The sequence below is a fragment of the Mobula hypostoma genome, chromosome 25, assembly GCF_963921235.1.
Source record: "Mobula hypostoma chromosome 25, sMobHyp1.1, whole genome shotgun sequence".
Lineage (NCBI taxonomy): Eukaryota > Metazoa > Chordata > Chondrichthyes > Myliobatiformes > Myliobatidae > Mobula > Mobula hypostoma.
The window spans coordinates 36,975,342-37,119,520 of NC_086121.1; the positions used below are offsets into that span (position 1 = coordinate 36,975,342).

Sequence of the window (144,179 nt, forward strand, 5' to 3'; positions counted from 1 at the left end):
TAGCCTGAGACACCATATATCATCAGGATTTTCACTTTTGAAATATAGTAATTAATAGATCTTTCCCAGGATCAAAATAGAATGGAAGTTAGCCCTTTTGGCTTTAAACTATAAACTTCTAACGAAATGTAATTCTTTACTTAAGGTATTCTGGGCAAAATGGCATTGTTGTGGCGACCCACTTTCTAGCACACACGAACCAGCTCACGAAACAACGCGCGCAGGCAGAGGGCCGGCCCCAAAAAGGGCGCCGGGCCATCTTCACCAGCGGGGCGAAGAACCTGCACGCGGGAAGGGTCTGCGAATGTGCATTCCCCACAGCAGTCCCGCCCCAGGGAGTGTGGGAACAGGAAGGCTTTAAAGCAGGCTGCGAAGTTTGAATAAATCTCTTTATCGCAACTCCAACTCACCGACTCCGTGTGGTTATTCTAGCGCTGTGTGTAGCACACCGCTACATTGTGATCATTGCAATGTTAATTGTTGGTAATTTCTGAATCATTTCTTTGTTCTCCATATTTTATGGTTTCAAGGCACTCGGGGAGATTAAAACAGTGTGTGCAAACAGTTTGATAGAAGAGATCATTTTCATGGTGTTTTTCTTATAGATTGTTATGTTGAGGAAACAGAAAAGTTAAGCCTCCAGTTGCAACTTTGTTCTTTATGAAAAATATCGTGGAGAAAAGAAAGCCCCTTTCTTTGAAGCAGGAGGACATCACATTAATTCTGGAATGAAAAGCCTTATCCTGAGAGGAGATACGGTGGAGACGGGAAATTGAAAGAAGGGAATGGCATTTTTACAAGTGACAGGTTGGGACAGGTTGGGATGAGGTATAGCCCAGGATGCCGTGAGAATAAGTAGGTGTAGGTGGGTAAACTGTCTCCAGAGATAGAGAAAGAGGAGGGGAGGTGTCAGAAACAGACAAGGTAAATTTGAGGGCAGGGTGGAAGTTGAAGACAAAGTTGATGAAGTCGACAAGCTGAGCATGAGTGCAGGAAGCAACACTAATTCAGTCATTGATGTAGAGTAGGAAGAGTTGGGGAGTGATATTGGTGTAAATTTGGAACATTGACTATTCCATGTAGCTTACTGAAAGGAAAGCATAGGTGGGACCCATGTGAGTGTCCACAGCTACACCTTTTGTTTGAAGGAAGTGGGAGGAGACAAAGGAGAAATCATTGAGAATGAGGACCAAATCTGTCAGACTGAGGAGAGTGGTGGTGGAGGGGATCTGCTTAGGGCTGGTGATCAGAGAGGGCTTTGTGGCCTTCCTGGGTGGGGATGGAGGTGTATAGGGACTGGACATCCATAGTGAAAATGAGACGCCCAAGGCGAGGGACCTTGAAGTCATTGAAATGATTCAATAATAAACATGTTTTTTTGTTCCAAGCTAACAACAATTTTCTTTGTGCCTAGTACTAAATCAAATTTATCAGCTGTTTTCAAAGTAACAATTATATACTTATGGGGTAAGTACTGGCAAAGAGAATTTTAAATTAAGGTAAGTTATTTTTAAAGTTATAACTTGAAATTGAGATGTTTGATATTCCATGGTACATCAAGAGAGATTTTATCCTGTTATTCAAATGTAAATTTATTCCAGAATGTAAGGAGCAGTAAATGCACAATGCCATTGTTTTAGCAAAGGACATGTTCAAAGATTCAAAGTACATTTGTTATCAATATATGCCATATACACCCCTGAGATTAATTTTCCCTACTGACTGCCACAAAACATCTTCATCTCACTTTTCAAGTGTTATCAGGACTAGTTACCATTTACTCCAAGAAGCAAAAAGAAAATCCCTTCATTTTTCATTCTTTGCTTTAGTTGTTCACATACCTTCTAGCTCACTGGCATAAGAATTAGTTCCTGATGAGTAAAGTCCCATAAAATGCAATGGCAAACAGGTACATTTGTAGCATTCAAAAACAGCTAAATAGGCATCTGAAAGGAAAGTTTGTGTTAGAGTGTCTGGAGAAGGAAGGACAAGGAGACAGGCACAGGGGGTTTGTTTTTTTCATAGAGCTAGTATGAATTTGACAGGCTGAATGGCCTCCTGGGCTTGCATAATCTGCTTCCATCAGTCTCCAGCTTGGTTTTAAATTTATTGCTGAGAGCCAACGGAACAAGCCTTTGGCTGTAATGTAGCTTCTTCCTCTCACCTACAGCCGGTCGATATCTGCCTTCACCTTTTTTGGCTCCTTGGAAGTCTCTGCCTACTTATTATGAATTGTGCAACTGAAGTGGTTGTATCAGTTTTATGATCCTGTCATGGCTATCTGACTGATTCTTGATTCCTGGGAAGGTGGATCCAGGTTCAACTCCCGCCACTGCCCGTAAGGAGTTTATATGTCCTCCCCGTGACCACATGGGTTTCCTCCCACAGTCCAAAGGTCCAAAGACATACCTGCTTGTAGTTAATTGGTCATTGTAAATTGCCTTGTGATTAGGCTGGCATTAAAGTGGGGAATTGCTGGGCAGCACGGTTCAAAGGGCTGGAAAAGCCGATTCCACATTGTATCTCAATAAAAATTTAAAAATTTTTTAAATGGCAGCGAATCTCATATAAACCAATGAAATTCTAACAGGATTGGATAGAGTAAATGCTGGGCAGATGTTCCCAGATGCTAAGGAGTCCTGAAAGAGTGGCCACAGCCTCAGGTTAGGGGATGTGTTATTTAGAACTACTGGGAGAAATTTCTTCACCTACAGGGAAGTTATTGAATATATTCAACAGGGAAGTAGATAGAGAGACCAAAGGTATAGGGGAAAAGTGGGAACAGGATATTGAAGCGAGTGATCAGCCAAGTCAAGGCTGCACGAGTTGATAGGGGGTAAAGACATGCACTTTAATAGTCAAAGCATTTGAGTTCAAGAGTTGGGAAGTTATGTCGCAGTTATATAAAACTCTGCTAGGCCACAGCTGGAGTGTAGCGTTCAGTTTTGGTCACCACATTAAAGGCTGTGGAAAAGGTGCAGAAGAGGCTTAACAGAATGATGAACGCAAAATAATCTGCAGATGCTGTGATCAAAGCAACACTTTCAGTACACTGGATGAACTCAGCAGGTCGGGCAGCATCAGTGGAAACGATGAGTCGACGCTTCGGGCCGGAACCCTTCGTCAGGACTGAAGAATGAAGGAGGTGGAAGGATTTGAAGAATGCTTGTAGGTTCAGTTCAGCTTCAAATCCTTCCACCTCCTTCATTCTTCAGGCTTAACAGAATGCTGCCTTGATTAGAGGGCTTGTGCTATTAGGAGAGCCCGGACAAACCTGAGATGTTTTCTCTGGAGTGTCAAAGGCTGAAAGGAGACCTAGTAGAAGTTTATAAAACTATGAGATGCATAAATACAGTATATAGCTGGTATCATTTTCCCAATGTCAAAAGTCTAAATCTGAGGGCATGCAGTTAAGGTAAAGGGGGAATATTCAAAGGAGATATGATGGGGCAAGTGTTTATAGAGAGTGGTGGGAGCTTGAAATTCATTGCCAGAGATGGTAGTGAAGTCAGATACAATACTGACAGGCACGAAGGGTCTGTTTATATTACAGCAGCACCAACACAGAAGCTGTGTACAAGAAGGGCCAGAGTTCCTGAGGAGACTGAGGTCCTTTGGAGTATGCAGGCTTTTCCTTCACATGTTCTACTAGTCTGTTGTCGCCAGTACGATCTTCTATGCAGTGGTATGCTGCGGCAATGGCATCAACACGGGTTAGGCTGCTTGAGGTAACTTATCTGTTGTTCTTTCTACTTGTCTTCTAATATTTATATCTGTGCACTTGTAATGCTACTGTGACAATATAATTTCCTTTGGGATCTACGAGGGGTGATTGATAAGTTCGTGGCCTAAGGTAGAAGGAGATCAGTTATTAACTTCAAACTTTCGCATAATCACTCAAAGAGTTAAACTGCACGTGCATGTAACGAGAGCATCTTGGACCTCTAGGTGGTCCACAGCAGGGGTGATTGATAAGTTTGTGGCCTAAGGTAGAAGGAGATGAGTTATACAGCTCTCGTTATGTGCACATGCAGTTCAACTCTGAGTGAAAATGCAGAAAGTTTGAAGTTAATAACTCATCTCCTGCTACCTTAGGCCACGAATGTATCAATCACTCCAGCTGTGGACCACTTCTGGAGGTCCAAGACACCGACCTCTACAAAGAAGGGATCCGTATGCTCCACAACCGCTGGACTAAGTGTGTAAATGTAGGAAAAATAAATGTCAAAGTTGCTGGTGAACGCAGCAGGCCAGGCAGCCTCTCTAGGAAGAGGTACAGTCGACATTTCAGGACGAGCCCCTTCGTCAGGATGAAGGGTCTGGGCCTGAAACGTCGACTGTACCTCTTCCTAGAGAGGCTGCCTGGCCTGCTGCGTTCACCAGCAACTTTGATGTGTGTTGTTTGAATTTCCAGCATCTGCAGAATTCCTGCTGTTTGCGAAAAATAAATGTGCTAGGTTTTCTAAAATTGACCCCTTCTACCTTAGGCCACGAACTTATCAATCACTGCTCGTATAAAGTATCTATCTATCTATCTACCTATCCACGTGCTTTATCATGTTGAGGCAGTAAGCTCAACTGAAGGAGCATTTAGACCACTCTTGCTCTTATTTCTTTAGTTTCTGTGTTTTCATGTTTATCAGCATCATCTGCCATAGTTCAGGTTTGGCATCCACCTGATTGGCTACAATGTAATCCGCATCACATCTCTCTAGATTTTTAGGGTAAAACATCTCCATATTGTAACTCACAGGCTCTCTCAGCCTTGTTGGACAGTGAGGTGTGATTAAACTGCCTCATGATTCTTACTTCAGGGCAACACTCCATGCTGCTCTTGAGTTGCATTAAGATGTCACTCCTTCCCCATGCACCAACACCCTGGCACAGATACACCCAGTTGGCGTTCCTTCTCAAGGATCGGCCTTGGTTGAAACAAAACAAAAACAGTGCTTATTGGTTTTGGTCCCTGCACAGTTCAGTTTATCCACTGCTTTGACTTTTATTACACTGTTCTTTGCCTGGGCTTTTAGAAACATGATGTCCTAATCTTTTGTTTCCTGTGTAAGGCATTTCTTTTTCATCTCTTTGTGATTCTTGTACAATACTTGTAATTCTATGGCACTTCTTCCCTCTTGTGGCATTGGTCTTGTTGGCCTTGGGAAGAAGAGCTGTCCCTTGAGAGGCTCCAGAGGAGAATCACAAAAGTGATCCTGGGAATGAAAGGCTTTGATGTTCAGAAAGATGAGGGGGAATCGCATTGAAAGCTATAAGAAACTAAAAATCCTGAATGGAGTAGACTTGGAAAGGATGTTCCCATCAGTAGGGGAGACTAGAACCCATAGGTGCAGCCTCAGATTATAAAGATGACCCTGTAAAACTGAGGTGAGGAGGAATTTCTTCGGTGAAAGGGTAGTGTTTTGTGGAATTTGTTGCTGTAAGGGTTTCTTCTTTTATGTTACTGTGTATGCTAATCAAAATAGCTTCTTTGTTATGTTATAATTAAAATGGTTTCTCTGTGATGTTAACTGCTGAGATAGTGGATTCTTTTTCTAGCAGCCAGCAGCTTGTTTGGGTTATCAATAATGATAAGGAGGGAATGAACCAATGAGTGTCCATGTTATTCTTTTCTGGGGATGATATTCTGTCTCATATGGCTGCGAACCGGTGTGTTTGGGGGGCTTCTCAGGAGAGACCGGGAGAAGATGGACATGCTGGAAGCGCTCCGGTCGATCACCTAGGGTCGTCCCGAGTGGCGAGTCGAGGGGGTCAGAGTGGATCGCAGGGTGAAGAGAGAAGACCCTGCATATTTCAGCTCCAACTGTGTGCACGAAGAAACTGAACTTTGATAAGTCTGGCGTCTTTTTCTTTCTCTTTTATATTGTATCTCTATTATTCTCATAGTCCCAGTAGGGTTTATAAAGTGTAATCTGTAAAGTGTATATTGTGTGCTGTCTGATATTTGATGTTTGAGGTCGTACCAGGTGGCATTGCATAGCAACCGATGCAACCAGGAGACCCGGTTGGACGGCGGACGGGGTTTCCCCTAGATAAATACGAGCCGGTATAGCTGAGCATTACATTGCTATAGAGAACTGTGGAGGCTAACTAATTTGGTGTAGTTAAGGAAGAGGTTGATAGGTAAAGGGTTTCAAGGTTATGAGGAGAAGGTGGAAGAACAGGGTTAAAAAACAGCTATGATTAAATAACCATATTACCATATAACAATTACAGCACGGAAACAGGACATCTCGGCCCTTCTAGTCCGTGCCGAACTCTTACTCTCACCTAGTCCCACCAACCTGCACTCAGCCCATAACCCTCCATTCCTTTCCTGTCCATATATCTATCCAATTTAACTTTAAACGACAACATAGAACCTGCCTCAACCACTTCCGCTGGAAGCTCGTTCCACACAGCTACCACTCTCTGAGTAAAGAAGGTCCCCCTCATGTTACCCCTAAACTTTTGTCCTTTAACTCTCAACTCATGTCCTCTTGTTTGAATCTTCCCCACTCTGAATGGAAAAAGCTTATCCACGTCAAATCTATCAATCCCCCTCATAATTTTAAACACCTCTATCAAGTCCCCCCTCAACCTTCTACGCTCCACAGAATAAAGACCTAACTTGTTCAACCTGTCTCTGTAACTTAGGAGATGAAACCCAGGCAACATTTTAGTAAACCTCCTCTGTACGCTCTCAATTTTATTGACATCTTTCCTATAGTTCGGTGACCAGAACTGTACACAATTCTCCAGATTTGGCCTTACCAATGCCTTATACAATTTCAACATTACATCCCAACTCCTATACTCAATGCTCTGATTAATGAAGGCCAGCATACCAAAAGCTTTCTTCACCTCCCTATCCACATGAGATTCCACCTTCAGGGAACTATGCACCATTATTCCTAGATCCCGCTATTCTACTGCATTCTTCAATGCCCTACCAATTACCATGTATGTCCTATTTTGTTTAGTCCTACCAAAATGTAGCACCTCACATCTTTCAGCATTAAACTCCATCTGCCATCTTTCAGCCCACTCTTCTAACTGTCCTAAATCTCTCTGCAAGCTTAGAAAACCTACCTCATCATCCACAACACCACCTATCTTAGTATCATCTGCATACTTACTAATCCAATTTACCACCCCATCATCTGGATCATTAATATATATGACAAACAACATTGGACCCAGTACAGATCCCTGAGGCACACCACTAGTCACCGGCCTCCACTCTGACATACAGCTATCCATCACCACTCTCTGGCGTCTCCCATCTAGCCACTGCTGAATCCATTTTACTACTTCCATATTAATACCTAATGATTGAACCTTCCTAACTAACCTTCTGTGTTTAATAACAGAACAGACTCAATGGGCTGAATGGCCTAATCACTTTTTTAAAAATTTATTTAGTGATGCAACAAAGAACAGGTCCTTCCATCCCAACGAGACGCCCCATGCAGCAACCAACTTATTTGACACTAGTCTAATCGCAGGACAATTTTACAATCATCAATTAACCTACTAATGGGTCCGTATTTGGACTGTGGAAGGAAACTGGAGCACCTGGAGGAAACTCACACGTTTGGGGGGAACGTACGACTCCTTACAGATGATGCTGGAATTGAACTCTGAACTCTGGAATATCCAAAGCTGTAAAAGTGTCACCGGTACCGTGACACCATATCTGCTCCTATATCTTGTGGCCTTGTGTTCTATATTATTCACCACAGATAGTTCCCCTCAGTTATTCCACACCCCTAGTGCTCTTCTCCCACACACAATCACCCATCCACCCACATTTTTATTTCTCCCTTTGATTACCTCCCATCTCCCTCCACTCATCTGGCTGCATGTGTCCATCATCACCTTCCCATCTAGTTCCACCTATCATCTCCCAGTCTCTCTCTCACCCCTGCCCCTCAAAATGTTTATCATATTTATATATATCAGCAAACTTTCTCCTCTCTTAGCCTTGATGCAAGGTCTTAATCTGAAACATTATTTTGCTACTTTTACCTCCACAGATGCTGCTTGACCCAAGTTCTTCCAATACTTGGTTCATTTTTTAAATTTCAGCTTCCAGCATCTGCTGTCTCTTGTCCTGTGACTACTTCCTTCTGTTATCCATCAACATTTGTAGTCTAGCTTTAGATTGTTCCACACATTTACAAACGTTTGTACATATCTACAGTTTGCTAAATTTAACTCTGTCATGGGTGGTAGTTATTTGCTGAGGCTGCAAATGTGGATTCCACATTACACATAGAAATCAACTTCGGAAGAGCATCTTCAAATCTGCAAAAGTAGAATTATCTATTGATAGTGTTACGTACCCCGTAACTGGCTTGCCAAACCAGCAGAAATGGATCACTCAGTTGGAGTCTGGAGTACTAGAACTAAGAAGGTTTTATTAAAGAAACAAGCAACACAGTAATCGAAAGGATAATAAATGCAACAGTTCAGCGATGATAAACACACATGTGCACAGAATTAGGATAACAGCATCACTCAAGCTCTATCGTTGTCTAGGGGTAAATGACCAAATTTCAAAGTGACTCAAAGTTCAGTCCAGTTTAGTAGTTCAGTTTGCAGTAATCGTTGCCATGGCGATGGACAACGTGGGGGAAGAGAGAGAGAGAACAGGAACAACTGATCATTCAGACACGGCTTCACTCACAGACCGGCGATTTTTGGGCAGGTCCTTGGTGATGTCACCTGAGGTCACCGACTGTGACCCCACCTCCAGATGCGGTCGATCCTCTGCAGTGAACCCGGCACCCAGGCAAGGGCGGACACACACCGGGTTCCCGCTGATCGTACCTTTCCACCCTGGCCGTTGTCTGGTACTTCCCACCGACTCGTGAGAAGCGTACCGCTTCCAGGGTCTTGTTACCTCGGGTGGCGTGTGTGTCGCCTTAGCGAACCGGTCCCTTTTTATCCCCCTGCTGGGGCATCGCCTGTCCATCACTTCAAACAGTTCAAGGTTCAAAGGGGGGGAGCCGCTCCAGACAGCTCTCTCTCCCCCGTCCCTTCATTACACATCTCCAGACGCTGCTCCATTGTTCCTTATCTCTCCTTCCCCTGAGGGCAGGTGGCAGACCACTTGCTGATGTCACTGATGCTAACCCAGGCCAGCAAACATCTTAATTTTATGTGTATTCTCGTCACAATAGTCTTAGGTACCTTCAGAAAAGTTAAAAGGTTTTTATCACTATTATTTGCAGAAACTTGTAAAATTAGTCAGCTCCATCACAGGTACAAGCCTCTGTAGTATCCAAGACATCTTCAAGGAGCGGTGCCTTAGGAAGATGGTGTCTATCATTAAGGACCGCCACCACTCAGGTTATGCTGTCTTCTCATTGGGTAGCTGAATTTATTCCATGTAAAGATCTGAAAACATCTCAACATGTCCCAGGAGCGACATGGAATATCCTCCTGAGGTAAGTTGTTGATTGTGAGACAGTGCTAATCAAGCCCTGTTAAACAACAAGCCTCATAGACCATAGAATCATACAGCGTTGAAAAAGGCCCTTTGGCCCAACCAGGCCATAACAACCAAGATTCCCAACTAAGATCATCCCATTTGCCTACATGTGACACATATCCTTCTAAACATTTCCTATCCCTGTATGTGTCCAGGTGTCATTGAAATCTTCCTAACATATCTGTTTCAACTATTTTTCTTGTCAGCTTTTTAAATATGTGGTCCATCCTCTGGGTGAAATAGTTGCCCTCAGGTTCCTATTAACTCTCTCCCTTCTCACCATACACCTGCTCTTTAATTCTTGATTGTCCTATTCTGGGAAAAAGGAATGCGTGCATTACCCTACCGATGCCCTTCCTGTTTTTATATACTTCTACAAGATTGCTACACTCCAAAGCATAAAGTCTTAGTATGTTCAACCTTTACCAGTAACTTAATCCCTCCAGTCCTGGTAGTATCCTCATGAAAGCTTCCTGCACTCTTTCCAGCTTAATAACATCTTTCCGATATCAGAGAGGCTAAAACGGAGCACAATATTCCAAATGTGTTCTCACCAATGCCTTGAGCACCTACTATCTCAACTGAAGTCTGCTAAGAGGTGCTTTTAGTCAGCCAAACACTCAGGAAAGATTTGATGAGGTAGACCTGATGTCACACCTAAGCTACACTAGTTGACACAAGTGACCATAGCAACAAAGAAGATAGGAGCACGAGCAAACCTTACTCTCCTCTGATCTTGCTCAACTATTCAGCATAATCATCGCTATGATTTACTTCAGCACGCTGCTCCCACTTTCTCTCCAGAGTTTATGTCTCACTACATATCCATTTATTATCTCAATTGGGAATCGTCACACCCAGTGTTCACTACTCCAGATCATCAAAGGCATCTGAATTTCACAATTACATCAAAGGGCAAAGCACATTTATTATCAAAGTATGCATACATTATGCAACCTTGATATTTGTCTCCTTACGGTAGTCACTAAACAAAGAAACCCAAAGGACCCATTAAAAAAAGAACTATCAAACACCCAAAGTGCAGAGGAAAGAAACAAACTTTGCAAACATAAAAAGCAAGCAAATAGCGTTCAGAACTGAAGTCTATCCACAGACACAAAGTCATTTCAGCCCAGAACCCAAGTAAAGGTCATGGACAAGCAAACTGGACAGGACCATCCCTCGTTCCAGCACTGGCATCCTGGCCCGGCACATAAATCGATGTCCAAACATCAGGTTCTGTCTCTTCGATACGCTCTAGAGCCCGGACCCTGAGGCCTCGATTTGGTCTGTACCCAACCTTTCCAGTTCAGGCCAGTGCTTAACTCGATTGAACCTTGGGCCTTTCCTCACTCCCGGCGACAGCCCTGCCACCTCACCTCCATTCACTTCAGCTCTGCCGCATCCAAAATTACAGGCTACTGTCTGCGGTGATCACTTACAGCACTTCTGCCACTGTGGCTTGCTCTGATTCTTATTTACTCTTGAAAATGCTTAAATTTAATAGTTTAACCAGGATCCTGCCTGGATTAGGGGGAATTATTATAAGGAGATGCTGGACAAACTGGGGTTGTTTTCTCTGAAGCAGTGGAAGCTGGGTGGGGTCGGGGCAAACTAATCGGAGTTTATAAGAATATGGGAGGCATAGACTGAGCAGACAGCCGGCATTTTTTTTCCCTCAGGGCTGAATTGTCTATTACAAGAGGACATGCAATTAAAGTGAGGGCAATGAGTGCCTGGAATGCACTGCCAGGGGTGATAGCAGAGGCAAAAATGATAGAGGCATTTAAAAGGTTCTCTGATAGGCATATGGATATGCAGAGAATGGAGGAATATGGATATTGTGAGGCAGAAGGGATTTGTCTAGTCAGGCATTTCAATTACTAGTTTAAGTAAACTGGTTAAAAAAATCATGGGCCGAAGGGCCTGTTCTATGTTCTCTGCTTTGGAAATAGTTCTTCATCTCAGCCAACTTTATATAGATAATTAATCTCAATCGACATACAGATGACCTGTTGAGGGTTCTGATTTCACTCCCTAGCACACCAAGGAGTCCCAGTCAGCAGAGATCCAAACACAGGAGTCCAAATGTGTGCAAGTCGGTCAGTTAACTGGCCTCTGTAAAGTTCCCTTCGTGTGTTAATGAATGCAGTTGATGAAAATGTAGAGAAAATAGTCCACAAGGAAAATCAATGGAAGGCTAGGATTAACCTGTGATCATTCTAGACTGAACGGGCCAAATGGCACAAGGTGGTAGTGTCTCTTACACAGTCCCATTCAAATGTCTTTTCAAATCATAATTTTGGCAAAAAAAAATTGAAATTATATTGGTGGGTGAATAAGTTGAATATATCAACCCAGAAATCATTCACTCAATTAAGTATTTCTTGTGTATGTTAAGACTAAAATAGTGATAAAAACCCTAATGAAAATGATCTTTATCAGCACAACCTGGTTTAAAAGGCAACAGCCTTTTGCCAACAATCTCTCAATGAAAGCAGAGAATCTGAAAGGCAACAAACATAAAAGGTTTTACGGTGGCTGCTGCTCTCAAACTTTACAAGCCTTGAAAGAGCTCTGAAAGTTTATGACTCAACAAATCTGTTTGACTGTGATCGAGGACAAGGTTTGTATCATTCTGTGCATGACAGTCTGAAATTACAGTGGATGGTGGAGTCCAAGTCCATAGCTCCCTCAAAGTGGCCGCATGAGTTGAAACGATGGTAAAGAAATCGTATGGCATGTTTGCCTTTATAGACAATGCAATGAGTTCAAGAGACACAAAGTTATGCTGCAGCTTTATAAAGCTCTAGTTAGGCTGCATCTGAAGTATTGAACTGAATTCTGGTCGCCCTCTGCAGAGAATTTGGAGAGGGTGCAGAAAGGTTTACCAGAATTAGAGGGCACATGATACATGGAGAGAGGTTGGACAAACTAGGCTTATTTTTTGTGGAACTACAGAGGTGTAGATAGAGTAGACAGCTGGTATCTTTGTTGCAGAGTGGAGATGAGAGGGAGAAAGTTCCAAGGAGCTATGCAGGACATTTTCTTTCTATCTTTTTTTTTACACAAAGAGGGGTGGATGCCTGGAATGTACTGCCAAGGCAGTGGTGGGAGGGAGCAGATACAATGGGGTCATTTTTGTGGTTCATAGGAACAAAAGTATAGAGAGAATGGAAGGATATGGACCATGTGAAGATAGTGGAGACTAGCATAATTAGGTATCATTAGCTTAATTAGTTCAGCTCAATATCATGGGGTGAAGTTTGTTTCTATGCTGTTCTCTCTATCTTCTATTTTTTAAAATAATTGTCATATTTACCTTGGATATGAGCCTTCTAGAACCTTAGGGACTGACAATTAAATTAAAATTAGCAACAAGGACTGAACTTTCAGACAATTTGGAGGTTCTGCTGCTTCCAGATCTAACCACAGCTAATAAAGTACTGTAAACTGGTGCTGCCCCTGAGGTCATAAGATGAAATAATTTTGAGCAAGTCTCAACCTACTTTCTAAGAACAGCAAACAAGTTTCAAATTTCAAAGCTCAATATAAATTTATTATCAAAGTACATATATGTCACCTTGAGATTAATTTTTTAGCAGGTGTTCACAGTAGAACAAAGAGATACAATAGAATCAATTAAAAACTACACACAAAGTCTGACAAGCAATCAATATGGAAAATAAGCCAAAATGTGCAAGTACAAAATAAATAATAGGAAGGGTTCTTTGTGGTAATAAAGGACCAGCATTGTATTTTTAATACAACAAAATTATTGAAAATACATAATAAAATCTCCTGAAAGCCGCAATACTAAACATCACTAGAATAGTTCAAAAATTCCTAGCAATTGAGAAATGAATGTGCTTGGCTATGACTGCTCCTCAGGTTTTAACAGCTTGAGCTGAGAAAAAATAAAGATGATAACAAAAATAATAAGTTTCTCAGGGGAGCATTCCACAGAAATGAGACCACTTAAGCAGTAAAGGGAAGAAGGACATGCATGAAATGGTCATTAGAAGTAAACACATTCATAATGCGTGTTTATTATCGAGTAATGGAACTTGATTCTGATTTGACAGCATCCAGGGACAAACTTCATCAACAGTTGATAGCACAATATCCCTTCATGCAAGTAAATGCACAATGGATAGAAGATCAATGAGGAGCGATAAGAAAAAAATAACTTAATCCTACAACATGTTAAACCAAACAAAGCATGAAGTAGCACAAGATTTGGGAAGAAATCAATCTAACAACCACAGCAATGCCATACAAGAAAATAACGAAAGTGCCACCCACAAAGTACTGATGAAGATACAATTACCTCAGCAACTGCTCCACAACCTGACAGTAATGGCAACAACACAGAAGCAGAGCCTCCACAGAATGATGATGACGAAGCTGAGCTTACAGACAAAACTATCCTCACGTTTAACATCACACCAACAGAGTATATGGGCACTGACTCAACAAAAAGGCCCTGCATACCAAGACAAACCATGGCATCAAAATTAGCAAAAATTACTAATACTCTCAAGAATATTATACTTGCACAATATTTAGGAAAACTTGAAACATTTGAAGAATTACACACAATAACATACTGCGCAGTATTACGAGCAGTGAAGTGCAATGCCTCCTACATAGAGGGACTCATTAATAGAAACCCAAACCCGAGTAATGAAATGAGAATACCAAAATGGCAGAAGAGATAAGGAAACAAAATTGAAACCTTAAGCACAGAAATATCCCACCGAATGGAGTATAAAATGGATAACCCAAGCAAGTTAGCTAAGAGAAAAGCTAAGGACATATTAAGGAAATACAAGATTCATATGAGATATGATCAACTTAACAAAAATATTGCAGAATTTACAGGTACAATAATATAAAAAATAGGTGCATACAAAGCCAGAATAATTTATTGAGATACTATACTTTAGGCTCTTTCAGCCCTTTGTGACACGCCGCCCAGGACGTAAAGGTTCTGATCGATCAATCCATTCATCTCAATAATCATTTGGCAAAGCAAAAGTGGAATCATTTCAAGGAGTTAAAGAGAGCCGGTCTGACCCTATGCATCGCAGTTCCACTCCCAACCTCAGGCTGTGACCAGCCCATCACCTGCTCAAGATCCAGTCAAACCCATGCAGATCGGTTGCAATAGACTCTCCACCAATGAGTGGGTCTGGCTTCAGAGTCAAGGTTGCTGATTTTACTCCGGGGAAGCAGGTCACCTGAGGGCTGAGTGTCCAAAGTTGCAGCTTTGATTCTCTACACATACCCCTGATCCTCGAGTACCCTTGGCTCTCCCAGCATCACCCATCTGTCGACTGGAGAGTCGGGAGAATCATTGCTTGGTCCAGTCATTGTAAGAGGGTTTGTTTACAGATTGGTGTTCCGACACCAGTATCTCTAGTGACCAACGTCTATAAGGGGGCAGGCTTCAATGGAAAGGAACTTGAAACCTCTGGGAACCTCCTCCAGTCTTCCAGAGCAGACAAGCCGGTTCCAGCCAACAAGACAGCATGAGTCAAAACACAATCTAGTCAGAATTCCACAGGAGCTAGAGAGGAAATTTCTAGGTCAGGAATGGACCAAGGAGATGCCGAGCAGTCTGGGAGACTTGTCGCTAAACTGAAAGGTCCCAAGGAAGGGGAAGACTCTTTTATACTGATCCTTGGAGCCAATTCCGGGGATGCAACAACACTCTGTAATGACTCACTGCCATTGCCTGTGGATGCAAACAGAGAGTCAGACTCTGATTTAGCCACTGTTTTCACAGATGAACTTTGTGAGCTGAGAGAGGAGACTCTGAAGCCCATCCAATCACCCATGTCTTCAAGGAAGTCTCAGGCATCATCCTTGAAGGAAGGTATGGAGGCGATAGCAACACCCAAACTAGTCAAAATCCCTTCTGTTTACAAGGACTTAGAGGAGGTCTTCAGCAAGGAAAGCCCTGGATTCTTCCACCGCATCGACTCTATGACCGCCATCGACCTGCTGCCTGGTACTTGTTCTCCACGGAGTCGTGTGTATGTGCTCTTGAGGACCAGAGAGAATGGCCATGGAGGGGTATATAAAGGCAGCTCTTGCCATGTGCTTCATTCAACATTCCACCTCACCAGCCAGCACAGGTTTCTTCTTCATATAAAAGAAAGATGGGATGTATTGATTACAGGGGGTTGAACTGCATAAAGTCCAAGAATTGCTACCCCCTTCTTATACATACAGCTTTCGAGATACTCCAACGGGTAAGGGTATTCACAAAATCAGACCTCCTTGGTCATTGCCTTTGTCCTTGCGAATAATCCAGCCATTTTATAGGCTTTTATAAATTACATGCTCTGGGATACTCTCCATAAGTATGTCTTTGTTTACTTGGATGATATCCTAATCTTCTCAAATCCATGGAGGAGCACATCACTCACGTCAGGGACATTTTAAAGAGGCTTATAGACCATAGAATTTATGTCAAGTTGGAGAAGTCAGAGTTTCACCTGACAACTGCTCCATTTTTGTGTTTCATCATTTCCAAAGGCACTCTGAAGATGGACCCAACCAAGTCCCAGGCAGTCAGAGACTGGCCACCACCATCCACTATCAAACAAGTCCAAAGGTTTGCTAACTTCTACCGGAAGATCATCAGCTTAGTGGCAGCTCCGCTGACGACATTAAGTAGGAAATCTATGGATCCTTTTGACTGGATGACTGAAATGGATGCTGCTTTCGCAAACATCAAACAGCAGTTCACTTAACCTGGACCTTCCCGCCATCATGGAGGTGAATGCCTTGGACGTCAGAGTAGATGCAATGTTGTCTCAACGTTCACCTTTGGACAATAAACTTCACCTCTGTGCATTCTTTTCAGGTGGTTACCCCCATCAGAAGTTAACTATGAGATTGGGATTGGGGAGCTTCATACAGTTGAGTTAGCTTTGGGGGAATGAGGCCTAGAGGGGGCCAAGAAACCTTTTATTGTTTCGACTGTCTTTGATTGTTCAGGTTTTTCTTGGCATTTTCTGCATTTATCATCTTGAATTTGTTTGTCCTTTATTATTATGTATTTTTGATAAATTTTTTTTCGCATTAACCACGTGGTCCTGTATTGCTACAAGGAGGTCTTCAACACTGAGAAGGGCACTCAACACTTCCTTGTCAGCATGTAGTCTGCTCAGATTGTGGAGCTGTCTTCCATGGATGGTCACGCTGCTCCATTGTTTAATGTTTTCTTCTATAGTGATCATTTTTTTCATTTTTCTGGGTTGTGCTTTCATTTAAGTTTAGTGGTGTTTATTTCTTATCAGAATTGCAAATGACTGCATGGAGTGCTGAATCTAGTTTTTGTTGATTAAAATATATCCTTTGAAGTTTTTTCCGACTATTGTGTAAATTTTTATGTCTGTTATTCCTCTCCCTCCCTCTGTTCTAGGTGCTGTCAATCTAAGTGCATTTGAGTGCACATAGTGTTTTCTAAAATTTATTTTACTTTGTGCATTTTCCAGATTGGTTTATTATGCCAAAGGCATATGTTACTATGGGGGTAGTGAAAGTGTTTATTGTCTTTGTTATATTCTACCACTGAGTTCTGTTTAGTAGATTATCTTAAGCCTTACAGTAAATTCTGTCAAAAGTTTTCCCTTTATCACACTATGATCTATTTTCTTTGCTTGCTGATATACCAGATACTTATATGTTTCATAATCATCCATTGTATCCTGCTGCTCTGCGTTATGCTCCACTAGCTCTATGGCACCTATCTTTATGTTTAATGTTCTACACTTAGCTACTTCAAAATTCATGTTAATATCTTTAGAAAATAGTTCTACAATTTGAATCAATTGCTTTAGCTTTACTAATAAAGGAACATATAATATCAAATCATCCATGTATAGAAGGTGTGTGATGTTATCATTCATTTAGTTGTCTCTGAATTGATACCCTATTTTCATCCAATTCAGGAAATTAGAGAGTGGGTTTAAAGCTAGACAGAACCATAGAGAGTCTTCCTGGAAAATGCCTTGGTTATTTTGATAACAGTGGTTGTTCTTAGTCATAGTCATAGCCATACTTAATTGATCCCGGGGGAAATTGGTTTTCGTTACAGTTGCACCATAAATAATAAATAGTAATAAAACCATAAATAGTTAAATAGCAATATGTAAATTATGCCAGGAAATAAGTCCAGGACCAGCCTATTGGCTCAGGGTGTCTGACCCTCCAAGGGAGGAGTTGTAAAGTTTGATGGCCACAGGCAGGAATGACTTCCTATGATGCTCTGTGTTGCATCGCGGTGGAAAGAGTCTCTGGCTGAATGTACCCCTGTGTCCACCCAATACATTATGTAGTGGATGGGAGACATTGTCCAAGATGGCATGCAATTTGGACAGCATCCTCTTTTCAGACACCACCGTCAGAGAGTCCAGTTCCATCCCCAAAACATCACTGGCCTTATGAATGAGTTTGTTGATTCTGTTGGTGTCTGCTACCCTCAGTCTGCTGCCCCAGCACACAACAGCAAACATGATAGCACTGGCCACCACAGACTCGTAGAACACCCTTGGTATCGTCTGGCAGATGTTTTGGGTTATTAATAGATAGGGTGATTATAGTACACCAGTGCTTCATCAGATGTTGTAGGAATTTCACAAGTATTGGGTGTAGTTTATATATATAAGTATCTTCTATTAACCATAGGTGTGGGACAGAATGATATTACAATTTTATATATAGCTTGTAAACATATTATGGGGCAATATTTTAATAAGTCATTTGTGATTTCTTCTTCAGGTAAGAGATGTGTTTTGCCTTCTGTCAAAAATTCAGGCATGTTTACAGGATTTTTAAGAAAATTCTTGATATGCATTAATATGTATGGATGAAGGCAAGTCAATATTTTATACCAATAATTATGAATATTATCAATGCTGGTTCTGGGCATGTTTTATATCCACTTTTAGCATATCCATTGTAGCTTCAGGTTTTTGCATTTCTTCAGTTGATGAGTGTGTTCTTTGTCCTCATTAATCTCGCTTGATCCTTGATTGTATTACCAGTTATTAAATCAAAATTTTATTATCCTTGTATCTGTTGGTCATTCTGTGCGTTGGTTGGTGGTATTTTGGTGCATCAAATTTAATTTTGATGTCCTGTATAAACCTTTTTCGTTGCTCTTGAACTGATAATTCTGCTTTCAGCATCTGGTGTACTTCATGTATCTGTTTATTCAGGGACGGCATAATACAATAGTGATTAGCACAATGTTTTACAGTACCAGCGACTTGTGTTCAATTCCTGCTGCAGTGGGATTTTAAGGAGTTTGTAAGTTCTCCCTGTGACAGCTGTAGCTTCCTCCCACAATCCAAAGACGTACCAATTTGTAGGTAATTTCTTTAACCCCTTGAAATGATTCCACTTTTGCTTTGCCAGATGATGGTGGAGACGAATGGATTGATCGATCAGAACCTCTAAGCCCTGGGCTCATTCTCCCAAGGCGAGGGCATCCTTCAGTTCATCTCGGACTCCATGGTGGTATTTCGTGGTCAAAGCTTCCCCATTTCAGCCTCTCTTGGGCCAAAGTCCAAAATTCAATTGCGTTGTCGGTTGCTGACTACGATCAATGAATAATTATGAAACATACAAGTATCTGGGATATCAACAAGCAAAGATAATGATCATAGTGTGATAAAGAGAAAACTTGTGACAGAATTTACTGTAAAGCTTAAAATCATCTGCCGAACAGAACGCAATGGTAAAATATAACAAAGGCAATAAACACTTTCGCTGCCCCCATATTAACATATTCCTTTGGCATAATATCATGGTCTGAAAACAATCTGGAAAATATACAAATTTTTAGAAAACTCTATGTATACACAAATGCACTTAGATTAACACCACCTAGGACAGAGGGAGGAAGAGGAGTAACAGACGTATTAAATTTACACGTCAGTCAAATAAGACTTCTAAGGATATATTTTCGTCAACAAAAACTTGATCCTGCACACCAAGGAATCATTTGCAATTCTGATAAGAAGTACACACCACTAAACTTAAATGTAAACACAACCCAGAAAAATGAAGAAATTATCACTATAGAAGAAAAATAAAATAACCAATTGGAAGTGCAAGACCATGGAAATCCATGGAAGACAGCCCCACAATCTGAACAAGCTACGTTGAGTATCTCGCTCAGAATTGAAGACCTCTTCCCAGAAATAGTTCCTTGTGGCAACACAGGACCAAGTGTTTAAAAAATATATCAAAAATACATAATAATAGAAGACAAACAAATTCAAGAGAATAAATGCAGAAAATGCCAAGAGAAACCAGAAACTATCCAACATATTAAAGAATCCTGTAGCTGTTTAACTCAGTGTGATTACTTATACAGGCACATTCAAGTGGCAAACAACATTCATGAAAATCTTGCTTTAAAATATAATCCCGTAAAAGACCCTGTGCACTATTATAAAGCCTGATCTCGTTTTAGTGTCAGAGTCTTACAAATTAAATTATGACTGATCCATTATTACAGATTGGGCAATCTATAACAACTATCTCATTATTATATTACAGGATAAACAAGCAAGAACATCTTACTTAATAGATACAACCATTCCAAACACACAACTTATTTAATAATAATAATAATCAATAAGTGAAAAATACCAGAAATGTGATGAAGAGGAAATTGAAATACGATAGAACATGAATATGGTATACATTGTTTCAATAGTAAGATCTGCAACTGGTATCATCCTGAAGTCACCACACAATAGCATTAAGCAATTAAGGATACACAGCCATATTTATGTAAATCTCCAGAAAACCATAATACTAAACACCACTATGATATTCCAAAAGTTCCAAGCAATTGAGAAGTGAATGTGCTTGGCTGTACCTGTATCTCAGATTTTACCTGATTGAGCTGAAAAAAAAATAGAAATATAATAACAACAATAATAATAATAATAATAAATAAATAAATAAATAAATAAATAAATACAACTGAGAAGATGAGTTGAGAGTGAGTCCATGGAATCAATTCAGTGTTGAGGTGAATGAAGTTATCCACGCTGATTTATGGGCCTGATGTTTGAAAGGTAATATCTGTGCCTGAACCTAGTGGTGTGCGACCTAAGGCTTCCGTATCTTCATCTCATTGGCAATGGCGAGAAGAGAGAATGGACTGGATGGTGGACGTCCTTAAAGATGGATTCCGTTTTCCTGTGGTTCCCCCTCTGTAGATGTGCTCAATAGTTGGGGGGGCTTTGCCCGTGATGGACTGGGCTGCATCCATCACTTGTTGTAGGCTTTTCCATTCTCAGCTTTTGATGATTCCATACTAAGCTGTGATACATCCAGCCAGGATATCCTCCACTGTGGATCTATAGATGCTTCTCAAAGTTTTAGATGCCATTCTGAATCTCAGAAAGTAGAGGAGCTGTTGACCTTCTTTGTAATGGCACTCATGTGCTGGTACTATTACACATCCTCTGATATGATTATGCCTGGGGAGTTAAACGTGCTGATCCTCTCCACCTTCGATTCTCTAATGAGGACTGATTTGTGGACCGCTGCCTTCTTTCTCCTGTAGTCAATAATCAGTTCCATCAATGAAGTAATTTCAATGGCACAGGGTAATTATTGAAGAGGATGAAGAATATGCACAACAGTACCATAAGAGATGCTCCCCTTGAGACAGAGATATACTATTAACAAAAGAAGGTGGTGGTGTGGAAGTGTTTGAAGCAAGACTGATAGTCTGAAGCTGAAGGTGAACCTCTGCTCACCTCTATGAAAATAACATTTAATTTGAAATAAATCCACAAGAATGACAAAGCACTGAAGCTGCATCAAAGCTTCAGTCATGTTCTCTCAGTCGAAGATTGTGATAAGAGTCCTTGATGAGGATGGCTTGGATCCAAATGCTGGAGTATCTGAGGCAAGGACTGAGACATGGTATCAAACTGGATCAAGAGCTGAGCACAAAACAAACCCTAGGTGAAATCACAAGTAAGGTTTACGATTGAGAAGCAAAACACAGTTCAGGTGTTCCTTAAATACTCAATTCTTGAACCATGCTGACCAATTAGTGCGACAGTCCTGAAACTTTAAAGGGGCCACATCATCTATCTGTACTCCAGAGAGTTAGAGTATCTAAATCCTGAAAACTGGCTTGGCTGGGGGCCTCTCGTAACAGGAACCCTCCTCTATGGCCGACTCCTGATGGCCCTGGCTGTTGGGAGAGGCAGTAACGGTAATTGTGGATGACAGCTGGATCCAAGGTGCCTCTTTCGGGCACCCAGCACCTCTTGTCAGTTCGGAATCTTTCCCAGTCCATGAGGTAATTGCCGAACCCTTTAAACAGTCTGTAAGTCCAAAAGACTTTACACCGTGAAGACCTGTTCCCCTCGATAAACCCGGGTGGCAGTGGGGCTGATGATGGTGGTGCTAAGGAACTGGTGAAGACAGGTTTGAATTTAGAAATGTGGGAGGTGGGATTGATCTTTAAGGTCTTGGGGAGCTGCACGGTCTGAGCCTCAGGATTTCAAACGGTCCAATGAACTTGAACGCCAACATTCTAGATTCCACTTGGAGAGGCAAATCATGAGTGGACAGCCAGACGTATTGCCCAGGTTGTAAAGCAAGACCCTGCCTTCTCTTTCTGTTTGACTTGGTCTCAGCTTTCTGGGTAGAGTCCAGCGAACTCTCTCTTGTCCTAATCTATTTTTGCTTCAGCTGCAGTGACCCCAATCTTGGCCTCTTACTTTGGAAAGAGAGGCAAAGGATAAACAAACAGTCACTTGAGCAGTGACATCCCGTAAGCCAAATGCTGTAAGGTGTTGCGGACGACCTCTGCCCACATCAAATGGTCAGACCACTCATCCGATCTTTCTGAGGCTGAGTATCTTAAGGTAGGTTCTAAATCCTGGTTGGTCCACTCCATCTGGCCATTGGACTGTGGGTGAAACCAAGAGGGAAGGCTTGTTGTTGCCCCTGTCATTTTACAGAACATCCTTCAGAACTGTGATGTGAATTGTGGACCATCTCTGAGGCAAAGTCCACCAGGAAGCCATGGACCCTGCAGACCTGATTCAGGACAATTTCAACTGTCAGATGGTAGTTTCTCCAAAGCAATGAACATGCAGGCTTTCAAAAAATGATTGACAAGTACCATGATGACCAACTTACCCTTGGATGGCGGGAGACCTCTGACAATGTCCATGGAGATGTGTGCCAAGGACTTCTTGGAACAGGTAAAGAGTGGAGGAGCCCTTGAGGTCAGGTACAGGTTTCCTTGTTCTGGGCGCACATCTCGCATGCCTCCACATACTGCCAAACCTCTTTCATCATTCTGGGCCACCAATACCTCCTCTTGATAGACTCAAGGGTCCTGGTGAGCCGTCATTCTTGAGGAATGTCCCCACTGGAGTACCTGGGACTAGACGGAACTTGGGACAAACATCTGACTGGGAGGACCGTTCTTAACAATCTCCCCTTGTGCTTGGACCCAGCAAATGAGGTTATTGATTCCCCAGTGAATTGGCATTACCACCTTGGCTTGGGGCAAAATGATGATGGGCTGCTCTTCTCATTCTGGTTCATCAAACTGAAAGGACAAGGCATCTGGCTTCAGGTTCTTTCACCCCGGTCGATAGGTCAGGATGAAATTGAAACAGTTAAAGAACAAAGACCACTTGGCCTGTCTGGAATTCAGCCTCTTGGCCTTCAGAATAGAAGCCAGGTTCTTGTAGTCCATCCATACAATAAAAGGATTCTTGGCCCCCTCTGGCCAGTGCCACCTTTCCTCCAAAGCTAACTTAATTGCAAGAAGCTCCCAATTCCAGATGTCATAGTTCACCTCTGATGTGAATAGCCACCTGGAAAATAACTCACACAGGTGAAGTTTATTGCCTGAAGGTGATTGTTGAGACAACACTGCACCTACTCTGACGTCCGAGGATTTCTAAGTTAATGCCATCAGCGGAGCTGCCACTGCCCTGAAGTTCCTAATGAACTTCCGCTAGAAGTTAGCAAACCCCAGGAATCACTGGACTTGTTTAATACTGGATGATGGTGGCCAGTCTCTGACAGCCTGTTCCTTGGTCAGGCCCATCTTGAGATTGTCATTCGAGATGATGAAACCCCAAAATGAAACAGTCGTCATGTGAAACTCTGACTTCTCCAACTTGATATAAAATCCATGGTCTAGAACCTCTTTAAAATGTCCCTGACATGAGCCACATGCTCCTCTATGGACTTTGAGCAGATTAGGATATCATCCAGGTAGACAACAGTATACTTATGGAGAGTATCCAGAACACGTCGCCTATAAAGGCCTGGAAAATGGCTGGAGCATTCACAAGGCTGAAGGGCATAACTAGGTAGTCGCAGCGCCCAGTCAGTGGATTGAATGTTGTCTTCCACTCATCATCTTCCCTAATATGGACCAGACTGTAGGCTTTCCAGAGGTCCAATTTTGTGAATACCCTGGCCTCTCGGAGCATCTTGAAAACCGTGTTCGTAAGAGGAAGTGGGTAACGATTCTTGGTCGTTATGTGGTTTAATCCCATGTAATTAATGTGCAGCCACAGGTTCCCATCTTTCTTTTGTACAAAGAAGAAACCTGCACAGGCAAATGAGGAGGAAGGCTGAATGAAGCCCATGGCTAGAGCTTTCTTTATATACTCTTCCATGGCCCTTCTGACTGGGCCAAGAGCACGTTCAACATCCCCGTGGAGGACAAGTACTGGGCAGCAGGTCTATGGCACAGTCGTATTGTCAGTACAATAGAAGAATTAAGGCCTTTTCCTTGGTGAAGACCTCCTCTAAGTCCTTGTAAACAGAAGGAATTTTGACCAGTTTGGGTGTTGCTACCTCCTCTGGACCTTCCTTCGAGGATAATGCCTGAGACTTCCTTGATGACAGGGGTGATTGGATGGGCTTTAGAGTCTCCACCTGAGTTCACGAAGTTCACCTGCGGAAACAGTGGCCAAATCAAAGTCTGACTCCCCGTTTGCATCCACAGGCAATGGCAGTGAGTCATTACAGAGTGTTCTTGCATCCCCGGAATAGGCTTCAACGATCGGTGTAAAGGAATCTTTCCCTTCCTTGGGACCTTTCAGTTTAGCGGCAAGTCTCCCAGTCTGCTCGGCACTTCCTTGATCCATTCCTAACCTAGAAATTCCCTCGCTAGTTCCTGTGGAATTCTGACTAGATTGTTTTGACTCACACTGTCTCGTTGGCTGGAACAGGCTTGTCCGCTCTTGGAGACTGGAAGAGGTTCCCAGAGGTTTCAGATTCCTTTCCATTGAAGCCTGCCCCCTTATAGAACATTGATCACTAGAGATTCTGGTGTCAGAACACCAAGCTGTAAACAAACCCTCTTACAATGACTGGACCAAGCAATGATTGTCCCGTCTCTCCAGTCCACAGATGGGACAGCCAAGAGTACTCGAGGATCAAGGGTATGAGTAGAGAGTCAAAGCTGCAACTTTGGACACTCAGCCCTCAGGTGACCTGCTTCCCCGGAGTAAAAACATCAACCTTGACTCTGAAGCCAGGCCCACTCATTGGTGGAGAGTCTATTGCAACCGATCTGCATGGGTTTGACTGGATCTTGAGCAGGTGATGGGCTGGTCACAGCCTGAGGTTGGGAGTGGAACTGCGATGCATAGGGACTGGGCTCGGACTGGTTCTCTTTAACCTCCTGAAATAATTCCACTTTCGCTTTGCCAGATGATTATCGAGATGAATGGATTGATCGATCAGAACCTCTAAGTCCTGGGCTCATTCTCCCAAGGTGAGGGCATCCTTCAGTTCATCTCAGAGTCCATGGTATTGCATGGTCAAGGCATCCCGATTTCAGCCTCTCTTGGGCCAAGGTCCAAAATTGAATTCTGTTGTCAGCTGCTGACTATGATCAATGAATGTTTATGAAACATACAAGTATCTGGGATATCAACAAGCAAAAATAATGATCATAGTGTGATAAAGAGAAAACTTGTGAAAAAATTTACTGTAAAGCCTAAAATAATCTGCTGAACAGAACATAATGGTAAAATATAACAAAGGCAATAAATGCTTTTGCTACTCCCATATTAACATATTCCTTTGGCATAATATCATGGTCTGAAACCAATCTGGAAAATATACAAATTTTAGAAAACACTATGTATACTCAAATACACTTAGATTAACACCACCTCCTTCGGTGATAGGGCTGATTCAAAGGGATTCAGAGTCCTCTCTCTGAACTCACAAAGTTCATCTGTGGAAACACTGGCCAAAACAGAGTCTGACTACCCATCTGTATCCACAGGCAAAGGAAAGGAGGTTTTACAGAGTGTTCTTGCATCCCTGAAATAGGCTTCAAAGATCAGCATAAAGGTGTCTTTCCCTTCCTTGTATCCTGGTGGCTGGTCCCCTTCAGTTTATCTGCAAGTCTCCCAGACTGCACAGGCATCTCTTTGGTCTTCTCTTGACCTATAAATTCTCCCTCTCTATTCCTGTGGGATTCTAACTAAACTGTGTCAGGACTCGCACTGTCCCATAGGCTGGAACCAGCTTGTCTGCTCTTGGTCCCCAGAGGTTTCAGATTTCCTTGCATTGGAGCCTGCTGCCTTACAGCCTGTCACCAGAGAGTCTTTCTTCAACCTCCTGAAGTGGTCCCTCTTTCACTCTGTCAGACAAACATTGAGGCAAATGGATTGATCGATCAGAACTTCTAAGTTCTCAGCTGGACCTCCCAAGGCAAGGGTATCTTTCACTTCATCTCGGAGTCCGTGGCTGTGTTGTGTGGTCAAGGCCTCCCCGTTCTATCCACTCTCTTGGCCCAAGATCCGAGATTCAATTACGTAGTCAGCGGCTGCCCTTCCACCCTGTCGAATCTTCATCAGGTGAGCTGAGGCTGGCTGGCTCCAGCAGAGTGATAGAATACCTTCCTCATGGCAGCCATGAATTCCTCCGAATCCGAGCAAACCTCCGACCTGCATTCCCAATGCTTGGTACTCTGGCCTGAGTTCTTCCAGTCAGAAGAAAGATAATGAAGGCCACCTTTCCGTGCTCCTAAGGGAACTGGGCCAGCTGGAGGTCAAGTACAAACGAGAAATGGATGAAGAATCCATAGCAGGAAACTGGGTCACAGTCGAATCTCTCCAGGCTTGGAAGATGTACTGGCCCTGCAGAATGACCTACAACCTCAGATGAGCGACTTTGGCTTCCCTGCTGCAATAGTTGGCACACGGTGACCTGGAGGCCATGTATCTCCATACTCTGTCTTGAAATTTTCTCACTGTGGCTGGCCACAGCTGGTGAACGGCTCTGATTCCCCACTGGGTCCATGTTGGCGCAATCGTACTGTGACGAGAGCGCTTGACAAGGATAGCTTGGACCCAGATGCTGGAGCTTCCGAAGCAAGGATTGAGACACGGTATCAAACTGGATCAAGAACTGAGCACAAAACAAACGCTAAGCGAAATTACTAGTAAGGCTTACCATTGAGCACCGAGCCCCAGTTCAGGTGTTCCTTAAATACTCAATTCTTGAACCATGGTTACCAAATAGCAGGACAGCCCCGCACCCTTAAAGGGGCCGTATTCTGGGGAGTTTAAGCGTCTAAATCACGGAAGCTGGCATGGTTGTGGGGGTCTCGTATCAGAATATACAAGATGAACTTATTTTGCCTAGTAAATCATATCATGGCAGAACTTCAATTAAGCAGTACTTAATAAAATGAAATTTTAACTGAAAAATACAAAGAAGATCAGACTTCAGAAAGTCAGTTTAATTTCCCAAGCAATCTTCAAACTGAAAGCTATACTTTGCTTTATGTCTTACGGGAGCACTACAATTATTTTATGTGCACCTTTATAGAAGTACCATTTTTTAAAATTTTTAAATCCTGGAAGGAGTCGAGATGGAGAGGATGTTTCCATCAGTGGGAGAATTTAGAATCTGAGGGCACAGGCTCACAATAAAGAGACAAAACTTTAGAATGGAAAGAAAAAGGTATTTCTTTAGCCAAAGGGCAGTGAGTCAGTGGAATTTGTTGTCATAGGGGCTGCGAAGGGCAAGTCATTGGGTGTGTTTAAGGCAGAGACCGATAGGTAAGGGGGTTAAGAGTTACATGGGAGAAGGCAGTTGAGCAGGATTTAAAAAATTGTCAATTATAGCAAATTATCATGAAGATATCCTTAATGTTTGTAAAGGTCTGCCTGCCAAGTTAGTTGTGACGAGATTAACAGAGTAGTTAGAGATTAAATTAGGAGTCACAGTGGACTTTCAGCTGAACGTCAATGGTCTGAACGACTTTACCTCTTCCTAACTTCTGGTTTGCAATCCTTAGCATATGTTGGAGATAAATATTAATTAAAAGCAGAGGGCCACATTCCCAATGTTGTTCCTTTTTTCACCTCTCCAATTATTAAGTGTTATAACATTCATAATATCAATGATATTTGGAGTATTTCCTTGCAAACTAGAAAAATTACAAGTCAAAAACTAATATTGATATTTTTTAAGGATAGGAAAATCAACAAATGCAGAAAATACTCAGCAAATCTTTCTACAGGCACTGCCTGGCCGTCTGAGTACTTCCAGAAATTTCTCTTTTTATTTCAGATTGCCGGCACCTGTAGTGTTGTTTTTCATTTGATGTTTTTATAAAGTATAAAGTATATATAATGGACAGATTCTCAACAGGTTTGTATTCTAAACACAAAACATTCTGCAGATACTGGAAATTCAGAGCAGCAAACAAACAATTCTGGAGGAACTCAGCAGGTCAGGCAGCATCAATGGAAATGAATAGTTAGTTGATGTTTCAGGCCAAGACCCTTCCTCAGGACTGGAAAGGAAGAGGCAAGGTGCCAGAATAAAAATGCTGAGGGGAGGAGAGGGAGGATTGCTAGAAGGTGATAATTGAAGACAGGTGGGTTGGAAAGGTAAAGAGAAAGAAATCTGATAGGAGTGAAGAGTGGAGTATAGGAGAAAGGGAAGAGGGAAGCTGAAAAAGAGTTGTAAAGAGGTATGTGGCCAGAGTGGGGAATAGAAGAAGAGGGAAGGAGAATGAAAACAAAATACCGGAAGGAAAAATCGATGTACGTGCCGTCAGGTTTGAGACTACCCGGACAGAGTATGAGGCATTGCTCTTCCAACTTGATAATGAACTCATCATGGTACAAGAGGATGCCATGGACTGACATGTCAGAATGGGAATGGGAAAAGGAATTACAATAGATGGTCACCAAGAAATTCAGCTTTTGGCAGATGGAGTGGAGGTGCTCGACAAAGCAGTCCCCCAATTTATGAAGGGTCCGATCAATGTAGAGGAGGCCACATCGGAAGCACAATCGATAACCCTAGGAGATTTGCAGGTAAAGTGTTGCCTCACCTGGAAGGATTGTTTGGGGCACTGAATGGAGGTGAGGGAGGAGGCGTATGGGCAGGTGATGTACTTCGGCTGCTTGCAGGGATAAATGCCTGGAGGGAGATTAGTGGGGAGGAATGAAAAGATAGGAATCATGGAGCAAGAAATCCCTGAAGAAAGTGGCGAGCTGGAAAGGTAGATGTAAAGATGTGTCTGGTGGTACGATGGGATGGTGGAGATGGTGGAAGTTGAGGAGAATGCTGTGCTAGATGTGGAGGTTCATGAGGTGGTAGGTCAGGATAAAAGAAACTTAATTCCTGTTAAGTTGGCAGGAAGACAGAGTGAGTTCAGATGGGAGAGAAGATGGGGCGAGCGTAAATTGCATCCTGTTAAATTTATGTCAATTAATTAATACTTTCAACTGAATCCTTCCATGCCTCATCCCTTCTTATTTCTTTGCTCTACAACAGTGTAATATCTCAGATTCAGATTTATTTATCAGAAGTACATGGAAGCATACAGTGAAACGCATCATTTTCATTAACAATCAAAATACTTAAGGAAGTGCTGGGGGCAGCCAGCAAGTGTTGCCGCATGTTCCAGCACTAACATAGTATGCCCACAATGCTCAGCAGAATGCAACAAAATAGAACACATAAGCAACAAACAACAACAGCAAAACAAGCCCCATTCCTCCTTCCCACTCTCCCACAACATGGATGTTTCTCAAATTCCAGGGCAGACCTCCATGTTCCAGTCTCCAAGTTTCAAGCTTCAAATTCTGGACTTCTGATCATGCTTCAGGGTTCAAACTTCAGTATCAACCCTTGGACAAGCCGATGACATGATACCAAACTCCAGGCTCAAATTCTGGGCTTGCTGATGGACAATCCCTCATGCCTCCTCATGCCTGCTCCTCAGAGCGAAATCTGAACCCAGCACCTCATCCCATGGATGTCCTTCATCACCCATCCACAATGCTACCCTTTCAGCATAGAGAGGATGCATTGACTCCAGATGTTCTTTGTCACCGTTCATGTTACTCGACTTTGAGCAGAAGTCTGACTACCAACTCTCCTACAGCCTTGTGTCAACCCTGATCTGATCCCTAACTCCCCTCTCTGTTCCCAAAAGCATCCCAACCGGCTTAAAAAATAGCTGTGTCTAATCGACCATCTCAATTGTGTCCACAGCTCAGAGCCACCTGGACCAAAAGTACCTCTGCTCACCCATCTCTGGCTTCATATGCACCATCAATTTGAAGTGCTTCATGGATGTGGCTTCAGCTCCTGAGCTCAGGAAGCTCAGGAATTCCTCTGGTAAGGCCCTCCACCTGTCGCCTCTTTTTCCTCCAAAATTCACCACTCAAACCCTACAGCTTTGTCCATTTCTTTGGTTATCTGGCTTAGTGTCACTTTATGTTTGATAACAGAAAAATGGGACCTAGAAGACCTAAAGAACTGTGTCAGGAAGTTGTGTACTCCATAGTTCTATCACCATGCCAAAAGATTATATTGGTGAGACTAGAAGGTCATTGAAGACCAGGATAGCAGAAAATTAAAATGCCTTAAAAAAAATCTTGAGAACAGAATGAAGTGGGATTGCTGAACACTGCCTATCATGCTCATGTAGACCAAGTTTGAATGAGGCCAACACTTTGGCAAGGAAGAGAATGCCTTCAAAAGAAAGATTAGGGCATCACCAGTCTTCTTCTTCTTCTCTTTCTTCTTCTTCTTCTTTTAATGGCGGTTGGTAGTCCAACTTAAAGGTGCATTACCACAACCAACTGGAGTGTGGTGTAGGAGGTTGGGAAATGAAACCCCCTACTAGTTCTTTATCAAATGAAAACTAAATTACCCCAGAAAGCCCTACAAATTTTACATAATTTACAATATTGTGAATTAAATCAAAGTCACTTCCTTAACTTAGTAAGGTTTTTAAGTGAAAACTGTCAACCTGCAAAGCTAGTGGTGCAGCCTGCATTTGCTTTCTTTCACATTATAAAATAATATGTTCAACTGTTTACTAATGATGACAAAACTTACAAATCCCAGAGTGTTGTTTTCCAACAAGATCTAAGGAATAATTAAGCATAGTATATCCAATTCTAAGTCGAGTCAATATAAGTCATTCCCTTTTTGTCTTCACCCTTTCTCTCATCAAGCCAGCAGTTTTATATATTCTGCAAAGATGTTTCTCCTTGTGCCCATTATCCCATAAGATGCCATAACCCCCTAAATCTTAGCCCCACCAACCCCTTAGCTTCTGCTTTGCAAGGTTTATATCCACAGATGAACTTTTAACAGTTTTTTGACCAACAAATCAACCCGCTCGTTCCCTTCAACACCTCTATGTGCAGGGACCCATACGAGGACATGTAGACTAATACTTTGAATGTGAACTAAAGTTTGCAGAGCCTCCAGCAGTAAATCTGACCTACTGCTAGAAGAAATCTGTTTTAAGACTAGACAAAAGCGAAAAAAGAAACTAAATAAATTATAACTTTGCAAGGATAGATTTTCCTCCACCCACTGTAAGCCCAAAATGATGGCAACCAGTTCTGCAGTATACACTGACAAATGGTTAGTGAGACATTTCTTTATTGTTACCTATAATTCAGGTACAAAAACAGCCACACAGACATTCCCTATTAAATTATCTTTTGATCCATCAGTAAAAATGGTTAACATATCACAATAATTTTCCTTAACATACTGATGAACCAACAGATTTCCTTGGATTTCATTAAATCATGCAACCTAAAATCAATGAAGTCCATTGGAAAAAACAAACAGTAGGGTTACTGAAAAACCTACAGTGGAACAAATTACATAATTCGACAAACCTATATTCCTAGTGTGATGAGAACCCAGCCACCCAAAACTAAAAACACTTTTCTTGTGATGTTCCCAACAGCCTTCCAACACACTTTTAATAGGGTGATTATTCCTCTGCCCCCTCAAGTTAACCCAGTATGTTAACAACAACTTCATCCTCCACAACTGTAGAGGTAATTGTCCCATTTCATAAGCTGCAACAGGAGATGACCTTACTGCACCACAGCATAGCTTTAAAGCCTGTGCTTTTATCATATCCAAGCAATTTCAATTTGAAGATAACACTGATCCATAAGCCACACATCCTTTATCAAGTACTGATCTAATTAAACGAATATATATTCATGGTCAACAGAGACTTTTGTGTAGCACTCAAAAAATAACCGTATAGACTCCTAAGGATATTTAATGCCCTGTTACATTTGTCAATTATCTTACTGATATGGTGCTTCCATGTCAGCTTAGACACATGCTAAGAAATCTTACCACTGATACCTCTTCAAGAGTTTGACTATATAATTTCAAATTAAATGCATGCCTATTGATCCTCCTTGTTAAACATATAACTGGTGTTTTAGCTACTCTACTGAAAGCTTAAAACCCCATCTATTTGCCCACTGTTCAACCTTATTAAATGCTAAGTGCATCCTATGTACAGTTAAATTGTAAATTTCCCCTCTGATCCATAAAGTTCCATCATCTGCAAGATTGATTTACCCACTCCTGTACCAATTTCAGAGAAAATAACATTAATTATAATATTAAACAATAATGGACTACAAATACTGCTTTGTGTAGTCCCATTCTCTGTCTCATAGAAATCCAAATATACCTTTCCTACCCTTACCTGAATAGACCATTCAAATAAAAAACTTAGAAAAAATTATATAGCCTTCCTCTCACACCTAATTTCCATAATTTAATCAAAAGACCCTTGTCCATTACATATCATAACCCTTTTCTCTGTACTGCTTTTACATCTTCTTTATTTACCTATGCTTTCCTAATGTCATCTTCCAAACACAAAACTAACTCCAATGTCATTCTACCCTTCCAAAATCCACTCCGATAAAATGCTATATCACCTCTTTTTTCCAAAATATAATTCAACCGCTCAATTACCATATGTTCCATAAGTTTACACAAATGGACGTTAATGATATTGGCCTATAACTAGAAGGATCTGAGGGGGTTTTCCAGGTTTTAGAATAGACACTACTTCTGCCATTTTCCATGAGCAGGGAAGGTGGCCTAAATTCCAAATATGATTCAAAAATTTTAATATTATCTTAAGAGAGTTGTTGGCCATATATTTCAACATACAATAACATCTATCATCCTTTCCTGGAGCCATCTGACCTGTACAATTAATAGCTTTCTTAAATTCACAAAAAGAAAACTCCACATCACTAATACTATCACTGCTACAGCTGGCTTCCAGCACATCAGGGTGTTCACTTAGAGACTTGTCCCTACATTGTTTAGCCTCTTCACTTAAATTATCTTGATTATGAATTGCAGTAAATGACCAAAAATCCTCATCACTTTAGGCCATTTCTTAGCTTTGGTTTTTCAAAATTGTCAATCATTAGCACATTGTTATACCCTGTGGTTTTGGTTATACTTTCCTGCACTCTCTCCAGAGTTTTGATATGCCTTTTACCAAGCAAACGGACTGCATCCTGTAATCCAGCTCTAACCTAACCACAGATTGATACAAGTTTAGCAGGATATCTCTGCTGTATATGTTGTATTCTTCTAGAAATAAGTGCTAACTCTTGGTTTTGGTTATAGTTTTGATCATTAGCAGCGTAATTTTTTTGTGATTAATAAATTTGTGCTTAGTCATAGTCATAGTCATGGTCATGGTCATACTTTATTGATCCCAAGGGAAATTGGTTTTCGTTACAGTTGCACCATAAATAATTAAATAGTAATATGTAAATTATGGCAGGAAATAAGTCCAGGACCAGCCTATTGGCTCAGAGTGTCTGACCCTCCAAGGGAGGAGTTGTAAAGTTTGACGGCCACAGGCAGGAATGACTTCCTATGACGCTCTGTGTTGCATCTCAGTGGAATGCTTACTAATTGTTTTACTTCTTGAAGCCATTTTTATTCTTATTTTCCAAGCCCTTTTATTATCAAGTTGCCATTCAACACAATCAACCACTTTGAACTTCATTTACAATTATGTGGCCCTACAGTAAGGCCATTAAGACTAAACTCTGTGGCTAGAATACCTTTTGGTGGCTGTGTGACTCCTGATACACTGTGGCATTGTCACGGTTACAAGTGAAAGGCAGCAATTACTGCACATTCAAAACTTAAGAATTTCAAATGCCAGCAAAGCAGTGCAGGGCAAGTACATAATGTGGTGCACAACTTCTCTGAGTCTTGCTTTTGCAGATTAGAAACTCATGAGAAGTGGAAAGAGGCTTCCGTGTTTGTATTGTCAAAAGAGCATCAGAATTGACTAAATAAAAATCACAGTAACTGTGGTGGACCAAGTTAAGAACAGGAGAAAATAATGAAAAATTATATTAAGGCAGGACAGGAAGGTGATTGGCAAGTGGGTTTGCAGTTTTATTTTCTCTTTACTTTAAAACTCTTTACTCTAAACTCTATTATAACGCAAATGGTGTAATTAAAATTAGCATCTTCAACCTTAACTTTATTCTAAATGCTTATTAGAAACTATAAACAGGCATTTGGAAAAGATAATGACTACCAATATAAACTTAGTAATAATAATCACAGCAGTCAGTTGATGTATTGTGGCTGTCGCAGATGAGAGCTGGTGGAGACCTCTGCATTCAGATTAAGTATCTCAGCCCAGTTGTTTAAAGTTGAGCAGGTGCCTGCGTTTCAGCCACAGTGCTGCATAAAGAAAGGAGAGTTTAACCTGTTTACTTTCAATTTGGTGGTAGCTACATTCTTTGGAGTAAGCACTGTAGGTTTGCAGGAGGTCACGACCACAAATGAGGTAAGTACAGGAAGGAACCATAGGACTTGCACCTATTGAATGGGTATGAGCTTCTTGTGACCTGTATGGGTGAGAGCAGCAAATGGAGAGTGGTAGATTAAACAGACCATGACGCTACAGAGGAAACAATTCCAGCTTGGGGTGTGATAAGGAATGGAATAGAGATGAGGGCAATGGTTAAGAGAATAGAAAATATTTTGCATAGCTATGAATATAGGTCTAAAAAGCTATTTTGACAGGGTTAAGAACATATCCTCTGAGACATGTATTACTGTCTGAACCATGAACCTGGCACAAACTGGCACTGGGCTAACAATATCAGAATGCTGGGTTCCAAGACTGATGTGAAGAAATAGTTTTCAATTTGTGGTGCACTGGAAAAAGTAGTGGGGAAAGCAGGAACTATTGCATTGGGGATGATTGTGGTGCCATGGTGGCGTAACGGTTTGTGTGACGTTATTACAGCCCGGGGCATTCCAGAGCGCAGGGTTCAGCTCTGGAGCCGTTCTGTAAGGAATCTCTGGACGTCCTCCCCATGGAATGAGTGGGTTTTCTCCAGGTACTCCAGTTTCCTCCCACAGTCCAAAAAATTATAGTTTAGGTTAATTGGTCATCGTAAATTGTCCCGTGATTAGGTATAGTGTTAGTTAGGTTTGTTGGAGGTTGCTGGGGCAGCGTGGCTCAAAGAGCTGGAAAAGCTGACTCCATGCTGTATCATTAAAATCAATCAATCAATCAATTAAATATATAAATATACTGTCTTGTAACCTTTATACTGGTGAACTGATTAGCTAGGACTGTAGAGAAAGCTTGGAGCCAAATGGCATTTGGTGGAGGATAGGAGTGGCGGCAGGGTAAAGGGGGGGTCAAAATGCTGGTGAAGAAGAATTTGGAAAGTTGAAGAAAATGATTTCCAGGTTTCAAAATGTATAATGATAACCCAGTATAACGAGTGATAGAACATACTGTACAAACAGAACATCGCCTGCAACTGGAAACAGCATTAAGTGGCAAAATAACACAATTAAAGACTTTATTTGAATGCAGACCGTGTTCATAGTAACACATTGTTAGTGCAAATAGAAAAGAACGGGCATACTATAACATAGCGATCACAGAGGTATAGTTACCAAGTGACCAAGGCTGAACGTTAAATGATCAAACAACACACATGAAAATTGCTGGTGAACGCAGCATTTCCTCATGTTTGTGTTATTAAATGGTCAAAGTTGCTTTCCATTAAGGAAAAGAGCGGAGTCAATGTCTCGGGGCAGCATGCAGGATCAACCCCGTGCCCAGACTTTTCAATCCATCTGGTCCAGCGTTTAAAGCATCCAACCATCAGGTCGTTCCCTGTTCTAGGGCCTGTGACCTGTTGCACCGGTGCACTCTGGGACGGGATCCCACCACTGTGTTTCGACCCATACCCAACATTTCCAAATTGGCCTGCCGCTTCAACCTCCAATAAAAATTATTGGTTTTGATAAACAAAGAAGTGCAAAGCCAAAATATAATTGAAAGAAAAGACATACAAGGTCGAAAAAATTTGTGGAAATTATCAGAAAATTCAAAAGAGAAATGAGAAATATAATATAGAGGGGATAATAGATAATGAAAATAACAACAGGCATTTTCCATGCGAGTATTATGAAAGTGTAAATGAATTCCTCTCCTGCCTCTCTTCATTCCATGATCCACTGTCCTGTCGTATTAGATTCTATCTTCTTCAGCCCTTTGTCACTTCCACCAAACACCTCCCAACTTCAGACATTATTCCTCCCTCAACTACCTATCAACCCCCCTCACTTGGAATCACTTCTCACTCATCTGCCTTTGTTACGTTCCTTCCCTCCACTGTTCTACCCCCTTCTTTCCTGTCCTAACAAAAGATGTCAGCCCAAAACTGTGATGTCCATTGCCCTTCATAGATGCTAACTGACCTGCTGACGTCCTCCAGTATTTTGTTTTTGTCCCAACTATATATACATATCACTAACATATGAACCCCCTTCACTGGGCTTTTGGTTCATTAGCCAGCTCTACTAACAGCTGTTGGACTCAACATTGAGAAGGCCACCATTATTAAAAAATTTACGTCCAGGGTCAGTGTGACTTGGGTCCAATCAAACAGGAAAGTTGGGATGATTCAATAAACAGAACTGTGATTTGAGTGATTACTGTGTAAGTACTGCCCATACACAATTATCTGTCGGCAAGAAATAAGAGATCATACACCGCATACAATCATATAGAAAGTTCATTTGCTAATTTCAGCTTCATCAACCAACTGCTAAAAGGAAAAGAAAAAGGAAAAAATATATAAAAGGTCCTATTACAATTAAACCAGTCTCAATGTGCACATCATTGGAGCATGTATTGTCCATAAGCTGGGAATGACCTTTACTCACGGCACTGAATTCTCATCACCAATCATTGGTGGAACTTTCCATCTTGGACTCCCTCAACTCACGAAGCATTCCTTGCAATTACATCTTCCTATCAGATTGAATCCTACGGCCACCTCTCCCCATCCTCTCTTCTCTGCATCTCCCCCCAAAAAGACGACAAACCCGCCAGTGTCTGTCATAAATCTCTCTCAGTCCACCTTTCTCTAGAACCTCCGCCCAATTCCACCACGCTGATAGGCTGACACAACATTCCTAAGCTGAACAACATGGCCCGTTATCCTTAGCCGAAATTCAAGCATGCTATCAGCAGGACACACTGCTTCTACAGAAAGCTACTCATGGAAATACCTTTCAGCATTGACAGTTAAAATCTTAATCGGGGCATTGCACATGTGTCATGAGTTTTGTTGTTTTATGGCAGCAGTAAAATTTACAATAAATAAATGGAGTAAAAGGTGAGTAATGAGGTGTGTTCACAGGTTCATGGACATTTTGGAATTCTGTTGGTGCTGAGGAAGAAGCTAGTTCTGATGAAGTGACTTGGCCCGAAACGGTGACTGTTTATTCTTTTCCATAGATGTTGCCTGGCCTGCTGAGTTCCTCTGGCATTTTGTGTGCGCTACTTGAAATGGTGAGTGTGAGTCTTTGGTGTCCTGTATGTTCTCCCCAATGGTAGTAATGCAAAGGGGTCATGTCCCAGATGCTGAAGGTTATTAATGATGGATGCTGCCTTCCTGAGGTACGACCTCTTGAAGATGTTCTTGATGGTGGAGACGGTTGTGTCCATGATGGAACTGATTGAATCTACAACCTTCTGAAGCCTTTTGTGATCCTGTGCATTGTAGGCCCATACGAGACTGTGATGCAAGCAATCGGTGATTGACTGAATTACCAGAGATGTATGTTTCCCCACTTTTTTGGTCTTTTAATGAATCCACTATCTATTCCAGTGCAGTATCTTCAATTCCCTTGCACCCATATTTAATTAAACAAGCTTGTTTTGCCAGTTTATCAAATCCTGTAGACATTGCTATTTGTTGCCCATTTATAGTCCCAGTGGTAATATCTTTGAAAATCTGTATTCGATTTTCTTTCACTTAACATGTTGACCCTAGCTTATAATTTTAATGTTCTGCTACTGTGCTTTAATTTTACCTACAATAAAAATGGAATCAGGGAAAGATGATCTGAGGAGGAAGGAAGAAAAAATCCAGGGAATTAAAAGCTAGTCATCTTGACATTAATTATCAGTGCAATGAAAACATGGGTCAGCATTTGTAGGCCTTAGGCTTACTAATCCTCTTAGCAATGTTATAAAACCTGTCTTTTGATTTGATGTTATTCATAACCTGCCTGGTTACCCACAGCTCAATTACTTTTTCTCGTGGACAGTTTATGTCTTCAGGTTAAATATATATTTATTGAGAGTATTGAAATGTTTCTTTAAATGTTTTAGTTACTCTTTAAAATCCTTTCATCTAATTTCCCATTCCATTTGAGCCAAATGGCATCCTATACAGTAATCTATGTAAATGACATTACCTATGGTGGAATAATTTGTACACCAAAAAAGAGAGTAATAGCTGATACATTACTAGATGCATCAATGAGTCCATACAAAATGTGGGTCAGAAAACATTAGCTGTGGCCACATTTAACTTTCCTGTTTCCTTTTCCTATCATGATTTCCTGGCCACTACGTTACCCTCCTTGTACCCATACAATCATTTATCCATTTTTGAATATTTAGTTCTTAACTTGTTCCCCATGCAACCACATCACCACAATACGCCCTTAGGGACAGAATGAGTTTTCATAGAAGTTAATGACAGACAAGGAATGAATATATATAGGTTATAGGCTGAGGCATTGAGTGTATACCCTCAGGAGCTCCTGGCATAGACTTCCTTGCCCATGTCTATTGGTACCAGGTGCACATCGAACATTTCTTTTGCTTTTTTGCCTCCTCCAAGACATACAATGCAGAACACCCTGGAGCCTACATTCTCTAGTATTGTCCCATAGTTCCTTGCTTTGCAACTCACTTACTTCCTGTAAACAACAGGAATTCTGCAGATGCTGGAAATTCAAGCAACACACATCAAAGTTGCTGGTGAACACAGCAGGCCAGGCAGCATCTATAGGAAGAGGTGCAGTCGACGTTTCAGGCCGCGACCCTTCGTCAGGACTAACTGAAGGAAGAGTGAGTAAGGGATTTGAAAGCTGGAGGGGGAGGGGGAGATGCAAAACCCAGATTATCAACTCCAACAAAATCCCCTTTGTGGAACTCAGTGCTTCCAATTAGCCTTGACTGGATGTGATCACAAGTGGGCAGCAAAAAGGTGGCCAGCCTTTGCAGTGTAATCCGAGTACGCAGATTAAATGTGCGTTGTGATCCTTGAGCCTATTTTTGGTGGTAATCTAATTTAGTCCTCCTGATGTAATCCGACAGATTAGACAAACTAACAAAATAAATGTTGATGTGTAAAACGATGTGTAAAAACTAATATCATAGTCAAATATCAATAGAAATAGAAACAGAAAACCTACAGCATAATACAGGTCCTTCGGCCTACAAAGCTGTGCCGAACATGTCCTTACCTTAGAAATTACCTAGGGTTACCCATAGCCCACTATTTTTCTAAGCTCCACGTACCTGTCCAGGAGTCTCTTGAAAGACACTATCGTATCCGCCCCCACCACAGTCGCCAGAAGCCCATTACACGCACTCACCACTCTGTGTAAAAAAACTTACCCCGACATCTCCTTTGTACCTCCTTCCAAGCACCTTAAAACTGTGCCCTCTCATGCTAGACATTTGAGCCCTGAGAAAAGGCCTCTGACTATCCACACAATCAATGCCTCTCATCCTCCGTCACTCCAAGGAGAAAAGGCTGTTTACTCAACCTATTCTCATAAGGCATGCCCCCATGCACCATATGCCTTTTTAACCACTGAGTCAACCTGCACAGCAGCTTTGAGTGTCCTATGGACTCGGGGCCCTAGATTCCTCTGATCCTCCACACTGCCAAGAGTCTTACCATTAATACTATATTCTGCCATTATATTTGACCTACCAAATGAACCACCTCACATTTATCTGGATTGAACGCCATCTGCCACTTCTCAGCCCACTTTTGCATCCTATCAATGTCCCACTGTAACCTCTGACAGCCCTCCACACTACCCACAACACCCCCAAACTTTGTATCATCAGCAAATTTACTAACCCATTCCTCCACTTCCTCATCTAGGTCACTTATAAAAACCATGAAGAGTAGGGTCCCAGAACAGATCCCTGAGGCACACCTCTGGTCACCGGCCTCCATGCAGAATATGACTCATCTACAACCATTCTTTGCCCTCTGTGGGCAAGACAATTATGGATCAACAAAGCAATGTCCCCTTGGATCCCATGCCTTCTTACTTTTTCAATAAATCTTGCATGAGGTAAGTTATCAAAAGCCTTGCTGAAATCCATATACACTACATCTACTGCTCGACCTCCAACGATGTGTCTAGTCACATGAAATTAAATCAGGCTTGTAAGGCATGACCTGTCTTTCACAAAGCTGTGCTGACTATTCCTAATTATATTATGCCTCTCCAAATGTTCATAAATTCTGCCTCTCAGGATCTTTTCCATCAAGGTACCAACCACTGAAGTAATACTCACTGGTCTATAATTTCCTGGGCTACCTCTACTCCTTTTCTTGAATAAGGGAACAACATCTGCAACCTTCCAATCCTACAGAACCTCTCCTATTCCCATTGATGATGCAAAGATCATCAATTTCCTCACTCGGTTCCCACAGTAGCCTGGGGTACATCTCGTCCAGTCCCGGAGAGTTATCCAACTTGATGCTTTCCAAAAGCTCCAGCACATCCTCTTTCTTAATATCTACATGCTCGAGCTTTTCAGTCCACTGAAAGTCATCCCTACAATCACCAAGATCCTTTTCCGTAGTGAATACTGAAGCAAAGTACTCATTAAGTACCTCTGCGATCTCTTCCATTTCCATACACACTTTTCCACTGTCACACTTGATTGGTCCTATTCTCTCAGGACTTCTACTCTTGCTCTTCACATACTTGCAGAATGCCTTGGGGTTTTCCTTAATCCTGCTTGCCAAGGCCTTCTCATGGCCCCTTCTGGCTCTCCTAATTTCATTCTTAAGCTCCTTCCTGCTTACCTTATAATCTTCTAGATCTCTATTATTACCTAGTTTTTTGAACCTTTTGTAAGCTTTTCTTTTCTTCTTGACCAAATTGACAACAGCCTTTGTACACCACGGTTCCTGTATCCTACCATCCTTTCCCTGTCTCATTGGAACATACCTATGCAGAACTCCATGCAAGTATCCCCTGAACATTTGCTACATTTCTGCCATACCTCCCAATTTATGTTTCCAAGTTCCTGCCTGATAGCCTCATATTTCCACTAACTCCAATGAAATGCTTTCCTAACTTATCTGTTCCTATCCCTCTTCAATGTAATGTTAAAGGAGACAGAATTGTGATCACTATCTCCGAAGTGCTCTCCCACTGAGAGATCTGACACCTGACCAGGTTCATTTTCCAACAGCAAATCAAGTACAGTCTCTCCTCTTGTCAGCCTCTCTACATATTGTATCAAGAAACCTTCCTGAACACACCTAACAAACTCCACCCCATCTAAACCCTATGCTCTAGGGACATGCCAATCAATATTTGGGAAATTAAAATCTTCCACCATGACAACCCTGTTATTATTGCACCTTTCCAGAATCTGTCTCCCTATCTTATCCCTATCTGTTACTATTGGGAAGTTTCTAAAAAACATCCAGTAGAGTTATTGACCCCTTCCTGTTCCTAACTTCTACTCACAGAGACTCTGTAGACAATCCCTCCATGTCTTCTCCCTTTTCTGCAGCCGTGACACCATCTCTGATCAACAGTGCCACGCCCCCACCTCTTCTGCCTCCTTCCCTGTCCTTTCTGAAACATCTAAAGCCTGGCACTCGAAGTACTGTTCCTGCCCCCGAGCCATCCAAGTCTCTGTAATAGCCACAACATCATATCTCCAGGTACTAATCCATGCTTTCAGCTCATCCACTTTGTTCATAATACTTCTTGCATTAAAATAGACACATCTCAAACCATCGGTCTGAGCTCGCCCCTTCTCTATCACCTGCCTTTTCCTCCCTCTCGCACTGTCTACAAGCTTTCTCTATTTGTGAGCCAACCACCTCTTACTCCATTTCTTATATCAGTGAAATGTGTTTCTGTCATCCCATGAAGCATAATGTGCCATTGGTGTATAACTATGAACAAATATTGCAAGACACAATAAATATCAGAAACTAAAGCCATCCCTGAGCAGTCCCATGGGAAATATATGAATCCTCTTTAATTATTAGTGCAGAATTCAACATGTACATTTGAGCAATCTTCAGGGATTGGTAAGAGATGGAAGTGACTCACAATATCAACAACTGTGTGTGCACTGAGAAGTACCTTCTGTGGGTGTTTTTCAAATTAGATCTCAGCCAGATCCTAACGGAGGCCTATTCAAATTTAAAGGGAAAATCCTTGATCTCTTGCTAAATAGTATAAATTCCTTTACTGTCATGAACTAGCTTTTTAATCAAATCCTAAATATCTGCAGTCAAACCTTCCCCTATTTCTTGAATGCTGCAGATAAAGTGGAAGGTTCATTCAACAATGCATTAAGAATTGAGAAGGTTACTCCTGAGAAATAGGCTACTGAAAAGGCTGGCATGTCCACTAATCTGCATGTTAGGCTACTTCAGAGGTTAGTCAGGGTTAACAATGTGGTCAGATGAGATAGGGACATCAGATTCTATATCTCCAAGAATGTGTTAGGGGATTATCGAAAACCATTAACTTCTTCATTTTTAAAAATATTATTAACTTCATTTTTCCAGGTTTTAAAAAACTGAATTCAAATTTTCAACCATTACTGTGCAAATTTAGTGTTCTTTTCAGTGGCAGGAAATGAGCCCAGATCACTGATACAGTAAAACAATGTGCTACCACTATGCTACCGTGCCACCCCATGGTCATCCTCCTACAGAAAGGATGTGATTAAGTTGAAATAAGTGCAAAGGTGATTTTTAATAATATTACCAGGACTCAAGGGATGAGCTGTAGGGGGAAGTTGGACAGGGTAGGACTTTATTCCATGGAGCGCAGGAAATGAGAGGTGATCTAACAGAGGTGCATAAAATAATGAGGACAGAGATAGGGTGAATGAATTGAACATTTTTCACAGTGTTATGGAACCAAGAACTAGTGAGCATAGGTCTAACAAGAGAGGGAAATGATTTAAATGGAACTCGAGGGACAACTATATTTTACACATAATATGTGGAATAGGCTACCAGGGAAAGCGGTGAGGAAGGTACAATAACAAATTTTAAAACCCAGTTGGAGAGATACATGATTAGGAAAAGTTTAGAAGGTTATGGGCCAAAAGCTGTTAAATGGGTCTAGCTAGGATGAGGCATTCTCGTAGGTATGGACCAGTTTAAAATGGCGCTACTGAAGATGGGTAACAGCTTACTGGTGGTTCATAAAGCAAAGAATACAACTAAACACTTTTTTAATTGCACCTTTTATGTGGAAGATTGTGGTAAACAATCACCACAAACAGAAAAGTGATGAATGAAGGCGAGGCTGACTCGAGGGTCGAGGCGTGCAGGCGTGATTCGTCAATTGGAGCGATGTTGAAGCGTGTTTGAGAAGAAGTGGTCGGAGCGAGGTTGACGCATGGTTGAGGTAGAGTCAGGGAATGTGAAATGGAGGAATAGAGGAGATTCAGAGCTCATCCACCTAAATTGAGAGCAAGGTTGGGTCCAGGACGGAATGTGGCGGCGGGGTCCAGGCGCGAAGCGTACTGATGTGGCAGGGCCTGGGTCCTAGTGCGAAGAAGGACCCAATCTTTGGACAATTTAAATGCTAGGCTGAATGGATTGAAAAGGCCAGGTGTCGGGACTGAAGACGAGGCGAGGGCCAGTTCTGTTCGCTGCTCCATGACATTTGCTCCACTTTCTGCAGCACTGAAGCTGAGGCTGTGCCCTGTTTCTGCCGCTCCGTGCTTTGTGTCTGTGAGCTCAGTTTTGCTTTGCTCTGTGATGAACTGAGGATGGGGTTGTGTGCCAACTCCGGCTGCTTCAGTCTTCGTGTCTATGGACTTTTGTTCTGAATACTGTTGTTTGCACTGTTAGTGCTTTTTTACCTCTCTCTGTGCATTAGGCATTTGTTAGTTTTTTTTTAAATGGGTTCTTATTTTGTGGCTGCCTATAAGAAGCCAAATCTCAAGATTGTACAACTTATGCATACTTAGATAATAAATGTACTTTGAACTTTGAACTTTCGAAGTGAAGGCCCAGTTTCTAAGCTGTATATCTACATGATCTCTACACAAAATTCTGGAGGAACTGAAGTCCTGAGGAATGATCTTGGCCCGAAATATCCATTCAGAGATGCTGCCTAACCTGCTGAGTTCCTGCATCATTTTCTGTGTTGCTCATGGTTCCCAATATCTACAAAATCTCTTGTGAGTCTATAAGCTCTCAGTACTGTAAAACCCCTCTCCGAATAACATCATCTTGTTGTGGTGGAAAGGCTTGCGAGTTCCTGAGATCCCGTGAGTGATGTCATCTGGAGTTTAGCCATCTGGTGCTCAGCTCCTTGCAGGGTCACCCATGGCTATAAAGTCAAGGGGTGTCAGGCCTGTACAGGCAGTTGCCTCAGTCTCTACCCTGCTAACTGGAGTCACCTGTCACTCCTCTCCAACTCATCACCCGCAGCCTATTTAAACCAGCTTTCATTGATAGTCCATGTTCACCCATCAAAACAGCCAGCCTCAGCACCACCCCAGCCCGAAGTCATCTGTTCTCATTCTCCCTTCCTGAGACCCACGCTATGAATGACTACATCACCTAGGCACTAGCACAACAGCACAGCTCTATTCAACCATCCCAGTCCCAGCCAGGACAGATTATTTTTTGTCAAAAAGAAAATGGGGATCTCTGTATTGCATCAACTACAGTGGACCCAACAAAGTCACCATTAAGAACTTTACCCTCTCTCATTAATGGAAATCAATTTGAAACACTCCATGTGGCTCAGATCTTCACCAAACTGGATCTACTGACCACCTACATTCTGATCCAGATCTGTTAGGGGGATGAGAGGAAGACGGTGTTCATAACACCCAATGGCCATTACAAATACTTTGCAATGCCTTTCAGAATTTCCAATGGTCCAGTCATTTTTTAAGCCTACGTCAATGAAATCCTCCAAGCCATGCTTCACTGGTACGTGTCCATCGACCTCAACGACATCCTCATCTTCTCCAAAAACCCGCACGAGCACACTTGTCATGCCATTCAGTATTTCAGTGCTTCCACAAGCACCAGGTCAGGCAAAAGCCACTTCCACATGCCAGCCATTTTCTTCCTGGGTTATATATTTCACCCCAGGACGTAACCATGGGCCCAGAGATAGTGTGTGCTGTAGTTGAATGGCACTGGCCACACTCCCTCAAATGCATCTGACCTGGGCACCAGGGGCATCCTCTCTCAGCAAGGATCGGAAGGGAAGACACTCCCTTCTGGCTTCTCCTCATGTAAGTTCAGTTATGGAGTGTGAGACAGGAAGCTACTCGCCAGTAAATGGGCCTTGGAGGAATGGAGACATTGGGTGATGGGAAAAACACCGAGCCCTTCCTGACCTGGACTAACCTCCAGAACCTCATATCCGTACTACAGACCCACCAACTCAACCCACGTCAGTGTCACTGGGTTCTTTTCAATCACTTCAACTTTACCATCTACTGAACTGGCTCCAAGAACACTAAAGTGGATGCCCTGTCATGACCCAGCTGGAACTGTGATCTGATCCTTGGCGATCTTGAAAGCCAGATCTGCTAGGCCCTACAGCATGAATCTTCTCTGGATGACACACCTGACGTCCGCTTGGCAGCAGTGCACTGAGTCACTCCAGTGGGCCCACCCCTCACTCCTTTTCCAGCTATCCTGGTGCACAATGGACTCTAGACTTTCTGTGATACCTGTGGCCCACCATGATCACAGATGTACTCTAGGTCAGTTAGTCGCTGCCTACCCTCAATCTGCCCAGTCAAATTCCTGCAATCAGCAACTCTCTAGGCTCGTAAGTCCAATACTGATCCCCTGACTCCTGTGGTCCCACATCATCATGGGTTTGCCACCTTCCTATGGGGCCATTGTGACCACGATAGTGTGGGACCGGTTCTCCAAGGTGGCGCACTTCATAGCCCTCCCAAAACTTCCATCAACCACTGAGATGGTGAACCTGATTCTCCAACATGTAGTTCGCCTCCACAGTTTCCCTCATGACATTGTTTCGGACCAGAGCACAGCATTTGTCTCCCATATCTCTCAAGCTTTCTTCTCCTTCCTCCGCACCTTAGTCAGTTTGCCCTCCAGCTATCATTTGTAGATCAATAGTTAGTGTGAAGGAGCCAATTCAACAATTGGAGAAGTTTCTTCAATGCTTTGCCACCTCTAATCCTTCCACATGGAAGAAACATTTGCCCTGGACTGAACTGTCCCACAATCTTCTCTGCCATAGGTATTTCATCCTTTGAAATGCTTAATGGCTACCACCTCTGTTGTTCCCCGTGGAGGAGCTAATGGCAGAAGTCCCGTTGCAAGAGCCCTGGCTTGTCAATGCCGGAATGATTGAAAGAGGGAATGGAGGGCCATCCTATCTGTCAACCAAGCCTACTGCCACCAAGCTAATGGCCATCTCTGCCCAGTGAGACTACACCAGCCTGTAGACCATGTCTGTTACTCCACCCAAGACCTGCCTCTGCACTCTGACTCCCGCAAGCTCTTGCTCCAGTTCATTGGTCCCTTCAAGATTACTCATCACCTCAACCCAGTCACATACCGTCTCCAGCTGCCACTGTCCTTCAGGATCAAATCTATTTTCCACATGTCCTGCCTCAAGCTCGTTGTCCTCAGATCACCCAACCCACCTGAGCTGCACATCGGAACCAAGGACAGGGGAAAATGGTCCAGTGTGTACAGTTCGCTGGTTAATGGATTCATGTCACAGTGGAAACGATATACAGTACCTGGTCGACTGGGAAGGGTATGACCTGGAGGAAAGGTGTTGGGTGCTGTCCAGTTTCATCTTGAATCTATCGCTCATCAAGGAGATCCACCTCTTATCCCTCGGGCGCAGGCCATTGGAGGGTTGGTGATTGTCCTGTCAGGCCTGCACAGGCAGGCACCTCCCAGACTGGACCCAGCTAACAGGAGTCATCTGCCACTCGTTTCCAACCCATCGCTTGTGGCTTATTTAAACATGGCTCTCATCCGCAGTCCTTGTCCACCCATCAAACCAGCCAGCCTCAACCAGTTGCTCCTAGCCTTCAGTTACCTTGCTGACTTATTGAGTTAAGTATCCATTCTCTCTTGTTTTGTGACCCCCCACCCACACTTGCAGCTTGTTATTTTGGAGTTTATTATTAAAGCTACTGCTCGCTGCTAAATCATTTCCACTGCTCCGCATTTGTGTCAACCCTCCGCTACATTTCCTGACAAGGGCGAGCTTCCAGACACAGTGACCCAGCCAAGATCTCAACGGTGGAGGTGGTGGAAGATGGTGACAAGCCGCAATGGCAGTGAATGCAAAAGGAGGCTACAGCAGTGAAGGGTTCCCATTTGTCTGGCACACCATGCCCCTGGACCCTGACTCCAATCTGTCAAGGACTGTACAAAAGCTGCCTGTGCATCAGCCACCCCACATAATATAAAGTCACGGGCATTCTCCATGATCCTGAATTATCTGGATCCCAGACTGGTTTCTACAGCCACCTGAGGACCTAATAGACATCCCCTGAGGAAAACATTATACTCAACTTGAGCAATCGCGCTACTACTACAACTATGCAACCACCTCTTTGACCAAGGCTGCGGCTACATACCCCACTATACCATGCAGCTTTATGGAAGATTTCCTTTTTGGCACCTTTTTGCTTTGGTAAAGGCGCTATTTTCATTAGAAACTGTTCCCCCCTTCACAAAAGCTGTCTGCAAAATGAATGAAATTTCTGAAATAAAATTAAGTAGGCATGTTTTAATGTCCCTTTGAACTCCTTCTGGAGCTGATCACAGCAATATCTTCCAGAATTATTTTCACGTCAGTGAAGACTGGTCATTCTCCAGGATCTTACAGCAGCCATACATGATTTGCATCATTGCATTATACAGCACAGCTGCAAATTCACCTGAATTATTTTTACTTGTCAAGAGGGGGGAAACTTGCAGCTTCCGCGCATTTCACTGAAACTCCAGCACCCTTTGTGATTATGGTAGTCCTGGAATAGCCAACTTTCCAGACCATCAAATGTTACAATATTAATACCCCAATACACTTACACTTTTATACTGCACGTTCCTGTGATTCTGGGGAGATTAAAGGGAGCTGAAGGTATTTAAACCCAGACCTAACCTCAAACCTACTCACTCTCCTCATCCTTGTTGTTCCGTGTTTAACCCCTGTTTCAGCGTGTCTTCCAACTCATAGGCAAGACACAGCTAAAGCTGCACACTGGGCCATACACCCCCTCCGCCTCCCCCCTCCCCCCCCCGGGTCCACACCCTGCTTTCTCTTTTGACCCCCAGATCACAATCCAGATTAGTGAGTGAGTCAGTTGCTCGAATATCAGGGTTTCCAGTCAGTAGCTGAATTATCAGAGTTTCACTATATCAACTAATTTTCAGCATCTACAATGCCAAACTCTTTATGTAAGATATACTTTATTTAAGATATTACTAAAGTAAAACAGCCCTTTTATGGTTTCAGGGTTCTATTTTAAAGATTTGCAGGTTTCAAAGGATTCAAAATGATCAACATCAGAAAAAAAATGATTTTGTTAATAACTGAGCTCTCTGTACTTTAGTTTACAGGATTTATTCTTTATAGAAAGCAGCAAAGAAAGCAAATAATTCCCATTACAATGAATTACCTGCATTAAAATAATGCAAGGTCTATCAAATGCATGAGTTACTAACTACATTTCTAATTGTGCAACTGAACTGCTTTAATGTCTTAATCAAACAATAAATCCTCAACTCATATTGGGAACTCGGTGGTGCTCTAGCAGTATCTTATGAAGTACAGTGTGGCTGATTTATCAAAGATTACAGTTCATTTATTTTCCTTTGTAGAGGATGTGAAATTAAATGAAATTGTGAAATATTGAAGGGTAAAGAAAATAGACTTTAGCATTAAACTACCCATTTATGTCAGAGCAATCAAATGAGATAGAATATAAGTAACAATTTTATCCCCTATGCTGCTTAGTACAAGGAATGATCAAAAGGCTTGAATCTTGAAAGGTAAAATCACTTTGACATTTACAGCTAATTTTCAATAAACCAAGTTGCACTGAGAATGAAAGAAGTTGAAAAATAAGGGTATAAATTCAAAAATGACTGAAAAAATAGCTGTATTTCCATGCACTGTCAGACTGCAATTTTTCTCAGGCCACAAGCTGAAGTATTTATACTATTATCTTGTTTCAGTGGCTTTCCATTTTGAAGCAATGAAAATATCAAGGTAGTTATCTCATCTGATAGTAAACGTACCTGGCATCCAGAGTTTTTGTATTCACACATTTCAGTCACAGTCTGTATCTTGCCCAGTTATGTTAAGCCAACACAAGTAATGTTTAAACCACAAGATGAATAACAAGTGGTGCCATACCTGTAACTCCTCCATATCAACCCTCACTTTTCCAAAAACATTCCCATTCATTTGTTTCCTTCTCAGGTCTGAGCTCTCGTGGAATTTTGCATCTTCGTAATTTGCCTACCCGCTCCGAGCCTGGTGCCTTGGCATTCCCAATACAATCAAACCTTTGAGCTGAAAGTTTAGTCCAGGTCCAATATTTTTTGAATGGACTACATTCATTTCCTAAGGCCTAATTCATGCAGAACACTCACTAATTATTTGAGCAACGCTGTCCTGTTAGAGAAGACGAGAGTCAAACAGGGATTCTTCCTAATTCCGTGCCTCCCATTGATGGCAGAACACTTGATATATCCATACCATGATTTTTATATTCTAAGGTGCGCACTTACATCAAATTTCATCCTCTGAATCTTTTACTGGAACACACAAAGTTCAATAGCAATGGACTCACTCACAATTCCCAAAACAAGATTGCCGCAGACAAACAACATTTTATGCTTGTATTGTTAACTAACCAGAATAAATAGTTTTGACTGCGAGGCTAAGCACAGCTCCAATATTTGTTTCTTTTTGCACATTGCTTTTTTTATATATATACATACACACACCTTGATAATAAATGTACTTTATAAATGTACTTTGAACTTTAGCTGACCTTTTGTAACCAGTGTCGAGTGATGAATCAGACAAGAATCACTCACTGGAAAAGGTGAATGTGCTCCACTTTCGGAAATTGGCCTTGGCTCAAGGTTTGCACGTGATCTGAGGCAGCACTTTAGGTTGCAGTAGGTCAGGGACCCTTTAGAAAGAAAACAAAAGTGGAAGCAAGAAATGAGATTTATACTTATTAATATTCCAGTTTTTAAAAAAGACCTTTCACTGTTCTGTGGCTGTCTTCATCATAATACATCCAAAGAGAGATGGATGGGAAATGTGGAGAACAGTAATGTAGGAAGAATGTACCTCATTCATCTGCAAGATGTCAAAATGTGCTTTTAATTTGCGAGGTTGTTCAGATTAACACACATCGAAGCCACCTCATCCCTGCCACAAGAACAATCTTTTTAACTCATTCATCTTGAGCCGAAAGCAAACATTTCCTGGAACCCTATCACCCTTTGATCTCTCTGCATTCCTAAAGGCGAGGGCTGCCTTTCCATGGTTTTATTTACACCTTAATCCACATGTGAAGTTGAAACAATCAGAAGATTGCTGCTGCTGGAAATCAGCAATTAAAACAAAAAATAAGGAAAGCACTTTGCAGGGCAGGCCTTATCTGTAGGAAGAGAAATAGAGTTAACGTTGCAGGTGGAGACCCTTTGTCGGAACTGTGAAGGAGACAAAGAAGGTGTATATTGAGGTGCTGGCAATGTGGGGAAGGGAGGTGTTTTTGATCAGGTAACCCCAGGATGACCATGGGGATTTGCTTTAAAATAGACTGATCTAGTCGGTGAGTGAACAAGAGAAGATAGAGAGTGAGAGCAGAGTCAAAAGAATGTAAGTATTGCGAAATGCAAAGCAGGAAATTATGACTGGCATTTCAGGCTGGGAACGTCTTTCACTTCCAGAGGCAAAATAGGAAAACAGGAGATAAAGCAACAATCTACCTCCTGGACCCTCCCCAAGGATTAGCAAGTGTATTTTGTCTCATTCAAGGTTCTGACAAAGGTCCTTCAACTTGAAGCATTAACTGTTTCTCTCTCTACAGAGGCAGCCTGCTTTGTTGAGTATTTTTAGCATCTTCTAGTTTTGTTGAGAAAACAAATGTGTTTTAAGACAGGTTGGTTCTAAGTGAGAACCTCTGTTTAGGTGCAGAACGAGAGGATTTCATAAATTACAACCAAAAATTCCCAAACCTATTATCTGCACCCCTAAGTAGAAAAGGCACATGGCAACACTAATGCAACCTACAGGCTCCCCTCCAAGTCGCATATCATCCTGATTTAGAAATGTATCACCAGTCCATCAACACTGCCAAACCATGAAACTTACTATTCCAGAGGAATATTACAAGAATGATTCCAGGAAAAAAAGTAGTAACGTACAAGAAGTGTTTGATGGTTCTTGGCCCGTACTCACTGGATTTTAGAAAAGTGAAAGGGATTGCATTGAAATCTATTGAATATTGAAAGGCCTAGACAGAGTGGATGTGGAGAGGATGTTTCCAATAACTAGAGATTCTAAAGAGAACAACCTCCGGTCCCTTTTGAAGAGAGATGCGGAGAAATACCTTTAGCTAGAGAGTGGTGAATTTGTGGAATTCATTACCATAGATGGCTACGGAGGCCAAGTCATTGTGTACATTTAAAGCTGAAGGTGATGGGTTCCTGATAAATAAGGGCATCGGATGCAGAGTGACTTGGATAGGTTGGGTGAGTGGGCAAATTCATGGCAGATGCAATTTAATGTGAATAAATGTGAAGTTATCCACTTTGGTGGCAAAAACAGGAAAACAGATTATTATGTGAATGGTGGCCGATTAGGAAAAGGGGAGGTGCAACGAGACCTGGGTGTCATTATACACCAGTCATTGAAAGTGGGCATGCAGGTACAGCAGGCGGTGAAAAAGGCGAATGGTATGCTGGCATTTATAGCGAGAGGATTTGAGTACAGGAGTGGGGAGGTACTACTGCAGTTGTACAAGGCCTTGGTGAAATCACACCTGGAGTATTGTGTGCAGTTTTGGTCCCCTAATCTGAGGAAAGACACCCTTGCCATAGAGGGAGTACAAAGAAGGTTCACCAGATTGATTCCTGGGATGGCAGGACTTTCATATGAAGAAAGACTGGATGAACTGGGCTTGTACTCGTTGGAATTTAGAAGATTGAGGGGGGATCTGATTGAAATGTATAAAATCCTAAAGGGGTTGGACAGGCTAGATGCAGGAAGATTGTTCCCGATGTTGGAGAAGTCCAGAACAAGGGGTTACAGTTTGAGGATAAAGGGGAAGCCTTTTAGGACTGAGATTAGGAAAAACTTCTTCACACAGAGAGTGGTGAATCTGTGGAATTCTCTGCCACAGGAAACAGTTGAGGGCAGTTCATTGGCTATATTTAAGAGGGAGTTAGATATGGTCCTTGTGGCTACGGGGATCAGAGGGTATGGAGGGAAGGCTGGGGCGGGGTTCTGAGTTGGATGATCAGCCATGATCATAATAAATGGCGGTGCAGGCTCGAAGGGCCGAATGGCCTACTCCTGCACCTATCTTCTATGTTACAGGGAGAAGGCAGGAGAATGGGAATGAAAGGGAAAGTAAATCTGAATAGTGCAGAAGTCTTGATGGGCTGATAACCTAATTCCGCTCCTACGTCTTATGATTTTATGGTTTTCTCATCAACACTGCGTGAGCACCTTCATTAAAATGATTATAGCGGGTCATAAAGATGGTGCCCAGCCTCCTTCTTAACATCAAACGGGGAAGGACTACATCTTCAAAACATGAGTAGTTTTTTTTAAATCCTGAGTTAAATGTCTTGACATCTGAAGATGCAAAGGAACAGTCACTGTTAGTGAAGCAGATGAATTTGGGATAAGCATGAAGCTAGAATTTGAATAGAGCAGGTATCCTACAGGGTTATGAGGGGATCACAGAGACAAGACAAGAAACTAAGGATTAGCTTCCTTTAATGAAATATCATGATTTTAAAATTCTCATAAGAATGAGAATTTTTAAATCAGTGTATTCCATAATAAGAAGCTAAAGAAGGAAATCAAACATAAGAGGGGTGGATGAAGATCTGGAATTTGGCTACATATGTAATATAATAATCTAGAGGCTGATAAAGAGAGTCTCAGCAGTGAGACAAAGTGAGGCCATGTCACGGTGATAATTTTTATTATTATCTCATGTACTGAAGTACAGGGAAGAACTTTATTTTGTATGCTGTCAGCACAGATCATTTCATCATTGAGTCAGTACAAGGAAAATGTGATAACAGAATGCAAAATATGGTGTTCCAAGTACAGAGAGTGTGGTGAGTGCAAACAATAATGTGCAAAACCATAACAAGGTAGATCGTGATGTCAAGAGTTTATGTTAATAAATACAGAGATATGTTCAATAGTCTTATTAGATTAGATTAGATTAGATTCAACTTTATTGTCATTGTGCCGAGTACAGATACAAAGCCAATGAAATGCAATTAGCATCTAACCAGAAGTGTAAAAGAATAGTATTATTTATAAAATAACTGCGAATAGAAAGTACTGCTACAGCATACAAATATAAAAGTACTGAGACAGTCCAATGTGGGTGCAATATTGCTTAGTGCTGTGATGTGAGGTTCAGCAGGGTCACAGCCTCAGGGAGGAAGCTCTTCCTAAGCCTGCTGGTGCAGGAGCGGAGTCTCCTATAGTGCCTACTGGATGGGAGGAGAGTAAAAAGTCCATGGTTAGGGTGAGATGCATCCTTGATAATGCTTTTCACCCTGCCCAGGCAGCGTTTATGGTAGATGTTCTCAATGGTGGGCAATTGGGTGCTGATAATCCGCTGGACAGTTTTCACCACACGCTGGAGTGCTTTGCGGTCCGATACGGAACAATTGCCATACCACACTGAGATACAGTTAATGAGTATGCTCGCAATGGTACGGCGGTAAAAGTCCGTCAGTATCCTGGGTCAAAGGTGAGCTTTCTTGTTGCTCCGGAGGAAATAAAGGCACTGTTGCGCCTTTTTGATCAAGATGGAGGAGTTCACGGACCAAATGAGATCATTAGAAATGTGGACACCAAGGAATTTGAAGCTTGATACACGCTCCACTACAGTTCCATTGATGTAGATGAGGACATGAGTGTGGCTCCAAGCATGCCTGAGTCCACAATGATCTCCTTGGTCTTCTGGATGTTAAGGACCAGATTGTTATCAGCACAGCACGTGGCCAGGTGCTGGACCTTGTTCCTGTAGGCCGTCTCATCATCCCCACTGATCGGGCCAACCACCGCAGGGTGATCTGCGAACTTGATTATGGAGTTAGAACTGTGTACAGGAACACAGTCATAGGTGAAAAGAGAGTACAGAAGAGGACTCAGCACACGGCCTTGAGGCACGCCGGTGTTCAGGGTGAGAATGGAGGAGGAGAGGTTGTCTAACTTAACAGATTGGGGTCTGTTAGTCAGAAAATCCAAGGTCCAATTGCAGAGGGATGATGAATTTCCCTAGGGATCAATAAAGTATGACTATGACTTTGATACCAAGCTGGCGAAGCTTGGAGGGGATCACAGTGTTGAATGCCGAACTAAAGTCAATGAACAGCATTCTGATGTAAGAGTTGGGGCTGTCCAGGTGGGTCAGGGCAGAGAGAAGTGCCGTGGAGATGGCGTCCTCTGTTGACCTGTTGGTGTGATAGGCAAATTGATGGTGGTCCAGGGTAGTAGGCAGACAGGATTTCAGATGTGGTAAAACCAGTCTCTCAAAGCACTTTGCAATGATGGGGGTGAGTGCAACTGGGAAGAAGTCATTCAGGCCCGTGGCAGTGGAATGCATTGGCACTGGCACGATGGTGGCGATCTTGAAGCTTGTGGGAACAACTGCCTGGGCCAGGGACAGATTAAAAATGTCCGTGAAGACCCCAGCCAACTGCCCTGCACAGACTCTGAGCACACAGCCAGGTATTCCATCCGGACCAGCTGCCTTCTGTACATTCACCCTGCTCAGGGTAGCGCAAACATCGGAGATGGAAAGTGAGAGAGACAGTTCACCAGGTGGGAGATCCGCTTTGAGGGTGACCTCCTTGTTCTGTCGGTCAAAGCGAGTATAGAAGTAATGGAGCTCATCAGGGAGGGAAGCAGAGATGGAAGGGGGTACAGTACTATATGGTTTGAAGTCTGTAATAATCTACATGCCATGCCACATGAGCCGGGGGTCCGAGGAGTTGAAATGCTCCTTGATCCTCTGTTTGTACGTGTGTTTAGCCTTAGAGATTCCCCTCCTCAGGTTGGCCCTGGCTGAGCTGTAAGCCTCCCGGTCTCCAGACCTGTAGGATGAATCTCTGGCTTTGAGCAGGAGGCGAACCTCTCTGTTCATCCATGGTTTCTGATTGGGGAAAACTTTCATTTGTTTTTGTGATGTCACTCTACACACACTTGTTGATGTGCTCAAGGACAGAGTTGGTACATAAGTCAATGTTAATTTGAGAGCCTGTGGTGGCACGGGCAGCAAACGTGCTCTAGTCTGTGTGCTGGAATTAGTGCTGAAGAGCAGAGTCAGCACCCTCCAGCCAGATCATAATAGTCTTCATTGTGGGTTTCACATGTTTAATGACCGGGCTTTACTTGGGAAGCAGAAACAATGAAAGATGGTCAAACTGTCCCAGGTGGGGGAGGGTAGTGGCTTTGTAAGCATCAGCCACATTTGTGTAGACACGATCTAAGGTTTTGTTTCCACTGGTAGTGCATGATACATTTTGGTAAAATCTTGGAAGCACGGTACGTAGGTTACAATGATTAAAGTTCCCAGTGACAACAAAGGCTCCGTCTGGATGCAATGTCTGCAGCTTGCTAATAGCGGCACCAAGGTCTTTCATGGCTACTTTAGCATTAGCATCCAGTGGAACATAAACTGCAACAGCAATGATGCATGTAAACTCTTGTAGTTGATAAAAAGGTCTGCACTTAATAATCAGGTATTCCAGATCAGCAGAGCAATAAGTGTCAGCAATGGTAAAGTTAGTACACCATGATCGATTCACGTAAATACACCTCCTCTACCTTTACCTGTCGGTGTTGCAGCTCTGTCAGCCCTGAAGACCGTGTGCCCTTCTAGTTCCACCACGTTGTTTGGGACATCACTGTTTAGCCACGTCTCCGTAAAAAACATGACGTTGCAATCCATAAGCCTTCTTTGTGTGAGGGTCCAAGTCCTTAGCTCGTCCAGCTTGTTCGTTGGAGACCGAACACTGGTGAGGAAGATGCTAGGTAGCGCTGGCCGGTGTGGATTTAGCCGTAGCCTAGCACGCAGACATCCACGTCTCCCCCGTCTTTGTTTACGGTTTCGACGCTGGCGCCAAGCCCTTCCGGTCAGAACGAGTTGAATGCAGATCCGCGGTGTCCTTACTAACTCCAGAGGTAGTTGGTCAAAGTTGAATGGATAGCCCAAATCTGTGTTGTTGCATTGATAGTTAATGACCAAAAGTGATTGCTTGCTGTAAGTGTAGTTCGCATAGCCGTATCCAGCGAACACGCAGGAAACAAGCAGATAAATTAACACTATTTTTCGAAATCATGTAAGACACTGAGCCTCGCAATACACATGCACCGCTGCCGTCTTAGAAAAGTGGGATAGAAACTGTTCTTGAGCCTCATGAATAAAGGCAGATTCGAGTGATGATGAAACAAGTGTGGTCCAAAGCTCAACTCATTATCAACCATAACAATGCAAAGGCTGTAAACCATCTAGTTCTGTTTCAGATTGTTGCTGGTGGGGAAGGACCATCTTGTTAGCTAAAGAAAGGAGTTCGAAGGTTCAAAGGCTCATTTATTATCAAAGTGTACAACTTGAAATTCTTCTTCTCCTGGTAGCCAGGACACCAAAAAAGAAAAGAAAGGCAGTACGATCATCAACTCCCAAATGCCCCCTTCTCAAACAAATAAAAAACAAAAACAAAATGGGCACATCAACAAACAAATCCCTCCTCCTGCACAAAAAAAATGAACTAAATGGGACAGACACGAATGGCTTAACTAACACATAGTTCAGTAGATCAAATAATAATCTACAATATTATACAGAAATTCCTTATTTATTGAGTTCTGAGCTGAAGGACACAATGACGCACACGTATACCAACTCATATAAACAAATTTCTGTCTTGCGTTGTTGTATGTGTCAGAGCTGGTCTGCTCTGTGTCTGTACCTTTTCACCATATAACTAAACATCTGTTTTTCACTAGAACAAGCTAATGATACCTATAAAGGATGTCTTCCCTTATGTTTTGCCACAGGACCCCCTGGTCATTCAGCTCTGGAAGGAGCATTACTACCTGTCCTCTCCTCTAGAATACTAGCCCTGATCTTGTGGAGTAGTTGGGTAACCTAAAGGGATAAACATGAAGGGACATCCGAAAGAACGTTTGAAAGGCTCATGTCAGGATCTTATGTGTAGGGTTCATGTGAAGGAGTCACTCGAAAAGCATATGAAGGAGTCATGTGAAAGGTTCATGTGAAGATATCATGTAAAGGGGCCTCATGAGGGGGCTTACTCTTGTTATTTTTCCTTATGATTCAAACAGCCCCATATATCCAAACAAACCCCTCTCCAAACTCCTAGACTTAGGACTCACCACCTCCCTTTGCAATGGAATCCTTGACTTCCTGACGACAGTAAGTAAGGATTGGCAGCAACAAATTTGTCACGATTATTCTCAACACAGGTGCCCCAGAAGGCTGTATCCTCAGTCGAAAAAGCTTAAGAAGCTAAGGAAATATGGCAAGCCTTTTTTGACCCACAGACTTCAATAGATTTTCCATAGAAAGCATCATATCATGAAAACCATCCTCCACTCACTGGGACTCTGTCTATACTTCTTGCTTCCTTGGAAAAGTAGCCAACATAAACAAAGACCCTTCACATCTTGAATGTTCTCACTTCTCCTCCCTCTCATCAGGCAAAAAAGACCATAAGGCACACAAGCAGAATTAAGCTACTCAGGTCATTAAGTCTACTCCACCATTACATCATAATTGATTTATTATCTTTCTCAACCTTATTCTACTGCCCTCTCCTTGTAACATATCATTCAAAGACTTGGCCTCCATTGCCATCCATGACAGTGAAATTCTTCCGCATCCCTGTTATAAATGGACGTTGTACTATCCCGAGGGTCTGTCCCCTGGTCCTAGACTCGTCCGCTATAGGAACTATCTTCTCCACATGCACTCAATATTCTAGGTTTCAATGAGATTTTCCCCCGTCCACCCCACATTCATCTTCTGAACTCCAGAGACTACAGGCCCAAGGCCATTAAATGCCCTTCATACGTTAACCCTTTGATTCCCAGAATCATTTTCGTGTACCTCTTCTGGACCCTTTCCAATACGAGCACATCATTTCTTAGATAAGAGGCCCAAAACTGCTCACATTAATCCAAGTGTGGTCTGACCAATGCTTATAAATCCTCAGCATCACATCCTTGCTCTTATATTCCAGTCCTCTCAAAATGAATGTTAACATTGCATTTACCTTCCTTACCACTGACTCAGCCTGCAAGGTAACCTTCAGGAAATCCTGTACTAGGACTCCCAAGTCCCTTTGCACTGCTGACTTTTGAATTTTCTCCTTATTTAAAAAAATATTCTACGCTGTTATTCCTTCTACCAAAGTGTATGTTCATACAATTCCCTATCCTATATTCAATCTGCCACTTTTTTGTCCATTCTCACAATCAGTCTAAGTCCGTCTGAAGACTCCCTGCTTTCTCAACACGATTTGCCCCTCCATCAATCTTTGTATCATCTGCAGACTTGACCACAAAGCCATCATCAATTCCATCATCCAAATTGTTGACATATCGTGAAATAGAGTGGTCCCATTATCGACCCCTTTGGAATGCCACCAGTCACTGGCAGCCAACAAGAATAAATAAATAAATGCATCCGTTAGTCTTGCGAGACCATAGATCTGCACCTGGAAAGTCTTCATTCTCCAGGGCTCAGGCCTAGGCAAGGTTGTATGGAAGACAGTCAGTTGTCCGTGCTGCAAGTCTCCCCTCTCCACAACACCGATGCTGTCCAAGGGAAGGGCAAGGACCGATACAGCTTGGCACCAGTGTCGTCACAGAGCACTGTGTGGTTAAGTGCCTTGCTCAAGGACACAATATGCTGCCTCGGCTGGGGCTCGAACTCACAACCTTTAGGTCGCTAGTGAATGCCTTAACCACTTGGCAATGTGCCCACACAGAATAGGTTCCTTTTATTTTCACTTTTTGCTTCCTGCCAGTCAGCATATTTTCTATCCATGTTAGTATCTTTTCTGTAATACCATGGGCTCTTATCTTGCTAAGCAGTATCACGTGCAGCACTTTGTCAAAGGCGTTCTGAAAATCTAAGTGAACAACATCCACTGACTCTTCTTTATCTATCCTGCCTGTTATGTCCTCAAAGCATTCCAACAGATTTGTTAGGCAAGAATCCCCTTTAACAAAACTATGCTGACTTTGGCTGCCTTTATCATGCACCTCCAAGTGCCTCAACACTTCATCCTTCACCAGGGACCTTATCCTTACTAACCACTGAAGTGAGGCTAACTGGCCTATAATTTATGCCTAATGCATCCCTCCCTTTTTAAAGAGAGGAGTGGCATTTGCAATTTTCCAGTCCTCCAAAACCATTCTAGAATCTAGTGATTCTTGAAAGACCATTACTAGTGCCTCCACAATTTCTTCAGCTATGTCTGTCAGAAACTTGGGGTATATTCCATCTGGTTCAGGTGACTTACCCCTTGGCAGCTCATGGAGTAAGGTGCATTTGTCGCGGCTCCATCTTTTACAACTTACGATCCACTTTTAGATTTGTTTAAAGTTCGAAGATTTATTACTTTTGCTGAAGGATTTACGATTCAATTACAATGGCTAATACTCGATCTGGAATCGAATGAAGAGGTGGCAAAACTCTTCCCGAAGCAGATCAAACAAAGAAATCAGAGGAAGTCCCTACTTCAGAAAGAATGCTCTTTAATAGAAGCTGTAGATGCTAAGATTGGTACGATAGACACCAAAATCGTTAAGCTGACGAACACTAATGAAAAGCTTGAAAAAACTATTTTCACCGTTAAGGAAACTTCGAAGAATCTGGAAGGTCAATATCAGATGCTTAAACAGAGCACTCATAGAATTGAAAGAGAACAGGAGTCAATGAGTCAAACTGTTAAAGAACAAGAATTGAAGTTGTCTTCTATGAAAATGAAATCAATGAGGTTACTTCGGAGTTTCAAGAACTAAGAAGAAAACGATCGATTTGGAAAGTGGAAGTCGCAGGATGAATTTAAACATACTGGGTTTGCCTGAAAATATGGAAACCGGTGAGCCATTAAAGTTCTTTTCGTACATGTTATATTCACATTTTAGTGAGATTCTGGAAGCCTGTCCGATACTGGACAGAGCTCGCCAAATTCGACGTCCCAAGCCTTCAGCCGGAATGAAAACTCGTCCTATTATAGTTTGTCTGCATTATTTTACAACTAAAGAAGCTATTCTTCAGGATGCAAGGAAATGGGATTAGCTAATTTATGACGGAGCAAAGATTCGTATAGTTGAAGATTTTACCCCTGAGATTTATGCTGAAAGAATTAAATATTGGGAAGCCATGGCTGAACTCTATAAGATTAGCTGTCATCCCCCCCTGCATTATCCGACTCGTCTGATAATTACTCCACCTAATTCTCATTCATAACGGATTGACTTCCCAGAAGATGGTTGGAAATTTATAAAGGAGTTGAAGCCCATTTTGTAAGCAATTTGAATAGTTAATCCTTAGTTGAGAGCTGTTTGTAGCAGTTTTGATGAAAGTCTGATCCACGTTTTATAAGTGCCCAACAAGGACTTGGTTGATTTACTCAGATCCATTCTTGTTTGCTTTAACAGTTAATATAGTTTTGGATTTTATATATATATTTTTTTTCATATTCTTTCATTGATTTGTAAGTCTTTAACATTAGTTGTAGTATATTAGCTGGTTGGATTTATCTTTCTTGAATACATGGTTACGTATTTTAAATGAATCTAAGATCGCCGTCGTTAGTTCGGTGTTAACTATTGTTAGACATAATATGAAAATAATTGGAATTTGTTATTTATGTACCTTTTGTTATCTCTTTTTGGTGGTGGCAACATATTACTTTGTAAGTAGGGCCTGCTAACTAGAGACAGAGATCAAGGGTCATTAGAGTAGCATGCCGTCTGTCTATTGGACAGTTTCTGGGCTTTTGGGGCAGGAGAATTTTTTTTATTAGATTAGTTTTTTTTTCGACTGGCCAGTTCTGAGAGGTTTTTTGAGTCAATTATCTTGTTTTTCTTAATGATCGAGTCATGCTTTGTTTGTTCTTTGAATTTAGTTTGTGCCTGCGCATTAGCTTACTTTATAAAAATTTTAAATTCAATTTTAAATATGGATTTTAATAAATTTAATATAATATCTTGGAATCTGAATGGTATGAACCAACCTATTAAGCGCTGAAATATTTTTAAGAAATTAAAAACACTTCATGCAGATATTATTTTTGTGCAGGAGACTCATATCCGTAGGCAGGATGAAAATCTGTCATGGTTCCGTTTGGCTGTTCCCCTTTAACGCTTCTTTCTCCCTGATTATGCCCTAATTTCAGTTATTAGATTTCCAATTGATGCTAGTTTGCTTAATTACAGCACGCCTGGTTTCCTTCAGAAAATGCAGGATAAAGACCCTGTGACCACAACAAGGAGCTGTCCGTTCGTTGGTCGACCCTAGTGTGAGTAAACCTTGTTTCCTGATTCCTGAGAACTGTCAGTTCTAAGTTCCGCATCATTTCCTGGATACTCTAAGTGACCCTTGTCTCTGTGTAAAGACTCTCCTGGATACTGGTTCCCCGTTCGCGGTGGTGCTAATGCCTCACGACTCTGCCTCAGTGCCTGTGTCCTGCACGTGGGTTTGTCCCCAGCCATGTCCTTGCAACAAAATCATTTTTTTAAATTTTGGAAGGGACCCTTATTTCATTCGTTATTAGTAAATAAAATAAGAGGGGTATATATTTTTATTAATTCTTTTTTTTTGGCGAGTGCCTACGTGCGTGTGAGTCTGTACATGTGCGTCTGTGTGCACGTGTGCGTGCGTGTCTGTGATTATGTCTTTTTCATGGCTTTTACCTGGCACAGAGCGAGAGAGAGAGAGACCGTGTGGCGTGCCACTCCCCACACAGATGCTTTTGCAGTATTTTCCCTTTTTTTTACATGGTCAAATTGCGATTCAATACTCAGCCTGGCACGGATGGAAAGCGTACTTGGGAGCGGACCCGACTAGTTTCAAACCCGGGAACCTCTGCTCCCAGGTCCGGTACGAATGTCGCTGTGCCACCAGCTGGCCCTATTTTTATTAATTCTAAAATCTCTTTTGTACATTTTAACACAGTTACTGATTTAATTGGAAGATATTTAATTGTTACTGGTTTGTTATGTGGTCAAAAGGTGGCTTTGGTGTGTGTGTTTATGCACCTAATATAGATAGTCCTGAATTTTTTAAGAAGCTATTTTCTGTGCTGTTGAACTTAAATGAACATAAGTTGATTATGGGCGGTGACTTTAACTGCTTTCTCAATCCGTCAATTGATAGACTGTCCACCAATCCGTTGCTTCCCAATAAAGCTGCAACTTGTATAAATTCTTTTTTATTAGAATACGGTCTGGTCAATATTTGGAGATTTATGTACCCTATAGAGAAGGATTTTTCTTTTTTTTTCCACATGTATACCATAAATACTCAAGAATTGATTATTTTTTGTGGGACACGCGTTTGGTGCCCTCTGTTGCTGATTGTGCGTATGATGTCATTGCGTTGTCGGATCACGCACCTATGAAATTAACTTTGAAGTTTTCTGGTAGTATTCTGAACGTATCTCAGTGGAGATTTAATGCTGCATTGCTACAAGATTCAACCTTTGTAAGTTTTATGAAAGAGCAAATTTCTCTTTTTTGAATTAAATACAACTGAGGGAATGTCAAATTTAGTTAATTGGGACACGATGAAATCTTTTTTTAGGGGACAGATAATTTAATACTCAGTAGGTTTAAGAAGACTTTCTGAAAATCTATGTGAACAACATTCACTGGCTCATCTTTATCTCTCCTGCCTGTTATCTCCTCAAAGCATTCCAACAGATTTGTTAGGCAAGAATCCCCTTTAACAAAACTATGCTGACTTTGGCCGCCTTTATCATGCACCTCCAAGTGCCTCAACACTTCATCCTTCACCAGGGACCTTATCCTTACTAACCACTGAAGTGAGGCTAACTGGCCTACAATTTATGTCTAATGCATCCCTCTCTTTTTAAAGAGAGGAGTGGTATTTGCAATTTTCCAGTCCTCCAAAACCATTCTAGAATCTAGTGATTCTTGAAAGACCATTACTAGTGCCTCCACAATTTCTTCAGCTATGTCTGTCAGAAACCTGGGGTATATTCCATCTGGTTCAGGTGGCTTACCCACCTTCAGATATTTCAGCTTCACAAGCACCCTCTCCCTAGTAATAGCAACTACGTTCACTTCTGCTCCCCAACACTCTCGAATTTCTGGCATACTGCTAGTGTCTTCCATAGTGAAGACTGATGCAAAATACTTATTAAGTTCATCCACCATTTCTTTGTTCCCCATTACTACCTCGCCAACGCCATTTTCCTGTTGTCCAATATACACTCTCGCCTCTTTTTTACTCTTTATGTATCTGAGAAACACTTTTGGTATACTTTTAAAAATTATTGGCTAGTGTACATTCATATTTCATCTTTTCTCTCCCTTTGGCTTTTTAGTTGCCTTCTGTTGTTTTTTTAAAAGCTTCCCAATCCTCTAACTTCCCACCTATTTTTGATATATTATATGCCCTCTTTTTTACCTTTTTGCTGTCTTTGGTTTCCCTTGTCAGCTATAACTACCTCATCCTCCAATACCTCTTCATCTTTAGAATATATCTATCCTGCATTTTCTGAATTGCCCCCAGAGTCTCCAGCCATGTCTATTCCACAGTCATCCATGATAGTGCTCCCTTTCAAACAACTTTGACCAGCTCCTCTGTCGTGCCTCTGTAATTCCATTTATTCCACTATAATGCTGATGCAACATACACAAAATGCTGGAGGAACTCTGCAGGCCAGCCAGCAGCTATGGAAAAGAGTTCAGTCAACGTTTCAGGCCAAAACCCTTGGGCAGGGCTAGAGAAAAAAACGCTGAGGAGTAGATTTAAAAGGTGCTGGGAACTTGTTCAGCTTGTTTCCTTGTTTCAGCTTGTTCCTGCCCCACTGAACTCATATCAGCATACCTCAACTCTATTTTATCCCCTCCCCAGTTCAGTCCCTTTCTACCTACATCAATGACACTTCATACACTCTGGATCTTTTCAATGATTTCAGGTTCCCTGGCCTTCATCATCGTATTTTTCTATGGATGTTCAGTCCCTATACACCTCCATCCCCCACCAGGAAGGCATCAAAGCTCTCCCTTTTCTTTTTAGAAACTACAGCCAACCAGTTCCTCTTCACCATCACTCTCCTCCATCTAGCGGAACTTGTCCTCACGCTGAGCTTCATGGAACAGTCTATGTTACAAGCCTACACAGGTGACCGTCCTGCACTTTTTCTATGCTACATTGAGGACTGCATTGGTGCTGGTTCCTGCACCCGTGCTGAACTCGTCAACTTCATCCACTTTGCCTCCAACTTCCACCCTTCCCTCAAATTTACCTGGCCCATTTCTGACACCACCCTCCCCTTTCTCGATCGCACTGTCCCTATCTCTGGAGACAGCTTATCCACTGATGTCTATTATAAACCCATGACACTCTCACAGCTACCTGGACAATACCTCGTCCCACTATATTACTTGTAAAATTGCCATCCTCCTTCTCTCACTTCCTCCATTTTCACCGTATATGCTCTCAGGATGAGGATTTTTATTCTAGAATGAAGAAGATGTCCTCCTTTTTCAAAGAAGGGGGCTTCACTTCCTCCACCTTCAACATTGCCTTCAACCACATCTCTTCCATTTCACATACATCTGCTCTTACTTCATCCTCCCGCCACCCTACCAGGGATAGGGTTCCTCTTGTCCTCACCTACCACCCCACCAGCTTCCACGTCCAGCACATAATTCTCCGAAAATTCCACCACCCCCACCGGGATCCCAGGACCAAGTATATCTTTCCCTCTCCTGCACTTTCCACTTTCCACAGGGATCGCTTCCTATGCGACTCCCTTGTCCATTTGTCCCTTCCCACTGATCTCCCTCCTGGTACCTCCCACCTTACACCTCCTCCCTCACCACCATTCAAGGCCGTTAATAGTCCTTTCAGGTGAGGTGACACTTCACCTGTGAGTCTGCTGGGGTCATTTATTGTGTTTGGTGCTCCCAGTGTGGCCTCCTGTATATCACTGAGACCCAACCTAGATTGGGAGATCACTTTGCCAAGCACCTATGCTTCATCCGCCAGAAAAAGCAGGATTTCCCAGTGGCCACCCATTTTAATTCCACTTCCCATTCCTATTCCAATATGTCCATCCATGATCTCCTCCACTGTCGTGATGAGGCCACACTTAGGCTGAAGAAACAACACCTCATATTCTATTTGGGTAGCCTCCAACCTGATGGCATGAACATCAACTTCTCTAACTTCTGGTAATGCCCCCCCCCAACCACTTCCCGTTCCCTTTTCCTTCTCTCACCTTATCTCCTTGCACGCTCCTCCTCCACCCCTTTTTATCTTTCTGCCATGGCCTTCTTTCACCAATCAACTTCCCAGCTCTTTACTTCATCCCTCCCCCTCCAGGTTTCACCTATCACCTGGAGTTTCTCTTTCTCCTCCCCCCACCTTTTAAATCTACTCCTCAGCTTTTTTTCTCCAGTCCTGCCAAAGGGTTTCGGCCCAAAACGTCGACTGTACTCTTTTCCATAGATGCCTCCTGGCCCACTGAGCTCCTCTGGCATTTTGTGTGTGTTGCTTGGATTTCCAGCATCTGCAGATTTTCTCCTGTTTGTGATAATACTGATACATCTGACTTTATCCTTTCCCTCTCAAACTGCGGTGTGAATTCTTTCATATTATATTCACAGCCTCCAAAGGGTTTCTTTTAAGGTCCCTAATCAAATCTTGTTCATTACTCAATGCCTAATCCAGAATTAGATTTCCCCTAGTTTGCTCAACCATAAAATGCTCTTAAAGAGCCATCTGCAAAATGCATTCTACAAATTCCCTCTCTTGGGATCTAGCACCAACGTGATTTTCCCAATCTACTTGCACATTTAAATCCCCCATGACTATCATAACATTGCACCATTATTACATGCTTTTTTCTATCCCCTTTTCTGATTTATGTCCAACGTCCTGGCTACTCTTCGGAAACCTATATATAACACCCATCCGGGTCTTTTTACCCTTGCAGTTTCTTAACTCTACCCACTAAGATTCTACATCTTCTGATCCTATGTCACCTCTTTCTAAGGATTTGATTTCATTTGTTATCAACAGAGTCACCCCACCCATACTGCCAACCAACCTGTCCTTTCGATATATGGTGTATCCTTGGGTGTTAAGCTCCAAACTATGATCTTCTTCCAGCCACGACTCAGTGATGTCCACAACATCATTCTTGCCAATCTATAAAAGTGCTACAAGATCACCTACCTGATTCCATGCATTCAGCATAGCACCTCCAGTCCTGTATTCATCACCCTTTTCATTTCTTCCCCCATGTTAAGCTTCACCTCATCCCACTGACAGCAATTTTGCCCTATGATCTGCCTGTCCTTCCTCACAGTCTTGCTACACAATGCATTGACTTGCATAACAATTGCCCATCACTCTGGCTCCCACCCCTCCCGCCGCCAAATGAGTTTAAACCCTCCCCAACAGCTCTAATAAACCTGCCCACAAGGATATTGGTCCCCCTCGCATTCAAGGGTAACCCTTCCTTTTTGTACAGGCCATACCTTCCCCAGAAGAGATTGTAATGATCCAGAAATCTGAAACCTACTCCCGGCACCACGGCCTTAGTCACTCACTCATTGTACTATCCCTGCCCTGACTAACATAGAGTATGTGCCCATATAGTTTCTCTGATCCTCTAATATCTTATTATAGATTGGGCAACATATAAAACACAAGAAACTATTTTTGTTGTGAGATGTCGAAACTTGAAGAATTGCAAAATGCAATGACTGTTTGATTTTATTAACCATTGAATAAGTAACAAGTAGAACAGTAAAAACTATTATAATCCAAGCTATTTATTTTGACTGCGATATCTTTCTCTGTGGCAGTTATTTCAGCAAAGTTAGTTCTAATTGGTGACGAGGACCTATAAAACAATGCAAGTCTTGCAGCCACACAGTATTTAGAGTGTTAGCATGAACACAAATAATGCAACTAGGAAGGTAATAATATTAGCTACTGAGTAGACAGCAGTGTTGCCCTGCTGTTCACTCGTCATTCAGTGACACACTTTCTACTAGACAATAGACAATAGGTGCAGAAGTAGACCATTCGGCTCCTCGAGCCTGCATCTGTCAAAACCGAGAACGTGTTTAGCAGCTGGATGTATTCAGCACACCAGTGTGACCCCAACATCAATGCATCCCTACCCAGTCATATAGTAATAGAGCACTAGAGTGCAGAAGCAGGCCCTTCAGCCCATTGAGTCTATGCCAACCTAATTCTCTGTTTAACCCAGCTTTCTCTAACAGCCCTCTATACCCCTCTCATCCATGTATCTATCTAAACCTCTCTTAAATGTTACAGTTGAACCTGCATCTGCCACTTCTGTTGGCAGCTTGTTCCACACTCCTACCATCCTCTAACTGAGGAAGTACACCCTAAGTTTCCCTCAAATATAAACAGATGATGATGGAAACCCGAAGCAACACACAAAATGCTGGAGGAACTCTGCAGGTTAGGCAGCATCTATGGAAACGGTGTTTTGGGCCAAGACCCTTCTTCAGGACTGGAAAGAAAGGGGGGAATACTTCTCCTTTCACCTTAAACCTCTAGTTCTAGTCTCGTCCAAACTGAGGGGAATAAGCCTGAGTACTGAAAGAAAATATGACTTACTTATTAATAGATGCTGATTGATTTCCAGAGACTGTTACTATGGTTTTTAAAGTATCTGATGTTTTCTTTAAGCTGTCCCCATTTAGCCAACTATTGACCTTTTGATGGCATAATGATTAGCGTAACACTATTGCAGCACAGGTAATCCGGGTTTAGTTCTCGCTGTTGTCTGTGAGGAGTTTTCCCCATGACTGTACGGGTTTCCTCCTGCATTCCAAAGATGTACGGGTTAATAGGTTAATTGGTCACATGGATAAAAATGGATCACAAAGACTCGTTGGGCTAGAAGGGCCTGTTGTTGTGTTGTATCTCCAAGTAATACAAAAAGGTAAATCTATAGGAAATAATGTATCAGCAGTTTAAAAAACGTACCTTGATCTGAGACATCAACACAAATTAATTGATCCAATATTAGAAACATCATGGAATAAAAAATAGAAAATACTAGAAATACTCAGCAGGTCAGGCAGCACCTTTCACAGACCTGAGACATTAATTATGTTCCACACTCTACAAGTGTTGCCTAACCTGCTCAGCACTACAGCATCTGCAGATTTCATTTCAGATTTTCAACCTCCATGTTTCTTGTGGATCCAAAGGCATTTCTGCTTAATTGTTGCAGAGGGAATGAGCAGAAGCTTCGCAAAGCAGGGAAGAGGAGGTGGAGGGGGAGGAAGAAAAAGAGAAGGAGGAAAGCTGTCAGCAAAAACTATGTCTGTTTATTCAAGAAGCAGTTTATCTGTTTAAGCAACACACAGCACTGAGGAAAGTGTCACAACACCAGCCTGATAGCAGAGTGTTGACTACGGTGTCACCTAGTGAAGAAAGAGCTAACTGCTGTGAACTGTTATATGTGAAAGGAACTGAATTAAGAAGAGGTTGGACAGGCTAGGACTTTTGTTCATTGGAGTATAAGACACTAAAAGGTGATCTTACAGAGGTGTATAAAATCAAGAGGGGCATAGATAGGGTGGAGGCACTCTGTCTTTTCCCTAAGGTCTAGGAATCAAGGATTAGAGGGTATAAGTGTAAGGTGGAAGAGAAAGACTTAGTAGGAACTTGAGAGGTAATTTATTTTTACACAGAATGTAGCATGTATGTTGAACGAGCTGCCAGAGAAAGTGGTTGAGGCAAGAACAATAACAACCTTTAAAGGGCAGTTGGGAACCACATGAATAGGAAAGGTTTACAAGATTATCAGCCAACTGCTGGTAAATGGGACTAGCTTGGATTGGTACCTTGGTTGGAATGGAAAAGTTGGGCTGAAGGACCTGTTTCTGTGCATTGTGACTCTGTCATTCTACAGAGTTATAGGGAACAGAAATGGGCATGGACCCTCCATATCTATTCTGGGCATTGAATATTCAGGCAATCTATAAAGCTATAGAAATCCCATTTTCCAGTGCTTGACCATAGCCACTGCAGCTGAAATGGCTGGGTAACTAACAGGGAGCAACTAATGAACTGACACCTGCCACATTACTCAAGAATGTTGAATAAACTTTGCAGCTCGCAAGACCTACCTGTGCCCATTGTTGGAAAAGTCCGTGTGAACTGTGAAGTCTGTTTTAAGCGGAACACAGTATGGAGCCAAACGCCTGACTCAGGTCGTTCCATTGAAGTTAATTACTAACTCTCCTACATCGCTCCACTCAGTCCTGACATCCAAATGCCCACCAAGTAATTGGTAATTGGACTATTATTGTCCCAAGTACTGAGACACAGTGAAAAATATTCCACCCAACAGATCATTCCATATACAAGTATCAAATTTTTAAAAATGAAACAGAATGCAGAATATAGTGCTTCTATTACAGAAAAAAATGCAGTGCAGGCAGACAAATAAAGTGTGAGGAAGATTGAGAGATCAAAACAAGAACGTACATTTACATCATGTCTTTCTTTTACACTCAGAACATTCAAGTTGTTTTAAGTTATTGATGTGCTTCAGAAGTCTAGTCACAATTGTGTAAGAAATACATTAATAAATTTGCACATATCAGATTGCTCAATATGTGAGATAATGGTTTTCAATGTTCACGGGAAAAATACTTGTCAAGACGTTGAAGACGTGTCCGCCATTCTTCATCATAAATGTGATTTGGGATCAAGAGATCAACAGTTCATTTTGACTGTGTAAGGCGTCAGGTCAGGAGTCTTAAAACAGTAGGACAGAAGTTGTCCTTAAGCCTGGTGACTATGATCCTCAACGATTTCAACATTCCACCCCCCCACCAACCCACCAATCAGTCAGAGGACACTCTCTCTCCCAATTATCTAATCCAACACTGGCACTAAATTGACCTTCCCCCGCCCCCCCCCGCCACATGACTCTTCTCACTGAGCCTCATGTTGATCCCCTTTCACGCCACAGTTCTCCCGCTCAACCACTGGGTTTCTCTTCCCATTAAGCCTTGACTCAGCTACAGCCCTAGAGCTAATTGATCTCCCTTATGGATTCAACATCAAAGTTGAAGTTGATCTTATTATCAGATGCACGGGTACATGTATACACAGATGCAGTGAAAAACTTAGTTAGGGCAGCATCACAGGCACATGTCCCCATGTAGGTAGCATCCACACACAAATTAAACATAATGTATAAGCACTTTTTTACAAGAGAAGCACAACTGGAGGGAAAAAAAAACAGTGCTGAATATTTTAGTGCCAGATGACCAATGTGGTGATAGTGTTGCTAAACTGCAGTAATTAGTGTTGTACCGGTTGGTTCAAGAACTGAATAGTTAAAGCTTAATCTGGTGGTGTGGGACTTCAGGCTTCTGGGTACTATTAAACAGCAGAACCATGATTGAGATGATCACAAAGCATCTGTTTAACAAGGCTTTACAGAAATCAAGGAACTTCCAGGGGTCTAATTTCTCCTTAATATATATAGATGATGTCATCGTCCCCTGGTTCCCTAACATTATACTTCTTTCTAATAAACTATAAATAATACAGAAAAAAAGTAGTATTTCAAAAATTTCAGGTGTTATCAAATGTCTAGAAGTAATAAACGCAGAGGGGGAAGGTAATAATAGCCTTGCAGGATGGGAGTGTAACAAGCAACACAATTCAATAAATACAAGGTTACACATTTTGGTCAAAAGTATAATGAGGTTGCATACTCCCTAGAAATAACAATTTAAGTGAGGTTTGGGATCAGCAGCCACAGATCCAGGGATCTTTATTTAAAGTGGGAGCAATGAGGCCATTAGAAAGTCTAACATTGCAGAACTCAGTGCCAGGGGAAATTAAATGAAATAAAGTTATGTTAAACTTTCACAGACCTTTGGTCAGACTGCACAGAGCATTGAGAATGGTTCTGAGGGAGAAATTAGTCTATGTCACTGGCAGTAAATAGATGTAAAAGGATGGACTGCCAGCTGCGTTTCCCTCTGCACATTCACTTCCATTGACTGCAATGCAAATGTGTTGGACCATGGACAGATTAGCCACAGAAAATTTAATAACCAATTAAAATAGAGGGATATGAGAGAAAGACGGTCAAATTAGGTTTTGATTTCTTTGGCAGGCAGCCAGCAAAGATATGATGTAACAAATGGTCTGGTGTTGCAAATCATTGCTGCTCTGATACTGTTGTCCTGGATTTAATTTCTCAACAATTTCCTGTTTAGACTAAATTATAGCAAATTGATGTGACATTTGAAATAACAATGGATTACATTTTTACTGTAATACTTTGCTCATCATCTCTTCTGAAAGCATTGATTTCTACTGGCAAACAGATCTTTAGACTCAAGTTGTCTGCATTTTGACAGTGCTGCCCGATGCAATGCCTGGCATCAGATGTCAGCCCGTGTAGAGGTTATTAAAGTTTAATCCTGTTCTCAACAAGCCTTCAATAAGCCATGGCAGGTCCCTGGCTATGAAACTCCAGCAGAATCAATTGGTAAATGCCAGAGTTCTTCGGTGCTGGTTATTTTCTCACGTGTTTTAATTGGAATGAAATTCATCCTTCCTTGACAAGACAAGTACAGTATCTCCAGGTGGAGGTAAGCCTGTGACAATGATGAATTGCTACTTGCCTCTCTCCATGGAGTTTCAATGTATTCCTGAATGCTAATATAATGAATCAACTGAGATGTCACAATCCTCATCATTGTCTGCAAGTGTGATTTTGGGCTTCGGATACCTATCACTTTAACCCACCCTGTCTGTACAATTCAGATTGTGATTTATTTATCAGTGTACATTGAGACATACAGTACAATATGTAGTTTGTGTTAACAACTAACACACCCAAGGATGTGCTGGTGGAAGTCCACAAGTGCGATCACGCATTCTGGCACTTACATTGCGTGCCTACAACGTTCAGCACAACAACACAAGCAGCAATGACAACAGCAACAACAGAACAAGACCCAGACAACAAGCCCCTTTCCCACCCACGCCTCATCCACGTAGACTGGCCTCCAAACCCAGGACAGTCTGTCTTTGGGCCTCTGATCCTTGGCCCCAGACTCGCAGACTCACAGACATCAGGCCTCCAGCCTTCAGTCCCAGGCCCAGACTTGCAGGCATGATTTTCAGGGCTAAACTTTGGACTCTCGTTGACCTCCAGCCCTGGTGACCTGGAGGCTCTGATGCCTACTGCCCGTACAGACCTCCAACTCAGGACTCAATGACCTGGGAGTTAAGACCATAAGGTATGTGAGCAGAATTAGGCCATTTGGCCCATTGAGTCTGCTCCGATATTTCATCATGGCTGATCCATCTTCCCTCAGCCTGACCTCCTGCCTTCTCCCCATTTCACTTCATGCCTGACCAATCAAGAATCTATCAACCTCTGCTTTAAATATACTTAAAGAAGGCCTCCATAGTTGCCTGTGGCAAAGAATTCCATAAATTCAGTACACTCAGAATAAAGAAATTCCTTCTCTTCTCTGTTCTAAATGGATGTCCCTCTATTCTGAGACTGTGTTCCTCTAGTCTTATACTCTACCATCAGAGGAATTATCCTCTCCACATCCAGTCTGTCAAGACCTTTCATCATTTGATGGGTTTCAATTAGGTCGTCCCTCATTCTTCTGAATTCTAGTGAATACAGGCCCAGAGCCATCAAGTGCTTTTCGTATGATAAGTCATTCAATCCTGGTATCATTTTCATGAACCTCCTTTGAACACTCTCTAGTTTCAGCACGTCCTTTCTACAATAAAGGACCCAAAACTGCTCACAATACTCCAACTGAGGCCTCACCAGTGCTTTAGAAAGTCTCAACATTACATCCTTTCTTTTATATTCTAGTCCTCTTGAAATGAATGCTAGCATCACATTTGGCTTCCTCAACATGGACTCAACCTGAAAATTAATCTTTAGAGAATCCTGCACAAGGACTCCCAAGACCGTTTGCACCTCAGTTTATTGTATTTCCCCTCCATTTAGAAAATAGTCAACCATTTCATTTTTTTGTACCAAAGTACATGACCATACGTTTTGAAACTGTACTCTGTCTGCCATTTCTTTACCCATTCTCCTAATCTGTCAAAGTCCTTCTTAGCCTCTCCACTTTCTCAAAACTACCTGCCCATCCACCAATCTTCTGCAAACTTTACAACAAAACCATCGATTCCATCATCCAAATAATTGATAAATAACATTTAAAAAATTGGTTCCAACACAGAACAAGACAAGTCACCGGCAGCCAACCGGAAAAGGCCTCCTTTATTTCCACTCCTTGCCTCCTGCCAACCAGCCACTGCGTTATCCATGCTAGAATCTTTCCTGTAATACCATGGGCTTGTAGCTTGTAGCTTACAGCCTCATGCGTGGCACCTTGTCAAAGACCTTCTGAAAATCCGTATACAGAAAATCAACCGCTTCCCCTTTGGCTATCCTGCTCATTATTTCTTCAAAGAAAACCAATAAGTTTGTCAAGCAATATTTTCCCTTGAGGAAATCATGTTGACTATGGCCTATTTTATCATGTGCCTCCAAGTATCCTGAGACCTCATCCTTAATAATTGACTCCAACATCCTCCCAACCGCTGATGTCATACTAACTGGTCTATATTGGCCTTTCTTCCGCCTCTCTCCCTTCTTGAAGACTGGAGTGACATTTGCAATTTTCCAGTCTTCCAGAACCATTCCAGAATCTGGTGATTCTTGAAAGATCATGATTAATGCCTCCACAATCTCTTCACCTACCTCTTTCAGCACCATGATGTATACACCATTTAGTCCAGGAGACTTATCTACCTTCAGACCTTTAGTTGCCAAAGAACTTTTTCTTTGGTAATGGTATCTTCACACATCTCATGACTGCTGACAACTGGAACTTCCACCATACTGCTAGCATCTTCCATAGTAAAGACTGATGCAAAATACTTATTCAGTTCATCCACCATTTGCTTGCTCCACATTACTACCTCTCCAGCATTGTTTTCCAGTGGTCTGATATCCACTCCAGCCTCTCTTTTATGTTTTATGTATCTGAAGAAACTTTTGCTTTCCTCTTTACTATTATTGGCTAGCTCACTTTTGGATTCCAGTTTTACCTTCTTAATTTCTTTACAGTTACCTTTTGTTAGTTTTTAAAAACTTCCCCATTCTCTAATTTCCCACAAATTTTTGCTCTACTATATGCCCTCATTTTGGCTTTTATGTTGGCTTTGACATCTCATGTTAGCCATGGCTGTGTCATCTTGCCTTTAAATACTTCTTCCTCTTTGGGAAGTATGTATCCTGTTCCTTCCAAATTGCTTCCAGAAATTCCATCCTTTGCTGTTTGGTCATCAACCCTGCCAGTGTTCTTTTCCAATCCATTCTGGCCAACTCCTCTCTCATGCCTTTGTAATTCCCTTTACTCCACTGTAATGCTGATATTTCTGACTTTAGCTTCCCCTTCTCAAAGGGGATCACTTTCCCCTAAGGGGTCTTTTACCTTGAGCTCTCTAATCAATTCTGGTTCATTGCACAACACCCAATCCAGAATAGCTAATCCCTAGTGAGCTCAACAGCAAGCTACCTTAAAAAAAATCTTCTAGTCACTCTCGAAATTCCCCCTCCTGGAATCCAGTACTAAATTGATTTTCCCACTCTATCTGCATATTGAAATCCCCATGACTATTGTAACATTGCTCTTTTGGAATGCAACTTCTATTTCCCCTTGTAATTTGTAGACCACATCCTCATTACTGTTTGGTTGTCAGTATTCAACTCTCATTAAGGACTTTTTACCCTTGCATTTCCTTAGCTCCATCCACAATGATTCAACAACTTCCGACCCTTTGTCATCTTTTTCTAATTATTTGATTTAATTTTATTTTATTTTACCAACAGAGCAACGCCGCCTCCCCTGCCTTCCTGCCTGTGCTTTTCATACAATGTGTATACTTGGACAATAAGCTCCCAGCTATAATTTTTTTCAGCTATGATTCAGTGATACTTACAACATCAAACCTGCCAATCTGCAGCTGTGCTACAAGTTCATCTACGTTATCCTGTATAATGTGTCCATTCAAATATAACACCTTCAGTATTGTATTCACCCTTTACGATTTTGTCTGCCTATTTCAACTCATCCTGTTGACTGTAATTTTGCCCTATCAGCAACCTCTCCTCACTACGTATTGCTTCTGTTTGTAATCCCACTACCTCATCTGCAGCACTATCACATGCCTTTCCTCTGATAGTTCTTGCACCGAAATATATGCAGCTTAAGACACTAGTCGCACCATGCTCAACCTTTTGATTCCTAACTTTGAGGTCTTACCAACACCTGCGTCCATAACCTCTCCACTAACTGTCCTGGCACTCTGGTTCCAATCCCCCTTCAACTCTAGTTTAAACTCCAGCATGTAACATTAACAAACCTTTTCGCTAGGATATTAGTCCTCCTTCAATTCAGATGCAAACTATCCTGTCTGTACCAGTCCAACCTTCCCTGGAAAAGGGGCCAACGATCCAAAACTCCTGTGCCCTCTCTGCTACACCAACTCCTTAGCCACGTGTTAACTGTATAATCTCCCTAGCTCCAGCCTCATTAGCACGTGGCATGGGTAACAATCCTGAGATTACAACCCTGGAGGTCCTGCCCTTAATTTAGCACCTAACTCCCTAAACTCCCTATGCAGATCCTCATCACTCATCCTACCCATGTCATTGGTACCTACATGGACTTTGACTTCTGGCTGGTCATGCTCTCACTTAAGAATGGTGAGGACTTGATCTGAGAGATCCTTGACCCTGGCACCTAGGAGACAACAGACCATCAGGGAATCTTGTTCTCGCCCACAGAACCTCCTGTCCATTTCCCTAACAAACAAATCCCCTCACACCACAGGGTGTCTCTTCTCCCCCCTTCCCTTCTGAGTTGCAGAGCCAGGATTAGTGCCGGAGACCTGACTACTGTGACTTTTCTCTGTAGCGACCCACTGCTGGCTTTTCTACTTGGGCAGTGGACCTGAGTGAAATCTCCTCCTCTCAAAACTTCTGATGTCAGGATTGGCTGCTAATCAAAGCTTTTTTTCACTGTAACAACCCGTGCTGGCTTATCTACTCAGGCAATGGACCTGAGTGAAATCCACTCCTTCCATTATCTGGATTGGTCGCTGGTCAAAGCTCTTTTTCACTGTGATGTCCCACTGCTGGCTTCTCTACTCAGGCAGTGGATCTGAGTGAAATCTCCTCCTCTCAAAACTTCCGATGTTGGATCAGAAGTAGGCCATTCGGCCCATCTCTTCTCTGACATTCAATCATGGGCTGATCCAATTCTTCCAGTCATCCCTGCTCTCCTGCCTTCTCCCCATACCCTTTGATGCCCTAGCTAATCAAGAATCTCTCTATCTCTGCCTTACATACACCCAATAACTTGGCCTCCAAAGCTGCTCGTAGCAACAAATTTCACAGATCTACCACCCTCTGACTAAAGTAATTTCTCTGCATCTCAGTTCTAAAAGGTGTCCTTCAATTCTGAAGTCATCCCTTCTTGTCCTAGAATCCCCTACCATGGGAATTAACCTTGCCATATCTAATCTGTTCAGGCCTTTTAACATTCAGAATGTTTCTATGAGATTCCCCCCTCATTCTCCTGAACTCTAGGGAATACAGCCCAAGAACTGCCAAACGTTCCTCATATGGTAACCCTTTCATTCCTGGAATCATTCTCATGAATCTTCTCTGAACTCTTTCCAATGTCAGTATATCCTTTCTAAAATAAGGAGCCCAAAACTGCACACAATACTCTAAGTGTGGTCTCATGAGTGCCTTATAAAGCCTCAACATCACATCCTTGCTCTTATAATCTATACCACTAGAAATGAATGACAACATGGTATTTCATTTGCCACTTCTTTACCTATTCCCCTAAACTACCTAAGTCTCACTGCAGGCTCTGTTTCCTCAACACTACCCACTCCTCCAACAATCATTGTATCATCGGCAAATTTTGCCACAAATCCATTAATACCATGGTCCAAATTATTGTTATCCATCATAAAAAGCAGCGGTCCCAACACAAACCCCTGTGGAACTCCACTGGTAACTGGCAGCCAACCAGAATAGGATCCCTTTATTCCTTCTCTCTGTTTTCAGCTGACCAGCCAATGCTCCACCCACGCTAGTAGCTTCCCTATAATTCCATGGGCTCTTATCTTTCTAAGCAGCCTCTTGTGTGGCACCTTGTCAAAGGCCTTCTGAAAATCCAAGTACGCCACATCTACAACATCTCCTTTGTCTACCCTGCTTGTAACTTTGAGGAGTTGCAGTAGGTTTGTCAGGCAGGATTTTCCTTTCAAGAAACCATGCTGGCTTTGGCCTACCTTGTCATGTGCCTCCAGGTACTCCATAATCTCATCCCTAACATTCTATAGATTCCTTACTTCTGCCACCCACCCTTCTTAAATAGCCAAGTAACATTTGCAATTTTCCAGTCATCCAGTACAATGCTAGAATCTATCGACTCTTGGAAGATCATCGTTAATGCATCTGCAATCTCTCCAGCTACTTCCTTCAGAACCCAAGGGTGCATTCCATCAGGTCCAGGAAATTTATTCACCCTCAGACCATTAAGCTTCCTGAGCACCTTCTCAGTCGTAATTTTCACTGCACAAACTTCACTTCTCTGACACTCTTGAATGTCCAGTATACTGCAGACGTCTTCCACTGTGAAGACTGATGAAAATTTGCATTCAGTTCCTCTGCCATCTCTGCATCTCTCATTACACTATCTCCAGCGTCATTTTGTATTGGTCCTATATCTACCTTCCATTCTTTTTTACCCTCTATATACTTAAAAGATCTTTTAATATCTTCTGTGATATTAGTCACCAGCTTCCTCTCATAATTCATCTTTTCCTTCTGAATGACCTTCTTCGTTTCCTTCTGCAAGTTTTTAAAAGCTCCTTTTCACTGTAGCAACCCATGCTGGCTTTTCTACTCAGGCAGTGGACCTGAGTGAAATCCGCTCCTTTCGATGTCTGGATTGGTCGTGGTCAAAGCTCTTTTGTGCATGCTGACCCAACCTATGTGATCATTGACCTTCGACTGTGGAGAATTTGGAGCTTCAAATTCCGGAGTCACAACTCCAGAGATTTAGGACACCCCAGCCGTCATGACTCCCACCCATATGGACCTCTGACCCAGAACTTGTTGACTTGAGAATCACTGGTCTCTTCAGCAGCTGATGACCAGTCCTCCAGGACTGCAGAACACCTGGACTTGAACTCCAAACACTGGCTCCTACCCCTAACTCTTCATTCTCCCTCATTCTTGATCCTAAATACTAAATGACACCTAACTTCCTGTGCTGTTCCCAAAACTATCCCAATAAACCTAAGAAAACACAACTAAGTCTGGGTGGAGAACGCAGCTCGATGCCATCTAGATCTGAATACTAGCTCCTGCCCCTGGCTCTTCATTTGCTGCCCTGACTTCAAACTCTCCATCATCCCTGTCTTTAAACTCTAACCTGACCCCTTATTTCCAAAGCTGCCCCAATTTGTCCCTATAGCATTTTATCATTTCTTAATGCATGCATTACTAAATGACAATAAAAGAGGACTACATGTTTTCATAATCTAAATCAATAAAGCCCGGAGTCTGACCCACGACATCATGTTGAGTTTCAAAGTTAAATGTGCACTCATCTTCCATCTGAATACATTGCAGCCCTTGGACCCGTTATGAAATTCAATAATTTCAGGTATCCAGCCATTCTGGATATAAGCCTTTGCTCTGAAAGGATTTGTCTACAGGAGTAAAGGTGTCCTACTACAGCTCCATGGGACTTTGGTGACTGACATCACAACCTGTGGTAAGTGCATTCATTTTACCTAAAAAAGGCATTTACCACAGAGTATGTGCAGCAAGGATTCGTCAGACTGATTCCAGGGATGGAGCATTTGCTGTGTCAGGAACAACTCAGTAGGTTAATCCTATATTCTCCAGAATTTAAAAGAAAAAGCAGAAATCTCACTGAGAATTCTTACAAGGCTCCACAGGCTAGATGTAGGAAAGGTATTTCCCCTGGATAAGAAATTCAGATGTTACAGTATCAAAACAAAGGGCCGGTCATTTAAAAGTGATGGGAAGAACTGTCCATATGACAGGCTGATGGATCTTTAGGATTCTTTGAAATTATGCAGCAACGATCGGGAAACTGGGAAACATAGCTTCAGGTAGCAGGTGTTGTTGCAATGATCCTGAGGCCAAGAAGTGAGAATGATCTGGCTGCTATAGTGCACGAGGGAGTCTTTTTATACCTCTTCATGAAAAAGGTGTACTAGACATAGGGGAAAGGAAGGTTTAGTTGTATAAGTGTTTGCGATGCACAGAAGAGCTTATCTGGTGTGTGAGAGATGTGAGTGGTGTGAAACAGCCTTACTTTGACTGTAGGTGTCATGTAACTGGCCCTTTAAATCACATTTCTTTGAACCTGCACCACCCATAACAATTGGTACTCCTATAAGTAAGCAGCATCTCTTGTTGTTCACATCCATGAGGTTGAAAATCTCAATGGGGATAAGCTTTAGGCGTTGCACCCTGCTGATATGATTTGTGTCAATTGGCATTGGACTAATAGCAGCTGGGGACAGGAAAATCTCACCACTGAACTATCATTATCATAAAAACTAATGGTGTTACGACAAGCTGAGATTTCAAAGTGCAATCATTCAGTTTTCTTCTTTACAATGTGTTTTAATTTGGTATTATACAGACAAATTTCTGGATCTTGAACTCTGCTTTTGTCTCTCTATGCATATCAAGTGACACGCTGTCAGGTTCCGTAACTTCAAAGCATCAAACTAACCCAAAGGAAGACACGGGAGTCTGAAAATGTAGCTCTAATTTTGAGTTTACTTTAAGTGCAGCGCACACATATCACATGGTAGCGTGATGATGTATGCAATTCACTTATTTATACATATAATCTGTAGTGAATTATTTAAACAAACAAGGATGCTGAATCTATGTGTGTGTGTGTGTGTGTAGCGCCGCCCCCCCGCACCCCCCCCCCACCTGGCCACCCTCAGTGTTGTTCGGCTCGCTGTCGTCTAGGGAAACAGCCTCGGCCCCACCAAACTGGGTAATAGTTTGTGTGGATGCTGTGTGATGTACCCCACCCCACCCAAATAACAGACAATACACCAGATGCAATTAAATGATATACAGTTTATAGATATTACTGGAACTATAAGGGCCGAATGGCCTACTCCTGCACCTATTTTCTATGTTTCTATGTTTCTATATAATTAATACAGAATAAAATATAAAAGGAAAATAAAAGGCGCCACACTTATCAAAGTTCATATATATGTAAGGGAACACCTGTGGTGCGTAAGGGAGTGCCTGGTGGCCGCTTGGTCACTGGTAATCAGGTGCTTTGTGTGAGGATGACCAGATGGGAGGATGAAATCTGTGGGAGTGTCATCGGACTCAACAGCCAACGGTAGCTAACAGTGAAACAGGCCTCACAGGTCATGTGAAACGTTTAGAAATCTTGCATCTACAAATGTATATGAATGGCAAACATGTATCAGTATTGGCATTGTTTTTGGTTTATTATTGTCACACGTACGAAGCCATTATACATCCAGATAGCACGCTTTCTACAGAGCATCGATAAAAATTGGTAACATTGGTAATTGTTAATGGGGACTTGCCAGTTTCTTTAATTTTTTGATGAGGTAAATGTGTTGGTGAGTTTTCTTGGCTGTGATTATCAATGTAGCTGGACCAATATATGTTTGACCAAAGCTCCCATTGGTGGTGGCTGTAGAGACAAATACATCAAATCACAGTCTTTATGCAAGATGAGAGGGTGCGGTTTACTTGCTGGGCAGAAACTTCATCAGCATTTGTACTGAATCTTCCTGTCAGTCTTGTTGTTACAAACCTGACAGGCCAGGCAAAAATCACGTCCACACACATAAATATCAAAGTTCAAAGTCCATTTATTATCAAAGTATGTATACATTATACAACCTTGAGATTCATCTCCTTACAGGCAGCCACCAAACAAAAATAAAACAGAATCAACTTAAAAAAGGAAGACTGTCAAACACCCAATGTGCAGAGGGAAAAAACCAAATCATGCACAAGATGAAAGTAAGCAAATAGCTTTCAGAATTGAAGCTTACAAAAGTGAGACTGTCCATAGCCTCAGTCTGTGCAGAGACAAGTAATTGTCGTGGAGTACCAAGCTGAAGCAGTCCATCCCTCACATCCACAATACATGCATTGACAATATGGACACTAAGGTGCAGTTCATGTAGACAAATAAAGTGCAAGGGCTCTGATAAGGTAGTCAGAGAGATCAAGTGTTATAGCAATAGAATAGACTTTGTTCTTGAGATTGGTAGTGCATACTTCCAAGTTTTTGGCATTCAAGTGACTTTAAGATAATCACATGCATATGCAGAGAATGGAGGGACGTAGTTCATTTGCAGGCAGAAAGGATTAGTTCAATTTGGAATCACGTTCAGCACAGACACTGTAGGCCAAAAGGCCAGCTCCTGTACTGTTCTATGTTCCATGTGTCTCGTGTGTCAGATTGTGTGTGTGTCTATGAGTGGCCACGTGCTTTTATTTCTACTGTGCATGTGCCTTCAGGCATGTTTGCTTGAACTATAAGTATCCAGTGTTAGACTCATATGTATTTTTCATCCTATCAGCAATCATGAAACAACTTCAATCAATGATACTCTCGAGGTCCTTGCTCTGCAATAGAAGAATTGCTTAGAGACTCTGAGCAAATTCTCAAATCCTTGAATGCCTTTTTCAGGAAGGTTGATTTGTGTGTGTTACCATCTTACTGATTGCAAATACTCATAAATGTGAAGCAGTTTTTATCCCATCTGGGAAGCTAGACAAATGAGATACCACACACGCATATCTTCTGCCTTCAGATCTTGATCTTATTAGTGGGTTTACGCTGAACAAGTTTACAGTATACATGTCTGGGAGTTATGCATAATTCATGAGAAATTCAATTGTCAGCCTTTCAATCAGATTTTACAGAGTTGCTTGATTAAAAACTGTGAACTATACGATGTCAGCCAAGCTGCCAGAAATTACCGTAGTCTATTAGGCTTTGTTAAAAACCTAATGTTTGCAATCAAACCATTAAGCTAGAAACTATGGATGAATCTATTTTCAATATTTATTGAAATTTCTTTTTCTTTCAGTTTTGTCATCTTCTTGTTTAGAAAACAAGAAGTTCACCAAAGTAATTAGTGACCTGCTCCTGTCCCTAGGGAATATTTTACAGCAGGGAAAGTAGAATTGATTACTTTCCAAAATAATAATACTAATGATTATTGTAGTCAGACAGAGTAGGTTTTATTTCCAATGGACTGAGAAAAAGGTAAATAATGTTTACCAACAACACTGACCAGATCATCTCATGAAATGTTTCTGAAATGTAATGAATCTCTTAATATCAGGGAATGCATTAAAAGTATTCTGTGGGATGAAAGCTATGTAACTAGGAATTTTCCTGAATGGAACTTCAATTTTATTCTATCTCTTGGCTGCACAATCTTTCATAAGATTAAAAACATGTATTAAGCAAAATACAAGAATCTGCAAACTCAGCACAGAGTGTTTGCCGAATTAGCATACTCATTCTTGAGGCAACTAAGAAAACATGTTGGATAAACAATCAGAAAATGTTCTTGTAAAAGTATTTCTGGGGCACGTGTTTCCAACAGTTATAACAAACTGGAAACTAAACTACCTCTAGTTAAAGGCAAGAGCCCAACCTACAGTGTTAACAAATGATAGCACTCTATAATTCTTTATTCTGTGGTGATGTAGTCCCATTTGAGATGGAAAGATTATAGCAAATTAATTTACCAGCCAATGCAACTCCCTCTGCATCACTTTTACAGTAAAGATGACTCTTGATTTCTCAGTCGGCCTTATTTATCAGTCTGCAATGCACTTTCTTTGTACCTACCCCTACCTCGACAGACCACACAACCACCATCTCCACCATACCATCACCCAGCCTTTTAACATCACAAGCTGAGCACTTGAGAGTCCATCTAAAACAATTCAACTGTCAGGCACATCCCAGTCTCCACCCAGCTAACAGGAGTCATTTGCCACATGTTTCCAACTCATCACCTGCAGCCTATTTAAACCCAGGTCGCATCCACAGTCCAGTGTTCACCCATCACACTAGGCAGCCTCAACCGGTCTCTCGGAGCCTTCAGTTACCTTGTCGTGTCAAGTATCTGTTCTCTCTTGTTTTGTGGCCCCCTCGTAGCTTGCTATTTTGCAATTTATTAGTAAAATTATTGCTCAGCATTAAATTGTCTCGACTCTTCCGCATTTAGGTCAAGCCTCCTCTCCAATTCTTGACAACATGAATGAACCAAAGATTGACTCAACAGAGTATGCACACATTTCAGGCCAAAACTCTTCATCAGGACTGACTACATTTTGATAAGAGTGGAGGCAAGGATATTCAGAGACCGACGTTCCATTGTACATAATTCACTCAAAACCAATATGCAGATGGAACAAATAGGAAGCTAAAGAGTATACAAGCCTTTGCTCTGAGATGGTTTGTCTACAAGAGTAAAGGTGCCCTACTACAGATCAATGGGACCTTGGTGACTGCCACACCCCCTGTGGTAAGTGCATTCATTTTATCTAAAACATCGGCATTTACTACAGAGAATGTACAGCAAGGATTCACCAGATTGATTCCAGGGATGGAGCGTTTGCTGTGTGAGCAACAACTCAGTAGATTAACCCTATATGCTCCAGAATTTAAAAGAATAGGTAGGAATCTCACTGAGAATTCTTACAACATTCCACAGGCTAGATGTAGGAAAGGTATTTCCCCTGGATAAGAAATTCAGATGTTTAGGTCACATTACAGTATCAAAACAAAGGGTCAGTCATTTGAAAGTGTTGGGAAGAATTTGCAATGATGCCCATAAGCTCTCACCCCAGTTCATTGGTATTTTCAAGGTTACCCATCACCTCAACCCAGTCACCTACCAGCTCCAGCTGCCCCTGTACCTCAGTGTCACACCTACATTCCACATGTCCAGCCTCAAGCCCATTGTCCATGGACCACTCGACCCAGTTGAGCTTGCATCTCCGGAACCAAGGATGGTGGCGGCTGGTCCCATGTACATGGTTCGTCATTTTGATGGATTCACATTATTATGGATTGGGTGTGTGGTACCTGGTTGGCAGCGGAGAGATCTTGGTTACATCCAGTTACATCTTGATTCCATTGCTCATCAAGGAGTTTCACCAGCCCCAATCAGATCTACTGGACCATCAGGTGCCTGCCGTAGAGGGGCAGTCTTGTCAGGCCTGCAATGGGAGGCACTTCCCAGTCCTCACCCAGCTATCTGGTGTCTCCAGCTCACCACCTGCAGCCTATTTAAACCCAGCTCTCATCCACACCCCCTTGTCACCCATCAAACCAGTCAGACTCAGTCAGTTGCTCCTAGTCTTCAGTTACCTTGTTATATTATTGTGTTAAGTATCTGTTCTCTCTTGTTTTGTGGCCCATTATGGCATATTATTTTGAAAGTTATTATTGAAGTTCTTGCTCACTGCTAAATTTTCTCCATTGCTCTGAGTTTGGGTCAAACCTCCTCTACATTTCCTCACAACTGTTGGTGACTGATAGTCATTTTTCTTGACTGTTGTTCTCATGGCTGTGAGGACATCTCAGGTTAAAATCTCACCAGTGGTTATCAGCTGTAATTACATGTTCCCCTTTGAGACAACAAAGTATTGTACTGTTCTTTCTCTTGCTCAAACTAAGATAAATTCACCCACTGTCCCCTAACCTTAACACCCAGTTTTATTTGCCTGGAATCTTTTCAGCTCTTTGATACACTCTGAATAGTTACAACAGGCACAATTTCAAGAAGCCGATTCCCACAACTTACAGTGAAAATACATTTTGATTGTCAAACATACAAGGGTAGAAAAAAGCAGCAAAGTTCCCCACCATCCAGGCAGTTACCATTAGGGTAGAAGGTATAGAAGCCTGAAATCCCACATCACCAGGTTAAGGAACAGCTATTTATTTCCTTTCAACCATTGGTTTTTAAACCAATCGGCACAACCCTAATCACTACCGCAGTAGAGCAACACTATGACTATTTCAACCACTTTGCACTACAATGATGTAATTCCTTGTATAATTTATGTCTAACTGATGATTTTGTTGTGAATTTTATGCCAGTAGTGTTTCATGCTCGTGATGCTGCTGCAAGTAAGTTTTACCTGTCTACACTTGTGTTTGTGCATGTGACAATAAACTCGACTTTGATGTTAGACCTTTCAGGTGGGAAAATATAAACCACAGGCCTTCCCCACCACAGCTATCCTTCCTCTGAATTGTGTTCTCTTTGCCTGTTGCAGTAACCTCAGTTAATTGCATTATTACTTCTGATGAAATACAGTCTTATAGATAAATCAAAACTTGGTATTCCAGCAGGATTTTGATTGATGTTGCTGTGCATTTGCTTTCAGTTAAAAATTTTCTTTAGCTCAACAGAGATCTGACAATTTAGCATTTCCAAAGACTGAGGATGAACCAGATTTTTGAAGACCTGGTTGTTGTTTTTCTTGATAATTCAATTATTGTGGATAGTCAAAAAAGATGTGAGAACATGAGAACATAAGAAAATATGAGCAGGAAAAGACCACTAAGCCCTCAAGCCCGGCCCCACCATTCAGGGCTGTTATGTCCAGACCTCATCTTCTCCTCCTTTCTGAATTCCCCATTGACATAATTTCCCTGATCGTGCACTATATCTATTTTCTTCTTAAATATCATAAGACCATAAGACATAGGAGCAGAATTAGGCTTTTCAGCCCATTAATTCTGCTCTGTCATTCCATCATGGATGATTTATTATCCCTCTCAATCTCATTTTCCTTCCTTCTCCCCGTAACCTTTGAAATGCTTAATAATCAAGAACCTATCAAACTCTGCTTTAAATATATCCGAAGACTTGGCCTCGACAGCTGACTGTGGCAATTAACTCCACAGATACACTACCCTCTGGCTGAAGAATTACAACTTATCTCTGTACTAAGGGGGCTGAATCAACAATGGTGACCAATCAGCATATGGGAAGCAGATTGAAGATCTTGCTGAACAGTGCCACAACAGCAACCTCTTACTCAACATCTGCAAATCAAAAGAGATATTTCTTGACGACAGGAGACAGAAACTGGAGGTCCATAAGCCAGTCTACATTGGGGGATCGGAGTGGGGAGAGGGTCAATAACTTCAATTTCTTCGGCGTTATTATTTTAGAGGATCCATCCTGGGACCAGTAGGTAAAGTGTCATCACAATAAAGGCATGACAGTGCCTCTACTTTCTTAGAAGTTTGAATAGATTAGATTCAACTTTATTGTCATTGTGCCAAGTACAGATACAAAGCCAATGAAATGCAGTTAGCATCTAACCAGAAATGCAAAGAATAGTGTTATTTACATTTGGCATGTTACCTTAAACTTTGACAAACTTCTATAGGTGCATGGTGGAGTGTGTCCAAACTGATTGCATCATTGTCTAGAATGTAAGTACCAGTGTCCGAGAATGGAAAAGTCCACAGAAAATAGTGCATACAATTCAGTTCATCATAGGTAAAGCGCTCTCGATCATCGAGCACATTTACAAGGAGTGCTGCCACAATAAAATAACATCCATTATCAAGGATCGCCATCATGCCGTACTTAATTAAGTGGCCTTTGAGCGTATGTTTGTGGTCTTCTGCTGCTGTAGCTTATCCACTTCAAGGTTTGATGTATTGTGCACTCAGAGATCTTCTTCGGCACACCACTGTTGTAATGCATGGTTATTTGAATTACTGTCGCCTTCCTGTAAGCTTGAACCAGTCTGACCATTCTCCTCTGACATCGCTCAACGACAAAGCATTTCGCCCACAAAACTGTTCTTTTCTTCCCCACTTTGATGTTTGGTCTGAACAGCAACTGATCCTCTTGACCATGTTTGCAAACGTTTATGTATTGAGTTGCTGCCACATGATTGGCCAATTAGATATTTGCATTAATGAGCAGGTGTACAGGTGTATCTAATAGTGTGGCCACTGAATGTATATGTACAGATATGTAATCAGATTAGGGAAATATGTAAAAATAAGAGAGTTGTTGTCATGGGGGATTTCAACTTCCCTAATATAAACTGGGACCTTCATGAAACATGGGGTTTAGATGGAGCAGAACTTGTTAAGGTATCCAAGGAGGTTTCTTAAATCAATATATGGATCAACAAGAAGTGGGGCCATATTGGACCTGATGTTGCATGATGATATTGGCCAGGTGACTGACCTTTCAGTGGGTAAGCAGTTAGGGAACAGTCCCTACAGTTCCTTAACTTTCAGGATAGCTATAGATAAGGATAGGTACGTTCCTTGTGGGAGAGTTTTAAATTGGAGTAGGGCAAATTACGAGGACTTTAGGCAGGAATTAAGAAGAATTATTTGGGAATACCTTTTCTCTCACAAGTCCACATCAGACAGGTAGAGGGTATTTAAAGATCAATTGCAGAGAACAGGAAAGGTTTGTTCCTGTGAGAAGAGAACCTTCGATGTCCAGGGAGGTGATGAAGGTAGTCAAGAAAAAGTATGTAAATCTTCGGAAGTTAGGATCAAAGAAAGCACATGAGAGTTTGAAGAAGTCAGAAAAGAACTAAAGAAGGGAATTAGGAAAGCCAGGAGGGGCCATGAAAAGTCCTTGGCAAGTAGGATTAAGCTGGATCCCAAGGCATTCTATACATACATCAAGAGCAAGAGGATAACTAGGGAGAGGGTGGGACCACTCAAGGATAAAAGGGGGAACATTGTTTTGGATGCAGAGAACATGAGTGAGGTACTTAACGAATACATTGCTTCAGTATTTACCATGAAAAGGGATATGGATGACTAGGAGATCAGTGTTGAGTGTATAAATAGGTTAGGACATGTAGAGGTCAAGGAAGAGGAAGTGCTGGGCCTCCTGATGGGTATTAAGGTGGATAAATCCACAAGGCCTGATGGGATATACCCCAGGCTACTGAAAGAGGCAAGGGGCGAGATTGCTTGGCTGACCAGTACCTTCATATCCTCTCTAGCCACAGCCAAGGTCCAGGAGAACTGTCAAGTAGCTAATGTTGTACCTCCGTTTACGAACGGAACAAGGAAAAGTCCTGACAATTATAGACAGGTAAGTCTCACATCAGTTGTAGGGAAATTGCTGGAGCAAATTCTTAGGGATAAGATATATGAGCATTTGGAAATCCGTGGCCTAATCCTTGCCTGCCCATTGCCTCCCTCTGGTGCTCCTCCTCCCACCCCTTTTAAAAATTTTTCTTCCATGGTCTGTCTCTTTCAACAATCAACTTCCTAGCTCTTTGTTTCATCCCTCCCCCTCCAAGTTTCACCTATCACCTGGCATTTCTCTCTCCCCTCCTCTACTCGGTTAGTTTTTTTTCTCCAGTCCTGCCAGAGGGTTTCAGCCCAAAATGTCAACTGTACTTTTTTCTATAGATGCTGCCTGGCCTGCTGAGTTCCTCCAGCATTTTGTGTGTGTTGCTAGGATTTCCGGCATCTGGAGATTTTCTCTTGTTTGTGACCTAATTAAGGAGAGCCAGCATGGCTTTGTGCATGGCTGGTCATGCCTTATCAACTTGACTGAGTTTTTTTAACAAGGTGATATGAGATACTGATAAGGGTAGGGTGTTGGATGTTATCTACATGGATTTTGGTAAGGCATTTGACAAGGTTCCTCATGGGAGGCTAATCAGGAAGATTAAAATGCATGGGGTCCACGGCGAATAGGCTGTTTGGATTCAGAACGGGCTTAGACATATTAGTCAAAAGGTAGTGGCTGAAGGGGCTTATTCGAGTTGGAGGTCTGTAATTAGTGGTGTTCCACAGGGAGTTGGTCTAGGACATCTGCTGGCAAAGAATACAGCACAACATAGATCAGTTGTAGATATGGGCCGAGAAATGGCATATGGAGTGTAACCCAGATAAATGTGAGGTGAGGCACCTTGGCAGGGCAAATGCAAAGAGACAGGACACTGTTAAAGGCAAGATCCTTAACAGTGTTGCTGAGCAGAGATCTTGGGATTGAAGTTCATAGTTGGGATTGAAAGTGGTCAATATGGTGGTTCATAAGGCTTATGCAATTCTTGCTTTTATTAGTTGAGGCATGAGTCCCAAAGTCGAGAGATTATATTGCAACTTTATAAAACTCTGGTTAGGCCACATCGAGAGTATTGCATACAGTTCTGGTCATCCCAGTATAGGAAAGATGTTGAGGCTTTGGAGAAGGTGCAGAAGAGGTTTACCAGGATACTGCCTGGTTTGGAGGGCACGTGCTATGAAGAGAGGCTCTGGAGTGCTGGAGCGGAGAGGAGATCTGATAGGAGTTTACAAGATTACGAGAGGGATAGATATACTGGACAGACAGCATCTGTTTCCCAGGGTTAAAATGACTAATACCAGAGGGCATGAAGAAGGTGAGAGGGGATAGTTTCAAAGAGGGTGTGAGGGGTAAAATGGAAAGATATGGACATCGTGTAGGTAGGAGAGATTAGTGTTTGCGTGTTTTGGATTTTCTTTCAGTTGGTTCAGCACAACATTATGAGCTGAATAGCCTGTTCCTGTGCTGTACTGTTCAATATACTTTGATAATAAATTTAGTTTGACTTTGACTTTGAGATGCCTTTTAAATGTTGTAGTAGTCCCATCACCTCCCACTACTTCAGGGAGCACTACCACCCTCCATATGAATATGTTGCCTGACAGATTCCTTTTACATCTTCCCCACTTACTTTAAATCTATCCTCTCTAGTTTTGAACTGCCCTGTTAAGGGGTAAAGGCTGTAGAATTGTACCTAATCTGCACCCCTTATCTGTGCCCATCATGATTTTATAAACCCCTACACTTCAACCAAAAAGGTTCTAACTTATCCAGCCTCTCCTTATTTCACTAGCTATCCAATCCCAGTAACAGCTTCATAAATCTCTCCAGTTTAATGGCATCCTTCCTACAGCTGGACAACTAGAATTGTATGTAGTATTCCAAATGCGGCCTGACCAAAATCTTGTACAGTTATAGCATGATCTCCCATCTCATGCGTTCATTTTTCAAACCAATGTAGACAAGCATGGCAAAAGTTTTCTTCACCACCTTGTCTACTTGTGTCACCACCTTCATGGTGCTATGTACCTCTACTCTGAGGACTTTTTGTTGTACAACACTCTACAGGGCCTTCCATTTATGTGTAAAGCCTGCCCTAGTCTGTCTTACCAAAATGCAATACTTTGCATTGTCTGAATTCTATTAGCCATTCTTTGGAACGGACAGCTGCCTCTCTGATTGGAGTGCTTTGTCTCAGATAATAGTGGAGACAAGTACACCCAAAACCTTACAGCCAGATTGAGATGAGCACTTGAAATGTCATAGCATTGTAGGTTATGGCTGTGTGCTTGAAAATGCATCTTTGAAGACCACTGGTGACATCACAATCAGAATCTGGTTTAATATGTCATATGGCACACAGCATCAAATTTGTTGATTTGCAGTAGCAGCACATGATAAAAAAACTATAAGTTGCAATAAGAAATATATATAAATTTCAAAGATTCATTTATTATCAAAGTATACTGTACTACTCTGAAATTCTTCTTTTCCGGGTAGCTATAGAACCACGAAATAGAAGAAAGACAGCATGATCATCAATCCCCGAATCCCACCTTCCCGAACAAAAACAGGCACATCAACTCCCAAAACCCACTCCCCACAAAACAGCTGAACAAAATGGAACAGGCACATTGACCCCCAAATCCGGCTCCCCACACAAATGAGAAAGAATGGGCAAAAAAAAACAGAATATAAAAAAACTATAAGACTGAAAAAAAGTTTGTAGTCCAAGTCCACATCCAAAATACAGAAAACCTGGGCAACTGTCTCCAAGCACAGCGGCAGACTCTCCCTTCTCCAGTTATGTAGCAGAGTGATTAGAAGACGGGTAGTAAAAAAGTAAATAAAATAAAATATGAGCAAAAAGAGAGGTAAAAATACTGAGAAAGTGTTCATAAATCTGATGGCAGAGGGGAAGAAGCTGCTCCTGAAACAGTGTCTTCAGGCTCCTGTACCTCCTCCTTGATGGTAGCAATAAAGGAGGTTGATGGTGTTCTTTAAAGGTAGATGCTGCCTTTCAGAGGCATTGCTTCGTGAAGCTCTTGCGTATGCTGGGGATGCTAAAGCCCATGATGAAGCTGACTGAGATTACAATTTTCTGCAGCTTTATCCAATCCTGTGCAGTGGCCCCTCTATACCAGATAATGATGCAACCAGTTAGAGTGCTCTCCATGGTCCATCTGCAGAATTTTCCGAGTGTTTTTGGTAACATAACAGTTCTCCTCAAACTCCTAATGAAGTATAACTGCTGTTATGCCTTCTTTGTAACTGCATCAATATTTTTAGCCCAGAACAGATCCTCAGAGATCTTGACACCCAGGTTCTTGAAACTGCTCATCTTTTCCACTTCTGATTTCTCAAAGAGGACTTGAGTGTGTTTCATTGACTTCCTCTTTCTGACATTCACAATCTATTCCTTGGTCTTACTGTCATTGAATGTAAGGTTGCTGCTGCAACACCCTTCAGCCAGCGTATTTATCTAGCTCCTATATGCCTTCTCATCACCATCTGAAATTCTGTCAGTGGTAGCTGTATCTGCCGGCAATTTATAGATGGCATTTGGGTTGTGCCTAGCCACACAATTGTGGATATATAGAGTGGGATATTCACACATCCTTGAGGAGGAGATGTTATTTTTTATCTATGGTATCTGGGGAAGGAAGTCAAGAATCCAGTTGCAGAGTACAAAGGCTTAGGTTTTGGAGACTATTGATTAGAACTGACAGTATGATTGTGTTGAATACTAAGCTGCGGTCAACAAAGAGCAGCTTGAAATAGGTATTATTATTGTCCAGAAGATCCAAGACTGAGTGGAGAGACAGTGAGAGTGCATCTCCTGTAGACCTATTACGGCAATAGGCATAATGCAGCGGGTCCAGGTCCTTGCTTAGGCAGGGGTTGATTCTAGCCATAACTGAGCTCTCAATGTCTGTAAGTTGTATTTGGACCTTGTATATCTCTGGATTATTGGTCTTGAATGTACAGATCTGGCCCTCTGCAGATTATGAATTTCCTGATTCATCCTCAGTTAGGGTGTGTCTGATATGTTCTTGAAGGTACACACTCGTCCATACAGGTATTGTGGAAGTTGGCAACAACTGTGGTGTATTCGTTCAGACTCGAAGATGAGTCCCTGAATATTGGCCAGTCCCCTGACTCAAAGTAGTTCGATAAGCAGTCCTTTGCCTCCCTTGACCATACCTTCTTGGCCCTCACTACTGGTGTTGTGGTCTTTAGTCTCTGCCTACATACTGGGATTCAAAGTACAACCCAGTGATCAGACTTTCCAAAGTGTGGGCGTGGGATGGCAGAATAAGCGTTCTTCATGGTGTTATAATAGTGGTCAAGTTTGTTGGCTCCTCTGATTCCACAGGGGATGCGCTGGTGGTAGTTGTTCAGAGCCTTCTTCAAGCTGGCCTGGCCTGGTTGAGAGTGGTGACACAAGTAGACATGATGGGTCAAAGGGCATGATTCTATGCTCTATGAATCTGTCACTTCAAATGTCTCCAATAAATTTGTGAAACACGATTCTCTTTTCATAAAACCATGGCATCTCTTGGTCTTATGATTTTCTAAGTGTCTTATTACCTTCATAATAATGGATTCCAGCATCTTCCCAATGACAGATGACAGGGTCAAATACCCAATGGTTTTTCATGCCCCTTCTTTCTTTCAATAATGGCATTACATTTCCAATTTTCCAATCCTCTAGAACTGCTGCACCTTCATGCCCACTATATCTGCCGACATTTATTTCAAGGGCCTGAATGAACAAATTTAGTGACTTGTCAACCTTCAGTCTCATTAGCTCAGGCATAGAGTCCCAGAATTAAACAGCATGGAAAGATGTTCCTCAGCACAATTCATCCATGCTGAATGGATTCTTGAGCTAGAACCTTTGATTATTCATCTTAATGGCCTTTGTGTCTTTTACTCAGAAAACAAATCCAAAATAATTACTCAGAATTGAGTTATTTGAAAAGGTGGTGTGTAAATGAAGTCAGGCAATACAATTTAATCACAGCCCAAGATTGAGAAAAGCTCAGACCTTATTACAATGTACATGGTGTGAAAAATTGTGAGTGAGCTGATAGAAGAGAAATCAGTCTGTCATGAAAAGGTCCTAAAATATTCTCATCATTTGCAAAGCCTTTGATAAGGGGATGCGGATATTGAATTATTCTTATAATTCAAGAATAATAAGAATCAGAATCAGGTTTAATACAGCAACAAAAAAAGTAGTGAGGTAGCGTTCATGGGTTCAATGTCCATTCAGAAATCTGAAGGCAGAGGTGAAAAAGTTGCTGAATCATTGAGTGGGTGCCTTCAGGCCTCTGTACCTCCTTCCTGATTGTAGCAATGAGAAGAGGGCATGCCCTGGTGATGGAGGTCTTTAATGATGGATGCCGTATTTTTGAGGCATTGCTCCTTGAAGATGTCCTGGATACTAGGGAGTCTAATGTCCAAGATGGACTTGATTAAGTCTCTGCAGCTTACTTTGATCCTGTGCAGTAGCCCTCCCTCCACATCAGATAGTGATGCAGCCAGTTAAAATGCTTTCCATGTGAGTGTTTTAGGTGACATACAAAATCTCCTCAAACTCGGAATGAAATATTGCGACTGTCTTGCCTTCTTATAGCTGCATCAATATGTTCTGTCCAGGTTAGATCCTCAGAAATATTGACACAGACGAACTTGAAATTGCTCACTGCTGATTTCTCTAAGAGAACAGATGTGGAGCCCCTCATCTTACGCTTTCTGAAGCCCATAATCAGCTCTTTGGTCTTAGTTGTTGTTGAGTGCAAGGGTTCTACTGTGACACCACTCAACCAGCTGGAATATCTCACTCCTGTATGCCATCACATTACCATCTGAGATTCTGCCAACAATGGTTATATCATCAGCCAAGTTATAGATGGCATTTGAGCTGTGCCTAGCCACACAGTCATGGGTGTAGAGAGAGTAGAGCAAGGGCCAAGCACTCATCCCTGAGGTGTGCTATTCTTGGTTGTCAGTGTGGTGGAGATGTTATTTCTGTCTGCACAGATTGTGGTCTTCCAGTTAGGAAGTTAAGGATCCAATTGCAGAGGGAGGTACAGAAGACCAGGTTCCGATCAGAACTGTAGAAATGATTGTATTAAACGCTCAACTGTTGTCAGTAAACAGCATCCTGATGTAGGTATTGGCATTGCCCAGGTGACTCAAGGTTGAGTGAAAAATCAATGAGATTGCATCCGCAGTAAACCTATTGTGGTGATAGGCAAATTACAGTGGGTCCAAGTTCCTGCTCAGATAGTAGGAACTATCTATTCTAGCCAAAACCAAACTCTCAAAGCACTCCATCACTGTAGATGTGAATGCTACTGGATGATAGTTGTTAAGGCAGATCATATTTCCTCTGTGCTTTGCGAGACAATAGCAATAACTTCTAAGTGCACTTCATCTACAAGGACAATTGGAGCTAATTACACTTCACTTTAATATCAGGTTAAAATAGCAATAGTGATGTTGTGAGGCATCATAAAATTGATGGCAAGACTCTTTAATTCAGAATCGGGTTTAATATCACTGGCATATGTTGTGAAATGTGTTAACTTACTGGCAGCAGTACAATACAATACATGTTACATATAAAAAAAAATTAATTACAGTGCATGTGTGTATACACACACACTCACACACACACATATATATATATACACTACATGCTATATACTCTATGTACTATATACTATATATATATATATATATATATATATATATATATGATAGATTAAAAATAATGCAAAAATGGAAAAAAAGTGAGGTAGTGTTCATGGGTTCAAGGTCTATTTAGAAACACTGAGCTGTAGTCAGTGAACAATATCCTGACATAGGTGTTTGTATTGTTCAGGTGACCTAAGGCGACTTGAAGAACTATTGAGATTGTGTCTGCTGTACACCTGTTGTTGCGATAGGCAAATTGCAGTGGGTCCAGGTCCTTACTGCGGACAAGAATTAATTCTTGCTATGACCAACCTCTCAAAGCATTTCATCACCTGTATGACAGTCATTGAGACAGCTCACACTACTCTTCTTGGGCATTGGTATAATCGTTGCCCTTTTGAAGCACATGGGAACTTACGATAATTTTTTTATAATTCGTCTCATTGCCCTGTTCTGGTGGATCTTATGACACAATACACAATGGACAATAGACAATAGGTGCAGGAGTAGGCCATTCAGCCCTTCGAACCAGCACCAACATTCACTGTCATCATAGCTGATCATCCACAATCAGTACCCTTTTCCTGCCTTATCCCCATATCCCTTCACTCCACTATCTTTAAGGGCTCTATCTAACTCTTTTTTGAAAGAATCCAGAGAATTGGCCTCCACTGCCTTCTGAGGCCGTGCATTCCACAGAACCACAACCCTCTGTGTGAAGAAGTTTTTCCTCAACTCTGTTCTAAATTGTCTACCCCTTATTCTTAAACTGTGGCCTTTGGTTCTGGACTCCCCCAACATCGGGAACATGTTTCCTGCCTCCAGTGTGTCCAATCCCTAAATAATCTTATATGTTTCAATCAGATCCCCTCTCATCCTTTTAAATTCCAGTGTATACAACCCCAGTCGCTCCAATCTTTCAACATATGACAGTCCCTCCATCCTGGGAATTAACCTCGTGAACCTACACTGCACTCCCTCAATAGCTAGAATGTCCTTCCTCAAATTTGGAGACCAAAACTGTACACAATATTCCAGGTGTTGTCTGACCAGGGCCCTGTACAGTTGCAGAAGGACCTCTTTGCTCCTATACTCAATTCCCCTTGTTATGAAGACCAGCATACCATTAGCTTTCTTCACTGCCTGCTGTAGCTGCATGCTTACTTTCAGTGACTGATGAACAAGGACACCTAGATCTCATTGTACTTCCCCTTTTCCCAACTTGACTCTATTTAGATAATAATCTGCCTTCCTGTTCTTGCCACCAAAGTGGATAACCTCACATTTATCCACATTAAACTGCATCTGCCATGCATCTGCCCACTCACCCAACCTGTCCAAGTCAACCTGCATTCTCATAACATCCTCCTCACATTTCACACTGCCAACCAGCTTTGTGTCATCTGAAAATTTTCTAATGTTACTTTTAATCCCTACATCTAAATCATTAATGTATATTGTAAATAGCTGCGGTCCCAGCACCGAGCCTTGCGGTACCCCACTAGTCACTGCCTGCCATTCTGTAAAGGACCCATTAATCCCTACTCTTTGTTTCCTGTCTGCCAACTAATTTTCTATCCATGTCAGTACACTACCCCCAATACCATTTGCTCTAATTTTGCACACTAACCTCCTATGTGGGACCTTATCAAAGGCTTTCTGAAAGTCCAGGTACACTACATCCACTGGCTTTCCCATGTCCGTTTTCATAGTCACATTCTCAAAAAATTCCAGAAGATTAGTCAAGCATGATTTCCCCTTCATAAATCCATGCTGACTCGGACCTATCCTGCCACTGCTATCCAAATATGCCGCTATTACATCTTTTATAATTGATTCCAGTATCTTCCCCACTACTGATGTCAGACTAACTGGTCTATAATTGCCTGTTTTCTCTCTCCCTCCTTTCATTAAAAAGTGGGATAACATTAGCTACCCTCCAATCTGCAGTAACTGATCCTGAATCTATAGAACATTGGAAAATGATTATCAATGCGTCCACGATTTCTAGAGCCACCTCCTTAAGTACCCTGGGATGCAGACCATCAGGCCCTGGGGCTTTATACCTTCAGTCCCATCAGTTTACCAAACACCATTTTGTGCCTGATGCAAATTTACTTCAGTTCCTCTGTTACCCTAGGTCCTCTGGCCACTATTACATCTGGGAGATTGTTTGTGTCTTCCCTAGTGAAGACAGATCCAAAGTACCTGTTCAGTTAATCTGCCATTTCCTTGTTCCCCATAATAATTTCACCCGTTTCTGTCTTCAAGGGCCCATCTTTGGTCCTAACTAATTTTTTCTTCTTCACATACCTAAAGAAGCTTTTACTACCCTCCTTTATATTTTTGGCTAGCTTACCTTTGTACCTCATCTTTTCCCCCCATATTGCCTTTTTAGTTATCTTCTGTTGCTCCTTAAAAGTCTCCCAATCCTCTGGCTTCCCACTCATCCTTGCTATGTTATACTTCCTCTCTTTTATTTTTATACTGTCCTTGACTTCCCTTGTCATCCACAGTCGCCCCTTACTCCCCTTAGAACCTTGCTTCCTCTTTGGAATGAACTGATCCTGCATCTTCTGTATTATTCCCAGAAATACCTGCCATTGTTGTTCCACTGTCATCCCTGCTAGGGTATCTTTCCAGTCAACTTTTGCTAGCTCCTCCCTCATGTGTCTATAGTCCCCTTTGTTCAACTGTAATACCGACACTTCTGATTTTCCCTTCTCCCTCTCAAATTGTAGATTAAAACATCATATTATGGTCACTACCTCCTAATGGCTCCTTTACCTCGAGTTCCCTTATCAAATCTGGCTCATTACACAACACTAAATCCAGAATTGCCTTCTCCCTGGTAGGCTCTAATACAAGCTGCTCTAAGAATCCATCTCTGAGGCATTCCACAAACTCCCTTTCTTGGGGTCCAGTACCAAACTGATTTTCCCAGTCTACCTGCATGTTAAAATCCCCCATAACAACCGTAGAATTACCTTTGCGAAATGCCAATTTTAACTCTTGATTTAACTTGCACCCTATATCCAGGCTACTGTTTGGGGGCCTGTAGATAACTCCCATCAGGGTCTTTTTGCCCTTACAGTTTCTCAGTTCTATCCATACTGACTCTACATCTCCTGGTTCTATATCCCCCCTCGCAAGTGACTGAATTTCATTCCTCACCAACAGAGCCACCCCACCCCCTGTGCCAACCTGTCTGTCCTTTCGATAGGATGTATATTCTTGAATATTCATTTTCCAGCCCCGGTCCTCTTGCAGCCATGGCTCTGTTATTCCCACAACATCATACTTGCTAATTTCCAACTGAGCCTCAAGCTCAAACACTTTATTTCTTATACTCATATTTCTTGACACATCAGAGAATACCTTGTTTTGTAAACTGGGAAGTTATTCATAATGATTTTGCCCCTTTAGAATATCACCCAAGGTTTATTTAACGTCAAGATTAATTAAAACCATAAAAATATTAGAAAGCAGAAGTGGGGTCAGCCCTGTTCTGACATGAGACAAGATCATGGCTTGATTTATTCTTGGGTTGAAGTTTACTTCCTCACTAGAACACAATGTCCCTTTAGCTCTTTCAAAGAAGGGAACAGAATCATTTTTAAACTCTTTAGAATGAATGGTTCGCAAAACTAAGGCACTTGACAATTAGCAGCTTGTAAGCCATCTGTTGTCATTTTGTGAATTGAATATGTGTCTCAAGATGATAGTGCCTCATGCCTATACATATTTCTTTAGCATATGACACATGCTCCATGACATGCTTTTAATTCAATTGAAGAACACTTTCATGTTGCAATAATGCACAACTAGTCATACTAGTTCGCAGTTTAGAACAAGTTCTACTGTGATTGCAGGGTATGGTAATTATCAGTGCAGAATTTTCTGAGATATCAGCAATTAAGTTTAATACAGTCACCACCATGGTGTATAAATCCATTCTTCTGGCATATGCAAGTCATATATTCAAAGTTCAAAGTAAACTTATTATCAAAATACATCTATCATCATATACAACCCTGAGATTCATTTTCTTGCAGGGATGCTCAATAAATCAATAATAGAATAATAACTATAATAGAACCAATGAAAGACAGCATCAACTTGGGTATTCAACAGTGTGCAAAAGACAACAAACTGTGCAAATAAATAAAGAAAATAATAATAATAAACTATTTCAATATTTAAGCGAAGTTTGCGTAGGTACTTGGATGATAGGGGTAGGGAGGGCTATGGTCATGGAGCAGGTCTATGGGAGTAGACAGGTTAAATGCTTTAGCACAGACTAGATGGATCAAAGGGCCTGTTTCTGCACTGTATTTTTCTGTGGCTGTAAGCTATAAATATTGAGAACATGAGATGAAGAGTCCTTAAAAGTGAGTCCATATGTTATGGGAACATTTCAATGATGGGCAGGTGAACTTATCCCTTTTTGTTCAAGACCCTGATCGTTGAGGCAACAACCGTTCCTGAAGCTGGTAGTGTGAGACAGGCTCCTGTACCCTTTTTTCTGATGGCAGGAGCAAGAAGTGAGAATGACTTGGGTGCTGGGAGTCATTGATAATGGATGCTGTTTTCATACAACAACGCTTAATGTAGATATGATCAATGTTGGGGAGGACTTTGACCACGATGGACTGGGCCGTAACCACTACTTTTTGTAGGATTTTCTGTTCGAGGGCATTGGTCATGATGCAGCTGGTCAATATACTCTCCACACATCTACAGCAATGTTTTAGATGTCATGCCAAATTTTTGCAAACTCCTAAATAAGAGGCACTGCTGTGCTTTCTTTGTCATTGCCTTTATGTGCTGGGCCCAGGACAGGTCCTCCGAAATGTTAGCACTGAGGAATTTAAATTTGCTGACCCTCTCCATCTCTGATCTTCCGATGGGGCCTGGATTATGGACTTCTGGTTTCCTCCTCCTGAAGTCAATAATTAGCTCCTTGGTCTATTTGATATTGAATAAGAAAGAGGTTGTAGTTATGGCACCACTCAGAAAGGTTTTTAATCTCCCTCCTATATTCTGATTCATCACTACCTTTGATTTGGCCTAGGTCAGTGGTGTCATGACCAGAGTTGAACATGGCACTAGAGCTCTGCTTAGCCACATTGTCATAATGTGAAATGAGCAGAGCAGGAGGCTAAGCACACAGTCTTGTGGTGCACCTGTACTGATGGAGATTTTGTTGCCAATCCAAACTGACTGGATTCTGCAAATGAGAAAATTGAGGATCTAATTGCACAAGGAGATATTGAGACCAAGACTGTGAAGCTTATAGACTGGTTTTGAGGGAATTATAGTATGGAGTGCTGAGCTGTAGTCAATAAAGGGCATTCTGATGTATGCACCTTTGCTGTACAGAGGTTCCGGGGTTGAGTGAAGAGCCAAGGAGAAGGCAACTGTTGTGGATCTGTTGCTCCAGAAGGTTAATTGGAGCAGATCCAAGATGCTTCTTAGGCAGGAGTTGATGTGTTTCATTACCAACCTTTCAGAACACTTCATCACTGTAGATGTAAGTGCTACTGGATGATAGTCATTGAGGCTGGTTACTACATTCTTCTTAGGCAACATTTTAAGTGATGGCTGCATGAAGCAGGTGGGTACCTCAGTCTGCCGAATCGAGAGGTTAAAGGTCTTTGTGAACAGTCCAGACACAGATCACCACAGGGCTTTAGTACATGGCCAGGTATTGCGTCTAGGCAAAAGACTGAAAACACATAATTGTTGGAGGCTGTGGGAGTTCATGATGTTTCCTCCATATTTGGATGTTTAAAGTGAGTACAGAGGGCATTGAGCTCACCTAGAAGCAAAGACCCACTGTCGCCTAATGTCACTTGATTTAACTTCATAAGAGGTGATAGCATTCAAGTCCTGTGACAACTGTTGAGCATACTTCAAGTTTAGATCGGAGTTGCCACTTTATTCTCTGGAGATCATACCTGGACATCTTGTAGCTCTTGTACTTCTTGTAACATACATCATCAAAGGTCCCCACCATCCAGGCCATGCATCATCTCAGATCTTCCATCAGACAATAGGTACGGAAGCCTGAAGTTCAACATCAACAGGTTCAGGAACAGCTACTTCTTCTCCTTCAACCAGTTGGTTCTTGAACTGACCAGCTTAATTCTCATTACTGTTGTTAATCAAAACTGTGACCACACTGATCACGTGGCATTAAAATAAACTTTGATTTCTTTGATATAATTGCCGTTTTTTCTTGCAAAGACAGTCTATAATTTAAGTTTGATTTATTTTTCAATGAACGCTGCTTATATGATGTTCTGTGTTTCTGATGTTCCCGCCTGTAAGTTTCTCTTTTCATCTGAGCATACCTATACTTATGCATATGACAATAAACTTGACTTTGAAATTAGTTAATCCAGTAGTTTGGTGAGGTACACAGAATAACAAATTGCTTGCTGATTTATGCCACTTTTCTATTAGATTCATAAATATAGTTGTCTACCTCAACCAGCTCACTTAGCTAATCAAGTACATCTAATCATTATGATTCAACTTTACAAACTATAATTAAAACTCAATTGGAGTATTACATTAATTTCAAAATTCATGTCATCCTATGATAGGAATGATATAAAGGATTTGGAAAGAGTGTAGAGGAGGATTACAAGGATGCTGTCTAGATTAGAGGGCATGTACTATAAGAAGATGCTGGATAAACTTGGGTGATTTTCATTGAAACAGCAGAAGTTGAGGGAATATCTGATAGAGGTTTATGAAAAGAATAGTTAGACAGCTGGTGTCTTTATCCCAAGGTTGAAATTTGTAATTCTAAGTGATGTGCATTTAAGGTGAGAAGAGGAATGTTCAAGGTAGATATTGGGGAAAGTTTTTTTTCAAAAAGTGGTGGGTGCCAGCAGTGGTGATGAAGGCAAATACAACAGACATACTTCAGAGGCACTTAGCTAAGCATATATGTAACCAGGTGACTGTCAGATCTTACTCAGTATCGTTAAAAGTGTACTTAGGCATCCATCTGAGTAATGCAGAATAGTTGCCTGTTCCTTTAAGAGGAGACGGAGATTTCATTATGCACGGGCAGGATAGTGGGGAGACCATTTTACTTTCTGCTGAAGACGTGGTAGGGCGTTGGAATTGGGTTCCTCCTAGAGTGTGCTGGGCATGGTGAGGAAAAGTGAGCGTTAATTGACAATATCCATGTGAATTAGTTTATTCTTGTTGGCGAATTGAGAATATTGTTAGTTTGGCATGTTTTACATGTGGATGCTTTAGATTTTCTCGAGTAAGTGACTCAACGCTGGATCGTGTGGCTTAGGCAAAATTCCTCACCAGCCAGGTAGGTCAGTCTTCCTGTAATTTAACTACCAGACAATATCTTGTAAAAGTTGTGCCAAAGTGTACCTTTTGTCTAACTTTATTGTATCAGGACTGATTGTGCATTTAACTGTGTAACGTGAATGCTTAGTCTCTGTTCGGAAGTTCATCACGTGTGTATGTCTTAGAGGAGATGTATTTGCTTAGATTTTTTGCTGTTATGTATAAGATGCAGGATGGGTGGGATTCTAATGTTGTTTGTATTGTGTTCCTTCAGGATTGCCACTACTGTATTAGTACCGTATTAATTCTGGTATTTTTTATACTGCATACACAATTCTGTCCATACACAAGGGTGTGGTTCGAAAGTTAAACTGAGATTGTAACGGCAAGAACTGGTCGTAAATTCGTTCGTTTTGCTCTGCGACCCTCTTCTGGCACTTGAACATCTAAAACAGATCAAGGAATTAAAACCCGAAAAAGTATTTGTTGTCCTGAGTGTGTACTTTTCCCCAGGCTACAAAATATAAATATATAGAGAATGGGGGTACACATTCCTTGTGTAGCGAGAAGACATTCATTTAATTAAGTAGTTAATTACTAGTTTAATTAGTTTGACATACTTTCATGGGTCAACAGGTCTGTTCCTGTTCTGCATTGTTCTATGTTCTATGTTCTCTCAGTCATTTGAATGTGGAGACCCAATCTAGACATTAGCAGTGAAACATCCTTCTCTTTTCCTATTTAGTTTACTTCAGTGTTTTTAATAAATTCCTTATTTCATACTTTGAAAATTATTTAAATTGTTAAATTATTTTTAAGTGTCTCTGAATATCAATTCAATGTTATGTGGTTTTCAGGGAACTGCAGCTTGATTATGTCCAATCATCACCGGTGTCTTGGTATGCCTCATCTCCCATCTTCAGAATGCTTGAATCCATCCACCTGTGTAAAGTTAATGCAAGCAAGGGAGAACACAAGGACACAATGTAATAGAAGCAGGAGAAGACCATCAGATCCACCATTCAACAGGATCGCAGTTGATCTATGCTGGGCTCTACTTCTCTTCTGTGCCTGTTCCCCAGAACACTCAATTCCTTGATCTTTCTAACATTTATCTATCTCCAAATTGTCATGGAGGGTCAAGTTGTCTCTCAGTGGGAGGATGCCATTTTAAGAGGGATGCTTTGTACTTTATGGTTTTGAGGTTCTTGAGAGTTGCATCTAGGCAGAGCAGTGGACCTCCTGACTTGTCCCTTATTTTAATTGTCAGGAGATGAATCATGTATTGCACCAGACTCTGACACAGTGTATGACATCATCATGGAGCGCCATAATATTTACATAGCTGGTTCGAGATTTCTGGTCAGCAGCAACCCTACATATTGATGCTGGGGATCTCAGCAATTGAATGTCAAAGGTAGGTTTGGTAGAAGTTGATCATTAGTTGGAAACTTATGGCACAAATGCTACTTACCACTGTCAGCCAACCCATCTCTGAATGTTGTCTAGTCTTTGTTGCATGCAAGTGTGGACTGGCTCGGTGCTGAGCTGCTGCAAATAGAATTGAAAATTGTGCGTACGTCAGCAAACATCGCCACTTCAGAACTGGAAGTATAGTTGTGACGAGAGCACTCCTCTGCAGCACTCCTCCTGTCATATACTGACAACTGGAAACACCTTCCAGTCTGCCACCCATCACAGTACAAATCCACATAGAAGCATGAAATCAGCTGAGGTTCTGATAGTGGAATATGCAGAGTTCCTGACTGGGCTAATTTGAAAGTCCTCAGCTTTACACCAGCTGAATCTGATACATTTAAATGGGCACAATCCATTGTTAAAAAAATAAGTTTCATTCTTCTAACCTTACTGAAAGTTACTCAGTTTACTCCCAGTTTACAAACAACCAACTTATGGACATCATACTTATGAACGAGCTCCCATAATATTATTAAATTTACAAGTCCAATGTACATACCTGCACTTGTTCTTACAAATAAAAGAACTAGTTTCCTTTCTCTCTTAACTTACACAAATTGCTCTTTCTTAATAGTCTTATGTGTTTTGGATGACATTCATTCCAGTATATGGAGCTGTGGTTATCTTACTGAGTGGTTTTAACTCTATATTGAGTCCTGATGTGTTGGCGCGTGGCCAAGTGGTTAAGGTGTTCATCTAGTGATTTGAAGGTGGCTGGTTCGAGTCTCGGCTGAGGCAGCGTGTGTGCCCTTGAGCAAGGCACTTAACCACACATTGCTCTGCGACGACACCAGTGCCAAGCTGTATGGGTCCTAATGCCCTTCCCTTGGACATCAATGGTGTGGAGAGGGGAGACTTGCAGCATAGCCAACTGCTGATCTTCCATACAAACTTTCCCAGGCCTGCGCCCTGGAAACCTTCCAAGGTGCAAATCCGTGGTCTCATGAGACTAATGGATGCCTACAGAGTCCTGATGAGGGATCTCGGCTCAGAACATTGATGTTTACTCTTTCCATAGATGTTGCCTGGCCTGCTGAGTTCTTCTAACATTTTGTGAGTGTTGCTTTGGAGTTCCAACTTCTGCAGATTTTACTGTGTTTGCGAGTGGTTTTAATGTGATTTCTAACTTATGGAAAAAAATCAGCTTCTAAAAAATCAAGTTTGTAAAAGGGGAGCCTGTTTGTTATTTAGGGACAAGCTGTACCACTGACTTATCTTACACATATTGATGACTAATTTCTAATTTTGAAGCTTTTATGAATAATTTAATATTTAAAACCATAGTTTGATTTTTTTCTGCTGTTTGGAAAGGACAGTGGAAGTGAACCTTGAAGGTGCCTTGCTCACCCAGAGGAGCTACAAGGTGCAGCCCATGTTCCTACAACTGAGCCTCACATTAATCTGCTGAGCAAATTTCAGATGGAGATTTGCCCACTGAATTTAGGAGAACTGGTTGCAGAAGATTTATGATCAGAGGTGGTTTGGAATCCAAGTCTCAAAGACAAATGGCTTCACCTAAACAACAATTACATTATATTTCCATCTGCATCTTTAAGGTATCATTTTTTCCATCTCCATGCATCTTTTTTTGTCTCATTGGTTACTAATTATTGCACAGATACAAGCTTTGATTTCCCAGGAGTAGCATCCACAAGTTCTGTTTTGTGTTCTTAATTGAATAATAATATAATTTTTCTGAAAAATAATATGGTTTTAATCTTTGGGATTTGACAGGCAAAACCCTTTCATCCACTGCTGGCCAGTTGCCTTTGCATTTTTTTTCCTTCTACTAATGCCAGCAGAGCATCTGTGCATTTCAGTCCTTCCCACTGGAACTCCATCCCTCATTAGCGCTCTGACATTAAATCTTCTCATAGCTTATTTTTTCCTTCTCCCTTGCTCATTCTAGTAAATAAGATTGGTTCTTTGAACAATAGTTGTTCCTGTAATTAGGTGCAGGAAAGATGTTCCCAGCGGCTGGGTAGTGCAGATGTGGTGAAGACGGTGTAAGATTGAGTAAACAATTGAATACCAACATGAGGATAAATTTCATCTGTCAAGGAGTGGTGAACCTGTGAAAGCCAAATCTTTAAATATAAACATGAGAAAGTCTACAGATGCTGGAAATGCAGAGCAACACACTCAAAATGCTAGAGGAACTCAGCAGACCAGGCAACATCTATGGAAATTAAGTTGTCCTTTCAGTCTGAGACCCTACTTCAGGACTGAGAAGGAATGGGGAAGATGCCAGAATGAAAAAGTGGGGGCAGTGGAAAGAGGCTAGCTGGAAGGTGAAAGGTGAAGCCAAGTGAGTGGGGAAGGTAAAGGGCTGTAGAAGAAGGAATCTGAGAGGAGAGGAGACACAAGAGAAAGAGAAGGAGGAAGGAAGTGACAGGCAGGTGAGAAGAGGTAAGAGACCAGAGTCAGGAATAGAAGAAGAGGGGAGGGGGAGGGAAAATTTAAATTAAATATGTTCAAGAAGTTAAGCAATGTCCTTAAGTTAGAAGAATCAGGGAATATGAGGACAACATTGAATTATTTTGCTCTATATTGCTAAGTTTCCTGTTGGACCTCTGCCTTCCTGTTCATACTGTATATAGCTCTCTCATTTCCTTTGAGGAATGGTGTTTGAAGGAGTATGTAGAAGGCAGGTCCAAAGTGCCTCTTGATGGCACAAGTGAAGAACAGTAGCTGGAGGGAGAAGTTTACTAAGTGGTCTAGCTTGCCTACATAAGAGGTACCTTGATTTTCCTTTTGAACACCTTATGTTTGTAGTTAACCGCATCACAGTATCAATATGTCACCAAGGACTCTTACTTATTTCGACAGATGTAGCTGGAGAGCATTCCGACTTGCTGTATCACAGCCTGGCTCCAATAACCAGGATTACAAGAGGTTACAGAGGGTTGTAGACTCAGTCATCTTCATCATGGGCAGAGGCCCTCTCATCGTCAAGGAAATTTTCAAGAGATGGAGTCTCACAAGAAAGGGGCCTCCATCACTAAGACACTCACTATCAGGATACGTACTCTTTTTATTACTACCATCAGGAGCCTGAAGACCCACACTCAACAATTCTGCAGCAGCTTCTACCCCTTCGCAATCAGGTTTCAGAACGGTCCATGAACACATGAATACCACCCTGTCAATTCTTTGTATGGTGCTATGTGTTTTTGTATGTCATCATAATTTTGTGCCTTCACACTGTACTGCAGTCGCAAAACAACAAATTTCATCTCTTCGAAATCACTGTTAAGAGATCTGAGTCTGATTCTGATGAAGATCTCTCAGTTTGTCCAGTCAGTCATGGATTTTCTCATTAGGCAAGCCAATACCTCCTCAAAGATGCCAATTACAGTGGGTTTCAGGCATTCCATGAAGATGTGCAGACATTCTGACAACTTCAGGTTGGAAAATTCCCCTGAGAAGAAATCAATGTAAAGAGACAGGTTCCACCTCAGTGCTAGATTTATTCCTCACTCTGAAAATCTCTCTGATATGAGCTAACAGATGCCAATCCGTTATGTTAATTGTTGAACATTGACTGATGTAAGTTCAGCACCTCATATTTCGTTCATGCTGAGATACATACTAGGATGTGTTGTGTCACATCGTCAGTGATGTAACCTAGGTCATCAGATGTTTTGGGTCTTTCAATATCAGATGCTCTCACTAGGGTGACCCAACTAGGGTTGATCTGACCCTGGATTGCATCCAGGCAGTATTTGTCCATTGCTTGCACCTCTTAATCCATCATGGAGGCTCACTCAGCAGCCTCAGTGATGGTCCTAATGGATCTTTTCTTTGCAGCCCCCATAATGCCGAGGAAAGACTAAGCCCTGCCCAATGAGCAGCCAGAAAACCTCTACACGCCATTCCTATTGGCTCACATTGTGACCCCCCCCCCACCTCTTCCTCTGGCACTGGTCTACTAGCTCCTGGTATCTGGCTTCCTGCACTCAATCCAGTCTTCCAAAGGAACTGTCACTTCTACCATGACTACCTGCTTTGAGACTTCTGACAGAATGACCATGCTAATTATTGTTTGGCACCTGTCAATGTGACAACCTTTTGTGAGTATGAAGTTTATTTTTAAATAAAAGTTATATTGGGGTCTTGTGTGTGTTGTTCACAGTGCTGCTCCGTGGAGTAGATAGAGTTTATTGTGTGCTCGTTCTTGTCTTATTTCATTCTGGGGCAATGACTAAGCCAGTTCCATCAGGAGCCCATCTGTCATTAAGGAGATTCACCATCCTCAACATAGCCTGTTCTTGTTACTATCATCAGGGAGGAGATACAGGAGCCACAAGTTCCTCCCCTCTACCATCACATTTCTGAATGGTCCCTAAGCTCATGCACACTACCTCATTATTCACTTGGATTTCCCATTCATCCTCTTCCACCTGCCCATTTTGCCCCTTCACCTGGCTAACCTATCATTTGCCAGACTGTGCTCCTTCCCTTCCCTTCCCCCAACCTTTTTTATTCTGGCTCTGCCCCCTTCCTTTCCAGAACTGAAGAAAGATCTCAGTCCAAAATATTAACTGTTCATTTCACTGCATAAGTGCTGTCTGACCTGTTGGATTTGTGTGTGTTACTACCTCTTTATTATTTTTCTTTGTACAAGTTACTTCTTTTTGTTATTATTTAATTTTTTATCCTTGCACTGTACTTGTTGATTCTACTTTTGCCCATTACGCTGCTGGTGTTTAGGGCAGCAATGAAGCTCCTCCATCTCTGGCGACATTTGCGGTTTCCTTCCTTGTGTCAGTAGCTCCTCTCCAGTTTCCTGCTGTCAATCATGTAAGGCCTGGGTGGAGACTCAGGAATGCTTTTGCACTCAGATGTAGAGGATTCTTCATTGCTGTTTTCATAACAGTTTTGCTTGACCAGTCAGGGTTGTTGGCCCTGAGCTGAACACCCCAAACCTGAATGACCAATGCTCCACTCTTAGACTGGCCTGTATCCTTTGACCAGTTTGGCATGGGTGACCCTACCAGGAGCCAAAGCATAAAGCCCTGACTCCAACTGGCATAGCTCTCCAGGTCATTGAGACATGCCAGCCTCTCAACCACAACAAGGTGGTGGTCCTCTTGGAGGGTACTGTTGCTGCAAATAACAAATTCCACCCGGTGTCAGTGACAATAAATCCGATTCTGCTTCTGCCTGAAAGCACTCAGAAGAGGAATGACTGGGTGCATTTTTAAGCATTTTTGCATATGCAGTAGAATAGCAGGTTTGCAATGTTTAAAGGTTGGAGGTTCAATTGACAAAGCTGTTAGAATGAAAACATGTGAGATACTAAACTTGCCAAATAGGGATGTATGGTTAGAAACTAGTTCTCTGTTTTCTGTGTTAAAAGCATAAGGTACCATGTTAACATTAATGCATTCAAATTCCAGAAGTAGAGTTCAAATGAGCAAATTACCATGCCATTTGCTGCATGCAATGGAGGATCAAATTCAACCTTTTAGTTGAAAGATCAATGCATGACAGCCATTTCCATTAATAAAGCACATTTAGCCCAGAATCATATCTCAAAGAGATCACGAAAGTTTTACCAAACAAACATTGTGGATAGTTCCTCACAGTTCTTGCCCCATTCAGAGTTCTGCCATTTTTGTCACGTACCCCGTGATGGGAATAAAGAACCAGCACAGACGGAAAACACTTTGGAGTCCAGTATTGCTATTAACTAATAGTATTTATTAGTAACTATGCAATACAATAATATAAGTGTAGATAAATCACACAGGTTAGCAATGATTATATATATAAATAAACCAATAAGTATGGAAATATATGAAAACCAAGCTTCTTCAGGTCTAGAGGTAAAAAGATACAGCCTTACGATGATGAATAAAGTTCAGTTCAGTTCAGTTCAGTTCAGTTCAGTTTGTGATATTGAGTTGAGTAATGATGGAGAGAGAGACGGGGAGAGATTTGAGTCTCTAGGTGAGCTGATACCGTCGATCTTCTCATTGTCCTCTGTAATCCTGTAAAAGTCACTGACTGTGACTTCAACAAAGGGGACTGGTTTTCTGTGGTGGAGCTATCATCCAGGCAAGGGTGGACACATGGACAACTCCCCACCGGTCACTGCCTTTTCTTTTCAATACAGGAGCAACTGATCGATCCCCCAAAAAACCCACTTTTTCTGCAGGCACAACAAAGCTCATTCAGTGGCTACAAACATGTGTCTGAAGTCTATATCATCTGACCTCCTATTTATCTCACCGTACTGGATACCAGCTGTCATTCAAATAACTCCTCCTTTTGTTTGACTGTGTAAGAAACGCAAGCAGGAAAATGTCCTTGAGAAGTATCAACACACTGCCGAAAAAATCATAACATCGATTGTCCATCAAATAATGCCCTCGGTCACCATAGCAACTTACAAGCTGCTCGGTGCTGTCTCCAACTCAGCAGAAATCCAAGTTAGCCAGTTCTCCATTGCCCCATAATAGAGACAAATCAGAATAACTACTCAATAACACGATAATTCAGTAAAGTCAAACAATATGATTCAATCTCAAAGTTCAAAGTAAATTCTAAAATCAAAGTAGATACATTTCGCCATATATAACCCTGTGATTCATTTATTCTAGGCATACTCAACAAATCTACAGAATAGTAACTTTAAACGAATTAATGAAGGACCATACCAACTAAGGCATTCAACCAGAGTGTAAAAGACAACAAACTGCACGTGCAAACAGAAGAAACAATAATATAAATAAATAAGCAATAAATATTGCGAACATGAATATTAAATATTGAGATGAAGTGTCCTTGACAGTGGAAACATTTGAAAGATGGAGTAAGTGAAGTTGAGTGAAGTTTTTCCCTTTGCTCAGGAGCTTGATGGTTGAGGGGTAATAACTGTTCCTGTACCTGGTGGTGCGAGTCCTGAGGCTCTTTTAACTTCTTACTTGATGGCAGGAGCAAGAAGAGAGCACGTCTTGGGTTGTGGTGGTCCCTGATGACATATGTTTTTTTCCTACAGCATTTCATGTGGATATGCTGAATGTAGGAGGACTTTATCCATGATGCACTGAGCCATACCCACTACTTCTTGTAGAATTTTCTGTTCAAGGGCATTTGTGTTTCCATACCAGGCTGTGATGCAAGCTGTCAATATAGTCTCCATTACACACCTATAGAAGTTTGTTAAAGTTTTAGAGATTAGACTGAGTCTCTGGAAAACCCAAAGGAAGTAGAGGTGCTGCTGTGCTTTCTTCATAGTTACACTTATGTGACAGGTTCTCCAAAATAATAACATCGAGGAAATATAAAACCAGACATAAGTATACTTGACTAGTAAATCCTACTTCCTCCCCTCGGCTGCCTTGTGCTCTGTAAAGTTTGATGTCACTGAACATCTTGCAAATCCCAGTCCCATTCCAAAGCAAGCTAAGCCCCTCTAAAATACTCTCAGTTTCCTCAGTCAATCACATAGTATCTACCCTTGATTTAGTATCAAGTTATAGGTTGTAGTTTCCAAGGTTCTTCAGATACAACTTCAAACATGTGATCATGATTCCATCTAACAAATAGTCCTTTGATCTTTTAAAAGTTTTTGCATTTGGTGCCAAAAGTACCAAAGTTGAAAGACCTGTGTCTTGGAAACTTCATGAATAAGCTTTTATTTTGCAGAGGCCAATACATCAGGTACATTTAAGAAACTCTTAGAAAGGCACATGCATTATAGAAAAAACATGAGGATTATGTAGGAGGGAAGGGCTATAAGCCCGGCAAAAAAAATTCAGAGTGAAAGGCCTGTACTGTGCTGTGGTGTTCTATGTGTCATATTGTGTAAAACTGCTTTGTTCTTGTCTGTACCTGTGAAAGGCACATTGGAGAAAAACAGTTTAACATTACAGGAAGTGCTTACATTAATTCTGAACTATTCAACTTAAAATTTCTTTTTCTCACCATCTTTGCAAAATTGTCTAAGTATTGATTAAAAAAGCAGAAATGACTATTTCTCCACAGATCTGCTGTCTCATCTGCTAAGCACTGCTAACATTTCTTTTATTTCATCTTAAAATCTTGTTGAGTTCACAAAGTTTTCTTAAGATTTGATAATCTTTATTATTCTTTTTATTGATGTAAAAAAAGCATAAATACAATCAAGAGGAGAATTACTTCAAATATATATATCAGTAACAATATAAACTAAGATTAAGAAAAACATTGTCAAGATCATAGATATTGTTAAGCTAGTATAAAATATATAATAAAAAATGAAAATAACAATTCTCCTCTTACCAGTTTATGAAGAGAAAGGAAAAAAACATTGGGTTTTAAATGAAAAAAAAACTACACTATATATAAAAAAAAACAAAACAAAACAAAAACAGGGACTGGGCAGTCCATTTTGAGGATACGACCAAAAAAGAAAGAAAGACATTCTGATCAAATCTAAAACTTCAAAAAAAAAGATTGAAAGAGTAATAAATCAATTTAAATGAAAATATTGGATAAAAGGTCACATATTTGCTCAAATTTAAAGGATGTATCAAATGTCTGACTTCTTATTTTCTCTAAACTTAAACAGGACAAAATGGATTCCTTCAGCCAATAAAAGACAGTAGGTGGATTAGAATCCTTCCACTTCAATAAAATGGCTCTCCTAGCCAGTAAGGTCGAAAAGGCTATCATATGTTGAGCAGAAACAGGAATATTTCCTGCTTCCAATGGGATAATCCCAAAAATTGTCGTTAAGTAAATTAGGTTGTAGACCCAGATCCAAAACTTTTCATAGTGTTTTAAAAACATCTCGCCAAAAGTTATCTAGCTTTATACAAGACCAATACATATGAGTTAAAGTGGCCAGCTCAGTATTACATCTGTCACTAATAGGATTAATATTAGAGAAAATACACACTAGTTTATCCTTTGACGTATGGGCCCGATGCACTACCTTGAACTGTATCAAGGAATGACGGGCACAAATAGATGAGTTGTTAACCGAACGAAAATTTTTACTCCATTGATTACCTGAAAAAGACTCTTGAAGTTCCGATTCCCAAGTGCGTATAATTTTATCATTAGATATCATACGTGAACTCAATAACCATTGATGGATTATAGCTATCAACCCTTTTTAAATGGTTTAAACTGAAAGAGAACATCTGTCATATTAGGTGGATAAACAGAAGGGTAATTTGGTAACAAACAACGTAAAAAATTCCTAATTTGTAAATATCTAAAAAAGAGTACGTTAGATAAATCATATTTATCCACTAACTGAGAAAAAGGCATTAAACAGTCCCCAAAAACAAATCTGAAAAAGTTAATATTCCCTTGGTTTTCCAAATTAAAAGGGCCTTATCCAAAGTTGATGGTTTAAAAAAAATAATTGAGATAGATCTTACTAGAAAGAATAAAATTATTTAACTCAAAAAATCTACGAAACTGAAACCAAATTCTTAATGTATGTTTAATAATGGAATTAAATTCTTGTCTGCTAATCTTAGAAAGCAAAAAGGGAAGAGGAACTCCCAGTAAAAAGGCCAAAGAGAATCCTTTCACCGAGTTTTCCTCCAGATCCAACCATGAAGGACATTCATGTATATCTGAATAGTGAATCCAAAAAGTAATATATCGAATATTAATTGCCCAATAGTACATTCTAAGGTTAGGCAAAGCCATACCACCATCCTTTTTTAATTTCTGCAATAAGGGTTTACTCAATCTAGGATTTATATTGTTTCAAATATAAGATAAAATTATGGAATCTATTCTGTCGAAGAACTTTTTAGGAACAAATGAAGGAACTGCCTGAAGTATCTTAAAGAAAATTATTTTTCAGGCTGTACAAGTTGATGCTCCAATGATTCAGAGTTTCAGAATTATGGCTAATTCTGTGCTGTCTTAGTTGACTTTACATCAGAATTTCCAGTTAAAATTAGTTTTTTCTGAAGTGCAATGCATTGATTTCAACGTTCAAAGTTCAAAGTACATATACGTCACCATATACAAATCAGAAATTAACTTCCTTGCAGGCGTACTCAATAAATCCAACAACCACAATAAAATCAATGAAAGACCACACCAACTGCTACAGAACCAGTGTGTAAAAAACAACAAATGTTGCAAATGCAAAATTAAAGAAATAACAACAATAATAAATAAATGGATAAGTAAATAAACAAACAAACAATTGATAATTAAATAAATAGATAAATAAATAAGCAAGCAAGCAATAAATATCAAGTGGTTGTGGGAATATTTTAGTGATGGGGTAAGTGAAGTTGAATGAAATTGTACTGAAGCTTTTGGAAAGCATCAAGTTAGATAAGTCACCAAGACCCGACGAGATATATCCCAGGCTACTGTGGGAGGCGAGGGAAGAGATTGCTGAGCCTCTGGCGATGATCTTTGCGTCATCAGTGGGGACGGGAGAGGTTCCAGAGGATTGGAGGGTTGTGCGTGTTGTTGCATTTTCAAAAAAGTGAGTAGAGGTAGCCCAGAAAATTATAGACCAGTGAGTCTTATTTCAGTGGTTGGTAAGTTAATGGAAAAGGTCCTGAGAGGCAGGATTTATGAACATTTGGAGAGGCATAATATGATTAGGAATAGTCAGCATGGATTTGTGAAAGACAGGTCGTGCCTTACAAGTCAGATTGAATTTTTTGAGGATGTGACTAAACACATTGATGAAGGTAGAGTAGTAGATGTAGTGTATATGGATTTCAGCAAGGCGTTTGACAAGATACCCCATGTAAAGCTTGTTGAGAAAGTAAGGAGGCATAGGATCCAAGGGTTCATTGCTTTGTGGATCCAGGACTAGCTTGCCCACAGAAGGCAAGGAGTAGTTGTAGGCCTGTCATATTCTGCATGGAGGTTGGTGACCAGTGGTGTACCTCAAGGATCTGTTCTTGGACCCCTACTCTTTGTGATTTTTATAATTGACCTGGGTGAGGAAGTGGAGGGATGGGCTAGTAAATTTGTCGATGAATCAAAATTTGGAGGTGTTGTGGATTGTGTTGAGGGCTGTCAGAGGTTACAGTGGGACATTGATAGGATGCAAATCTGGGCTGAGAAGTGACAGATTGAGTTCAACGTAGATAAGTGTGAGGTGGTTCATTTTGGTAGGTCAAATGTGATGACAAAATATAGTATTAACAGTAAGACTTCTGGCAGTGTGGAAGATCAGAGGGATCTTGGGGACCGAGTCCATAAGACACTTAAAGCTGCTGCACAGGTTGACTCTATGGTTAAGAAAGCATACGGTGCATTGGCCTTCATCAATCATGGGACTGAGTTTAGGAGCCGAGAGGTAATGTTGCAGCTGTATAGGACCCTGGTCAGATCCCACTTGGAGTACTGTGCTCAGTTCCGTTCGCCTCACTACAGGAAGGATGTGGAAACCATAGAAAGGGTGCAGAGTAGATTTACAAGGATGTTTCCTGAATTGGGGAGCATGCCTTATGAGAATAGGTTGAGGGAATTTGGCCTTTTCTCCTTGGAGCGAGAGAGAATGAGAGGTTACCTGACAGAGGTGTATAAGGTGATGAGAGGCATTGATTGTGTGGATAGACAGAGGCTTTTTCCCAGGGCTGAAATGGCTAGCATGAGAGGCCACAGTTTTAAGGTGCTTGGAAGTAGGTACAGAGGAGATGTCAAGAGTAAGTTTTTTTTTACGCAGAGAGTGGTGAGTGCGTGGAATGGGTTGCCATCAACGGTGGTGGAGGCGGATATGATAAGGTCTTTTAAGAGACTTCTGTACACGTACATGGAGCTCAGAAAAATAGAGGGCTATGGGTAACCCTAGGTAATTTCTAAGGCAAGTGCATGTTCGACACCTTTGTGGGCCGAAGAGCCTGTATTGTGTTGTAGGCTTTCTATATTTCTATCATTTCTGATACCATCAAAATTGGCCTTCTCCAATTTAGAATCACTACCCAAGGACCAGACCTATCCTTCTGCATAATTATATTGAAAACAATTGCTTCATGACTCATTTTTGGAATCAACCTTGTGAACCTCCTCTGCACGCCCTCCAAAGTCAGTACTGCTTTCCTCAAGTAAGAGACCAGAAATGTAAGCAGTACTCAAATGCACCTTCACCAGTGTCCAGTACAGTGGCAGCATTACCACCCCACTCTTAAATTCAGTTACTTGCAATGAGGCTAACACTCCATTTGCCTGCTCGATAAGCTGTTGCACCTGCAAATCAAACTTCTGTAATTCATGCATGAGCATTCTCAAGTTCCTATACACAACAGCACTCTGCTATCTTTCACCATTTAATTAATAATAGAATCTTCTATTTTCCTTCCAAAGCACATAACCTGCCATTTATCAGCATTGTACGCCTTCTCCCAGACTGTTGCCCACTCACGTATCTCTCTGCAGACTCTCTGCATCCTCTGCAGAATTTAGTTTTCCACTCAGTTTAGTGTCATCAACCATGTGCTATACACGGATCCCTCTTCAAAATTGTCACGTATATCATGAAGAGAAGTGGGCCCAGCGTTGATCCCTGAGGCAACCTGTTCACCAGTGACTGCCAACCAGGGGAATACCCGTTTATTCCTACTCTCCGCCTTCTTTTGGCTAACGCACATTCTATTCATGCTACTACATTACTCTCAACTCCATACACCCTTATCTTATGGACAAGTCTTTCATACAATAGCTTTTTGAACACAGTCTGGAAATCCAAGGGATCTACCTTCTCTTCAATCACCCTTTTTGCTTTATATAATTATAAAATCTCCCCCCACATTCATATCAGCTCCCTCCAAGTCTACAACTCACCCATGCACAAAGGGCAATTTACAGTGGTCAGCTAACCTACCAGACTGGATGTCTTTGAGATGTGTGGGAGATTGGAGCATTCAGAGAAAGCCACCAGTCGCAGGGAGAATGTATAACTCCTCACGGACTGTACCTGAGGTCGGGATTGAATCTGCTGTCTGGTATGAAGCAATGGTTCTGTTAGCTGGTCCACTGTGCAGCGTTGGAATCATCTCATTCCCACTGAGAACAATTGATCTTTAGGTTCATCACTGAGTTTAAGAATCTAATATAATGATTCAACCCCACCTCCCCCTCATCTCTCTTTTTTGCATGTGCCTCATGATCTCACTTTAAGGAGTCTATCCTGTTATTTCATGTTCTCGCTATTTATTTATATTTGCATTTGCACAGTTTGTTGTCTTCTGCACTCTGGTTGATCTTTCACTGATCCTGTTATAGCTACTATTCTGTAGATTTGCCGAATACTCCCTCAGGAAAATGAATCTCAGGATCATTGGTGGTGAAATTTATGTACTCCGATAATAAAATGTACTTTTTGACTTTGACTTTGACCACTTCCTTTTGCCTTGTTTGTCATCTCTTTGCCTTACACCCCATCATGTGCATTCCTTTATTTCAGTAGTGCCCAACTATTACATAAAAGGTAAAAAAAAACTGTCCATACTGACTGAGCCCTGAAATATACATCTTCCCAGATTGGTGGGTGTTAATGATAAAAGATAAACATTGGAGACGCAAGACACTGCAGGTACTGGAATCTGGGACAGAACAACTGAGCAGCTGGAGGAGCTCAGCAGCAGGGTCAGACGGCAATTGTGAGGGAAATGGATTGTGCTGATGCTCTTCATTGGATTGAAAGAGGGAATATAGCCAGTATAAAGAGACGAGGGGAGAGGTGGGGCAAGAGGTGAAAGACAGATGAAGGAGGGAGGGAAGGAACGTCAACTCAAACCATGAGAGGCCTGCGTTGGGCATTTTCATGCCCTACAAGGTGCAGATTGGATGTCTGTGTGGGGCGCCGCTCCTTGCACAGACTAGAGCAATGTGTGGTTAAGTGCCTTTCTCAAGGGCACAAACATACTGCCACAGCTGAGGCTCGAACTAGCGACCTTGAGATAACTAGACGAACGCCTTAACCACTTGGCCATTTGCCCAACACAAGATGAAGGAGGGAAGGGTGGAAATAATGATAGATGCTGGGACGTGCTCTGTGGAGGCAGCAAAAGGCTACAGATGATGGAATCTGATTGGAAAAGAAGATGGTGCATGGAACCAGATAGGGGAGGGGAGGTGGGAAGGGCAGATTGGAGCAGTAGAGACAGTGGACCACTGAGATGAGTTTGGAGGTGATGGGTAGGTGAAGTGGATGGAGCAGGGGAAAGAAAAGTATGAAGCAAGGAAATGGGGTGAATGGGAAGGATGGGTATAGGAGAGTAGATCAAGAGAACAGAAAAAAAGAGGAGGAGAGGTTTCATGAAATTACAGAATTCAGTGTATATGCTTTTGGGTAGTAAATTACCCAGGCAGAATATAGGCTGCTGTTCCTCCAGATAAACTTTGTTCATTTCATCCTTTAACCTACCTGTAGTGGACATCTAATCATGGGCAGCAACTCAATACATAAAAGCATGCAGACATAGTCAAGAGGTTCAGTTGTTATTCAGACCAAACTTCAGAATGGAGAAGAAATGTGATTAGTGATCTAAGCCTCTAGAGTTTTCAGAGAATGGTACAAAAATCAAACAGGAACATCCAGTGTGCAGCAGTTCTCTGGGCAAAAACACCTTGCTAATGAGAGAGGTCAGAAGAGAATGGCCGGACTTGTTCAAACTGACAGGAAGCTGGCAGTAACTCAAATAACCATGTGTTACAATACAGCTGTGAAGAAGAACATCTCTGAAAGCTCAACATCAAACCTTAAAGTGGACAGGCTACAGCAGTAGAAAAGTGTGAATATACACTCAGTGGTCATTTTATTAGGTATAGAAGGTAGTAATAAAGTGGCCACCGAGTATATCTGTCCTTGACAGCATTTTTGGAATTGATGGTACAACAAGAGTCTCTAGAGCTTTCAGAGAATTGTGTTGGCAAATAATGCTGCACTTGCCATCAATTCCCTCATCCCCAACGATTACTTTTTTTTTAACTTACTTTTGATTATCTTAAAGCCCTTTGTTTAATTTCAAAAATAATTTTTTTGTCTTACAAGCTAGCAGGAGGAATTAATCAATATTTAACATGTTATCAGAATGACAGCCTCCAACATGATCCTCTCTGAATGAACTTATGCAGAGGCCTTCACCTTCTATCATCATCTTAATTAAAGTTAAGTTTCACTGCTATCGTTGTATTGAATCTTTGCTACATCAGCATGACTTTGATATACTCCAAAGTAGGTTACCTAAATTTGCCTGCGTTATGCTGATTACAGTATAATCAATGGTTTATATGGGTTTATCATCACTTTGCTTGTCTCCTCCACTGTTCCTGGGCTGTCTGATAGACTAATTAAGGTGAAATTTTTTCAGACTAAATTTTGTGTGAAGATCATGTCATTTTCTTCAGTTCTCATTCCCTAGTAACACATCCATTCTTATACATGACTACACTGAATCTGAATAAAACAGTTTGTAACTTTGGTGTCATATTTTGAATCACACATCCATCCATATTTTCACAGTCTTGTTCTGCCCAGGTCTCAGCTCATCTGTTGATCACTTATGGAGTTTCCACCTTCAGACTTTATTATTCCAATTCACGTCGATGTTGTCTTATCTGTTATTTTTCTTTATAAACTTAAGTTCATCCACACTTCTCACCTCAGCACCAATTTCCGTTCCCCTATCGTGCTGGTGCTTGCTACCTTTATAGGCAGATGATTTAAGTGATACCTTTATCTAAGAATCTCCATCTCAGTTTTCAACTCCCTCCTTGGTCTTATTCCTCCCTATTTCTGCTTCCTGGAACATTGAAGAACAGTGATTGACTTGTTTGGCACACCACGTTCTTCTCTAAAGTTTCATTCCCTCCAGCACTGGGAAATGGTGACTGGTGTGTGCATCACCTTCAAAACCCACTGCAGATACTCATACAGATTACTCTGACAAATACATCCAAGGATCAGTGCCTTCAGCATTAATCCTTCTCAAATTCTGTCCACTTGATTGACTCCTATTTAATTTCTCTCTTTTTGAGTCCCTCTTTTAAACTACTCTGGACCTAGACTCTAACACATTAAACCTCTCCCCACCCCCACCTCCTTCTCCTCCTTTAAGATGGCCCTATGACTTAACTCTTTGACAAAATTCGCTTAACTCTTATCTCCTGACATGGTTCATCATAACCAAACCTGAAACTCCACATAATTTAAATTGCACGTAAGTGCAAATATGAATAAAATATGACAGTGCCTTTACTTCCTTTGGAGTCTGCTAAGATATGGCATGACATTTAAAACTTCGACAAACTTCAATTGCTGTGTGGTGTAGAGTATATTGATTAGATGCATGATAGCCTCGTGTGGAAACACCAATGCCCTTGAACAGAAAATCCTACAAAAAGTAGTGGATATGGCCCAGGCCATCATGAGGAAAGTCCTCCACATTGCTGAGAACATCTACACAGAGTATTGTCACAGCAAAGCAGTATCCATCATCAGGGACCTGGCCCACCACCCAGGTCATGCTCTCTTCTCACTGCTGCCATCAGAGAGAAGGTACCAGAGCCTCAGGACTCATACCACCAGGTTAAGGAGCAGTTACTACCACTCAACAATCGGGCTCTTGAACCAAACCAGTGAATACTGAAGCAAAGTACTCGTTAAGTACCTTTGATATCTCCTCCAGTTCCAAACACACTTTTTCACTGTCACACTTAATTGGTCCTATTCTTTCACGTCTTATCCTCTTGCTCTTCACGTACTTGTAGACTGCCTTGGGGTTTTCCTTAACCCTTTCCACCAAGGTCTTCTCACGGCCCCTTCTGGCTCTCCTATTTTCTTTCTTAAGCTCCTTCCTGCTAGCCTTACAATCTTCTAGATCTCTAACACTACCTAGCTTTTTGAACCTTTCGTAAGCTCTTTTTTCTTTTTGACTAGATTTACAACAGCCTTTGTACACCTTGATTCCTGTACCCTACCGTCCTTTCCCTGTCTCATTGGAATGTACATATGCAGAGCCCCATGCAAATATCCCCTGACCATTTGCCACATTGCTTCCGTACATTTCCCTGAGAACATCTGTTCCCAATTTATGCTTCCAAGTTCTTGCTTGATATCCTCATATTTCCCCTTACTCAAATTAAACACTTTCCTAACTTGTTTGTTCCTATCCCTCTCCAATGCTATGGTAAAGGAGATAGAATTTTGAGCACAGTCTCCAAAATGCTCTCCCACTTAGAGATCTGACACCTGACCAGGTTTGTTTCCCAATTCCAGATCAAGGACAACCTCTCCTCTTGTAGGGTTATCTACATATTGTGTCAAGAAACCTTCTTGAACACACCTAATAAACTCCACCCCATCTAAACCCCTTGTTCTAGGGACATGCCAATTGATATTTGGGAAATTAAAATCTCCCACCACAACAACCCTGTTATTATTACACATTTCCAGAATCTGTCTCCCTATCTGCTCCTCGATGTCCCTGTTACTATTGGGTGGTCTATAAAACACACCCAGTAGAGTTAATGAACCCTTCCTGTTCCTAAATTCCACCCATAGAGACTCTGTAGATAATCCCTCCATGTCTTCCTCCTTTTCGGCAGCCATGACACTATCTCTGATCAACAGTGCCATGCTCCCACCTCTCTTGCCTCCCTCCCTATCCTTTCTGAAACATCTAAAGCCTGGCACTCTAAGTAAACATTCCTGCCCCTGAGCCATCCAAGACTCTGTAATGGCCACAACATCATAGCTCCAAGTACTGATCCATGCTCCATCCTCATCTGCTTTGTTCATAATGCTCTTTGCATTAAAATAGACACATCTCAAACCATCAGTTTGAGTGCGTCCCTTCTCTATCACCTGCCTATCCTCCCTCTCACACTGTCTCCATGCTTTCTCTATTTCTGAGCCAACCGTCTCTTCCTCAAGCCCACTGCTCGAATCTCAGCCACACATTTATCCTTCACCTCACTCTATTTCTATACTCACTGTTGTGGAGCACAGGCAGTAATCCTGGCATGACTACCTTTGTGGTCCTGCTTCTCAACTTCCTTCCTAACTCCCTGTAGTCTGCTTTCAGGACCTCCTCCCTTTTCCTGCCTATATCTTTGGTATCAATATGTAGCATGTCCTCTTGCTGTTCTCCTTCCCATTTCAGGATCCGCCCTGATCCCGCCCTGATCTGCTGGGGGAGAAGCTGACAGCAATGCAGGTGGATGCTTTCCTGGTGTCATGGATTATTGATTGCCTGACTGGCAGCCCACAGTACGTGTGCTTGCAACACTCTGTGTCAGACAGAGTGATCAGCAGCACTGGGGCTCCACAGGGGACTGTCTTGTCTCCCTTTCTCTTCACCATCTACACCTCGGACTTCAACTACTGCACAGAGTCTTGCCATCTTCAGAAGTTTTCGGATGACTCTGCCATAGTTGGATGCATCAGCAAGGGAGATGAGGCTGAGTACAGGGCTATGGTGGGAAACTTTGTCACATGGTGTGAGCAGAATTATTTGCAGCTTAATGTGAAAAAGACTAAGGAGCTGGTGGTGGTCCTGAGGAGGGCTAAGGCACCGGTGACCCCTGTTTCCATCCAGGAGGTCAGTGTGGACATGGTGGAGGATTACAAATACCTGGGGATACGAATTGACAATAAACTGGATGGGTCAAAGAACACTGAGGCTGTCTACAAGAAAGGTCAGAGCCATCTCTATTTCCTGAGGAGACTGAGGTCCTTTAACATCTGCCGGACGATGCTGAGGATGTTCTACGAGTCTGTGGTGGCCAGTGTTATCATGTTTGCTGTTGTGTGCTGGGGCAGCAGGCTGAGAGTAGCAGACACCAACAGAATCAACAAACTCATTCGTAAGGCCAGTGATGTTGTGGGGATGGAACTGGACTCTCTCATGGTGGTGTCTGAAAAGAGGATGCTGTCCAAGTTGCATGCTATCTTGGACAATGTCTCCCATCCACTACATAATGTACTGGTTGGGCAGAGGAGTACATTCAGCCAGAGATTCATTCCACCGAGATGCAACACTGAGCGTCATAGGAAGTCATTCGTGCCCGTGGCCATAAAACTTTACAACTCCTCCCTTGGAGGGTCAGACACCCTGAGCCTATAGGCTGGTCCTGGACTTATTTCCATCTGGCATAATTTACTTATTATTATTTAATTATTTATAGTTTTATATTGCTATATTTATACTCTATTCTTGGTTGGTGGACCTGTAATGAAATCCAATTTCCCTCGGGATCAATAAAGTATGTCTATCTATCTATATCGTGGACGCGATCAGAAACATCCCGGACCCTGGCAGCTGGGAGGCAAACTACCATCCATACTTCTTTCCTGCATCCACAGAATCACCTGTCTGACCCACCTAACTATAGAGTCCCCTGTCACTTCTGCCATCCTCTTCATTTCCCTACCTTTCTGAGCCACAGGGCCAGACTCTGTGCCAGAGGTGCGGCCTCTGTTGCTTCCCCCAGGTAGGCTGTCCCCTCCAACAGTACTCAAGCAGGAGTACTTATTGTTAAGGGGGACAGCCACAGGGGTGCTCTCTAGTGTCTGACTCCTGCCCTTCCCTCTCCTGACTGTAATCCACTTATCTGTCTCCCCAGCCACCCGTGTGACTACCTCCCTATAGCTCATCTCTATCACCTCCTCACTTTCCCTGACCAGACAAAGGTCATGGAGCTGCATCTCCAGTTCCACAACACGATCCCTAAGGAGCTGCAGCTGGACGCATCTGGTGCAGATGTGGCTGTCCGGGAGGCTGGGAGTCTCCAGGACTTCCCACATCTGACACCGAGCACAGAACACTGGCATCACACACGTTCTTCCTGTCCGTATTCTACACGGGCAACCTACCTCTCCTCGACCCATTATCGCCAAAGCCCAGTTGAGCCAAAGCCTTTCTACTCTGTCTCCTTCTACTCTGTCGCCCGCTCCTCCGATGCCCGCTCTATAAGGTGTCTCCTTTTAAACCCTTCTCGTTGTTCTCACTGGCTGATGTCCGTGCGCTTGTGCAGTCATGCCCCGATCAAACCACTGAAGAAATAACCTGGTAAATGTGGATTGGGAAAGGTTGTTTTCAGGTAAAAGTGTGCTTGGTAAGTAAGAGGACTTCAAAAGTGAAATTTTGAGATTACTGAGTTTGTACATTCCTGTCAGAATAACAGGCAACGATAACAGACTGAGAAAGCCTTGGTTTTTGAGAGATATTGAGACCCTGGTTGATAAGAAGAAGGAAGTACATAGCAGGTATTACCATCAAGGAACAAATTAGGTACTTGAGGAGTATCAGAAGTGCAAGAGAACACTTGAGAAGGAAATCAAGAGGGCTAAAAGAAGGCATGAGTTTGCTCTAACAGGCAAGGTGAAGGTGAATCACAGGGCCTTCTATAGGTATATTAAGACCAAAAGGATTGTAAGGGATAAAATTGGTCCACTTGGTAATCTATGCTTGAAGCTAAAAGAGATAGGGGAGATCTTAAATGGATTTTTTGTATCTGTATTCGCTTAAGAGATGGACACAGAGTCCATAGCAGTGAGGCAAAGTAGAAGTGAGGTTGTAGACCATATTCAGATTACAGAGAAGGTCATGGACTATATAGTCTACAGATTTTAGCCCTGCTGTCATGAGGCAAATTAGGATGGATAAATCCCCAGGGCCCGACAATATGTTCCCTTGGACACTATGGAAGGCAAGTGCAGAAATTGACGGAGCCCTGACAGAGATATTTAAATGTCTTTAGCAATGGGTGAGGTACCAGAGAATTGAAGATAGCTAATGTTGTTCCATTGTTTAAGAAAGGCTCTAAATCTAAGAAGTGAGCATGACATCGATATAATGGGAGACAAAGAACTGAACTTAATGGGTATGTTGCATCTGTCTTCACTGTGGAAGACACTAGCAGTGTGCTTGAGGTCCATGAGTGTCAGGGAGCAGGAGTGAGTGCCTTTGCTATTACAAAGGAAAAAGTGCCAGGCAAACTCAAAGGTCATAATGTGGATGAGTCTCTTGGGCCAGATGGACATCCCAGAGTCCTGAGAGAGGTCACTGAAGAGATAGCACATGCATTGGTCATGATCTTTCAAGAATCACTTGATTATGGCATGCTGCTGGTGGACTGGAGGATTGTAAATGTCATTCCACTCTTTAAGAAGGGAGGAAGATAGTCAGCCTGACCACAGTGGTTGGGAAAGTGTTGGAGTCTATTATTAAAGATGAATTTTCGAGGTACTTGGAGACTAGTGATAGAATAAGTCAAAGTCAGCATGATTTCTGTCAAGGGAAATCTTGCTTGACAAACCTGTTAGTGTTCTTCAAGGAAGTAACGAGCAGGGTGGACAAAGGAGAGGCAAAGGATGTCATTTGCTTGGAATTTCGGAAGGCGTTGATAAAGTGCCATTCATGAGGCTGCTTAACAAAATAAAATCCTATGCTGTTACAGTAAAGATACTGGCGTGGATAATGGAATGGCTGACAGGCAGGAGGCAGCAAGTGGGAATAAAAAGGGCCTTTTCTGATTGACTGCCATTGACTAATCGTGTTCCTCCGGGGTGAATATTGGGACTGTTGCTCTTCACATTGTTTGTTAAGATGATTTGAATAATGAAATTGATGGCTCTGGGGCAAAGTTTGCAGATCATACAAAGATAGGTGGACAGGAGGGAATTCTGAGGAAGCAATGAAATTGCAGTAGGAATTAGAAAAATTGGAAAAATAAGCAAAAAAGTGGTAGGAGAAATACAGTGTTTCAAAATGTATGATAATGCATTTTGGTAAAAACAACAATAGTGTGGACTATTATATAAATGGGCAGAAGGTTCAAACATCAGGTATGCAGAGGGGCTTAGGGGTCCTTGTGCAAGACTTCCACAAGGTTAATTTACAGGTTAAGTCTGTAGTGAAGAAGGCAAATGCAATGTTGGCATTTATTTCAAAGGAAATAGAATATAAAAGCAAGGAGATAATGCTGAGCCTTTATCACGATGCATTTACAGTTTTGTCAACAGTTTGGGGGCCTATATCTCAGAAAGGATGTGTTGTCATTGGAGAGTCCAAAGGAGGTTCATGAGGATGATTCTGAGAATGAAGGGGTTAACATATGAGGAGCGTTTGGCTGCTTTGGGCCTGTACTCACTGCAATTTAGAAGAATGGGGGGCGGGGGGAATGTGGAAATCTCATTGAAATCTACCAAATGTTGAAAGGACTAAATAAGGTGGATGTAGAGAGGATGTTTCCTATGGTGGGGGTATCCATATTTGGTGTTGCCTACATGGACTTTAGAGGGCGCAGCCTCAAAATTGAGGGGTGACCCTTTAGAACAGAGGAAAGGAGGAATTTTTTTTTAGACAGAGAGTAGTAAATCTGTGGAATGCTCTTCCACAGCTGCGGTGCTGGCCAAGTCCCTGTGTATATTTAAGGCGGAAATTGATCATTTCCTGATCGGTCAGGGCACAAAGGATATGGCGAGAAGGCAAGTGTATGGGGTTGTGTGGGATCCGGGATCAGCCATGATGGAATGGCGGAGCAGACATGATGGGCTGGAAAGCCTAATTCTGCTCCTATGTCATATGGTCTTATCAGTAATAGGTAAGTTATTGGAGGGTTTTCTAAGGGACTGGATATAAAAGTATTTGGATAGACAGGAAATGATTAGGTATAGTCAACATGGCTTTGTACATTGTAGGTCATGTCTAACTAACCTTATGGAGTTTTTCGAGGAAGTTACCAGGAAAGTTGATAAGGGCCACGGGTTTGGTGTTGCCTACATGGACTTTAGCGAGGTCTATGACAAAGTCCCACAATGGAGGCTGATCAAGAAGGTTCATTCACTTGGCATTCAAAATGAGATAATGAATTGAATTAAACATTGTCTTTGTGGGAAAAGCCAGATAGTGGTGGTAGACGTTTGCTTCTCTGACTAGAGTCCAGTGATTATTGGTGTGCCACAGGGTGCTGGGTCTGTTGTTTGTTATCTATATCAATGATCTGGATGGTAATATATTTAACTGGATCTGCAAATTTGTGGATAACACCAAGATTGTGGGCGTAGTGGACAGCGACAAAGGCAATCGAAACTTATAGCGGGATTTAGACCAGCTGGAAAAATGAGCTGAAAAATGCCAGATGAAATGTAATGAAAACAAATGTAAGGTTTTTCACCTTGGACAAAGCAGAATAGAACTAACATGATGAGTGGTAGGACATTTGAGGAGTGTTGTAGAACAGAGAGAGCTGGGTATACAGATTCATAATTCTTTGAAATTGGTGTCACAAGTAAATGAGGTTGTAAAGAGAGCTTTTGGCATATTGGCCTTCATAAATCAAGGTATTGAGCACAGAAGTTCAGATGTTCCGTTAAACTTGTATGAGATGTTGGTGAGGCCTAACTTGGAGTATTGTATGCAGTGCTGGTCATTTATCTACAAGAAAGATATCAATAAAATTGAAAGGGTGCAGAGAAAATCTACAAGTATGTTGCCAGGACATGAGGACCTGAGTTATCAGGAAAAGTTGAATATTGTTAGGACTTTATTCCCTAGATTGTAGGTGAATGAGGGGAGATTTGATTGAGGTATACAAAATTATGAGGAGCATACATAAGGTGAATGCTAGCAGGCTTTTTCTACTGAGGATAGGCGAGACAAGAACTTAAGGTCATGGGTTAAGGGTGAAAGGTCAAATGTTTCAGAGGAACATGAGGGGAGCTTCTTCAGTTAGAGGGTGGAATCAGCTGCCAGCAGAAATGATGGATTTGGGTTTGATATCACATTTAAGAGAAATTTAGATAGATACATTGATGGGAGGTGTATTGAGATCTATGGTCCAGTTGCAGATCAATGGGTCCAGGCAGATTAATAGTTCAGTATGAACTAGATCGACTATAAGACCTGCTTTTGTGCTGTAATGTTCTGTACCTTTATGAGGAGAGATTGAGTCACCTGGGATATTACTTTCTGGAATTGAGAAGAATGAGGGAGGATCTTGTAGAAACATATAAAATTCTGAAAGGGATAGATAAAATAGAGGCAGTGAAGTTGTTTTCACTGGTAAGTGCAACAGTCTAGGGGGCATAGCCTCAAGATTAAGCGGAATGGATTTAGGAGACTTCTTTTCCTAGCGAGTAGTGAATCTGTGGAAGTCTTTGCCCAGAGAAACAATAGCGGCTACCTTATTACAATATTATGTCAAAACATGGGATTAATATAGGATCAGTGATAATGGTCAGTGCAGACTCAATGGGCTGACCATCAACCATTCACTTATGCTAATACATCGCCTTTGTATTTCTCACTGACTGTTTGAGCTTTGTAGAAGGAGGGCAGGAGTAGAGAGATCATCATGGAAATGGAATTAGTAATTAAAGATGGTTCATTAAGTTCATGTTGGTTCTCTGCCAGAGGAAGTGGCTGAGGCAGATGTATTAACAACATTTAATGTGTACTTGAGCAGGTATATGGATAGGAAGGGGTTAGGGGGATATAAGCAGATGGGTTTAGTGTAGATGGGAATGTAGGGTGGCATAGACAATTTGGACTGAAGGATCTGTTTGCATTTCAAAGCCTTTTGTCTGCACTACAACCTCAGCTGAGGCAAGCAGGAAATATGTTTTTTTTTTAATTTTGAAGTAATAAAATAGAAAAAGTATGTTCGGGTCCTTGGAGAGTAAAATGGGAAGAGTCGAAGGACAAGTAATTCTTATGATTGTACAGAAAGTTCTTCTAACTAATCCTTAATCTGGTGAAACTTTCTTGCACTCCTTCTGTTGAAGGAGCATCTCCCTTAGGAAGCGAGACTAGATGGGAACACAATATTGCCACCAGGGGCCTGCATTTCAGTCAAATGTTTCCGCTCAGATTATGCTACAATAAACGTGAACATACCTTGCCTTTGTAACTGCTTAATGTGCCTGCACATTATGAATAATTCCTTATTATGAAACAAAGAAGCATCACAATTCAAGCAATGAAACCCTTGCCCAAAGAATTGTTTCAGTGACAATTCACAACACTAATTTTAAGCACTAAAAAATTTTAAGGATAATAATCAACTCGTTTCCAGAATGAGCTCTGAAGAGTAAAGATGATTATTGCTGGAAATAGCTTCTATTCTGAATATTTTCATTTTTTCTTCTCTAAGTGCCTTTCAATAATAAACTAGCATCTGTAAATAAGCTACATTACAATATGCCCATAGCTCATCTTGACAACTTCAGTAAACCATTACATGGAAAGTTTTCAAGAGTTGCCTTTCAGCTTCCATTAGCACAGTGCTGTAAGAGATCAATTATCTGAAATGTAGAGCAAACCTGCTGAATGTGAACAAACTAGAAAGGGAAATTAGATCCAATTAGAATGTTTAGTCCCACCTTGCATCCTTCCTGACAGTCATTATTGAAGAGAGAATTTATTGCATTGAGAGTTTAAAACTGCCCTCCCCGGGGGATCACATGAATCAAGGCCATTAACAAAATTGTTGGTGCTGACAGCCTGGTTTAAAGATATCCACTTCAGGTTGCTAAACTGTTCTCAGTACAAAGGAACGAGATGTGATTCTGGTTATGTTTGATGTTTTTTATTAAGTAAAATCCTTGAAATTTTGAATTATTAATGTCACATCACACAGCATAAGAGTTGGAAAATTGCTCCACTGCTGCACTTGATGTTGGAGGACAGCTGAATGATATTGACAAGAAGTACACTGGAAGTTTGAGACTTCTGTGTTCTTGCACAGTTAATACAGGAGCTCCAGCTATTTACGGTTTACCACACAAATCTACCACCACCTCTCAGGAATGTCACAGTCTTTGCTCCCTCATTCGGCACGCTGCTTCTCGGTATAACTCAAACAATGTGTTCTTCACAGATTTATCATTGAAACATTGAGTCAAGAGAAGGACTTTTCATGTTTGTCATGTCAGTCATGTTTGTTGTGTTTGCTCACCTATAGCTACTGATGAGGCCTGAAGCCAGGAGATAGAGCAAAGCCCAAACACAAGATAACCCTTTATTCAGTAAAACGACGCTGGAAAAAAATCTCAAAACTCAGCAGTAGTTCCTAAAGAATGACTATTGAAGTGGTTTACTGAAGAAAATTCCAGACATTGATAGCAACAATGACCAATCAGTGAAAGTCAGTCAGGGATTGGCTGTCAGCTGACCAATAGCATTGGTTGTTTTGGCTCGCCATTAACACTTCCCTCTTGAAGATGATCCCCTGTAGGATTTGAGCCAAATGTTGATTTGGATTGGAACAACCAGTTTACACTGGCAATCAGTCCATCTTAGTGGTTGCAGGCTTTAATTTTCTAGTGGCATTGTTGCTTGTGGCTGTGCTGGTGCTGGTGGTTGGTTCAGTGGAGGTAAATCAAACCCTTCCAGATTGAGATGAAGATTCAGCTCTGTGTCTGATAATCTGCTGAAGAACTTGCTGTGCCTTCAGGAGTACATGGCCACAACTGTTTGACGTGGTGACTGCAACAATGCCCACCTAAACGAATATCATAGAGCACTGTTTAACAATCTGACCTTGTAGTCAGGGGTCTTGCCTATTGTGATACTGTCTAGCCCACACTGCAGCTCCGGGCTTGAATGATTTCACCTGCCGGCCAAGGTCAATGTGGATGCCTTTGTGCACTTGACCGTCTGTTGTCTCAGGTGTGTGATGCTGATGCTTTTCTTTACAAAAGCATTTCAGCTGGAGACTTACCTTCAAGGCCTGAATGTGGTGTAATTTGATATGTCAGCAGGAATGTGTTGAGAGCCTCAGACGTTGCTGCTTCCCCTTTTGCTTTCAAAACTGACTATTTGAAGGTAGCCACAAACCTCCCTGTTTGGCCGTTGGGCTGTGGTTGATAAGAGGGTGAGTTGATGTGGATAATTCCACTGTTCTGGCAGAATGCAGCAAACGGCTGTGAACTGAATTGAATGCCATTGTCATAAACAAGCATTTGTGGCATCCCAAACTGGCTGAAGATCTGCAGCACCTGTTGGATGGTCGCCCCTGTCACTGTTGACATCATAAATAATACTTCTGGCCGTTTGAGATAGTCACCAAATCAAGGCAGGTACACCCATTGACTGAGCCAGCAATGTCAATGTGTACTCAACTTCAATGTCTGAGACAATGATTGTGGATCAACTGTGCTTGGATTCTTTCCTACCATAGAGCACTGAGTACACTGCTTACATAGAGATTTGATATCTTCACCTATGCCCAGCCAGAACAGAAAGCTTCTGGCCAGGGCTTTCATTCAATTGTTTCCCAGGTGACCACAGTGGAATTGTTTCGGTACTTTTGGTCACTATTCTGTCTTCGAACATTAGGCAGGAGTCCACAGAATGATGTACGATGTCAACAGAAAGGTGCAACATCTTCCTCAACCTTGACTGGCCATCCATCAATGAAGTATCTGGTGAGACACTGAAGAAGAGGATCTGCAATTGTTTCTGCTCTGGTTTTGTCGACCATGACTGGGAGTCCTGCAGCAGTATCTGATATAACTCACAACACGCTGGAGGAACTCAGCAGACCCCAGCATCTGCAGAGTATTTTGTGTATCTGATATAGCTCAGTGGACATCACAATCAATTGAAATTGGAACCACCAGTGCGGCTTCATTTTCAGTAACCTGCTGGTTTATAAGTCTGGGGCGGGTGGTCTGTTAGATGTGTACTTGATTTCAAAATTGGAGGCTAATAACATTGTTGCCCACGTTATCAGATGTTTGGTTGTATAAACCAGAATGTCTTTTTTAGACTCAAAGATAGTCAGCAGTGGCTTGTGATCAGTAAAATGACTGCTGTAAAGCATCTTCTAGAATTTCTTCACAGCAACAATTATTCCCAGGGCCTCCTTCTCAATTTGTCTGAAGTTCTTTTCTGCTGCAGTCAGTGATCTGGCTGCATGCATGACAGTTTTCTTGGAACCACCATGGAAGATATGGGATATGTCAGCTCCCACCCTGTCATTGCAATCATCCAATGCAAGGACGATTTGGAAACTGTAGGTTCAAATGCATCAAGAGAAAGTTGAGTAACATTATATGCTTCACCTGATCGAAAGTGTCTTGGCATTGTTTTGACCACTTCCACGTGGCACTCTTGTTGAGCAGGACGTTGAGTGGATTCCAGTCAGTGGTGCATTATTGGTTAAAATGCTGAATGATGACTGATCATGCCCAAAAATTATTGTGAAGTGTTGACATCTGATGGTGGAGACATCTCGAAGATAGCAGTGATGTTTTTGGGATCTGATGACCATGCTTATCTGTGATGAATCCCAGATATTTCATTGAAGACTTCAAAAGGCTGCATTTTCTGCCTGAGTTCTCATCTAAAGTCTTGTAGTTTGTTGAAAATATGGTCCAGGCATTGACATAGTTCTGTCAGTCCCATATGCCTATCACAATGATGTAATTGAGGCAAATGACAACATTGTCAATACCACTCAACATAGTGTCCATAATCTTTCAGAAAATTGAAGGTGCTGCCTTTACCCCAAAAGACAGACAGAGGAAGGAAAACAACCCCTTATGTGTTGTAATGGTGAGAAGCTCCTATAAATTCTCTGCCACTTCTGCTTGGAGGTAGGCATCAGCCAAATGCAACTTCTCAATGTAGTGACCACAGTTCAACTTTTCAAAAAAGATCTGTTGGTACTGGTAATGGATACCGGTGTGTCTCTATAGCCACGTTGAGATCAGTTAAGAAGTCTGCACACAACCTCTCTGTGCTGTTGGCTTTCTTGATACTGTAATGACTATCGGAGCTGGTCAATGCGAGTAGTTTACTGCTTTGATCACAAAAGCTTGTTGCAGGCAGTCTAGCTCTTGCTTCATAATTGGTAAAACTGTGTATGGTACTGGTCTTTTGGGACGGAAAACTAGCTTTATGTCTGAATGGAGGCAGAGTTCTGCTTAAAGTTTGGAACGACAACCTAAACCTTTTTGAAACACGGCTACATAGCGTTGTTGCAGTTGTTGTTGCATTGTGTCACGTACTGATGGTGGTATGTTGGTATGGTGTCGACTGTGACTTCGTACAGACCCCAGCCAGAGGATGCTACAGAGATCAAGTTTATCCATGTAGTCAATGCCAAGGACATTCAGATCTAGCTGATCTGTTAGGTGACACATACCATTGACTTGACTACCATACAACATCACCATACAGTGGAGTTCGGCAATCAGCTGGAGGGCTCCACATGATGCACTGCAAGTGATGAGTTGACTTGCCTGGTGGGCACCCAAGCACCTACATGTGCATTTGGAAATAATGTTGATGTCTGACACGGTGTTGAAGTTGTAGCATGACCACCTGACTGCAGATAAATATGTTGACGTACCGACTCCTGGGGACAAAGTAAATTTGAATACGATCATTAAACTCCTACCAGATTTTGATGACTTTTGAAACTTCTCGTCCTTGTGTTTCTCTAGCCTAGAAAACAGTGAAAGGGGGCAAAAACTTTCTTGTGACCATGGTATTTGCATTTGTTCCAAATGTGTTTCTTGTATGGGCAGTTTCTTGCATAATGCCACACACCACAGTTCCAACAAGCTGTGTTTGGCTGCTTAGAGACCTGCTGAGGGATGATATCTGGGCTATTGGAAACAGCATTGACATGGTTCTGTTCAACCAGATTGGAATCATGTTTCAAATTGATCAAATGCAGACATTCTTGAGTGACACTCATAGTGTCGTACCAGTCTGGTCATTTGTGAATGTCTGCATCACCACCAGATGCCTGGTCCACAAATAAAAGTCAGACATTTGAACTGTGATTCAATCACGTTAACCTGCTTGAAGTTTTCACATTCGTGATTGATGACACTGGCATAGGTGATGAAGTCATTGGTGTTGTGTTTATCAAGTTTTAGGTATTGGCAGCAAATACTGAACAGAGATGACTGCTCTCCAGAAATATTTGTTAGCTGTCAGACAGTTTCGTCAAATGATAGGTCATGCAGGTTATTAGACAGAATGAAGTTAAAATAACGCTCATGTTCAGCAGTACCCGGTTTTCGGAGAAGAGTGCTTTACTGGCGAACTTGACCTGAAATATATCTTTGTTATATTTGAACCGATTCTAATGTAACTACTGATGTGGCATTGAAGTGGAAGTTAGTAATGGATGCAACAGCTGACTCACGTGAGTTTTGTTCAGTGTTTGACAACAATATGTTTGGACCCACTGATAACCTGCTGGCTGAGGTTTCGATTAACTTCTGCTGGGCTGCCTCAAATAGAACTTGCTGCTGTAGCAGAATTGCATTTAAGTCTTTTGCTGAAGTTGCCATGGCAATATAATACAGCACCTCATCACCAATTTGTTATGTTCGCTCACCTATAACTACTGATGAGACCCAAAGCCACGAGACAGAACAAATATGGAACCTGAAATAAACCTTTATTCAGTAAAACCACACAACTACAAAAATCTCAAATCTCAACAGTATATCCCAAAGCACAACTACTTAAGTGGTTCACTAAAAGAACATCTGAGACGTTGATAGGAACAATAACCAATCAGTGAAACTCAGCCTGGGACTGGTTGTCAGCTGATCAATCGTCATTGGATGGTTCAGCTTGCTGTACAATATTCCTTAGACACAAGAGATTCTGCAAATACTGGAAAACTTGAGTAATATGTACAAGCTGCTAGAAGAACTCAGTTTTTCACTATACACTGTATCATGGTACATGTGACAATAATAAGCCAATACTATTACGTCCTTCCTTGATCAGCTGTGTTCATACTGAATAACGGGACAGGCTTGAAGGGCCAGGTAGCCTGCTTTTGCTCTTATTTTTCTAATGCTCATAGAAATGATTAATAGTTTATAGAAGTTCACTCTTTTTACTTATGCAGGATGTTTATGCAAGACCATTTGTTCAAACCTGCTTGCAATTCAATATTTGCTCAAGCTGTTGATTTAAATATTTGACCCCCAAATTCATGGCTGATAAAACAACCTGAGTTTGCTGTTCCAGCAGAGGAGGTTGACGAAAGGTTTGACACAGGTGTTCGCAATCTGGGGAGTTTGGACGGGATAGAAAGGGAAAGGTTTATTTTCAATTGATGATCAGAAATGTGAAATTGTGGACTTAATGCAACTGTCAAGGAATCAAAGGAACTAGAGATACATTTTGTTTTACAACAAATTGTTATATTCTTCAATTTCCAGCAGGGCTATGGAAAAACGCGAAAGGAATGGGATTGAGCAAGTCAGGCAGCATCCATGGAGAGGAATAAACAGCCAACATTTCAGACTGAAATGTTGACTACTTATTCCCCTCTTAGATGGGGAGTGAAACAAAAGTCTGATAGCAGTGGGACAGTGAGAAGGGACAATTATCATCTCCTCTTATGTGCAAGTTCCCCATAGCCTTCAATTCTCTAATCTTCCTAAGCAAAATATTTACTTGTTCTTCAAATATTCCCAATGATTTTGCCTCCATAATCAACTGTAGTAGAGCAATCGAGTAATTTACTGCCTTCTGTAAAGGAAGGTACAATAATAATGAGGCAGAACGCCATTTAGCTGAAACACAAGCATGCATTTTCCACATATTTACCCACAATGGCTTTAAATTAATTTAGTACATTCAAAAGATGCTCAGTGATGCCTTCCTCAGTTGAACCAACTCTTTATACTGAACAGTGACAAGATCAGTTACGGATTAAATGAAAAGAGTGCATTGTACATTTGGCACTCAGAAAATGACCAGTGTTATGCAATATCAGCCCACTTCTTCATGTGCATTAATACTTCACACCCTTAGGTAAATGAAATACTTAAGGGTAAAAATTAATGTCAACTTGAATATTGTTTAGACAATTTAAATGCCGGCCCAGCTTGGAGATAAGAGCCAATTATGCTTGCTCTCCATGATGTTCACTCCCTTCTCCAGGGCACCGGAGCCTTTAGCTGTTCTGTTGTTTGGTCAATTTAAATGCTGGCCCAGATGGAGTGAAAAGACCAGAGGACCATAAGATATAGGAGCAGAGGTAGGCCATTCGGCCCATCAAGTCTGCTCTGCCATTCAATCATGGGCTGATCCAATTCTTCCAGTCATCCCCATACCCTTTAACGCCCTGGCTGTTAATCCTGACAAGACAGGGTGCTGACCGTGACAAGAGCTGATTTCACTCGTTCTCCGCGATGGTCATCTCCATGGCAATGAGGCTATGGAGACTTCCTGGCCTGCTGGGCTCCATGCCCACTTATACGGTGAAATTGTTAAGAGAGGCTTTGGGCCTGCTCCAGGGTTCAGATCTGAGGACTCATCTTGGTTCAGAATATTGTTGTTCGCTTCTATTGTTTGCATGATCTGTGTTTTCTCTCTTTCCCTTGTCACGTGACCAGCAACAATGAATATAGAATTGAGTCAGGTTTTATAAAAACAATCAAACATTTATTAAACTCTGCGCAGTATAAAAAAAAACAAATGAAAATCTTAACCGGAAATAAACTGCTATGCGGCCATTTAACAAACTGCCACTCAGTACTAGTTCTTAAAGCGATTAATGCGAAAACAGTTCTTAAAGTGGTAGATTCAAACACAGTTCTTAGAATGGCGAATTTGAAAGTCCAAGATATTTATACAGTCAATTAGGAGAGACTTTCCTGAAGTAAAGAATTCCTCGAAGACACGATGTCACTGTTGATCCCAGCTGGATCCTGCCTTGTCCGCAGGATTCACGAGGACGGAAATAAAACGGTTTAAAGGCACTGACTTTTCCCTCTGGATACTAGATACTGCACAGCCTTTTCTGCTGCTTTTAGCAGAGGCTATCTCATGCAGATCACTCTTACGTGAATGAATTCAATAATGGTCGATCCTATCCAAAACCGCTGAACTCCTTCAGGTTCCTGTCTTCGCTCTCCAATATTACTGAAAAGGTACATCAACAAACCTGGCAGTTATTGGTGAAACTGCCAGCCCAGCACTTATGTACCTTACAATAGAAAGTAAAACTCCATTTTAAAACTATACTGCGTCATGAGATTAATAAGCAGCGTAGTGGACATATGACTGACGTTCTAACTGAAAACGTACTGCGTCACCAGGGGTCTACACTTATATACCTGGTGAGAACAGGTCATCACATGACCTCACATCGGTGGGAAAATTACGTCATGTGACCTCCGCAAGACCATTACATCATCCTCATAAGACAATCACAAGATATCCACGAGGTATGTAACACTCTTGCGGTTCGAGTATTGGCCTTTTATTTTTAATTTTTTTTCTTTAATTGGGTTCTTTCAGGTTTCTTGCTTTGTCGTTACCTGGGTGCAAGCAAATCTCGAGGTTGTATAATTTATACATTCTTTGATAATAAATTAATTCTGAATGTCTTGATCTTGAACGTCTTGAATATTAGGCGAGGTGCATCAGGGGCATTTGATCAAATTATAGACTCAAGCTATTTGCAGATGCTGGAAATCCAGAATAATGCATACAAATTGCTCGAGGAACTCAGCAGGTCAGGGAGAATCGATGGAAGCAAATAGACAGTCAGTGTTTCAAGCTGAGGCCCTTCATGAGGACTGTAAAGGAAGAGGGAAGGAGCCAGATTAATAAACTGGGGAGAGGTAGGGGAACAAATGCTGCACCTGCCCATTCACTTCTTCTCTCACCACCATTCGGGGTTCCAAGGAGTCCTTCCCAGTGAGGCAACATTTCACCTGCAAGTTTATCAAGGTCATCGACTGTATCCGATGTCCCTGGTGCAGTCTCCTCTACATCAGTGAGACCTGACATAGATTGGGGGTTCACTTTGTTGAGCACCTTCATCCCATCTGTGACAGGCAGGATTTTTCAATTTGCAGGCAGCTTAATTTCAATATGTCAGTCCATGGCCTCCTCTGCTGCTGCAATGAGGCCATTCTCAGGTCAGAGGAAGGAAAAACCTGATGGCATGAATATTGACTTCTCTGATTCAGGGTAATTTCTTTCCTCTCCCTCTCTCTTTTTCCATTCCCCATTCTGGCACTCTTCTTATCCCTTCTCCTCCCCTCACCTGCCTATCACCTCCCTCTGATGCCCTTCTTCTTTTCCTTTATCCCGTGGTCTCCTATCAGATTTCTTCTTCAGCCCTTCGCCTTCTTCACCTATCACCTCCCAGATGCTCCCTTCATCCCCCCTTCCTCACCCACTTTCCCTCCCACTCACCCTCTCTTCACCTATCACCTTCCAGTTTGAGCTTCTTACCCACTCCTCCACTTTCTTATTCTGGCTTCCTCCTCCTTCCTTTCCCATCCTGATGAAGGCTCTTGGCCCAAAATATCAACTCTCTATTCACCTCCATAGATGCTGCCTGACCAACTGTGATTCTGCAGATTTTGGAAATCTTGAGCAACATACACAAAATGCTGAGGTGATCTCAGTAGATCAGGCAACAACTACAGAGGGAAATAAACAATCAATGTTTTGGATAGAGACCATTCACTAGGACTGGAATGGATGGGGCAGATCCCAGAATATGAAGTTAAAGGAAGAGGTTCTAGAAGCTGCCTGACCTGCTGAGTTCCTCCAGCATGTGGGTGTGTTGATCAAATGGTGCCTCTTTTGCACAATTGACTAAAATATGTTTCTGGACACCTATGTTCCAAATCTTTCAGAAGCTCAGCTGAGTACCTTCAGTAAAAGTTTTGGAGCTGAGAAGTATTCTGAGTCGTCTCAGAAGAAAGCTTTGTGGCACCATTAGGGTTGGGTGTCCTGAAGAAGGGTGTTGGCCCGAAACAGTGATTCTTTGTCCATTTCTATGGATGCTGCCCAATCTGCTAAGTTCCTCCAGCATTTTGTCTGTTTTAGTTCAGATTGGGTGCTTGGACTATTCTCTTCTATTGGACTATTTCATCTCTTCATGAAATTCTGCTATGCATGTTCTTTAACATGACAAACTAGATAACTAATTTCCAAAAGCTACCTTGGAATCAACTTTTTTAAAAAGCACTACTACATCCCTTGAAATTGTTTTACTGGAGCACTGTGCAGTTCTACAGCAATTTATAAACCCACTGTGATGGTTGTTCACTTTAACAGGGCCTGAGAGAATTATTGCTAACCTCAGCTCTCTAGTACAGTAACATTACCTTTCCAAAGGGTCAGGGTGATTTGTGCCAAGTTGAACTGCTAACAAATGTTCCTCGCTCTGTTTCTTTTTGTAAAAACGAGCTAGGCTTCAATTCCTAATGTAAGTTGCAAGCAGCAATTAGTTTGAAGTTACAAGCACAGCTTTGCTAACAGTGTTATAGAGCGCAGGTTATTGGCCCAGAATGGGGACTGGTTGCTGAGTGATGTGGTTTGTGAAGTAAAGTGACCATGAAACTTCTTTTCTACATTAGCCAAGCATAAGACAATGGGGTTATGTGACTAAGCCTATCAAACATTGTCACAGGTATGCATGACCAATAATTGAGATATTTGTGTACTCAGAGAGTAAGCACAAACAGAATTCATTTTAGGTGTCTGGGATCTCTGTTTCAGACACTTTTATGCCATTTGTAAAAATTACTTTGTCTCAGCAAAGGTATCTGAGAAATATCACATGTGGATGGAGCTTAGGAAGATGATGGCACTTAATGGCAACTCCTTTGCTTGCATCTTCAGAAACAGCTTTATTTCTATCTTTGATATCTCTTTTTTTGCCTTTTCAAAGTTCTTTTGAAGACCCTGACCTGGAGTTACACACTGACTTCAGTTCACTGCGGAAATGGGACCCACTCTCAGGGTCTCACGACCGGCTGTTTTTCGATATGCGAAAGACGCGGCCTAGAAGACTAGCGTGGCTTCAGGGTGCCGGACTTTCGTGGCTCTGGAGCTGGGCTGAGTCGAGGCCGGTGCTGCCGCCTAACATGTGTGGGAGTACACTGAAGATCGAAAGCAGTGAGCTGGCTGCTGGCTGTATGCCGAGGGATCCACGTTCTTTGGACACAGAGCTCGGAAAAAACGACACAACAGACTTTTCACACCATAAATCAGCGAGTTGTTTTGTTATGTCTCCCCTCTCGCTGTGAAACGGGGACACCTTTTTTGCCTTATTAGTGAGACGGAGAGCCTGCAGTACGTCGAATATCAGGTGAATGAGTAGTCTTTGAGGAACTGCAAGTCTGTGCCTTTATTGACGCTCGAGTGCTCAGTGGGGGGTACCGATGCATTTATGCTGGTGGGGGAGGAGGTCATTGCTTTACTGCTGCTTACGTGTGGGAGGGGGGAGTTAGAGGGGAAGCTTTGGGGTTCTAACATTTATTCTTCCATTCTTTTATTCTTTTATTCTGTCATTCATTCTTTGGGGCACTCCTCTGTTTTCATGGATGCCTGTGAAGAAAAAGGATTTCAGGATGTATATTGTATACATTTCCCTGACATTAAATGTACCTTTTGAAATGATGTCATCTCATAGCAAAAAGGTATAAATGTTAGAATCATTAAGGATTGTTAGGAATGACAAGAAAGACAGAAGGACAGCATGACAGAAAGAAGAACTAGAATTCATTCCTCAAACTTCAGTCTCGGTAATGGTTGATTTGTTCCTCTCAATTCATTTTTATGTTCATTTAGTTTGTAAGAATTGTATCTGTGTTTGGAAATACATTGTACTTTATAAATCTTTTATACTTTGGAAAGCTTAAATAAATCAGAAATCCTCTGTGAGTGTTAAATGTGTGTGAAGAACTGCTTGTCTAAATTTAAATGTGTATCATTAAAAATAAAACAAACAATTTGTTAGCAGCTAGTATCTCCTCCTTGGTAGGGTAGGCGGACCAATCATTCGAGCAGTGGGTAATGGCAGCTAGACGTTGCTACAGAGCCTACACGGGGAATTAAGTGGAGCGGCAAAGTAGCATAGCAGTTAGCAGCAACTCAGGTTCAATTCCCTGCACTGCCTATAAGGAGTTTGTACTTTCTCTCCGTGACTGTGTGGGTTTCCTTTGGGTGCTGCAGTTTCCTCTCGCAGTCTAAAGACAAACTGATTGATAAGTTAATTGGTCATTGTAAATTGTCCCGTGATTAGGCTAGGGTTAAATTAGGGGTTGCTGAGCAGCTAGTTGAAAGGCCAGAAGAGTATACTCCATGCCCTATCTCAATAAGTGAATAAATAAATAAATAAGCTAGTCCTTGAAGAGTAAGTGGATATGGTATAACCCCCCTGTAGTGAGGGGACTGTAGATACCTATATTGCCTAGAGTTTAAAATCTTATTTTGAGTTTAGGGCTCTGTGTAGAGTAAACCCAATGCCCTCACACCCCATTTTCTTTTAGATTAGATTATGAGGACACGCAGTCCTCTTTTATTGTCATTTAGTAATGCATGCATTAAGAAATGATACAATGTTCCTCCAGTATGATATCACAGAAACACAGGACAGACCAAGACTGAAAAACTGACAAAAAACACATAATTATAACATATAGTTACAACAGTGCAAGCAATACCGTAATTTGATAGAAGAACAGACCATGGGCATGGCAAAAAAAGTCTCAAAGTCTCTCGGAAGTCCCAACATCTCACGCAGATGGTAGAAGGAAGAAAACTCTCCCTGTCATGAGCTTCCAGCGCCGCAAACTTGCCGATGCAGCATCCTGGAAGCACCTGACTGCAGTCCAACTCTCAGTCCGTCCGAAAACTTCAAGCCTCAAAACCAACCTTCCGACACCGAGCACCGAGCACTATCTCTGCCGAGTGCTTCGACCCCAGCCCCGGCCACCAGCAACAGGCAAAGCTGAGGATTTGGGGCCTTCCCCTCCGGAGATTCTCCATCGCACAGTAGCAGCGGCAGCGAACCGGGCATTTCAGAAGTTTCTCCAGATGTTCCTCCATGCTTCTCACATCCGTCTCCATCAAATCAGAATTGTGCACAGCCCCTATTTAACAAATACGATATCATTTTGCATCGCCATCTTCTCTTCCCTCCTAATTCTAAAGTGAAACTTAAGAAGTTTAAATGCACCTTTAATAGAAATACTGGTTAATTATATGCTTATTACTCCCTGGAATACTGGGCTCAGTTCTGGTCACCTCACTACAGGAAGGATGTGGAAACTATAGGAAGGGTGCAGAGGAGATTTACAAAGATGTTGCCTGGATTGGGGAGCATGCCTTATGAGAAAGGTTGAGTGAACTCTTCATTTTCTCCTTGGAGTGACGGAGGATGAGAGGTGACCTGACAGAGGCATATAAGATAATGAGAGGCATTGATCATGTGGATAGTCAGAGGCTTTTTCCCAGGGCTGAAATGGCTAACACGAGAGGGCACAGTTTTAAGGAGCTTGGAATTAGGTACAGAGAAGATGTCAGGGGTAAGTTTTTTACACAGAGAGTGGTGAGTGTGTGGTATGGGCTGCCAGCACTGGTGGTGGAGGCAGATACAATAGGACCTTTTAGGAGACTCTTGGATAGGAAGATGGAGCTTAGAAAAATAAAGGGCTATGGGCAATCCTAGGTAATTTTTAAAGTAAGTACATGTTCAGAACAGCATTTTGGGCCAAAGGGTCTGTGTTGTGAGGTAAGTTTTCTCTGCTTCTATGTTTCTATATTTCTAAATCACTACAAAGGAACATCTTTCTTGGTATTGTAATCTTTGGCAGAACTAATAAAAGGATCCCAGCTTTTCCACTAAGTTCCTGACTGTACGATCTGACCAATGAAATTGAAAGATGAATAAATTCCGACTGGTTTTGAGGTAATCAGATCATAGCTACAGTTGAATACTTACAATGCATCAATCTCTAGGATACATGATTATATAACACAAGCTTTGCTAATGCCTGGCAGTAAACCCCTGAGGATATTTGTGCTATGGAAGAACATCTGACTTAAAAACAGATGCACTAAGAGCAAGAAAACTTTTCATTGTTTTCAGATGCTTCTAAATGGAAGCAAAATCTGAAGATGTTTGAGTTACAGCCAGTTTACAGGAAGAATCTTCCCATTTCCTGACCTCTGGCAAATCTTGGGGCCTTAAGGTGCTGAGCCAGTTAACACATTCTGCTCTACCTCAACAGAATGATAAACTGTGGACTTGGACTCCTTAGACTAATGCTTCTGGTTTCATACAGCAACGTTTCTTCTGACATCCCAGAAGCAATGCTACAGGAGTTTTTATAATGATTTTTAGAAAAAAAAACAAAACCATATTGTAGGACGTTCTGTATCACAAGTCAAGCTTCAGTTAAATGAAGCCAAAGCCACAGCAGGTAATAAATTAATTGTTTATCATGCCACTAAAATATTTTCTCCAGTCTATGCATCATCAATTAATAACACAAAATGCAGAAAATCTTCCTGTCTTCATGGGTCTTTCATGAATACATTTCACAAGTGAATGGTTGAATAAAGCAAAAAAAAATCACATGGATGAATAGAATATAATTAAACTGATTTTGATTTATAATTGCAGTAACAATAT

The 144,179-nt window shown here is 41.7% G+C and overlaps 1 long non-coding RNA gene across 3 annotated transcripts; it reads left to right on the forward strand.

Moving 5' to 3' along the window:
• The first annotated feature begins 5,668 nt into the window (after window positions 1-5,668).
• LOC134337734 (uncharacterized) lies at window positions 5,669-109,383 on the forward strand. Of its 3 annotated transcripts, none has more exons than XR_010016053.1 (7): window positions 5,669-5,849; window positions 30,068-30,193; window positions 37,582-37,733; window positions 62,213-62,295; window positions 84,435-84,734; window positions 104,186-104,745; window positions 107,637-109,383. It is a non-coding gene; the product is annotated as an uncharacterized LOC134337734 (long non-coding RNA). The 3 variants fall into 3 exon arrangements; XR_010016052.1 differs by having other exon boundaries at window positions 37,680-37,733; XR_010016054.1 differs by lacking the exon at window positions 84,435-84,734 and having other exon boundaries at window positions 37,680-37,733; window positions 104,599-104,745.
• Window positions 109,384-144,179: the final 34,796 nt, after the last annotated feature.